This window comes from Trichogramma pretiosum, unplaced genomic scaffold (assembly GCF_000599845.2).
Source record: "Trichogramma pretiosum strain Unisexual culture from Peru unplaced genomic scaffold, Tpre_2.0 scaffold46, whole genome shotgun sequence".
Lineage (NCBI taxonomy): Eukaryota > Metazoa > Arthropoda > Insecta > Hymenoptera > Trichogrammatidae > Trichogramma > Trichogramma pretiosum.
In genome coordinates this window covers 1,300,185-1,441,737 of record NW_019641609.1, presented here as the reverse complement: position 1 = coordinate 1,441,737, position 141,553 = coordinate 1,300,185, and the positions used below count along the sequence as shown (strand labels likewise).

Here is a 141,553-nt window from a genome sequence, read left to right as displayed (position 1 = left end):
TTCTCGAATATTATTATAGTTTGTGCGAAAGATTTGCCGCTGAATGGCATCAGAAGTGCATTGTTATATTTGCCTTTGAAAAGAAACTGATGAAGCAATTAAAGTCGCTCGAAATCGCTTTGCCGCCGCTGCTGCTGCTGCTGCACTCCGACTTCTATTGTTTTCCATATGTATGTATATACAACGCGGCGCACACAACAACAGCCGAGTCTTTATGCCGTGCATTATAACTCAAGTACGCGCGTACGTATGTATAATAAATAAAATATATATAAATAAACGCGCGTACGCGAGGGGTTTGTTTTCCGCGCCTTATGTGAATTAGGCCTTGAAAGATTTCGAGATTAGCTCGAGCGCGAGCTCTGATATTTGTCTGTGTGTGTGTGCCACCCGTCTGTGTATACACGCCTCGTACGTATACATACATTAAGCTCTGGTCGATATACATACGTACATGGGTAAATAGGCGAGAAAGACGCGACCACGAGTCCATCGTATCGATGAGCTTGCGAAGAGCAATCAGATATTCCGTGTAATGCGGGAGCTTATATAGGCTATAACTGTTTCGCTGCGGCGCCGAGCCCTTATACCTATACGTCAAGAAAAATATTATAGGCAAAAGATATAGATATATAAAGATCGCGGGAGCTTGAATAATGAAAATGTGCTCTATACACGCCCGGCCCCCTCGAGGTATACTACTGCAATATTTTTAACCGCGAAAATTGCCTCTTACGCTTAGCCTTGAGCCGAAATTCAATTCGGCCTCTCTCTCTCTCTTTTGTCTTTCTTTCTTTTCTCAAGCTCTCAACTGCCATCAATAAGTTATTCCTTAATCGTGGAAATGGCGTTTTTCCTATCGCGCAAGTACAAAACTTTCAATGCCGAGATGCGAGCGAAGCGGACAATCGATGACAATGAGCTCGGGTGTCCGCTTCCGATCTATTCAGTATTCGATTAGCGTAAAGCACAGCAGAGAAAGGAAATTGTCGCGCGACACCCGATTCGCTCGTATCGCACGCGAAAGATTCGAATTAAATTATGTGCAGCACACACACACACACGCACTCGCGTTGGGAATTATTAATTCGCTGAGTGGTGGTGGTGGTGGTGGTGGCGGCCATTAGATTTTCCAACCTCGCGCGCGACTCGTGACGCGTCTCAGGGGCTCAACCTTCCGCACTTTGATTTTCGAAATCCATTATCGTACGTACATGTATAAAAGTTGGCAAAGAGTCTGCGTGACGACGACGATATCTATAATACACATCTGTATACGACTACAGTGCTTTGTGCTCCAAGGATGTTTGCGTTTCCATGAAATCTTTTTTTTTATCGAATAAAAACAAGAGAACTGTATAAGTGAATTCGAGCGATCGATATTAATTTCTCGCGCGCGCACGGCTATATTAGATTTCCAGTCGAGCAAAAATTTCTTTCCAGCCCCGAGACGAAAGTTCGACGTGGATCGTGACCCACGTCATATACTCGTATATATGGCACGTGTCTAGCGCGTATCATATTTAATATGGATCGAAGCTGATTTAATTATTATTGCGCAGTCGCGTGTATGCGATGAAAGCTCCCATATACAGATATAGAGATGCTCTCGACTGCTAAATTACATCTAGCTCGCTCGAGCTTAAAATTAACGATATAAATTGGAGCAGCCGAATGCCATGGGCTTTGGGTATATCATCGTGGCTATACGTATACGCCTCCTTAATTGTATATTATGTGTACCAATGAGTCGTCGTTGAGCTGATCACGCGTGCATGTGTTTATATATGCATCGCGTCCAATGATATAGATATATAGACCGAACGGCGCGTCTCGGAAACAGAAACTAGATTCTGCTAGTTGCAATTATTTCTCGTCGTCGTCGTCGTCTCGGGATCGGACTCGGGCTCGTGTGATTCATGAATGATCGCGTAGCGCATCGCAGCTAAGCGGCTGAAAATTGTTGCCGCGCGTGTGCACCGATCCGTCGCCCTTCTTCTTCTACTTGACGCGGGTTTTTAAATATTTACATGTGAGCTGCTGCCGCTGCTCGAACGAGACATGCATATAGGAGAGAGAGAGAGAATAATCTAGCAGGCGCGAGAGCTGGCTCTTACGCAATGTATCGCGTGTATATAACGTACCGCGTGTCTGTTTTTCAGCTCGCTCGCAGAGCTCGTCGATCTGCCGGTCAAAAATGAAACGCGGATAAAATTATCGATTATAATATGTTATAGCATCGCGCGCATGGAAGCGTCTATGTAATGCGCCGCGACGATTATTCACCGCGAGCGTGATTCATATGTATATCGCATGGAGCTCGATCGAGGCGGCACAGATCGATCGATCGGTGAACACGAACAATTTTGCGATGCAGTCTCGCATCGTATACAATATGCATTTCTCGCGGAGACGACCGACTTTTCGCTTTACACGCATGTATGTGTAAGCATACGGAAGTCCGATCTCGCAGCGGCCTGCGCTACAAGACTGCAGCCACAGAGAAGAAGAGAAGAGAAAGCTCTTTCTCTCTTTTGCGCGTGACGCGCTGTAACGCATTATACATACATTATGAGAGGTGCACCGCAGCGCGGTATATAATATAATAACGTCGCTCCGAGGCAGAGAGGCCGAAGCTCCGAAGCCGAGCTCCGAGCTGTACTACGTATACATGTGTTGTATATGTATATGCGAGTTTTGCGGAGAAGCAGCAGGTGTTGGCGATTACGTGACGCAACGGAAATATGCGCCGAGTCGAGGAGGAGCGAGGAGGGATATAGATTCTTGCTGTGCTCGAGCTTGTTTTTCTTGCTCCATGCGGGCCCCTGTGTCTATGACTCTATACTATTTTTCGGTCGTAAACGATAGACTCGTTCGTTCTGTTTATTGCGTAGATAAGAAAAACAACAACAACAACAACAACAAGGAGATTGACATTTTACGTACTCGCATGCACATACAAGAGTCCGTGCATTACGACAGATTTGGAAATTGCAGGCGCTTAATAGGGCTCTGCGCGAGCTGCACTAGGCAGAAGCGTTATTACATGCATACCGCTATACTACATACGTATACGTGTGTAATGCGCAGCAACAGCGGCAACGTCTGCCAGAAATAATTGCAATCATAAACAATTTTCGGTGCGATTACGCATTGTGCAATTTGCCGCTGCCTCGCGAGTACGGCAGCGCCGGCACATCATTTGCATTGCGACGCTTATAATACACACAGGTATGTGTACACGCGTACGTATATAAGAGACATATATTATGCTTTGCTGCAGTTATCAAAATTTAGCTCCATTCGTCGTCGTCCGCGCAGACGTCGCAGACTCGGCGACTGCGTGCACAAAACACACGTACGTATAGTATATATTTCTTCCATTATCATCGTAGCCGAGCTTGACCGTGAGGCAAGGAAATCTCCTTGATCGCTGACACTTGTGCAAAAATACATTTGTATATGCTACTGTGTAGCTTCCGTCTTCCGATGCATTATACGAGACTGGTCTTTTGTCTCGGGGTTATTTTCGAGACCGGCGACACTCGCGGTGTAACAGATATATGTAAAGTCGCGTTGCCCTTTCGCGTATCATATCGACCGGAGCAACTGAAAAGAGAAACTTTATTATTACGACTTTTTTGTTGTGTGTGTATGTGTCTCTCGCAATCCCCCTCGCGTTGAGTTTCTAAAAAATTGTCTCATTCAATTAAAATCTGCGTCGCGCGCTATTATACGCGAGTCTCTCTATCTCTCTCTCTCTCTACTCGGTCGGTCGGTCGACTGCAGCAGCAGCAGTAGCGGCGAAGGTCGACTCGCAATCGATCGTCTGCTGACCTCTCGATCTATTTTCCCAACGAAATGATATTTCAAAAGCTACTCATATTCTCTCTCTCTCTCTCACTCGCTCTTGTATCCCGTCTCGAGCATAGTTACATATATACATACATCGAGGCATTTACATGGAACATAAAATAATAACAGCGAGATATACGCTGCGCTGCGGTGCCTATAGTGCAGCCTGATCGCATATAGACAGACAGCGGTGGCGCTAAAACAGCACGATTTGTTAAATACGCAAGCATGAATATACGAGAGGCATTCCAGGCGGCGGCAGGAGTGTTTTGCAAAATCCTTGCGTCACCTGCCGCTAATATTCAGGTCCGTGCAGCGTGCCGCGAGTACCGTGCGTGTATTTTACAATGTTCAAGCGGCAGCCCTCTCTCTTTGCCGCGGTGCGATCGAGACTGATCCAATGTAGCTAAAACTCGAGCGATCGCTGTTATATTATAACATTGAAATCGCGCTCGCGCTTCGAGGTAAAAGTCGACCGCAGGGTGGTGACTGGGCCCGCATTATACGCGTTGACCCACAAATGTCCTATCGTATCTGTACGCGAAATTAGACGTAATATGCGTATACGAGCATCTTCAAAAGCTCGCTCGCCTCGCGAGTTTCTCATATTAAATATTTACTTCCTCGACGACGTACTGGCTCTTTCTCTCGCAAAGGCTCGTTTAACAGTTTTAACCAGGCCTTTAATAAGGAGATCTGCTGCCGTTGCTGCGTTTATATTCAAATTCTGCGCGCGGCGGTGCACCGAGGGGAATACATACTATGTGCACAATATTATAATACCCCACTCGCTCTTTTCCTTATTACGTAAAATTTTCAATGATTAAGCTCTCTCTCTCTCTCTCTCTCTCTCTTGACTACATTATACATATCTCGAGCATGTTTACGAGCACGCAACCGTGCAGCGTGTCTATGTATAAAAATATGTGTAGCTATATAGAGTGACTCGGCTCGTGGTTTACTTTTTTTTGCGTTCCATTCGTATAATTGAAAAGATCTTTCAGTATGCGCGTGTGTATATGAAACAAGCCGCTTCTCTGCTGCACTAGACTAGATTGACAATTTTACCGTGCATCACACGTGGTGGCATTTTCGAGCGCAGATTTTATGCGTATCCGTTGCAAAGCCCTACCCGAACGAGTGATCAGATTTGGAAAAAATCGTGAAATTTCACGTCACTTTTTCAGTAGAACGATTGACAAATGGAAGGAATGGTCCAGCTGGACTTGGTGGGTTAACAATGAATACAAAATTTCATATTTACTACTTTAAATGATCGTGCGTTTATTGATAGGACGATTTATTTTTTTTCTGAAACCGCCAAACAAATGTTCAATAAATCTTTGTTCATGAATGACTCGTCGATGATCATTTCACAAACCTCGATCGGCAGTCGGTACTGAATGAGTTCCAAGTAATAATCCAGTGCCCATCGCCGGAAAAATCCTCTCGACATTTTCTCGCACAGGTGCAGAGCAAAGAACTTACCGACGACTACTTTGTTCGAGCACGCGAACTCGTAGTAGTCCTTGGACGTGAGTCGCTTCGCCGCTTCCTCGGGTCGCAGTCGGATCAGCTCGTAGAGCGACAGGCTCGGATTCGTCATTAGTTTTTTCTCTTCCGTCGCGAACTCCTCCTCGTAGAACCAATAGGCCGACTTTGGATGCCGATCAAACTTGGACAAGGGACGAGGACCCAACGGTTCACCGAAAGGATCAAACAAGCCGAACATGCGGAACGCTTTCATGATGGTCAAGGCGTCGCCGATCGGTTCAATTCGTATCCCCTCGTCTGGATATTCTCAACGACGGCAAGAGCGCCGGACGCTATTCTCAACTTCAAATGATATGGATTTTCACCTGGCGCAGTTCTCAATTGCCTGCCAATGTAACTAATAGTTGGAAACACGAAGCCGGACAGATCAGCTCCGCTAGTATCCAAGAGTACATCGACGACGTCCGAATTGAAATTGACCACGGCCAGTTCGAGGGCTGTGCAGCCCTGTTTGTCCCGCGTATCGAGCCGCACCTGCTGATTAAGCTCGTCGTTTATCTGGAAAAAAGTCTTGGCCATTTCGGCGTCCCGAAATAACGGGCAAATAATGTGCAGAGCAGTCCATCCTTGTAATGACACGGCTGCATTCGGGTCCGCGCCTCTTCTCAGCAGCAGTTCGGCCATCTTGTCGCTGCAGTATCCGAACAAAGCCCTGTGCAACGGTGGCCAGCCTCTCCCGTCTCGGACGTCGACTTGCACCGGACGGTTTAATTCGTCGCTGACCTCGAATAACATCTTCGCCAATTCGTAGTCGTTTTTATATTTGTTGCATATGACGTGCAGAGGAGTATCACCATCGCGATTGGCTAAATTTGGATCTGCGCCTCCTCTCAGCAGTGCAACGGACGCCTTTTTACGTCCATGCTTCAAAGCCAAGTGTAGAGGCGAGTTGCCTGTTTTTTCCACGAGATAATTCGGATCCCGCGGCAGAGTCGAAGAAATTTCTCGACGATTTCATCGCAACCAAATATGCAGGCCACATGAAAGTGTGTCGGGCCCTCCTCGTTGGTGTAACTCACGTCTAACCTGGCGTAAATCTTGAAAAACTCACGGACAGTCGATTGCAGGTTAGGCGGTGATCTGTAATTTGAATTAGCCGCACGATGCAGTGGTGTGGTGCGAGGCAACAAGAGTCTGCCGTCTTCGTCAACGTCGGGCTCGTCCTTGTAACCGCTCCGAATCACGAACCCGACGAATACTTCTTTCGGATTCGTGTACATATCATCCATGAAATCCACGTAAACGGAATCCGAAAGAAGACATTCAATTTCTTCTCGTTGAAAAACGTCTCGAAGATCTGGAAGTCGCAGATGCTTCCAAGATTCGATTAAGGGTCCGAGTAGATTGTAAAATACATAACGGTTATGTTCGATCTCCCAATTAAACCTTTCTCGCAAGCTTTTCAATTTTTCTGACTTTAGGGATTGGTGATATTTAATCATGCAACGTCGGCGGCTCCAAGATACTTGAATTACTTGCTCAGGGCCGCGTATCGTCAATTCGGTGGAACTATGGGGTACGCTATAATATCGACGTTGTTTTACTTCGTTTCGTAATGTAAACACACGTCTAATAAAATTTGGGGACTTGTATTGCATAGCAAAAAACACAAGTTTTTCGTTTTTCTAGAAGACACATTTTTTGACCAGTAGATTACACTGAGAATCAACCATATGTAATGGGACCAATTTCATTTCTCATGTTATCGATTTATATGTAGGCAACACGGGCGTAACGCAGACCCTCCTGTACATGACGCGCAAGCAACGCGTATATATCTATATCTTATTATAGATATGGAGTCGCTGCTGCACTCGGTGCACGCAGTGCGCAGCTTTGAGCAACGGGACTTTGGTTCGACGATTACAGACGCAACAATAAAAGACCGCAACGAGAGCGCGCGTAATGCCCAAACATATATCTGTATAACTTAATCGGCACAGAAACGATTGCGCGGAGCTTTTGCGCTCGCGAATCTAATCCGAGCGCGATTCGCTTCTTTTTTTTTCGCTCCATCTAATGCGCGCTGCAGCCAAAGAGGGAGAGAGACATAGAGCATAATGCATTTTTCACGTAACCAAAGGCAATTACGCCTCGGCTTTGCAGCTATAATACACAAAACATATACCTACGTAATAAGGTGTATAACGGCGGGGCGAGATTTTCTGCGGTGCTCGCGTGAAAAATTCACGACTTTTTCAAGAATGTGTCAAGGCGAAACGAGGTCAGAATCCACGCATGCATACGTGAGTGCGCGGACGACTGTCATTGACAAGCGGTATTATACTGCTGCAGCTGGTGCTACTACACGGCTCGTACTTTTTCAAACTCGTTAACCGCGCGCGAGCCACGCCGAAGCACTTGTGTGTATTATTCGCGCTTGTGTGTGTGTGTGTGTGCGATTGCAACAATGGGAGTGAAAAAGAAAATAGAATCGATCGTCGACATCGTTGACACAACGCCAGACGCGCGACTATTTTTAATTGTATTATGCGCGAATTCCTTTTTATGGCTAATCAATCACGTCCTCGCTCAACAATAGCTGTATCGATGCGTAGCTGAAGATCGTAGAGGCGAGATCGAGTCGAGGCAATAATATATCGTCACGAAAGTCATAGAAATTTTCTGATGGATAATTTTCGCGACGTTCCCTTCGTAGCGACACTTGCAATTTAAAAAATTTGCTACGATTTTTCCGTTCAAATCTATTCTCACGAAAAACCAATGTTTCCACACAATTAATTTGAAGATGCATCGCTCGACGTTGGGCATGTGCGCGCCCGTCGATCGCCTCAACGTCTCCAGCTCATTGCTTGAAAATTATGTAATATCTTTGCCGATGATTTTTTCTCTCTCCTTTTTTTCATAGACGCAGTAAGAATGTCGGCGAGTCGAAAAAACCCCACCGAGAATAATATTTTTGCATAACGCTCTTGTGTGATGTTATTCAAATATATCGAGTCAAGTTATGCATATCGCGCCGTATTTTCGTTAAAAATATATACAAGAGACCTCGAAGCCGGTGCGCGGAATGACAATTCACGCGGCGAATGTTTTCAAAACATTCGCGCGAGATCTATATAATTCAAGATTTAAAAAAGGAGGGAATTCCTAGACGTTCGATAATTTCGTTCGATCGCGAGAAATTCGCATTAATTTCGAAGCTCTGATGCGTGGCTTTTTTATATTTTTGTATTTTGTTTTTGAACTCGTAAATTCGTTCGAGTCCTGCTGCCGATGCTGCTGCTGCTACTGCTGGTACGGGTCACGACGATTATTTCTTTGCTGTTGCGCGAGGAGAGGCATCGAGGCTGAATCGATTTATACGCTGCGACTGCTCGAGCACGAGCATACATTCGATAAAATAATAATTACGCGACGACCACTTCTACTTTCTATTCGCGCAGAAAGAGAAATAATATAATAATTTTAATGGACCTTAGTTAATCGTCCATTATGCGATGATGTACGCGCGGTATCATCGCCATTATGCCGATCTCTTCGCTATTATTGTATAAACTATGTGGCTCTACAACGTGTACATTGCGATAATAAACGTTTACAATAATAATATCGGCCAATTGCTGACAAAATACGTCGACGTTCTTTTCTTCAATTCTTTCTAAAATATAGCACGGGGAACGTGTCGAAAGACGCGCGAGCGTGTGGTCATGGGCCATTTGCAGCGAGACTTCGCAATGCGTGGGCGAATCGACTGTATACAGTATTATCTACGTATATAGCTTGGTAGAAATACTCAACATTGTACGGCTAGTTTTTGGCCAACGAAAAAGTTCGAGGGGAATCAAACCGATTCAAATCAAAACTGCGCTTGAACTTATACAATCATTTTGACTTTGCTACTCGCAGATTTAGATAAAGAAAGGTACTCGCCATCTAGTGGCTTCAAGTGGAATTATCTTATTCGAAGGCATCGAAAACTGGTCTAAATTTTGTCCACCAAGTTCTACCAACGAGACATATAACATAATCGTACAGCAAAAACCAATCGACGCTGATGCGGATCGCAATAATTTGTGCTACATAATATTTTTGATGCAACGACAATCGTAAGGTTCGCGGGGGGTAGGGATTTTTAAAGTTGAGTCAGAGAGCCTGCGAGCAAAACAAAAACGACAACGGATATGAAAAAAGTACCGAGATTGCGCGCTGTCACATTTATTTATATAAAAATCGTCGTCGCGTAGCAAGCATGACTCGATTACATGCGATAATCGGCGTACGAAGTTTGTTGATCTAACGATCATTGCTGCACAACTCGATCACTGCATGAGCGACGACGACTAACGCGGGGGCCTCTAACGCGCTGCTCTCCATCCACCGCTGCTGCTGCTGCTGCGGCATTGACTAATTATTATATGTATCTAACGTACCGTTAATTATCGCGTTAATCGCCACCGCCACCGCTGACGACTGTATAAATGCGCGCATTGCACTCGTCGTCTCGCTCGAGGGGGAAAAAAAAGAAGAAGCAGCGAGCAGTGCAGTGCGCAGCAACGGTTATTGTATATATATATATAACATCGTGTGTGTCTGTGTGTGTAACAAACGTAACAGAAGCCTAGCTCTCGTCGAGCCCATATACTGTACTTTTCTCTAACCTTCGGGTCACGCCGTAGACACATACACACACAGCTCGTCGTAGTCGCGTCGAGACTCGATGATGAGAGAGCCGCCTCCGGTATACGCGAGACGCCGTTTCAGTCTTTCGCACGGATCTACATTATACACATTGTATAGATACTGTCATTTTCACCTGCGAGCATATAAATGCGCTAATTTGCCTATAGGCGAATCCGTTACATAGCTCGCGTGTCTCGGCTCTCGTATACCTGTGTGTATACTTATAAAGACTCCGTTTATCGGTTCCGAGCACTTTCAATTAGTTCAAATTTGCATTTTTAACTTTTACGCGCGACGCGACGCGCGGTATGAGCTAAAAATATCGCGACGAAACTGCTGGAAGCGCAGGTGCGCGCGAGCGAGAAAAACATATATACGTAAGATCTTGCACGCGTATAACTCGGTACGCTGTCGAAAATTTTCTTATTCATTATAAATATGCACTCTGTATAGTCTCGCGTCAATTTTCGCTATAATCGGTACACTCTCTTCGCTCGGAGACTGAACAGTTTACATAGTGAAAGTTACATGTACACACGTATAATATGGGCTGCACTTGGCGGCGCATCCGCGAGAGATGGATGACTCTCGATTTATGTAACCGCGAGGATCTTTGAGAGCACGGCCTGTGCGATCGATTGAAAGGCAAACTAGTACTTGTATGTATTTACGAATTTTCGCGTGGCCACGCGTTTGTTTACACGACTGCCAATGTAACTACGTATACGATATCTTCACGAGCGATGCTATATAAGACGACCATTAATAAAAACGAGATCATCTTTCTTTCTCTCTCTCTCTCTCTCTCTCTTTCTCTGTCATCGGTGCAAGCGCAGGAAAATATATATAATAACGTCGATGGCACAGAGAGAAGAAACACGTTGACGAGTATCAAGGCGATATATTGTCGTGCCGTTCTCCGTGCACTATTCTCTCTCTGTTTCGCTCTGCACGATCGCGAAGATGCCATCTATGCAAATGCGGCCGTGAAAGTCTTTTTTTGCCTCTTTCTTTGGACGAGTGACGAAAAAAAAGGCGTAGAGGAGCAAGAGAGGTAGAAGGAGAAAACGAGCGCGTGTTTATCGCGCGCTGCTCGTGCGTGCGTACTGCCTATACCTCCACGCATGGTCGGGAAATTTTTCGCTGGTCTTTTGACAAGTTGTTGAAAAAATGCGCGCGCGTATCCCTTTCGATGTTAATCGCACGTATATGTACACGAACACAAACACACTCGACATAGTATGTCAACTTTAATAATCAACGCGGCCGTTAGCGCGGTTCTCGATTTTCCGCTGCTGCTGTTGCTTTTTTATATTACACACACACACACACACTGGAAATTAATCATGCTCATTAACCGATCGACGGATGCTGCTGTGCTTCTTTTTTTCTTTTTTTTTCGTGAATTATAAATATACATCTCACGGTGAGCTGATCGTCGACGTATATAACGAGGAAAGTCTCAGTCGTATAGTCCCAAACTTCGTATATATTTTATTTTGTCTACTTTTATATATTGTATACTGCGAGGCTCATTTATTTTGACTGCCCTCGATCAAATATTTGCAGGCCTCGGCTATATGATAATTCAGTAAAAACTCCGTTGGCAAGTCTTCAAGACGATTCTCGGAGCCTTCTTCAAATCGCATCAAATATAACATTCGGCGTACCATCAATTTGAAAAATTGCTCGTATCGTCAAATTGTGTACGAGTATAGCTCTAACGTCATTCGTCTGAAAAAAAAGAAAAAAGAAAAAAAAAGAAAAAATATGGCAATACATTCGGCTCATTGGTATTATGCATATTCGATTGGTAATTTTTTACCTCGAAAAATCTTTGACAGTTTAATTAACTCGTCCGGAAAATGTATGACAGCCGCCGCCGCGGCGCAGCACCGCACGTACTTACACACACACACACATATATATAAGCGCACAATATAACTTGTGTAAAATACCGATCCAGCTCTACACACATCGGTAGCGGCAGTGGCAGTGGCGTCGCGCGAGCAAAAAATGTTGAAAAAATTCCTCTCACAAATATATAGATATATGTATATCATTTGCTTTCTTGCACCATGCCTCAGCACGCTCGCTCGCTGCTCTCTCGCGGAAAATTCCATTATAAAACGTGGCTCGGATGTATGCTGCTGCTGCTGCTGCTGCTGCTGCTACGCCGAAGAAAAGAATAATCGCGCTCGCGACCAGCAAAGGCTCGTCGTCGAGAACTGGAGAGAAAAAAATAAGGAGAGAGAGAGAGAGACAATCAACGACGCTTGCATACGTGATCAGCGCCAACGAGCCCGGGTCTTTATCTTCCCGGGGTTTTTTCTTCTTCTGTCCTCTTCATCTCTATATCTATAATACGCACATTGTAAAGCGTCGTGGCCAGCAGCAGTGGTTAATAATATTGGGCATTCGCTGCACGTAAGACGACAATAGCGCGTATAATGATCGTCGTTTAAAAAGAGAGAGAAAAAAACATGAACGCCAATAAGAAGGGGATGAGAGAGTAAGCATCGTGTGTGTGTGTATAATGGATTTCGAGCGAAAATTGACGCACGTGGAAGAAACCAAAACGACCGTCGACTATATATATACACGACGACGTTTGGAAAATTGGGAAGTGCGCGCGATCGACGACGACGACTACGCGCGAGGACCGTCCTTCGCGTGCGATGGAGTTGCTGGTAGTGGTGGTTCGTTAAAAGAACGCACGCACACACACATACACACGCGGACAAGACAGACAATTGATCGTCGTAACGATAAAGATGACGACAGATGGTAATGATAATTTTCAATGACGAATTTGTCTCCTCTTTTGTCGTTCGATCGTTTCCAGTCGCGAATGTATAATATACATATATTGTTCGCGTCTTCTTTGGGATTCTTTTTTGTTTGCGTCTGCACACCGCGCGAATCAAAGCAAAGTCGCGCAAGCTCGCGCCGAATCCTGATGCATCGCTCAAACATCTGCACCGTTCGAGCGACAATAATATTTGTGTGTCGTAGTTTTTTTAATCTCTCTCGAGCCTATGAACGCGTGAAAATTTCGTTTTCGAGTCGCTCGAATTCCTCGATAATTCGAAAATGCATAATAACATAAAGCTCGAGGTTAATCGGCGAGTCTGCTCACGTGTACACACGTGTTATATAGAACGTATAGACGATTGATACAACACGAAGAAAAATAATTTCGACGCGAGCGTTTATTTATTTGGAGTCACGTGTGCGTCGCATTCGAGTCGCGGTGTGCATACAAAACGAAAAACGATACGCTGCAGTTTTTTTAAGCGTCGCTAGAAAAGTATATAATAATAATAATAATCATAACGAGTCAACAGCAGCTTGACGCGCAGTGTATCGTTTTCGCGGAGAAAGTTTCCGGTGTGTCGCGATCTACACGACAGTTCGCTACCTATTTAAGCTTGGCGACCTGTCATCGTCGTATACACACGTCTTGATAAGCAGTTCGTTATAATGTATATACGTACGTCGGTCTCTGCTCTCTTATACTATATACGATATACAGCAGAGGCTGTGCTCGTGGCGCACGTAAAATATAGTTTGTCGAATATTGCCGATCGCGCGACGTCATGCGCAACCAGTTTCGACGAAATAATTATTATATTTTTCGCGAGTGTATGGATAAAAGCGCGCCATCGGCAACTATATCGAAGCAAGGTCGACGAGATGAGCTTCTCTCTTTCGTGATACGCTCGTATGACTGCGGTCGGTCGACTCGGTTTTCGTATTATGAGACTCGCGGTGACACGTGAAAATTTTGTCACGCATACTTATACATATCACAGGTTCGCGTCAACGCCGGCGCATAGCTGCAGGCCTACGGTCGAGGCAAATTCTTCTACTACTGCACGGATGAGCATGCATTTTTGCGCAATTTTTGTGCGTGTGTATTGTAAAAGGCACGCTCGGCCATTAGCTTCGACACGTCTCTATAAAGTTGCGAAATATTTCGTACGTTTATACCGATTAGAGACGTTCCAATCAAGAGATCCTTGCGCAATCGCGTCCGCGCACCGAAAAAGAATCTGCATTTTTCATCCTTCGCCGTACAAAGATAGTAATAATCCTTTCTCGGGTAAAAATTCCTCTTCTTCTTGTCTCGGGCTTACATAAAACTCGCTGCCGCTGCTGTCTTTAATAGTTCTCGTCGTCGTCTTCGTCGTCGGCGACCACGAGCATTATAAGCCGCCACCACCAAGAAGAGTGCATCGCAGGCACGTATAACCACACGTCCAAAGTCCGTAGGCTGCCACACAGAGATGTACAACTACTACTGCTACGAGTTAGAAAGCTAAAGGCCAAATTGCAGGACTGTATGCGCGCGGCAGAAGAAGAGAAAACTTCTTACTACTACCATATAATGCTCGAAAAGCGATACGCGCTACGACGCACATAATCGCGCGGCGCCCGCGTACCAACCGAATGGTCCCATGCGCGTCATGCGATTGAGTAATTTGTTATACACAATGGGCTACTCGGTCTGCATATTTGTTCGAGCGAGATTGGGGACTTTTTGCGCGAGTTACGTCGTGCACTGCACGATTCGCAATGTTGGATGTATAGGAAAGAGCCAGGAAGTAAAGGTGACTTTTCCGATTTATAACTGCGACGCGCGCAATCATCGATTATGCTCCGATGATCGTCGCAAGCAATAATACAACGATTTTCTTTTTTTTTTCTCCGCTCGCGACACAATATGACGATGATGCGCGCGTAACTTACTTTGCATAAAGATCGCACCGCAGTTCGTCGTGTAATTATCGACGGCTCGAATGGACACACATAAAGCACATAACGTTGTATTATTACTGAACGACGCGCGGAAAAATGTCGTCGACGAGTACTCGACGCGCAGAGTCGAGTCGAATTTTTCGCATACGTCCATATAGACGTCGTTATTATACACGCACCATGAACTTATGTTTACATAAAACGTATAAAGTTTTACAAGTAAATTTGCGAGTGGGGCTAATTGTCGTGCTGCTGCAGGGAAAAATGATCGAGATAGTAAAAATGTTATATATCCACCATATGGGGCAGTAAAATTTGCACTTGCTTTTCCCCGGCGCGGCAATTAGCATATATTTGCTGCGCTAGAGCGGAGAGCACTTTCCGCTATCTCGGAAGCGAGCTGCTGCCGCCGACGACGACGAGTATGTGTTTGTAGCGCAGCAGCAGCATCTGGAAAAGCTCTGCTACTGCTGCTGCTGCTATATAAATTGCCTCGTCTCGCGCCAGTCCCTCGTTTACCTTGATTTATAAACTCTCTCGCGCGAGAGAGGAAGACGCGGATCGAAGATACAAAAAAAAGAAGAGAGAATAAAAATAAAAATAAATCAATTTTTATTGTGCATATAAAGTAACAAAAAAAATAATAATAAGAGCTTGGCTCGTCGCGCGCGTGTGTGTACAAACAAAGGCGCTCATGATCGTACTGAATCTGAAATTTACAAAGGCTAACGAATTCCTCTATACATGTATAATGCAGTCGAAGGTTAACGTCGCCGCCACTGCGTCGACTATCACATTTATAGTATCCCGCCCGAACCTCGAAGCTTCGCGCCAATACAATAAAACATATAGACCAAAGGTCATTTCTACAAATTGACACAGCACGCACATATCATATATAACATTATATACGTTTTCAACATGACTCTAATCCTCGAAATTTATTTTTTTGCTTCCAGAACGTTCGGTCATATGAAGAAGGAACAAACGCAGTAGCAGCAGCAGAGATTATAACAAGACAAGAAGCTCAAGAGTGTGCGCGAGTGTGTGAGAAAGAGAGAAGATCAGGGCTGGTTTTTCTTCGCTGCGTCGCGGTGTAACGCTGTGCCGCGTAGGTGGGGGAAAAGAGAAGAGAGATAATGTCGTTGTCGTCGACGGCGACGCTCGTGCCGCCGAGGCAACCACTAGCGGAGCTCAATAAGCGGTCAGCGCTCGCGACGCGATGACCGATCGACGACCAATCGAGCTGTTTCCGGTCTAGTGCAGTAGTATAGTTTTGCCGATGCGTAAAACCAGAGCAACGGTCGTCGTTCGAATTTCAGTAGTGTGTTAACCCGCGTGCTACAATAAAGACACACGAGTCTGAGAGCTCGAATTAACGAAAAAACAAAACAAAACAAAGACAATCGTAAAACACAATGAAGTCGTTGGGCGACGTGGTGGCCGAGCCGCCGAAAACCAACAATAGCAGTTGCAATAACAATCGAGCGAGCAACGGCATCAATTCGAAATCGTCGAGCAATAATGGTGTCAGCGCCGGTAGCGATTATTGCATGCAGCTGAGCAGCAGCAGCCGCCGCGGCAGCCTGGACTCGGTCGATCGGCTGAGCCTGAGCAGCGGCAGCACGTCGACGAGCGTCGGCGCCTCGGAGATCGGCACCAGGACTCTCAAGAGTTTAAAGAGGGGCCTCGGCAAATTGTGGAGGCGGCACCGAGGCAACGTCTCCATCACAGAGTACGATCCGACCTACAAAGTCGCCTATCTGGGCAACGTCCTCACCGGTTGGGCCAAAGGTAAGCTCGTCATAATGTATAAAATAAGCTTCTTCGAATTCTCTATGATCTATGTGTGTGTGTGTGTATACGTAGCATTACATCAAAGTGAATGTATACACGGGTCGTATATTAGCCTACGCTGCAGCTCCGTGTAATGCAAGCATTAGGTAATACACCGCGTGTATATATGCATTAATAGCCTCAACTGTATACGTGAAACTCCTTTTTTTTTATATATACAGACGAATTCGTATTATATTATGGAGAAAAGCGCAATGAAATATATGCCATTTAGCTCGCGAATTTTGCCTTGCTTTCCGGAGATTGATGAAATTCGGGCTGCGGTGCGATTGCTCAATGCTGCACGCGCATTATTTTGTAATTGCAGTTACATTGCGCGAGTTTACATGCATTCGCGTATAAGTTGTAAGAGGAGAAGAAGAAAAAAAAAACCCGAAAACAATCGCGCAGAAAATCAAATCGATCGTGTGAATTTTTATCGGTCGTGGCACTCGCTCGTTATCGTATAATACGGCGCACGAGGTGCATTTCATCTTATACAGTCATGTGCAGGCACCGCTTAAATAGCGAGCAGTAAACGATTCTTTTCGGATGGGTCAGAAGCCGATAGTGTGTCACATACGCCATTACGTGTATCGACATTTCTATCGTTTATAAAATCCCAAGTGTCCATCGTGTAATACACGACAATAAACGATGACCGATTTACATTATAGTATAACATTGCAGCAGCTGTGCAGCTGACAGTAGTCGGTCGCGTGCTCGATTATTTAAATGTCCTACATGCTCGTGTATACTATACTCGATGTCGCGAATAGCTTTTGTAATATAATAATGATGATGATGATGATGATTCTCGCATCTTCTTAGAATCATCGATACATTGGCCAAGTTTCATATGAAGACATGCCTCTCTATCGTGGCTTGCACATGCATACACAAGATTATCAGCGGAAAATACGTGAAGATGCATATGCATCCGTGTGCGTGCCGAGACATACACACACCCACACACACAGACTTATATTTGAAACATCGTCGTCGTCGTCGTCGGCGGCAACTGCGAATCGATGAATCATCATCCTTTGTAAATATCGTATTTACTTTATCGAATACATCATCTTACACCGACTCGATCGATTTCGCGAGTACGTACATAATCCTCGGGTGTCTCGCGGCAGTTGGCGCTTGTCACACACGCTCACGCATACGTAATAATGTTAGGATGGAGACAGGCAAATGTCCAAACATTATATCCATCATCGCGGGAACACGCGAATGTATACACACACACGCGCGATACGTGTGAATTTTCGCGCGATTTCATACCGATGGCGCTCGCTAAACTCTTCGTGTCCATTCGTAGCAGCAATACATAATACAATAAACGTGTATAATCTTCGGGCAAATCTTGACGTATCTATCTCTCTGCTGTGTGGATAATATGACAAATCGAGAGCTGTGACAAATGTGTATATTTATTATTATTAAATCAGCGCGCCGATAAAGTCGTACAAACATATAAAAAGAAGAAAAAAAATACGGTAAATAAGCGCTTACGCGCGATTACGCGAGGTAAATTAAATGGAAAAAAAATTACAGCGCTCGAGCCTCTCTCATGGGTTGTTAACGACGATGATGATGAAAAGAGTTTAACAAACAAAAATAAATTCAATTTTTTTTTTATTAAAAGAATAGTAATTTTGCGCGCGATAACGCGATAAGTATATAACGTACGAACGCGCGCGTTCGAATCTTATCGATTTATCGGCTGTATAATCGGTGATTTATTTATAAAATTTACAATAGTCACCGCGTTAACAATAATTGCTACATGTGTTTTATCGTCCGTGTCATACGTATGAGTCAATTAGGATGAAAAATCAATACGAGCTCTTCGTAGCTAGACGCTACGTATCGGAAAATTAATTAATCGCTCGTTTCGCACTTATGGTCGAAATGTGCAGGCATGCGTGAAATGCGTAAAAGCAACGATAAGAGATTTATACATGTTACATATTATTGCTCGAGCATACGTACGTACTTGTATTTAAAAAGTTGCTCTTTCGCGTTTTCGCGCGCGCGCGCGGAAGCAGCAAAAAATTCACCTTTCAAGTATAGCAATGCTACGCGCGCTCACGCCGTGGAGCAAGTTGACTTGTTTCTTTTTTGTTTGTTACTTTGACGTTCATGGGCGTAACGCGCGTGTCAGTCGCGAGAGAGATGCATTGTTTTGTTGTTGCTGCTGCTCATGCTGCTCCAGAGCAAGAGAAAGTGAAAGTTTTTCCGCGCACGCGCTTAAATTGCCGCGTTACGTATCTTTATTTTTAGTTGCGCGCAAAATTTCAAGTGTATTTTCGGACCTGTATGATTAAAGGCAAAAGCTGCTGCTCGCGGGCTGCCCCCTCGAGGGTCCCGACGTGGTATTCCACGCGCAGCCTCATTATTCAACGTCCGCGAGCGAGACGCGATGGAAAATATACAAGTTTCTCACTCTCGCTCGAAAAATAAGGATTTATAAGCCGGAGATTTTTGTAAATAAACATGATGCCTTCAGGATCTTATTGATATCGGATCTTGCATGGCAACATGTTTTTCTTCTGTGCTGTGACTCGAGTCGATAGATTTCAATCGATTTTATATCCATCCGTTTGTTATTAATTAATTTATATAAACTGCTGCAGCTCGGCGAACAATAACAAGCACCGCGTCTATTTTTTTTCTTATATACACACACATCGCTTGCAGGACGTATTTCCTGAAGCAGCGGTTCACTTCCACGTGGAAGCTGGAGCAAGTAAAAAAAAAGTCAACCGGTACAGTCGCTTATCACACACACGCACGATGGAATTTCCTCGTTGCGGCGAAACTTTCTTCCTGATTTTTGCGCAAGCTCCTCCCGCGTGTCTTGACTAACCTGTGCCGCGGCTCGGCTGAAATTCAAGTTTAGACGATATTTTATACGCGTGCTCGAGTTGCGAAAAAACGTAACGTCTCGCGTGCATACAACAGCGATCCGATAAATCCGATTCTCCGTAAAAGCGTATCAATTGGCGCCTCGACGTTTCTAGAGCTACTCGTGCCGCGCGCGACGACTCGTGCACTCACGCGACCGGTCACGCTCGCAATTGATATTATTAAAGTTGCTGCAGCGCAAAGCGACATTTTATATATACAGATGGTAATTTAAGTTGATAGACGCGACGTGGATATAGATGAGCGTGGCACAAGACAGACGATCTTCTAGAAAATTTTGCGCGCCAAAAAACCCAATAGCGCGGGAATATCGGAGGACGAGGAAACAAAGATAATGCAACGATTATAATCGTCAGGGGGAGAATGACTGACTGACTAATTGAAAAAAGTCGTTGGGAATTTGAATCGCAAATCGGTAAATGCAATTCGTTCTATAGCGATGCAACGACACGTGTTGCGTGGACACCCTCAGCTGCAAAATTGTGCGCGCGATGTTGTCAATCGATACACACATACGGGAAATCCGGCGATGCGTTACGCGAGAATAATTAAGGCCTCAAACTCGCTCTATCGAGCTTTCATTCGGTTCTCGTCGGTACAATTTGTAAATGATGCGGTAAAATATTGCTATAAGGACGCACGAGGCGTGCTATTTGTTCGCTTGTATAATTCAAATACATAGCCGTCAAAATGAAAAAAAAATGAGACAACGAGTATTATTAATCAATTTTTGCGAAGCAAAAAACGCTCGATGAATAACATCGACACGATTATCTTTCTCTAGTGACACATTTCTCGGTTTAAAAGCTCTCTACGTACTATACCATTACGCAATCGCGTCGGAACCTTGGTAAAAAAAAAAAACTAACCGCATATCGATCAATTAATCAACGATCGCTTGACGCCGCTGCTCGTGCACTGCTGTACACTCGCGCGCGCACGAGTTTCTACCATTTCGTTTTCCTCCTCCTGCTCCTCTGGGGAAAAGTTTTTGTCATTTCCAGCGACGTCGTGCGGTGAATAGTTCATCATCATCGGCCGCTTTGCTATATAACGGCGTCGAATGAATAGCGACTCGTCAAGGGTAATACGTATGTATATATAACGCTCGCGCTTTTCTCCCAATTAAAAGCGAAGAAATCGTGCGAACGGCTCGTTACCTAAAAAAAAAAAAAAAAAAAACTGCACAGCATCCGCAGTGCAAGTTTTTTTTTGTTTTCCTCTTCATCGAGTTTGGGCCTTATACTTGCAGTGCATGCGGTACCGAAGATCGGGTGGCGAGGGGGGAATACCTCGCGAGTACGTTGACCGTGGAGCTACTTTCTCCCGCGCGCGGATCGGCTTTGTGTATATATTTAATGCACACACACACACACACACGAGCCAATGCGGAGGCTTTTAAAGTCTGTGTACAGATATCTATAGTAGTACCTACTCACGATGCCGCCGCGCAAAATAGAGAAATTTAGAGGCTGTTCCTATCGGGGCCTGTTAATTGCCTGCTCCTGTTGCTGCACGCAGTTTGATGAACTCGATGGCTGCAAAATCGAGGTAGAAAAATCAGTGCTCCTATGGACTCGCGTTAATTGACCATTTATTTACGACGATCGCTAATCGGCAAGTTTCGTACATATGAAGTTGACACACGCGCGCGCAGCTCGGATAAGTTCCCGGTATACACGCGCAGCAGCTTGGACACACACATATATTTTGTAATCACGCGGGATGGTTTATGCATGTGTGCTGCGATTTCGCGTCAATTTCCGTTGTCGGCCGTGCGTAATCGAAATCGGTATACGATCTTCGATTATCGCGAAACTCGAGTATGATATACACATATACGCAACGACGTGATCGCGAGTTGCAATAATTTTCCAATTACTTATATCTTTTTTTCCATATCTTAAAATAGTACACACAGTACGATCGTCTTTATCGTGATCGAATTAAGGAAACTTTTAGCCGTACGAGAGAGCTTTATAGCAAAATTTTTTTCTCGTAATTACGATCGCCGATAGGCGTGTAATAATATTATAATATAAACAGCACAGTATAGGCAGTAACAGGCAGGAAAGTAATAATAATAAGGTGCTGTACGTACGCACGTGTTTAAAAACATCCGCGTTATAAGTCTAAATTTAAACTAGGAGTCGCGATGTAAACAAACATTATACGTATCGAGCGCGACGCGAAACACATTATTGATAAACGATCATGATCGAGCGAAGCACGTGTATCCCGACGTACGCACGAAACACGTCGATCCTCGGTTATATTACACATACACAGCATGGCCATGACATTTTCTCGCTACTCCGCGTGTGTGCACACGAGGTGTTAGCGCAGTGCGCGTGTCTATGATATATAAACGTAAATGTCATTTCCTCGTGCGCTACCGGGCGATGTTTAGAGATCCGAAGCAACTATTATAGGCGGGCATCGCTGCGTGCACGCGTCAAAAAAGCACCCAGAGGCCTCTAATAAACATCGATGAAAAATCGGCGGGATCATTGGGAAGTTACGCGAGCGCCTCGAATTCCACCTGCGCGCAGATTTTCCGCGTGAACTTTTTCCCATGGTATAATACGCGCGAGCTGTGCATACAAGCAGCAGCAGCGAGTCGAGAGTCCGCTTATAACATGCGAATGGCGATCAAGCGCCACGATAAGGCGCGCGCGAGCTCCAGTGTGTGCATGTGCGTCGATAGTATATAGGTACTACATGCAGTCAGGCAGGCAGGCTTTGGTTATAAGATAAAGCAAGGGAAAAAAGTCAACGCTTGGACGACGACGTCTATATAGCAAGCGAGAAAAGTACATAAAATCACGACATTGGCGCCTTGGAGAGTATATACATAAGAGCATTTATCAGCGCGCCAATAAAGGCCGCGTCCCCTCGGCCCTCGGCTTAGCTCTATCTCTAAAAGAAAAACTATAAAGAAAAGTCTTACACGACGATGGCTTTTCCACTGCAACACACACGTACATACGTACATATACAGCACGTAACGTTCGCTTTTATTTCCGATCGCGATCTCGAAATGGCCTGCGCACTGCAGCAATCGAGAGCCGCCGATACGATATATATATGGGGGTCCTGCACCGTGTATACATATGGCAGTTCTATACGTGTGTGGGCACTTTCCCGTGCTGCTGCGACGCTGGCCGCACCGCCGCCGGCAGCAACAGTCGCGCTTACTTATGTGTAGCGTGTGTATATAATATATCTGCATCGCTTCAGGCCATATACTCATTTCACGCTGCTGCAGCTCTCGCGCTCACTGCTCGTGTATGTATGCTGTGCGCAGGTATTTAATGTGCATACGACTGAGAAGGACGTCAACCTACATTCGATCGACTTTCCAAGAGGTTAATATCGAAATGCGTGATGGTATTTATACCGTTTTATAATGCGCGAGCGAGCGAGAGTCGCAATGACGCGCTTATTGGCATTTTTTTCTAATATATCATATACCTGTATACGCTAAGTTCTTCGATCAATTGTATATTGAAGCTCGATTCTTTTATTTACTACGTAATATGATAATAATGTACACGGTGAATATGCAAAACTTTGGATCTCTCCGTTTGTTAATATCGCATATATATACGTAATACTCACGGGGCCGTGAATAATTTCTTTTATTACATTATATTACTCGCGTCGCATTAAATTAAATACAAATAGAAAATAGTTGCGTCATAAGTATACGTATATATATGAGCGTCGATAAGCATCTCGCTCGTTGTGTGTTGCTGCTCTTCGCCGCTGCACACACACACACACATGATGCACTTGACTCGGGGAGTCGAGTTGCGCTGCGCGTCCGACTGTATATTACACACACATCTAGGTGGGATACAGTTAATTTAGCTGCCAACTGCAAAAAGAGATTCTCGCACCTCCACTGCTGCTACCGCCGTGTGTTTTTATCGTTTCTTATCTAATGTATCGAGTGTGTGCGCGTACGTCATTTTACACGGCTATCGGAAAAAAAAGGAAAACAAATCGCAACGATGATTGTATCAATGAGTGCATATAAAATAAACGTTTTTATATGGAAGGAAACGCACGAGTTGCGATCGGTGTATGTGTGCAGTCGGCGGCGCACCTGCGGTCGCGTCAGCGTCAGCCTGTGACGTTTTTTTTTTGTTTTATATTTAATTTATTAACGCCTTTTTTTTCGACTCGTCGCGGATGGCATAGATTATCAAGACCAAACATTGACTGCCTGCCATTATATCCTTAAAATTTTTATACTCGCCTCGCGTCTTTATTTGCACGCGAGACTATAAACGTAATCGTCGCGCGTTTTAACGACTTTTTGTGTTACGTGTATAGCGACGAAATTTTCGAGACTCTAATTGGTCTCGTCCGTGTGCAATAAGTCGCGCGATCAGCTCTGTAAGTTTTTTGCATTGATAAAAGTGTCATGGATTAATGATTACGCTGACAGTGCAATCGCGAAATGCTTTGCGCTTAGTAAAAATGTTAATTACCTAATACACTATATCCCAGAGACGATCATCTGTCATTTACACACATCAGCACGAAGATGTATTACCACAAAACATTTGTCGTAAGAAAACCGTCGGTTTTCTCGCAGATTTACCTCGTACAACTACGTCGTCGCGTGTGTGGTGCCACACGCCAGTGAGAGAGAGAGAGAGAGAGAGAGACGAGACAAGACAGAGAAAGAGAGAAAAAACGTGAGAGATGTCAAGTGGTCGATAAGAAAACCTATAATCTAAATGCGCAGTAGTTGCCCCGAGAGTGGAGCTTGAACAAACGAACTTTCTGCAGGATGCTGTGTAACGAAACTAAGTAAAAAAATAAGTTCGGCTCTATATTGTACTTGCTCTCTGACCAAGACGACGAAAAATGAAAAGTCATACTCGCGTACATATACATACAATACTTGAGAAAAAAAAAACGAAGTTAATGTGTTTGCTCCTTGTGCACACACACACGTAGTTAATATACGTAGTATATAGGAATGCGGTCGGTATTTAAGACGATTGTTGACCACCTTGAAGGAACTTGCGTGCGAGTGAATGTGTTTTATAGGGACACAATATTATCTTTAATATATTTGCAAAGGCGCAGCAGCAGTGCGCAGGGAGAAGAGCCATATAATATATAATAATAATTGTCTTCCTGCTTCCGGGTCGCGCAAGACGACTATAATATACGGATGGAAATAATATTTTCTCATATTTTTACGTGTGTATGTGTGTATGTGTTGCTCCTCGACCGACCTCGAATGGTTGGTAATATACGTGCTCTCTCTATCTCTCGAGCAGCAGCAATTCAGTGCAAAGAAAATGCGCGAAACGCTCGCCTGGCCGAAAACAACAGGTCAACATTTTATCAGGTGCTTTCTCTTCTCCACGGCAGCCAACGGCAGCAGCAGCACTTGTGCGCTGTGTACGTACGTACGTGTGTACGTTAAGAAAAAGTAAATAACGGCAAAAGTTTGCTGCTCGGCTCGGCTCGTCTGGTGCTCCACTTTGCGCCGTGAACTTCCTCTTTCTCTCTGCGCGCCGCCGCTCTGCTGTGTGTGTGCACTCATGCCTCGAGACTACTAACTATACTTACTGCTGCAGGAACTTGATCCTTCCCCTCTCCCCCTCCTCCTCTCAGCTCCTCTTCCTCCCTAGCCGATCTCTTCTCCTCCTTCTATGCAGCAGCAGCAGCAGCAGCTCCTTGTACACCGACTTTTGTTTTACCTGTTGCGTGTTGATTGCTCTTTCCGGGGCAGCTCTCGCTGTATCTCTATGCGTTATTTAATTGTGCGTTAGGCATGCAGCAGCAGAGAAAATTAAGGGATGTAGCTGGTAGGCGCGCGCGAAATTCTAATGCTCGCCGCAGTGATTTGCGCCGCACTTTTTTTCTCTTCTCACGATTTTACTTTTTGATAAATCCCTCTCTAATTGCTCTTTTTTTCGTTGTTGCTGTTACAGGCGAGGGCTGCGTGGAGAAGCCCGTGTCTACGCTCTGGCGCAATTACGTCGGCAGCAATCGTCCCGATGTGCTGATGCGGCTGACGGTGACGAACGGCGGTCTCACGGCCACGACCAAGGATCACGGCCTCACCGAGTACTGGGCACATCGCGTCACCTATTGCACAGCACCCGCGTCCCATCCCCGGCTCTTCGTCTGGGTATACAGACACGAGGGTAGGCGGCTGAGGCCCGAGTTGCGCTGTCACGCGGCCATCTGCTCCAAAGAGTCGACGGCGAGGAGGCTTGCACAGATACTGAACGCGAGGTTGCATCAGGCACTGCTCGAGTTCAGGAGGGACAAGGTTTCCAGACAGAATGCCAGGTAAATTATTTTACATTTTTACAAAGCTATGGAATAGTTATAAAACACTTGAAGACTCTTAACAAAAATTCACTTTATTAAAATTACATTGACCTTACGTGGAATCATTCATCAGACCTTGTGAAGATAGATAAAAAGTTGAACAATTAAAATGTTTGTATCTGCATTGAGAGTTCAAAAGTCAATCACCTTATCACATAAAAAAGTCTTCAAGTGTTTTATAACTATGATCAGAAATAACTTTTAACGATCGGTTTATCAATTTACAATTCAACGTGTAAGATTTGAAGGAATTTTAGACATTTCCAAACATCTGATCAGTCGATGGAAATTCAAAGACATGCATATTTGAAAGTAGCGTTGCCCATTATTGTATAAACGCGGGATAGTTATTACTTGTAATTGTAACAACATATTCCACGCTCACTCTCGGCTGCAATCGATATTTCAACAAAGTGGAATCGATCCTTTCCACGGATAAAAAATTGCCGATTCAACTTTCTCCCGACCTGACGCGATTTCTCTCGCACAATTACAAGTCATACATAAATCCTCGGCAGTGCTGCATAATAAACGCGCTCCGCGGATCGGCAAAAAAATCGGCAACGCATATAATAACCCAATAAATAATCGAACATCGTTCTCTTACGCAGATTATCGCTGGCCAACGCAGTTTACGAGAACCCGTCGCTGCCCCGGCGAAAGCTGCTGCTCAGCACGGGCGGCTCGAATTACCGTCCGCCGCTCGAGCGTTCGAAGAGCGCCCCGAAGCTGTCGGCGATCGAGGAGGACGCCGCCGCCGAGGAGCAGGAGGGCCGAGCCTTCCTCGACCAGCTGCGCCAGGGCCTCGAGTTCAGGCGCTCGTGCAGCTGGCAGCACGAGCAGGAGAGCTGGAGGCTGGCGCGACTCCTCGAGGCGCTGCAGATGCAGCACCAGCACGCCGATCAGCTGTCGAGCAGCGACGAGAACGGCAGCATATCGAGCGGCTGCGAGACCGCCAGTACGGCCAACAGCGAGGAGCGAGTCTCGAGCAGCGAAGATTCCCACATACCGATCGAGGAGGACTCGCACCTGAGGATGAAGAAGCAGAGCCCGGGCTCGGCGCTGACGGCCGCGATGACGGTGTCGCCGAGGCGCAACAGCGAGGGCTCGCCCGGCTTCATGATGAGCTGCAACGACAGTCCACGGTTCCGTCGGCGGAACTGCCGCGTGTCGAGGGTCAGGTCGCGAAGCAGCAGCAACTATTCGCTCTCGAGAAACGAACCTACCGAAGACGACGAAGAGGAGGAAGAGGAGGAGGAAATGAGTCAGGACGAGACGACGGTCAGTACGACGACCATGACGACAGTTGGCACGACAACGACAACGACGGGTGTCACTTGTACCACCGGCGACGAGAATTTCTTTGACTTTGAAGATCCGGAGGTGATGGACGAGATCGTCGATTTTAGTCCGCAGGGCGAGGGCCATCATCCGCAGTCACCGTCGAGATTACAGGTACGAATCGATTCAAACTCGTAAGATTTGAGGGACTATATTTGAGTGGATGTTTATTTTGTGCTTGTATTATTACAGAACGACAGTTACGCAGCGTTATTGGCTCGAAGAGACGACATGCTGAAGATGATGACGTCTCGCTTGTCGTGTCACAATTCCTGCGACGAACTCGATTCGCCCACCGCACCAATCAGCGATCATCATCGTCCGAGCGACACAACGACCATCAGATCGGTAGCGCCGATCGCAGCGGCGGTCGTCGGCATTTCCAATTTTCACACACTGGGCTCGCTCGACGAGGAGGAGGCCATCGACAGCGACGAGAGCGGCTACGTCGAGGCGTCGCCCAAGAGCTCCATGAACGACGAGGAGATCGTCAAAGCCGAGACGAACAACAACAAAGTCGTGAATAGCAGCAGTCAAAGCCAAAGCCAAAATCGGCAACGCGTCAGCAGCAGCAGCGGCGACAGCGACAACGACAACAACAAGCCAAAGCCAAGCTCGGACTCGGACGATGAACCGGCCGAATTCATCAAGTGTCCGATATCCGAGACGATTAAAAAATTAGCCAACGCGTCGTTGCGTAGCTCGAAAAATATGCGAGTATCTTCGTCGTCGACGTCGCCCAGTAGCAATAATGCCCCCCATTGTCTCGAGTCGCTGAATAGGCTCGGTAGTAATGGCAAACAGGAGGCGACCGATAGCGACGAGCCGCCGACGCCGAGCCTGCTGCAGAGAAAACGGCTTCTGGCCCAGAGAGGCGTCACCGTTTAGAAGATCAAACACAAGTGTCATCGTATAATGAGATCGTGAACTCTCCAGACCGATGTGTGCGTGATGAACGACGAGTCGAATGTTTGTGTCTGTGTCTCATTGTGCGTTTTTCATTTCGTTTATTTAAGCTGTGTTTATCGCTAGTTTTCTAGGCTTTTCTTTTTTTTTTAACATTCTTCCCGCGCAATGGCTTAGTAATAACGACGATAATAAAATTTGATGAAAAAATATCTCTAATTTACGTTTGAAAACGTATTTGCACGCCGAATCTTGTGTAAATTCAGTCCGACTCGATCGAGAGTAATATTATTATCATGTACCTATAGGCGTATCCTTCACCCCCGGGTTGTTACGAAAAAAATATACATATAATAGGTAAATTTATTGATTCACAGATAATGTTAGCCCGTATTATAAATAAGTAACGTATTATTTATTAATTTTTTTTTTTAATTGACAAAATTTGTTCATAACGACGATGTATTATAGCTGTATCGAGAAAACGAGATTGTTTACGTAATAGTAGCCGTCGAAAATAGTTATATATTATTTTTTCTCACGCGTGTGAGAATGAAGTCGTAAAAGAGACGAGCAATTGCAGTTACACACGACGTCCACATGTCTTGCGCCGCTTGTGATAATACAGAGTATTATATGCCACAAAATTGGCTCGAATTTCTTTAATTTGACTGTCGATGATATTGTGATATTGTTTGAGTATGCGAGGCTGATTTGCCTATGTTATTTGTTATAAGTTCGTAGTTCTTATGTACGACGCTAAATTACGTTGAGAGTAAATTTTAGAAGAGAAAAAAATTCAAGTCATGGCGAAGCCGTCCGTCAATTAAAGTTACGCGTTTTTCGCTAAATAGCGAAGGTGACAAGCGGCGAGCGAGACTTTGGCTAGTTGTGCCGCAATGGATTTCGATTCTTATATTTCTTTAATGATATTTTTTTACATTTTGTATATAAATATGGTGTTTATTTCTTCAGTGTTGAAAAAAATAGTCTTTAGTATTATAACACAAAGAAAGAAGTATGCTTCAAATCGTCAAATTTAGAAGTACTTATGTGCATATACGTATTATTAATTATTACTATTAAATGAATATTATGAACATCGTTGAAAGTATATGTATATTATTGTATTTAGACACACATAAACACACACTAAGTCTGTCGTAGATATTTGTATCAATGACAGGCGCCCTTAGCATCAATGGATATTAGGTGTGTTTTTCTTTTCATTGATTCGAATTTGGTGCGAAACAATGATTCCTCGAAAAATAAATAAACTAATAGTTGATAAAATATGTTCTATGAGTTTTTATTTTCGATCTTTATACAATTTCTATTAAGAGTTCAAAGAAAATAGTTCAATGGTCTAGAACACATTCGTTCAAGAATTGTAATGTAAAATATTTATCAATCACAATTCAAGATTTTTTGTTTTGGATACTATTAAAGTTTCTTCCAACTTTTATGAGGATGAATGAAGTCATGAGTAAGTTCTTGACAAATTGCGTCATAAAATACAATTACTATGGAGATTCTGAAACTAGTTCCAACATCAATGTTCAATTTCGATTTTTAATCCTTCAATAGAATATTCCTTTGAGTATATCAAGTTGAAGGGTACCGACGAATTTTTTAACATTAAATTAGTAGAAAACAAACCTCTTCAGAGGTTTTTTCCATGTTTAACGATAACATTGGATTTTAATTCAAAGGATTATCAATAAGAGTTAGGAGAATCGTGAGTTGACAATTAAAGAAAGCTTTTTAGATATTTTTTTTTTCATTTCGTCACTTATTGGTCTGTTTAATAATTTTTCAAATATTAACAGTAGACATGAACTTCAGGGAATAGATAGTCCTAAATAATGTTACTAAAATTCGAATACATGTATAATATCGAAAACTACAAGTTTCCCATGCCCCCAGAATAAAAATTAGCTATTACATTTCACAAAGAATCGGTAAAATACATTGTTTTTATTTTACTCATTTCAAAGAGAACATATTTCATCCGAAAAAGTCGAAATTTGTAGTGTTCGTACGTATCTTTCAATAGTAGTATCTCAAAATCAACATGAAATGAATTTTTGTACTACATTCGATTACTTACCGACTGATGGTAATTATCTTGCTTTGCGAATGTTCCAAAATAGAATTTTTTTCAACAACCAAAGATGGCGCTGCTAACAAGTATATCGTTTGCTGTTACTTCTTTATGGGAAGTAAATTATAGTGACTATATTATTTAAAATATATTTACAATATAAATTTTTCTACGCTAGTTTTAGGAAACACTGCACTGCATGTCGTAAAGCAACATAATGCATTAGCATACATTGGATGTCAAACCGAGTCTTTTGTGAGTAAATAACTTGGTTTGAAATCTAAATATATGAAATTTACCCAGGATTGCCAACCGCTCTGTAGCTCAGTTAGTTCAGGGATGAGGCTCGAAATAGGTTCCGGGACGTCTAAGTTCTGTATATTCATCTTAAAACTAGGTTCGATTCCCATTTGGAGTAATATCTCTCAAATAAAAGCAAAAACGTCTATTTTATTCCAAAAAGATTATTAAAAAAAAATTATTTAAAAAAAAAATTATTTGTTAAATAAATTTTATAATATATTCTGTTAACATTTTCATCATTAACAGTAGACGTCTGAATGGCAAAATTATCGTTTTGAAGTTTTCTGCTCAGCCTTGATAATGAAACTTAAATTGCCTATAAATACTCGAATTTAGCAACGATTTAAAATGGAGAGCACCATGGTTACACGATAAAATTTGCCAGCCGTCAAAAATAGAAAGTTTGCGCGAACGCGCTCTCAAAGTAAATGCAAAAATAAGATCACGGTAGTTTAAATATCAAGTTTTTCAAATTTGCCGCCAATTTTGGTACTAGAGAACTCTGTATTAAGATTTTCGTGCGATCAAGAATTTCTCTTTAATGTGCAGACTTTCTTTTGAGATATCTAAAATTTGATTCAGTAAGCTAGAAGTACTCTGCTTTATAGTACCATGCAGTCTACCGAAGAAAAAAAGAAAATCATTTTTCTCCATTTTTTCGGCATCCAAGTATCAGTAAACAATTTTACTCGCGGGGCCTAGCAGCATCGGCAGCCACATGGTGTACGTGTGTGTGTGGATTTATTTCGCGACCCACTTACGGCTACACGAAGGCGCGTGTGTATACCTATGTATATGTAAAATCGCTCGAGTAAGAGCCTTTCTCCTATGGTTACACTCAAACGCGCGCACGTCATGCAAAACCGATTCATGGGCTCTCGTGCGTGTGCCTTTGCACGTGTGTATGTGTAAGTGTATAAGTGTATATGCGTGTTTGTGAGTTTACGCGCGTGTTCAAGTGTATTATATATATTCGTGAATCCTGTGCGCGCGAGCATTTACGTGTATTAATATGTGTTGGTATGCGTCAAACATCTCTTACGTACTATAATGGTGAGTTCTCCATCGAGATTTGAAGACGATCAAGATAGTCGATGATAGCTGGTTTTGATTGAAAAAAATAGAGATACACTTTGTTTTACGGATAAATTTATTTCAATGTCCAAAAATTACAAAGCAAACTCAATGAAGCTTGATGGTACCGCGAAGGATCTTCTCGAAGGCCTCGAGATAGGCCTCGACGGTGAAGAGCTCGAGGCGTAGATCCTCTCGGGCCTGCGTCCTCATTGCCTCTTTCTCTATCGGCGACTCGTAGTAGTCGATTCGCTCCTGCCAGTACGAGACCAGGTACATAACCTGGAGCTCCTTCTCGCTGGTCATATCGTCGTAATACTCTCTGATCGCGGCCAGCACTTTCGGCTCGAACTCGGCGGCTGCCCCAGATTTTTTCAGATCCTCGTAAAACGCGTCGAATGATACCTTGACTCTGCTGTCCAGAGCCTCGACTCGTTTCGACAATTGTTCGTAGCTCTGCTGCCTCTCCTCCTCGCTCAGATTCATCAAACGATCCTGCACCGCTCCGAAGACGTACGCCTCGACCGCGTTATTCACCTGCGACGATAACGTGGCAATTTTAGAATTCGAGCGCAGAAATTGCGCGGTAAAAAAATTATATCGAAATTGGGCTGATTCTTACCGCTCTGTGGTTGGGGTCGACGGGAGGTCTCGATTGCACCGCGGTGCATACGAACACGATCAACAAAGCGACTCGGCTGACGTAGGTGAACATCTTGTTTCGGTTGTTGCTCTCAACTCTGAAAATCAAAAGTTCGATTCGGCAAATATATACACCCGCGGCAAACTTTAATCAGTAATCAAATACATATAAGTGATAAATATATTTGCCAATCGCTAATCGCTCGGTCTAATTTGCAGTTGATGGCTTTGCGCTTAACAACGCGTATATCTATAGCCAGTAGGAGGTCGTCACATCAGCTTCGTCGTAGAGGAGTTACAAAAAAAAAATTATTTTTCCATTGGCTGGTTTTGGCGTGACGAATATAATAAAAATAATAATGCACAGTGCAGTCGACGTCGTTCATAAAGTCGTGAGCGCCTTTATTTTTATGATATATATATCGCAGTCACGACGATTTCACTTCGCGAAGATCTGCTGCACTAACTCCGGTGCATAATAATGTCCATTTTGTTGCTGCGAGGAAAATGCAAATCGATCCCCTGTAAACTAAAAAGCCATAGAATCGTTAAATACTTGTTACGCCTTTAATCGCTCCATTAGAAACGAAGGCAGAAATGAGAAACAATTTTTCGGTCGTCAAAAACGCTTTGAACCCATAATGATAACATTGATCATTAGCACACATTGTAAAGTGTCGTATCGTAAAAACCCGTAAGATGTTAATGTTTCATTGAAAAAAAACGTCGATTAACGCGCAGTTTTTTAATTATAAAAATTGTACCGTTTTTTTCAAAAGAAATGGCCTCGATAGTCACGCATGCAGGTACCTATATATCCATACGAAAAATATACATTTTTTCATAGTCATTTCTTTTCATTTTTTTTTGCTACAACGAATACAACATCCAGCACGTGGTTAAGCGAGAGAGGGACAGAAAAGTAACTCATAACTTTGAGCGTGTTCGCTACTGGCTTCTTGGCTTCGGCGCGCTGGTGAAAGTAATACTTATCCCCCGAAGAAAGAGAGAGAGAGAGAAAGAAAAAAAATGCATGAGCATGTGGAGCAGCAAAACTACGTCACAGCCTTAGAGCTCCAAGCGCTTCTTTTAACTCTTCTCGAGCCGGCGCGCATACCTGTATGGAATTTTCAGTAATTCATTTTGTTTTTATCTTCGACAGTATGACGTATATTGTATGGCTGTTGGAGCTTCTTCTTCGTTAATTCCCTACTATATGTAGCGGCTAAAAACATAGCTTCAATAGACATTGTGTGACAAAAGGCACACACATTTTATACCGATCTAAGGCATCTCTTAATTAAAGATTCATCATTATCGGTCAAAATACCTGGTGGCGTGTATGTACGTTCATTACACTGGATCTAATTAAAAATTCACGATCAGATACCTGCCCATAAAAGGTATTGAGCCGAGGGAATGACTTCTTGGAAAAGATCTAGCTGTCCAAATACTCCGAAGACTGATATAAACTCGTATTCATTAATCCACTTGCCTCATGACAAGGAGCAGCAGCAACAGCAGCAGAGATTTTCGTCGTAGGGGAGACGGACCATATAAGCACCTACGTATAAGGAAGGGAGGACCGCCGTTAATTTATATACACGCGGTTATATTATAACGTCCTTGTCTCTCGATGCCCCGGTGTATTGCTTGCGTACGTGTGTACGTGTGTAAGTGTGTTCGGGTTTCGATGTGCCTTTAAAATGTAGGTCAGCAAACAAGGTCCCGCGATGCGGATGAAAGAGAAAGACTTGGAGCGAGTCGTGTCGTTTGCTGCTTCGGCTTCGGCGCGAGAAAGGATCGGGTTCGCGTGGAATATATATAGCTATATACAAGCCAAGCTGAGAGAGCTTTCGGGGATTTTAGGTTAGATGCAGTGGAGATATTGCGATCGGCTGGCAGTACTTAAAGGTGCGCGCCATAGAGATATTCGCCGATACTTTTTTTTTCTCTTTTCAAAGCTAAAAATCAGAGGTCAAAGTTTATGTACGATGAAATCTATTGCGCTGCGCGCTACGAAGGCTATTTATGAATCCGCGAGCGAGCAAAAAAGCCATCGACAAGCATCGACGATATATCTCTCTGTATATACAGACTACTAAATGGCTTGTCCTCGCGATTGAACACGCTGTTGTCTCTTCTTATGTGTACATTATATTACTTTATCTTCGACGCGACTTTTTTGCGCCATATAATATAAGTTAGTTTGTGTCATTAGTTTATGCTACTTGCTTGCTAGCAGTGCGGACTCCGTTTCTTCTCTCTCTCGCTCGTTGCTCTCTGCAGTACTGCCGCGCTTGACCGCGATTAAGACCTCTCGGCGCGCGCGCGGCGATATATATTTTTCCCCTTGCTAGGATATATATATATAATATAAAACGATTTTATTCCGCTGCGCTTATAGACTCATTACGTAGCTTTATTTATTTTATGCTCGCGGTTTTTTTGTATTATTCTCATTGTGTGTTTTCTTTCGTCTCTGGCAGAAACGAGGAAGGATAAATGAGGTGTTACAAATAAATCGGTACGAGATCGTTATGATCGGCAACGTCGACTTTTCGTTTTTATTTACATACACTCGCATTACAATCATGTGTTATCTATCGATTGTGCGAATTCGATGCGAGAAATCGTCATATCGCGTATACATAACGTAGGTCGCATAAATTTATGCTAAAATCTTTCGAACATCATCCGATGTCTCCTCGCTCACATAGTAGTAGTACGAGGCGCTGCACGTTTCGGTGTACATACGTACGTACGTACGTACATCAACATATTTACACGCTCAAAGTGTGTCACGATATGTACAAGCTCGAGCAGCCGAGCCGAGAGAGACAGAGACAGAGACAGAGAGAAGCACAAAGTGGCACGCGAAACGTTCGCCAAAGGAACGGGTATGGCATAAGTATACCATTGGCGTACTACATGCAGCAGCAGCATGGAGGTATTGCTCGTATAGAGTCGCCCCTCTCACCTCCTCCTCCTCCTCTTCCTCCCTGGTGGCTCGTTCCCATTTAGCGAAAGACTTTCTTCTGCGCGCCAGCCGAGTTGCTGCTGCTGCTGCTGCCGCTGCTCTCGAAAGCAGCTCGCGCGCATTGCTACTGTTTTTTTTTCATTCGTTTTTTTTTCTTTATTTTTTTTTTTTTTTTGCAACAACGACTACGACGACGACGACGAGAAAGATTGTAGTTATAGCTCGAGCGAACGAGCCAGGAGGAGGGCTTAGAACAATAGTCTATGGTGCAGCCCCATGTTGAGATATAAGGAAGGAGAAGCATGGCTATAGAGAAAGACACAAGACGATGCGTGCGTACGTGCGAGTTTATAAACCTTCGCGCGCGATATACGAGGAGATATTTTTAGACCTTGATACAAGGATTATAATCTGTATATATGGTTATAATAAAGAATTTACGTCAAGTTACGACTCCGTACATTTTCTATTCTATCTATTATAAAATCGGTAACGTTCGGGAATTTAATGATCATTAATGGAATCCCGTGCGAACTCACTATGAACTCCGAAATGTGGTACCTGTTAATCGGATTCTAAGACTCGATACATTGAAATATAAATTCGATTGTTGGCCAGGGCCTTCCCGTCCGCCAGCCGGGGGCCTTGCGCGAGCTGGTCAAACGGGTCGCGCGCGCGCGCAAAATTTTTCATTGCCAATCTGGGTCGATGATCCGAAATCCTCGTATACTATACGAGGCACACACACACTTGCTCGCACAAACTCTGCGTTGTGTGTGTGTTCCGTTAACTCTATATGCCTATATATAACAGTAATTCTCTCTTGCCGAAAAATATTTTGGTCAAGTCTATTCACCTTACATAGTGCGTAGGCCCGGTGCGCGCGATATTATGCTTATACATATTTACACAGCGAAGCAACGAGGCCCCGGGTATTGAAATATACATGTACGTGCTTATTCAGGCAGGCAGCAAGTGCTATAAACCGTTTTCGGAGTCGATCGTTAATGTATGGGCCTCGTGCGTGAGATTACAATTGTAATGTAAATGCAAGGCTTACGATATGGCTATATCGTTAGAAAAAATCACGTCACAGCAACGTAGATTCTTTAAATCGATCGGAATTCGTAGGCGGACACGTCAATCATTGGGCAATAAAATTTACCTTCTTGCATTGACTGCTATCTTTATGATACTAGCTAATGGCTATATTCGACCTGCTGCTACCCGAAAGGTGTGAAATGGTAGGAAAAAATTCTCATGAAATAATTTAAACAGAGCAGAGCATAGCAGCAGTAGTAACAGATGAAGTCTTATTCGACGTGGCAAAGACGCAAACTTTTTGAAGAAAACCGAACTCGTTTATTTAAAAGGAATATACCGTTCCGTGCGTTTATGTCTGTGTATGTGCGTGTGTACTTTGCATGATCTTTCGTTTCAACTAGTAGGTGCGCGCAAGCGAGCGATCGTTATATATGTACACAATATACAATACGTACGATGATATTCAAAAATTTTTTTCTCAAGTACCGACGTATTCTCCAAATGCTATACTTTATAAACGGAAAAAATAACAGTATTTACACAAACTGCTGTACAATTAATGAATGAGTAAATTATTACGTCAGATATACACTAAAACTTTGTTATTTTTCATTTACAGAATTCTCGCAAGCTGTTCGCTCAGATATGCTCTCCGCGCGACATCACCGGCCAATAATGAGGTGCACAGGATCATTTCATACGCATGGATATGATAGCGACACATCCTTTTTTCTTTCAGTTTTTTAGTATGCCAGCTATGAATTTTAAGAAAATGTCAAAATCGTGAGTAAAGTATGGTTAAATCGTTACACTCATTTTTCGGATTCATCTGAGCAAAAAATAACATCTTCGTTTGAGCCGGCTCCTCCGAGGCTCACGAAAGAAAATATTAATTTCTGCTGAGGTGAGCACGAAAAATAAGTATAATTAGCGCCGCGGGAATTAATGAATGACTATTTCTAAGGATCACGTGTATGTTGGAAATCGATCAGGTGAGGTTGTCAAACAGGTGATCGTTAAAAATATTCTTTCTTAATTCCCCAGGCTCGCACATTTTGTTTGCATGTATGGTAGAAGTAGTGTTTGCATGAGTAGTATATGAAGTAATTGTTTGTGTGAGTTTGTATTTAGCTTTTTTTGTGCTTGCTTTGTTGTAAGTACGTAGTATTACAGCTGTACAAGAAATGCATAATGAAGTTCAATAAGAGAAGAAAACTATGTAAAAATCTGTAATTATTAAACGTTAAATGAAAAATCGTTTGTATCGTCTCTTTGAAGTAAAAAAGGAGTATTTAAAGAAAAATGTAAAGGACAGTTTAAAGTAATACGTTTTAAAGAGGAATAATCGCAGATTAAAGTTAAACGTTAAAATTGCCTTTTCATTAGACTCCGAGTTTTATATTCCTATTTCATTTCAAAGCGACGATACCATAGATTATTTTGGAAGAGTTGATAGGACAGGATAAAGAGATTATATACATTAGAAATAAAAGCATTCAAGTTGGAGTGAGGTGTAAGTTTTTTAATTTGAGATTCTATTTATTAAGCCCTTTGAGTAGACATGTGGAACGATATCGTTATACTAGAGAATGTCATTTTTATAACATTATAAATTTGTAACTTAAGAAAGTGAAAAATAAAGTTACAGACTCTCTTTAAAAATAATTCGTCATTTTGTCAGCATTCCCATATTATACAGCATCCAATGTATCCTCGTTTGGCATCCTCATCAGAGTCACTTATTGGCCCTTTATTTTTCAAACTTTTAACTCTCTCTCTTAACGCACGATCACAAAATAAAAGCAGCTTAAAATCTAGAATCTTGTTTAAAAATGTTTCACTCTTCACTCGTAGTGTGTAATGCATTCATCAGACTCTCGTTATATTAATTTATATATCCTTCTTTTCTTTTTCTTCCTCGAGTTCTTCCAAGACTCCTCTCTTTCGATACAAATATATAACATATATAAGCGTGCAACAAATGTGATCTCAATAATTCGAAACTTTTGTACGTATACGTATATAATGCTCTGTGTGTGTGTGTGTGTATGCGCCTGACCTCGAAATCCACTTCTCACTGAAGCGAGTGAAAGAAGCCGGAGCCACATTACATGGGTACTTTGTGAGTGAGCGAGTACGACGAGTGCACCCAATTCATTCGCATAATATAAGAATCTGTTTATGAGAGGTATACGTATGAGCCACATGCACACCACTCGCTTACACACACACATAAATTCGTTTTCACCATATAGAAATTAATATACGAGCAAACGCAAAAAAAAACAATTAGTTGTCGATTCAAATTATTTATCTTAAATAGTCACTTGATAATACTAAAAATTGCGTAACATACTTTTTTATTTCGTTATTTCTCATTCGTAAATTGAACACGATCGCGATCATATTTTTTTCCAGTCAAAAGTAACCAGTCGTTAAAATTTTGTCAGTGTCGCGAATGGATGAGAAGGTATGTATTTCTTATATAGACGGTATTAGAATAATAGTCGAACCATTTCAGTCTATCGATGTCCATGTTTTTTTTTTATTAGGCTATCTTTTGATCAATTTTTTTTTATAATTCATTATCTCGTGATTGCGATTTTTTTCGTAACATTTTTTGGGTCATTTTAACAAACATTTCCTTACACTAAAGTACAGCTACAGCGATGAAGTATGACTAAATAAATATTACGCTAATAGATATTTTTTACAATAAAATTTTCTCATTCACTTATTCAATAATTATCATCATCATTATCATATTCTTCAATATTAATTCAGTTCATAGGGGGGCTATAGGGTTTTTTGTTGTCGCCTATATCTTGAGCACATTATAAATTGAACAAAATATCGTATTAATGATAAAAAAAAGTCATAGTCACGCGTGTGTGAAGCCTATCTAGAGATGATATTGGGATGCGATTATTCGAAGCGGTACTATTTTGTTTTAAATTTACAACTATTAAAAACAAGATTTATATATATGACGTCATTTACATATATACAAACTATATCGATAAATTGTGGATAACTGGCCAACGCTAAATTGGCCACGAACCAAGCAAAATACAAAATATTAATTATTATCAATCATTTTATCATTATTAGAATTTCGAGTCGGTAACGTCCCGTCTGCGGACATTTGTCGGACGTTGCTTTATTTCATCATCGTTCATTTTACTTTAGGATCGGTGCGCCTGTATGAGACAGATAGTCACGATAACGTACCCGGCGCTCGTCCAACACCTCCCTTGTTGCTCCTCCTACAAGTTAACGGGTGTGCGTGTGTGTGTATGTGCGTTGAAAAATCAGATTTTTTATTCAGAAGAATCGATTCGTAAGTTGAGATCTCGTCGACGGGAGCTTTGCTCGGGGACGCGCGCGCAGTCTTCGCGTTCTGTATGTATGTATATCGATCATTATTTTTGTTTCATCATGTTATATACAACGAGTGGACAGTGCAGAGAGAGCGAGAGCTCGCGCGCCCCGCGCCCGAGCGATACTGAGATGTACTATATTCTTGAATCACGATCACAATTTTAGCTTAATAAAAACAAAAGAAAAACCACAAGACCGCGGTAAAGCGCGACTGCCGTTCACTCTCGGCCGTGTCTCTTGTGGATCTGCTGGTGCTTGATGAGATGGGCCTTCTGACGGAAGTTCTTGGAGCAGGTCTCGCACTTGAAGGGCTTGTCCCCGGTGTGGGTCCGCAGGTGGACCTTGATGTTGCTCTTGTTGAGGAAGCCGCGCTGGCAGACCGGGCACTTGTGGAAGGGCCTCTCCTTGCCCTGAGGCGTCAAGCCACCAGCACCGTAAGGGCTGTTGAGGGCCTCCGCGGTAGACAGGCAACTTGCGCTGCCGCTGTTGTTGGCGCCGCCCTTCTTGCCGCCTTTCGAGCGCTTGCGCCCGCTGCCCACGCCGACGTTGCCCATCGACGAGTGCAGCTCCTGGGGGCTCTCGGACGTCGAGACGCAGCCGACTCCGCCACCACCGCCGAGCGGGCTCAGTGTGCTGGTGGACGTGGGGGCCTCGCTCATGTTCGACTGTTGCAAGCGCTGCTGCAGCAGGGGCGCGTACGTGTGTATCGTCGGCAGTTGTTGCTGCTGTTGCTGGTGCTGGGCCATGTAGGCCATGTCCGGATCGAGCCACTCGTCGTCCATGGGGCCGGGGCCCCACGGATGCTGCGCCCCCTCGGAGACGATGGCGGTCTGCAACGCGTGAGGGACCTGCCCTTGTTGCTGTTGACCGACCGGGGTCGCCGGGCCGTTGGACGCGGAATTGCCGTTGCTCAGAATCTGGCTGGTCGTGGTATCGGCCATAGCCGAGCCGAGCAGCTCCGCAAAGTCAAAGTAACCCGAGAGATCCGCCGCGAAGGCGGAGTTCTTGTTACGTTGAATCTGCGGGCCGTTGGCCATGCTCTGCTGATGATTGCCCACGTCGACCGAAGTCGAGCTGACTATGTTGTGGTCGTAGAACTCGAGGGCCTCCGATGGCGAGGCGTTGGGCAGCTGGGCCTGCTGCGGCTGCTGCGGGTGCTGTATCTGCGGATGGGGATCCTGATTGTGGTAGTCGAGGCGTCCGGCGTTTCTGAAGCCTGTGAAGGGCGGCAGCTGGCCCATCGTCTTCAGCTCGACGAGGGTCTGATCGTTGCCGCTGCCGTCGCCCGTGGGCGTCACCTGCTCCGCGAACTGCGAAAGGAGCTCCCAGTTCTCGGCCGTTATTTCCGACGCGCTCGTAGGATTGTCCGACCACATGAGATCGTCCTCGTTGTGGATCCTCTGTTGTTGCTGCTGCTGTTGCTGCTGCTGCGGAGACTCGTGCATGCCGTTGCTGTGCTGGGGCGGCTGCGTCGTCGGCTCATACTTAACACTGACCGCCTCGTGGGGGGCGCTGTGCTGTATGGGCGACAGCGGGGTCGCGCCCAGCAGCATGCCGTCCTGCTGATGACCGCTGCCGCTGTTGCTGTTGCCGTTGCCGTTGCTGTTGTTGCCGTTGTTGGGGCTGTGATTGCTGCCGTTGTCATTGCCGGCGCTTAGTAGGGAGTTGAGTAGGGAGCCCGGGTTCTGCTGGCCGCCCTGCGAGCGCGCCTGATTGTAGATATTCTGCTGCTGCTGCTGTATCGTCAGGCTGCCCGTGACGAACTGGCCCGCGCGCATTGACGTATTGTACATCAAATTCGAGTGGATCTGCTGCTGCTGCTGCTGATAAATGTTATTCTGATTGCTGCTGTTGTTGGGGTTGGACTGCGTCATGTGAAGTCTTGAGTTAGCCGGATGCTGCTGATTCGTAGGGGCCCGCGCTAGGGCCTGCATATCAGTGGTTGGGCTCTGGCCTCCAACAGTGGGTGAGCACAGCGGAGTCAGTCTCCTCTTGACGCTGTCTTGGGGTGACGGCTGCGCCGGCGGCGGCTGACGCTGCTGTGGCTTCTTGCCGGTGCTTCTGTCGTATATCGGCGCGTAAGGCGGCAGTGATCTGGTGGGCTGATCCGAGCTGCTTTTTTTCCTTGGCTGCTGCTGCTGCTGTTGCTGCTGCTGCTGCTGTTGCTGCTGCTGTTGCTGCTGCTGCTGATTTGGTGGCAACTCGGGACGATCTTCGAACTTGGCAGGAGTGCTAGGCTCGTCCTGGATTTGGCACTGATTCTGCGGCTGCTGCTGCTGCTTGTTGGGTGGGGGTGGTGGTTGCTGAGGCTGCTGCTGCTGCTTGCGCTCCGGAGACCAAGGCTCATCTTTGATAACCGTCTTCCAGCCGTCGTGATACTCAGAACCTTGAAACAAAAGGAACAAAATTGGCCGGACAAAAATCCCATTAACAAGTAAATTGAGTGAGATCTTATTCTAGCGCGACTTTATTAAAAAATATTCAAAAAAAAAAAAAAAAAAATAGAATCCAAAAGTGCATTTTTTTTTGTTTTTATTACCTCTGTGTACTTTTGTTAATGAGACACGTGACTATAGTAACTTTGTTAGTAAGGCGAATGTCTCAAGTCGCGGAGGCACAGCTTACACACACACACATACACATTTATAATACAGCAGTGTATGGAGTCCCATGGCGGAGCGCGCAAAAGAAAGAGGAGCGAGCTCGAGCGCGAAACTGGGTTAGTAACACGATCGCCTTAATTCTCGTTGCCGCAGCAGCAGCAACAAGTGCTACACGCGCGTTTGTTGTAAAAAAGAAGGAAGCAAAAAGATGATAAATAAAAGAGCAGTAGTCTCTGGCGCGAGCGAACGCATTTTCTTCTCGACGTTCGCGGGCTCAAAAATTGTACGAATCCAAAAAAATGCTAATTACACGTCCACCGTCTAGAGCTCGTTTTCTCGTAATGTCACGTTTTTCGATGTCGAGCTGTGCAGTCAAAGACCCGGACGACGGTTTTATACATATAGTAGTAGTATAGAGCGATGGCCTATATTTAAAAACCTGAATTTAAGCGTAAATTTAGATGTGAATTTTTAATTCGTACGTTACGTTTATGGACTCGGTAATGGACCCGTATATGGAATGGACGATGGACCTTTTAGGGAGAATTTCTGATCGTTAACGCGATTTAATTGGCCCACTGTACCTGACAAATATAAAGCCATTATAAGCCATTCGAAATATGTATAATCTCGAGAATCTGGATTTGTCCAAAAGCATTAACCGTTGGCGTTTAGATGGAATAAATTTACCGTAAATCAATGTGTCATCGTGAATGATCACGGCAGAAGCTGTGTAGAAGTCGCAGCGCGAGTAAATTATAGAGCCGCGCGAGAGAACCTGCAGCATCGCGCGATCCGAGGCTATATTATATACAACTTTTTTAGTTTATTCAGGCGTCCATATAGAGCGAGCGCGGGAGAATCAGTCGCCGCTGACTCCGCTACCGCAGAGTCAAGTTCAAGCATCGACTCATCGGTTATACGCTCGAACCTTGAACTTGACAATGACTGAGCGCCGCAGCACTACACGGGGCTATTGACATATATAGCAGCGCGAGAGAGAGACAATCGGAGCTCGGCGCACCAGATAAAATGTACATAGCCGATGCCCCTCCTTTTTTCCCCCTGGAATATATATATCGGGACGAGCCTTTTTTCTCTCGTGAAGCTATGAGTTTAATTCTTTTGTTTTCGGATAAATTGTTGGAATTGGGCTGCTCAATTTTATATTTAACGCGTATACACATGACCGATTCTTATCAGATCGCTAGTAATTCGCTAGCTAATGAAAAATTCAAGTTTTAATTACATTGTCTTAGCCGAGATGATCGAGTGCATTTCGTGCTCACAGCCGAATTAAGATGTGCCTTTATTTGAAAATTCAAACGGAGGAGCTCGCTCAAAAACGTGAAAAATAAGTGTAATCCGTCTCTGTACCGAACGCCCATGAACGACAAAGTCGACGCGAGACACAGCGTGAGAGAGAGAGAGAGAGACGTGGTAGGGGAGAAGGAGGAGGGGACTACCTCGTGTGACGTAGTTTCGATCCCGTTATGCCTCACGTATTCACACACACACGTATACTATAACTCTGTATACGTATACTCTCAGTGAGTTTTGCTCGATGATGCTGCTGTATACACACGACAATAATAATAATCGTCCCACGCGCTATGTATAACTTGTCGTTGGCGCGCGCGGAAAAAAACAACCTCGCGCAGAGCACATGCCTAAGTTGTAAGTACGACGGAGGCTGATTGAACGTATTGATTTTACATTATAATACACCGTGGGATCTTTACGTTTTATAATTACGATGTGTGTGTTCAAGGTTGCTGCAGCGACGGCAGCAAGAGAGACCCATTAGAACGAAGAAACGTGCGCGGAGTTATGCGCGCTTCCGAAGATTTCGGCATTCCTCTTAACTCGGAGTAAACACACACGAACGTACGAGCGAATGCCTGCAATTAATTCATCGAAACGTAGCGTACTACGAAACATCGTTACTGTTCACGCGGACCGTTGGTAGAACAAATGTTTGCTTAATGTACACATGGAAAGTAGTTTCAGGAAGCGAAGATCGTAATTTTTTTTTCGGCCTCTAATGGTTGTTATTGTTGTTGTTGTTGTTGTTTTAACGGCTGTAATTGTCACGACGAATTGTACCGAAAACAGAGTACAAACGCGCTCGAGCGAAGATCGGCACACCTTTCGTCTTAAATACCGGAGAGAAGCTATTAAGAATCGAAACGTTTGCTCCGCGGCTAGTTCGGAAGGAGTTCTGCCGAATAATGCAAGGCCACACATAGAGGTAAAAGAACCGCTAGAAAAAAAGCTCAACCGTCGCGTAGGAGCAGAAAATGATATTGATATGTATTTTGTAAAGGTGGCATAACGCGTAAGTAAGCAGGTCACCCCCGCGAAATCGGAAGGAGCGCGACGCGTTCTCATTCATTAAGCAAAGATCGCGACGAGCTTTTGTGTTTATGTATATGTGCGTCTTGCGGGTTTTGTATATGATGTATACGCGAGCGTAAAATAAAGAGAAGAAAGAAGCGTGGTACATCTTCCGGTTTGGCGGAAACGTCTTTGAAAAGAAAGAGAAAGAGCGAGCTCGTTTTTTATTCTCATGTCCTGTAATGGTGGTGGTGGTGGTGGCTAGTGCACGCCGCCGCCGAGAGCACAAGTAGTAGCACATGTGTGCAGTGTATGTATACGTATATATTTAGCAATGATAAGTAGAACGGGGTACCGTTAGCCAGTGCCGTCGTTCGAGCGAACGAGCCAGTTTACGTGTTATGTGCTGCGCTGCAGCGCTGCAGGAGACTCGACTCGAGCTTTCCTTTTCGTTACGAAAAATTTGCCATTGCCGGCAGGCAGGCGCAGGCTGGCCTGTGTATGTATATAATGTGCATGTTGTGTACGTGTGTGTAAGTCTGTGTTCGCGTTCGATTCGCAGACTCGAGCGCGCGACCTCGTTACAATATATGTATATGTATCGTGTGTATAGACCCTGCGGGACCACTGACAGAGAAGAGATTCACTTCCACTTCCGCTTTTTCGCCACTGCGCGTCGTGATCGCGCTGCAGTGTGCTCTGGACGCTCCTCGTCGCACGCATACACACACACATTTTTTCCTTGATTCTATGCGTAATGATCTTTACCTCTTCTTAGGATGAAGTCCTGCCCCGCTGTACTGACGATGATAATGCGAGCGAGAGAGCGAGCGATCGTGCGTGTAGGAAGAAGGCAACTCTAAACGCGTTTCGAGCGTGTAGGACGACGACTTACGCTACACAGAATGAGGGCTGCTATCTCGTACTACTGTAACGGTAAAACTAGAATCATAAAGATTAATTTTAGGATTTGTTTTCTTTTTAAGCCAATATTAATCAAACGCTATAAACTACTACTGCTACGTTTTTTTAAAGCTGAATATTATACCGAAGCAATGGAGCACTGGGGACTTCAATGCCAGCACTAAACATGATGAGCCCAGATAGATAGATAGATAAGGAGACTATGACATAGTGCCCTGGTCGAAGATACAATTCTACGTCTCGGAGATAGAGCACAAGAAAACCAAACAGACGAGCCAAGCAAACAATGATCGATCGAATTATATATATGATTTAATCTGATCACTCGAATTTTCCCGTGACGATTTAATCACAATAATAATAGCCTCGAGGTTTTATTGTCTCTACACTGGATAAAATTCAAGCACAAAATACAAAAAAAAAAAGAAGCACCGAACCAACTATAAATAAGGAAAGAGAAAGTCGTATAACGTGGCCAGAGGAATGAGCGCGAGAAAACTTATATGGGCGCGCGCGCGGGAAGCGCCAGCGTACTCAGCTTTGCGCACAGAAACGCAGAAAAACATTATCGAATTTTGCATTACATTTGAAATTGAAGCGTGTGGGTGTAATACCCTCTCGGTGCGAATAGAAAGTAAATGCATGTCCACTAATGATACCGATACTAAAACATACAGAGATACTAAAAAATTTTTTTAGTATTTACATTTATAAGAGTGGAGGTGAAAAAGAATGAAAAAAATAGAATCAGGCGAGAAGAAACGTGATCGAACTTGCACAAGCTCCGAAATAAATGATCCTCTTTTTTCCTTTCTTTTTGTTGTTGCTGTTGTTATTATCGTTGCATTAAAGCATCATCCGCATCGCTCGAGGATGATAAACGATTCGCGCGCTGGCCGAACGACGTGCCGCTGTGCGCTCTGTGCTCGACCTACATTTTCCGCGATAATGAGTCTGTTTTGTCGTTCGACTGCAGCAGTAGCAGCAGCGCGACGGACCCGTATTGTGTACAACAGGTACGCATACAAACATACACACGCAAAAGTAGTGGTGGCGGCTTAGATTACTCACGGTTCCGAGCAGGCATCTTTCGATCGGCGCTGTCTGCCCAGTTAAAAAACCCCCACCTGTCTGACTCGAAAAATCGGAGAAAGTCTGTGCTGCGGCTCGTCGCGGTAAATCGGGAAACCCGACTGAACAGAAGAAAAATACTTCTTCTGTTCTTTGAGTGGCTGCAACCCACAAGCTAGACAGCCGATGTATGAGAAAAGATTTTAGAACCGTGAAAAATACTAATTAATGAATCAAGCTGAGTATGCAATAGGTGTCTAATGATGGATTGATTGGTGGTATGACGTTTTTGTTGGAATCCATCATTATCCTCTTCGCAAGGTGTGATTTTCAAAAAAAGTTTGTACAGCCTTGTACACGTATGTCTATACGTGAACTGATATTCTACCGACGGACTGTACCCACACTTTCCTCGATAAAAAACAAATTAAAATGCGAACAATTGAAAAAGGATTAAACAACAGTTTTTTAATGAAATGCCCTAAGATTGCGAGCTCTTTTTGCCTCCGAATTTAAAAGACGCCAATTTATCAACTACTGGATGAAAAAAATTGTAATAATAAATTATGTGCCAAAATTACCTGAATGTGCGATTATGTTTTTTTTTTAATTTATACATGGGAAACGTCGCTCGCGGAACTACACAGAGCAGCAGCGCACGGGCTGTTTATCGCTCGCGGAAGCAACCGACTGCGAAGAAAGAGAGCTGCTTTTATCCCCTCTCAGCTACTTGGCTGCTGCTGCTGCTGCTGCTACATTATATTCGCGGTATACTGACCTACAATTTCTTTCTTTGCGTCCTATGGAATACTGATGGTGTACGCGTAGCCTTTTTCTTCCCTCCTCGCGCGCGCGCGCGCAAGTTACCTCCTTCCATGCACACACACACACACACACACACACACACACACGAGTATTATATACCCACTGGCGAATGTGACGCGGACCTTTCTCCGAGACGCGCGAGACGACGAGACGCGCGCCCGTCAAGAGCAGCCACAGCGAGCGGCGAAAGAGATGCGCAGCATCTCGGCATACGCTAGACGCGTATCCGTTTTGCCAACTTTTTCAATTGGGCCTTGACAGTGACAAGCGTAGTACGAGGACATATTGTGTTTCACTACTAGTTCGCGTCGCGCGACGCTAGTACTACCTCAGAATATGCTCGTTTTTCATTTTCCCCATGTATTTTGACCACTTTGGCACAAGCAGATTTAAATGTGGCATTGAGTGACTTGGATATTTTAAGACATTTGATCAAATCAGTTAGATGATGATATTTAGTCTGCTGGGAATTATTTTTTATCCAGAGTAAAGTCACGTGAGACTTGAGTAAAGCGAGCGACGATAAAAATGAGCTCTTTCATGCCGAAAAAATCTCCGTGTTCAGAAAGTCCATTCACAAACTTGGGTATCTTGATGAATTTTCATTTCTTTTCGTTGAAATCCAAGCTCTTAAACCAGATTAATAGCCGTATGAATTTACGAGGAAAATCTGATAAAAAGCATACGTTCGGATCTGCAAGCTTTTAGATTATCGTCCCAATTAAGCGGATGATCATTGAGAGGCAAATTCTACTGCTACCCCAAAAAAAAAATGCACTTTTAGATGAACCCGAAAAAAACCATACTCACTCGACTTTTCCGACGACTCCAGGTTCAATTCTGGAGCGTCGTTCTGTGGCGGCCGAATTTTGAAGCTGTATGGGGAACTGTGAGACAACAATCGAACCAACCGAACTTGATGGGTGTTTGACACTTGACGCTTTGTCGACGTTCACCGAACTAACAAAAAATTTTCTTGAGCACAGAGTACGAAGAAATCAGGATCACCAAATTTTTTGCGTAAACGTCGAAAAGTCGTCCGTCAAGTCCACTATTTTTTATTCGTCAGCTACTTCTTTTGCTTGTCACCACTGCTCTATATTAATTTTGCGACCGATCCTTTTTGCTCAAGTGTTGGGGAAACACTTCGACGATTGAAAGTTTGTCGAAGCGTCACACTGGTCTCCTGTATCACTCAATGTTTACGTATACCACACTGCCTTAATTAACCAATTTAGATACCATCCAAAGAGAGTAACAACAATAAACTTTATTTTAGTCCGCATACAATTTGTAAACATATTTTGACACTTCACAGTCTTGAACCAATAAATTTATTATTTAGTTCAAAATCACTTTTATAATTGACTCATACATTTTGAATTGAAAACGCATACGATTGTTACTGGGTAAATTCGACTCAACTCGATCCGAAATTAATTGCAAACAATTTTTTTTTGACGAGATCCGAACACTCGGTGTGCGCGCGCGCCCGAGTGTGCTGCTGGTATGAAAGGCACTAACAGAGATCACTGGTACGCGAAGAGCGGAGTTACCACTACTATAGTCGACGTAAGGCCCCACTACAAGGCCCCACAGATGTCAAGTAGGAGTCGCTTGGATCGTGCTTTCCGAGCAAGTGGCGAGTCACCAGTGTTCCTTATTTACGAAAAAAGTAGTCAGTACAGCCAATTGTTTCACTTATTTTTTTCAGGTTCATAGGAAAATTTGATTCCAGTCTACATGTCCGCAAATATTTTTTTGTTTAAACAAATTCAGCGATCAATTACTTGCAAAAAAGCTCTTTCAAATTTTTGCACGACTTCAATAATAGAGCATATTTTTCGTTTATATAATATTCAAAATATTGTTAATATATTGTTATTCTAAAAGTATGAAACTAGTTTCCAGTACAAACATGACAGTCTGCTAGTTTTTTTTTCGCTTACAGCGGGTAATACGAGATTCGAAGATGAATTTCATATAACTCATTTAGATATCATTTGGAAAACCCGGAAAAGCCAATTTCTCAAAATTATCGCAATATTCAAAATGGTAGAATCTAAAAAATACACTTTTCCCAAGAAATTTACCAAAAAATGTTCCAAAAATAGTAGAGGCGTCATATCACGTGTATGAGGGTGTTTCATTTTTCACCCGTGTAAGAAATAGTATTTTTTCCATCCCCGCGCAAAAGTTTTCATAAAATTATCCAAATAGATTCAAAATAAAAAAATTAATTCAAGATTTCAATGCACATACGGACTTGCATTTGTTTTTTCTTTCGCATCAAGGTCTTGATTTGCCATCGGATTGTGCAGAAAACAAAGCGGTTATGGTTATTATTGACTTTTACATAAAATCAGTTACATGCGATGCGAATTCTTTTCCTTCACTTTTAGCATTGTGAGCGTAGCAAGTCATACTAAACTTTAAAATACGACTCTGTAATTACGATTCGAATTTTGATGCTCGCCCCGACATCAGCATCACGAGCGAAGCGAGTAACTTTAATATAGAATATAGAGCAGAATAACTTTAATATAAAAAACAGTTTTTCATTTTGACTTGTGTGTAACAAGTTACACACAACATTCTTTCTCGACCGTAGACATACCATCATGCGCGAATGATATTTCAGGACTCTGCATAAGTTTAACCACGTAATAAGTACATCTCTACGTATTGATGTGCCTCCGACAAATTGTAGGCTAAGTAATACGGGCGATAAAATTATTATCAATATTACGTTGCTAGGCTGAGCTAGCCACAGCAACCACTGCATCTGTCGAACACGCAAAAGTGGGCAAAAGTACTTCTTTTTCTAGGCTACGCGTACGGCAAAAGTAAATACTTTTGCCGGAAGGATGGAAAAAATGTACTTTTTTGTTCGAAAACGATCAACATTAGAAAAAAAAGTCATTGAATATTCAAAACCCACCTACAGTACTTTAAACTGTAGGTCATTATTCCACAATTTTAGGTATTATTGGCCACAGTTCAAGTCTCTTTCATAAAAAAAATTTGAATCAAAGTTTTTTTTCAAGATTCAAAATCATGTTTTTTATAACTGTTATAATATTTATCAGAGGTTAATTATAAACCCATATTCAAAAAGTACATTAAATTTTACATAGAAAATGAGTACTCAACAATTTTTCTCGCTCCGATAAGATGATTTAATTGCAGACTAAAATAGAGAAAAAAATTCTGTCCGTCTCGGAGTTAACGGGTCAAGAAGCCCAAATCTAACGCTTTTTTTTATGGATTTTGGGACTTCTTAAAAAGAGTGGTAGATGGTCCCAAAAATTCTGAAATAATTCAAGCAGATTCTTTGAGAAATTTTAAAACTTTTGATCGTAGCATTTTCTCATTTAAATACTTCTATATCGATATAGAAAATAACAACGATTTTTTTATAATGTGGAAAATCCTCTAAAAAATGGGCCCTAAGGCCCATTGGATCAAACTAAGCACAGAGAGCTTCAGTATTGGGTACCAAGAGACCGCAAAAAAATTTTGGATCAAATCCACGACCCGGACCTGAAAAGCTCTCCTTGTCAGTATTGAATTTATAATGATTTTTAATTTGCACCAATGTAACTGCTGCTACAAATCATCTTTTTTAAATTTTTCTTTTCAAATATAACGATGTAACGACGATTCACCTTCATAAAGCTCCACACGTAAAATTAAGGCAAACGGAAAGCGCTCCAGCTACCCTGTGCTATCGCTTCAGGCACTAGCATTATACTGCCGGTGCCAAGGTACCGAAAAACCACGACTCCTTTACCAGTCAATTAGGAGTTTTCAATTAATGTTAATAACAAGTAATTTGTTTATACAAAGTATTTAAAAATAAAATTGAGTAAAAATAATAACAAATTTGCGATTAGCAGCCGAAAAAACATTTCAAATGTGTGCCTCTCTCGTATTGTAGTCAATAAACTCGCTTTTAATAGATGAGTGAAAAATGTTTAATAAAATGAGTAAAAATGTGTTATTGTAAAAAATACTTATTTCAAACTTTCTAAATTATTTAAACATACTAGTTTTTTTCACGTTTTGATACTACGAAAAGTTTCGATTACTGAAAGGCACTTGTAATCAATAAATTTTGACTTCTCATCGGTAAATATAAGGTTAAAAGTATGATAAAAAAAGTATAATATGATAGAAATAAAATTAAAATGCGCGATAAATTAAAAAAAACCTTTTATTTTTCCTATTATGAACAAAGCAAGTAATCAAGTCTTTTTACTGAGTAGACCTTGAATCGCATTGATTTTGTCATTAATATTTTTGATATGATAATGTCTCACATAAAGTATAGAATCAATCGCTGCATTTTTAGCCCGAATCAGTTTATTCTTTAATAGTTCAGGATTGACTTTTTTAACTACTTGCAGATATCTGTCCCATTCTGCCAGTGATTTTTCAATGTATTGTATTCCACTGCTGGTCCAGAAAGGATAAAATCCTGGATATCTGCGATCTAATAATTCTATAATTTCTTTGGTAGTAAAATTGTCAAGATCTGGGTGAAACAATTTTTGTACTTTAATTCTTTCTTCTAAATTCTTCTTCAAAAAATCTCTAACCACCTTCAGGTCAGACTTTACACTCTCATATGTGCTGTCTTCGTATTCTTTTTGTCCTATCAATTTGTAAGCCGCCTAAAATTGAAAATTAATTGATAATTAATAACATTTTTTAAATTCTATTGTACTTTATATATTTTTATCTTACCCAGTCATTATTTAATTTCGGATCTATAGGATTCGCCGTCGAGATTGCGATAGCACAATAGCAAATGGCGATAGCTTTGATCCAGATTGGAAACGACGACATCATGAAATTGTGGTACTCGTTTGTCGCAAATTTCCCGAAGAAATAGCTTTATATAGAGTGCTGGTGCGGAAAGTTCATCGTGCTTTATCGCAAGTGTTTTTATCTGATTGGTCAAAGCCCAAATATTTACTGTAGTCAAGCGCGTCTCTTTGGACACGTTCGCTGGCACGGCCATTGATGCGGCCGTGTGTGCTCAGCATCAAAACATAAACGTTCTGATTTGCTAAGTAGATCAAACTGATTAAAAGTTTTTATCATGTTAATCATTATCTATTGATGTGTTGAATTGCATTCTCTTGAAACAGTAAATAGTATATTGCATGCCATAAAAATCATTTAATGTATATGAAGTAATTTACATATTCTCAGATTACATTTACTTTATCAAATTCTAATGTAATATTAATATGATACTCAATAAATTGAGTATATACTCCTATGATAAACTATCTCAAGAAATCAATCAAAACAAACACAGATATACTTCCGGTAGTTTTATCTGCATTGTCTGTGTACAGACGCACATAACTCGTACACAAGCAATTTCCGCATGAAACAGTCACAAATTAGAGTAATATTTGACTAGGCAAAAAAAAGGCATTAGAAGCGAGCGCCGATGATGATAATGACGGCGATACACAAGTACAACCGCTCCGAGTGCGCGTACTCGCCTTATACATACGTTTTATGTAACAACCATCGTTCTGACGTATGGTGCATTTTTTTTATGTACATATACTCGTACCCAAGTGGGTGCATCGAGCCGCGAGCACTTTTTTCGCAACAGCTCTCGCTGGCCACATCGAGTACAAGTTTTGTGTATATAACTTTTCCGTTTTTATATGTAAGCCGCCGTGCGGGCCGTCGCGCTTGTATTCTATATTTTCATCGTGTGCGCGCGCGCGTTACAAAAATAAAAAATTCGTACGCCGAAAAATACAGCAATAAGGGCGTAGAGATGCGCTGTTATTAACGAGACAATACAAGCTAACATATGTTATGGGCTGGACTGTCTATAATTAACATCTCATTATTAGTAGTGGCACCTTCAATGAAAAGTGCGACATTTCAGGTTTTTTCAATGGAAAACTGCGATATATAAATTTTAAATCGTCCTACTTCTCGTTACAGGTGCCGCTACAAATACACGATTGATGATTACTAACACACTGTGGGTATAGTACACTAGACCCAATCGAATTCTGTCCAGTGGAATGTGGAATATTGTATGCTCATACACGTTTCAATTCCTATTTCACCCGAAGATATGGACACAAGTAGATCGAACAAGTGTGCTGGGGGCGTATATTATATAATTTACACGGGAAGATAAAAATGATTCTTTACGGTATACTGTGAAAATTAGAAAATTGAGTGCTACAATGGGTGGAGACTAAAGATGTGCCGTGATTGGTTGAATGTCACGATGCCCATCGCCTGCGCCAAAATCAATGCGCATTACCATATCCCTCGACCAATGCCTATGCTTGATATAGAATTGAAACGTGCGTATAAGTATTTTAATTAAAGTTCAAAGAACTGAATCAGCTGACATTTTATGTATGTAAATTTGTCTCGCGCAGTATCGAGGCTTCACACAATATTAATTAAATAATTATCCAAAGTACCCTGTGAAAACTCGTATATTGATGTGAAAAGGTTGAAGGTCAAAACAAACTGACAAGTTCCCACCCTCGAAGAATTAAATAACAACAAAAATTTGTTTTAATTGAGAATCGCGTTCAATTCAAATGATAGTTTTATAATCGTTGAATTACGGTAAGACTCGCGCGAAATGGTACCCATTTCATCACGAATTCAGTCAACGACACATAGCCGTTAAGAAAAAAATATATATAACAATAATAATGAAAGAGCTACTCGAGAAAGGCTGTGTGCAAAAAAAAAGTAACGCTCGATATCTCGGACACGCGCTCGAGCCCGCGCGTTACACAAGTTTTCCGTGCTCGCTTGCACCCATACCGTATCACACTCGAATGCTGAATGAACGAAAAGTTAAAAAAAAAAAAGAGAAAGAAAATTATGAGCGAGCGCAGAGATGGTTTTATGTACATACATATACATACACACACGCGGAAACGTTGTAAGACTGTATCATGCGCGCACTACTGGCGCCGCGATCATTGTTATCATTATTATTACGAAACGATATAAGAACCAATTACTTACACTTGCACTATTGCGCGGTTACGCTCCGCTGGCGTATATTAACATGAGAGGAATGCAAATTTGAGTAACTATATTTGATTAGCATTGTAATGAAGTTTCCTTCGGCACGAGGCCTCGCAGTCGATCCCCAAAATGTTGCGATTTCGCCCGCGTGTGTGTGCGTACAGAAACGGATGGATGGGCAAACACCGACGCATATATTAAAGGAGTTCCGATCGTTTTTATGTCGTTATCATTTTAAGGTAAAGTTATTATTTTCCTTCGTTTGAAATAATGGGTTTTCTACGTATTAGTCGTTCATACGAAACAAAATATTTATAGAACGAGCCTTAAGTAAATTAATAACGAATCCTCTTTAATGAGGACCTTGCGTACGTACACAATGAGAAGTAAAATAAAATTACGAGCGGCAAAGTCCTATACCTCCTGATCCAAACAAACTACTTATACAATTATTTTTATTTTGCCGCTTACAGATTTATAGATGTAAAGGTACTCGCCATCTAGCGGGAAAGGCTTAAAGTGGAAATTAATTTTAAAATGAAAAAATACGTCTGAATTGAATCTCTTTGATAGATGTGATTTACTTATTGCTCTTATATGGGATCCATTACCGTAGCGCAACCACTTGTATGAAGCCCATAATCACTCAATAATTCTGCCGGGTGGAACAAAGAATTGGAACGTGTACACAAGCATAACGATTTCCGAAGTTCGATCCGACATAATTAACGGCCTTTTTAGAGTCAATTTCGGAAAAATTGAGGCCAGCGCAACAGTCGTCTTGAGGAGAAATGACAATCTTACTCATATATTAGTACTTGTTAGCATCCTAACCTAAAAATGAGTACTCTGCTGCTGTTTTTAAGCTCTTGAGCTATAAAATATTGTTATTATCATGTGAATAAGCTTTTTCAATAAAATTAGGGACAGCTCTATAACGCAACAATTGACTATTGTAAAGGTTTTCGATCCAGCCTAGAAACAACATTTTGAAAATGATGTCAAATTAAATTATACAAGATAGAACCGTATTCTGAAACCAAATGATGTTCATTCTTTTGCGAGACTAACTCACACCTACTATCAATCAATTGTTCATAATTCATAAATCGTATTTATCCACTTGTAGCTCTATTAATTTTTTTAAGTTTCCTGAAATATATTTTGGTGCCAAAACTTGGTATCTTTGTGTCACTGGTGTTGCTATTTGTTATGAAACTCGTTGCGGAGATGGTGCTCCTGATACAGATTCCGTTGCCGATCTCGTAACTCTCGTGCTGCTGTTCCGTTGGCCAAAGAAGCACGTGGACAGAATAGAATTTACATGGTCCTATTAGCCGTTTCTCCAATTGATTGAAGGGCAGTGGCAGTATTGGCTGCGCTTATAGGGCACCAGCTCTTCACTAAGGAGATTCGAGGGATCCGCTTCCAGCAATTGACAACAACTGAGCAGTAACCGTTGACGCATATCGCAACTAGTACCAAACTATTGATTCGGTGGTTTGAAGACATTCAAGAGAGTCAAGACTAGCACGAAGATTTTCAATATAATGCTGCGAGAAGTATTTTTAATTCAAATATTTTTGGTAAAAAAAAAGCGTAAAGGCACCAAGAGATCAAATCAATTGAAGTACCCAAAAAACCTAACCATTTGTGTTAGTTATAAACAACCGCAAATGAAAGATTCACTCAATTGTTTATTTTGTCCTCCCATGAAAAATGTTATCGCGACAGTCATGCGGTAGTAATAAACGTGCTGTGACAGCGATATTGGATAGTCAGACTGCGCAAAATTTTAAAAAGCTCGTATTTAATTTCATAATCTGTCAGGCTCTCGGAGCAAATCCGTCTCCTCTGCACATGGCCGCTTTGATGTTTCGTTCGGTTACCTTAAAAATTTCGGTTATTTTCGTGTTGTGGTCTGGATATTTTTGGCCCGATACATGCAGTTTTAGTAAAAATATGGATGATAGTTTTTACGTGTTTATGAATAAAAGATTATAAAAAAAAGTTATTTCTGGCATTTTTTTCGCCCTAGGAATATTAAATGAATTAAAAATCGTTAAAAGTAGCATTTGGAATATTAGTATATTACTGCCCTAGGCCGGGAAAAATAGAAAAGTCCCAGGGCACGTGAAATAAGCGACCGAGGCGAAGCCGAGGTCGATTAGCACGTGCACTGAGGCTTTCTTTTTTCCCGGTATAGGCCAGTATACGATTTTACGTATGCCGGGCCTGAAAATAGCAATCTCCCGTTTAGCGCAGCGGCCGGGAAATGCTACTTTCGGGCCGCTGGTACGTAAAATAGTATTTTTTGTTTCTTTCTAATGAACTCAAATACACAACTAGTTTCCTAACCAGCGAATTTTAGTTTTCAAAAATTCAATCGCTTTATTTTTCAAATAGAATAATATGATGCAAAATTACTTGTATCTAACTTCAATAGTTTACAAGATATGATCGCATAAATAATTTATTTATTTTTACTTTAAACAAAAAAACTTTTGTGAAAATTAACCTTGGAAAATCGATTCAGTGTATGAGAATGCGCATTGTAACGTTTTAAAACACTGTGAAGTCAAAGCACCGTAAAAAATCCAAAATAGTAACATAATATGAAAATTACAAATCTTATTTAACTTTTTAACTATCTTGTAAAATACAGCTGTGACTTGAGGCGAAAATCATTATGCACAAAGCGAGTAAGATCAAAGTCGACATTTTGAATAAAAACCATAAAACTTTCAACAATTTAGTCTAGGGGCCAGTGGGTCCACCATGGCCACGGGGTCTTTGATGGGCTCATCAAGGTTTTTCTTATGCATTTTGGGCTGCTGAATTTCCATGGTGCATGTCACGAAAATTGGTCAGAAAAAAGTTATAAACAAATGATTATGCAATAACTATAAAATTGAATTTTTTGCTCAAAAAACATTTTAATAAGCATTTTTGGGTCATTTCAAACAAAAAAGTACTCTTGTCATTTTTTCGAAAACTCAATAGTTTACGAGAAAAAAGCGATTCAAAGTTTAAAAAAACTCGAAAACGGCCCAATCGATCATGCATATTTGCGCACGCAACATATGGCTTAGTACAATAACAAATTATTTATATACTAACATTTTCATAATATTTTATGATTGATGTATTATTTGGTAAATGCGTTACCCCCTACATCAAACAATATTCAATTGCATATAAAAAGAGCTTATTTTGTGACATATTTGCAAATAAATTGTTTGAATGGTGATTATGAAGTATTAGATCTATTGGACTTCGGCTACATTCAAGAGAATGATGGTCTAACACCAGAAATGCCTTCATAGTTACTTCCACCCATCGATGAACTTGTTCCATCGTGTACTTGCAAAGTTTGCAACAAAATTACATATCTATGCAATAAAATGAAAATTCCGTGTTGCTCATTTTGTTCATGTATGAAGCACAATACTTGTAAAAATAAGTTTAATGATGATATTAGTTCCACCAAAAATTTCGACGACGATAATATCGAACAATTTCTTTTTAATGAATAAAACTTACTAAATATAATATATTGTTAAAATATTAATATTTATAATACCTTACAATCCATATTATTCAAAGTATCAATCATAAAATATTATGAAAATGTTAGTATATAAATAATTTGTTATTGTATTAAGCCATATGTTGCGTGCGCAAATATGCATGATCGATTGGGCCGTTTTCGAGTTTTTTTAAACTTTGAATCGCTTTTTTCTCGTAAACTATTGAGTTTTCGAAAAAATGACAAGAGTACTTTTTTGTTTAAAATGACCCAAAAATGCTTATTAAAATGTTTTTTGAGCAAAAAATTCAATTTTATAGTTATTGCATAATCATTTGTTTATAACTTTTTTCTGACCAATTTTCGTGACATGCACCATGGAAATTCAGCAGCCCAAAATGCGTAAGAAAAACCTTGGTGAGCCCATCAAAGACCCCGTGCCACGGTGGACCCACTGGCCCCTAGACTAATTTGAGTAAAAGAACAAGAAGTTAATACTCTGTATTTTTTCGGACATTTTATTTATTTTTTCCGGCCATTTCCAACGTACGTGTCAATTATTAAAAATTCAGTCTCATAAATTAAAGTTATCACCGTAGCAACAAGGGCAATTAAAATCATTCAATACGTAAGTTTTACGATAAATCACACGGTTGTATAATTAGATGAACGTTTTCCAGAAACACAGAAATAGTTTTATAGATGGAATGCAAGATCACTTGCATTTATGTGAACCTTCTTCTATTGTAGAGAAAAACGCGAATTTAAATGTATGAATAAAACTTTCTCCTTTAACGTTTTTGGATGATACACAAATCCTTGCGACATATAACGCCACGATTATGTTTTTTTCAAGTGAGCTCCACTGGTTGTCGTCGCGGGTTTGTTTAGCATAACGCGGGATGATCCAAGGTATTTGCTAGATGTATCTTTTTGCAGCATCATCCGAGAAAAAAATGAATGATGCTTTGTCACACCTCTTCGTTAAATAAGACCTAAGCTTTCACAGGTAAACGTGAATGAACATTCTTGCGACGCCAATAAAACAAAGGGAATAACTTCAAACGTTCTATAGTAGGTCGAAGAATTTACTTTAGTCGAAATTCATAAGAATATCATTAAATTCATCTGTGATGTCTTGCGCTTCTTAACGCGTAGCAAACCGTTGCTATAGGATACATTTATGAAGCCTTCAAAAATATACTTTTGTGCTGCCATAATTTTTTTTTTTAATTAATCATTGAGAAGGCTCAAAGATGTATAACGAAGCGGAGAAAGTTTTGATCATAATATATAGGCCAAGATGTACGTATCGTAAACACGCGTGCGTAAGCAGTTTGTAAATTATATAGGCTACGCTCCGTATCTGAAAATCTCAACCGCTGCAGAGGAATTCTGTATCACCGGGTAAAGTACCCAGAGACGCGGGAAGTAATATATGACCTAATCTCTTATTTATTTTCATCAGTCCTTTCAATCAGGACTCGATAAAATCGAACGAATTAATATACGCTAGAGTAAAAATACCTACTCCACCAAATATAGTGTGCCTGTATTTGTGTAAGTAGTTTTGTCAGCTAAGGTAAACCCGGTAAACAGTAGCTTCATGAAATTAATCTCGACATTTGGTCACTTCGGCTTTAATCACACTCTCCGGAGGTCGCCGGTGGCCCCCGAGGTGCGCGTATACATGTTTGCGTAGCTTTGAGAATTATAAGCGATCGATTCATATGGACGCAACTACATGTTTATTTGCACGCGCATAAAGTATATAAACCGATTTCGCTTTTTTTCGCTCCCAACGACTTGCGGCACGAGCAAAATAGCAGCAGCAGCAACAGCAGACGAAAAAGTTCGCGTTACCGATGATTATGTCTCGGAGGTATCATCCCGTTTATACGTAAAATACGCATGGAGCGATGCATGCCGGCATCTCTCACTCTCAATCTCAATATACCGAGCGTGAATGCGTTGCCCACGCGCGTGCATCACGGACGAGATACACGATCCGAGGCCTGGCAAAATCGACGAGAGAGGCGCGCGCGCATGTTGCATTGTATAAGCGTGTATGTGTGCGTGTATTAACGCGACGAACTGACCCACTTGAGAAACAGGACGAGACTTTAACATCGCAGAGGGCCCGATGGACGTGTATCTATGGCTCGAGCTTGATCGGGTTTGAGTTTGTCCGATCGGCCGTGGCATGGAAAACAATTTTCCAGTTAACCATTTCGATTTCTTGATCTACGAGCTAGTGGACCACCATAAGCTTTTTTGCTCCTCAATTTTCAAATTTTATACCTTTTTAACCTAAGGAAATTAAGTGTCCAGTTTGATTCCAGGTGTTTTATCTCACTTTAAAACAGTTTTTGAAGGTAAGAAGTTTACAAAATGATCGTTTTTCTGAAAAAAAATTATAGAACCAAAAGAGCTGGGACAAAAAATTTTGAAATTCTTAGAAAAATTCGACTAGGAATTATAAAACAAAATCCATGTCCAAATTTACCGTTTAAACTACTTTACACTATTGATGGGAAAAAATTAATACGTTTTCCTAATTAGATGGCTATAGAAAATTCCAAACGCATTTTTCCATGCACCTTCTTAGTTCACCGCGAAACTGTAGTGATCGATCATTTAAAAAATGTAATCTCTGTACAGCTGTAAATTCATTTATATTTTATATACGTGAATCTTGATGTCTAAATTAATTTAATAATAGCCCGATTAAAGAAGAAAAAGAGCAAGAGTAAAGTGAAAGTTATTTTGTTATTCAAATTAAAATGTCAGCGTACGTCTATGAATGTGCGTTAGGTGATATACATCACCGTATTAATCGTATACGAGCGAGGAATTAAAAGCGTTTATAAACAACCTCGGCGTCTGATCTAAAAAGTAAATATTGGGGTAGACTCTAAATTTTGTATGCTTGAACAATTTGTTTAATTGTACGAGGAATTGAAAATAGCATCTTGTTTTTTATTAATTTTTTTGTCAATATTTTTGCAATAATGATTGCAATTCAAGAGGTTCGAGAGTAAATTGAATTCACAAAAAATTTGCCTTTGCGAGCCTGGCGAGTAATGAAGGAGGGAGGTGGAGGAGGGGGGGGGGGGGTTTAAATTTAAATTTGTGTTTGAGTTAGAATAATTTTTAGCAAGATTATGTCATTATCAAAATATCGACTTTACCTAATATGGGTCAACTAAGCTACGGCAGACAAGTCAAATTCACTAAAATATACCTGTTTTTTGTACAATTTTTGTTAAAAATCGCAGCTTTTAAGCTTTTATGCTATAAAACTTTCCATGCAACTTATGAGGAGGATGTGCTTTTTTTCGTTGCATAAAGTATCAATATAATATTATCGTTTCGAATTAAGTCTTTTTTAAAGAACTAATTCGATTGTTCTATGAATTTTTGCGATTTTTCGGCCGTTTTCAAATACCGCTGCATGATGAAGATGTTGAACCGATATCGTTGCTGATAGTGGTCAGTGGTCATCATCTCTTCGTATCAATTCCCGCGTAGAAAAAAAAATGAAGGAAAAGTGTAGGAAAAGTGTAGGAATAGATTCGGAGATACACTTTTTCTACACTTTTTTCTCGCATTGATAATCTTAAAATAATCAGGTCTTGAAAAGACCTTTAATTTGCTTTTTTCAAAATTTTGATTGCTTCAAAATTAACTGCTGTAGAGCCGTTTGAATATTGCTAAAAAATAGAAAAAAATCGAAATTTTTCTAGTTTTCTAATAGCTGAAGTTCACTCGGAGAAACACCAATTTTTCCTAAACTCCGGGGTATTCTTTCGTGTGTAATAAGCTAAAAAATGACGTAAGTTTCGACCAGAATATTGCATCCTAGCTCCGTATAGCGGCATTTTAAATATTCAATTTTTTCGTATTTTTTTTTCTTTCATCCGTCTAATGATTACACGCTTTTTATTATGAGAACATTCACAAAATACTGAAACATTTTCCAAATACTACTGATGATTAAAAGCATCTCAAGACCTATCTTTTAAGCCCCCTAACGAGCTTATAGGTGTCTCGGAGTTAAATCTACAGCCAAATTAAGAATATAATCATTAACGAAGTTGAAAAATAGAATCGCGATTTCAAGCTTAACTATACTAAAGTGTCCTTTAATCCCCAAAAAAATTTGAAAACAACATTTTCGACGTATTTTTCGACGAGAAAACCAATGGTGACCTTGGATTTGACCTTGAACATAACCTCTAAGCTACAGCGAACCAAAATTGATTTTTCGTTTGGTGACCCCCATTTTTTATTGCAGATTTGAAAAGAGCGGAAAATTTTACGTTCAAATACATCTTTAGTTTTATTTCGGGTCATTTTATTCCATTCCTTATGTGAGATTATTCTAGGTTATGTAAGGTCTTTTAGCTTACAACATCGCCCTTAAGTGACCATGAAGATATACTTCCATAACCTAAAAAAAAAACCAAAGATGTATTTGAACGTAAAATTTTCCGCTCTTTTCAAATCTGCAATAAAAAATGGGGGTCACCAAACGAAAAATCAATTTTGGTTCGCTGTAGCTTAGAGGTTATGTTCAAGGTCAAATCCAAGGTCACCATTGGTTTTCTCGTCGAAAAATACGTCGAAAATGTTGTTTTCAAATTTTTTTGGGGATTAAAGGACACTTTAGTATAGTTAAGCTTGAAATCGCGATTCTATTTTTCAACTTCGTTAATGATTATATTCTTAATTTGGCTGTAGATTTAACTCCGAGACACCTATAAGCTCGTTAGGGGGCTTAAAAGATAGGTCTTGAGATGCTTTTAATCATCAGTAGTATTTGGAAAATGTTTCAGTATTTTGTGAATGTTCTCATAATAAAAAGCGTGTAATCATTAGACGGATGAAAGAAAAAAAAATACGAAAAAATTGAATTTTTAAAATGCCGCTATACGGAGCTAGGATGCAATATTCTGGTCGAAACTAACGTATTTTTTTAGCTTATTACACACGAAAGAATACCCCGGAGTTTAGGAAAAATTGGTGTTTCTCCGAGTGAACTTCAGCTATTAGAAAACTAGAAAAATTTCGATTTTTTTCTATTTTTTAGCAATATTCAAACGGCTCTACAGCAGTTAATTTTGAAGCAATCAAAATTTTGAAAAAAGCAAATTAAAGGTCTTTTCAAGACCTTTAATTTGACGGGTTCGAAGTTTTTTTTGCTTGAAAATTGACGGCTACAGAGCCAATTGAATATCGCTGTAAAGAAGCGGTAGAAATTAATTTAAATCGAATTTAAAAACCTTCAAGCGACTGGCGGCACGGGTTATCTCAATTTATATGAGCTAAAATTTTGCACAGACTATTTTTTTTGTACATAGATCACTTTTCCGGTTGGTCCGGGCGAAATAAAAAAAATTTTTTTTTTTGCTTCCAGTCTAATATATACATTTTTTCATTTCGTCTACCGGGCTAAGCTTTGGAAGCGCTTACTTTCCCTGGTCAATTTTGCTTCATGGGATGCCTATGTGCTTGTTTTTGTGCATCTCTTACTGAGCTACAGTTTTTTTCAAGCTCGCATACGACTCGTGCACATTATTTTTGCGCACTCAAATCTTAGCTGTTCTGTCTAAAAAAATTCAAAAATTTGTTGGAAAATTACATGTTTATACTTTTCGGCAATAAGGCTTAAATGAGATCTACGATTTTTTCTCAAATTTTCAAGCGAAAATAATCATACATATCGAACTTTTACGTATCTAAATATAGCTGCCTTTAAAATGAGTTGTATAGTATCCAACTCAATCTACACAGAACCTCCTACCTGTATACACAGGCTTCCTTATACTATCCCCGCTTAGCTAGGCCCATTATACCGAACTCTTGCTTTTTCTTGCCACGAATGGTAAGTAGCGCAAAACCGAAAATTCAACCTCTCCATTCAGCCGACCGCTGGAGCGCAGCCAGCCCAGAAGAGCCCGATATAAGCGTAATAGAGCTTTCGTTCCGAGATTTTTACGAGTTTTGCGCTCGCGAACCTGCGCAGAGGCGCAGAGAGCTCCGTTCCACGACGGTACACTTTTGGGGAATAAAATCACTTTATGTACGCGGGCTCGATATAATTTTAATTTCATACGATATACAAATGAGACTCGGTGGCGCACGGCACACGGGTCGTCGAGATAATCGAGATCGCGCTAAAAAAAAGTGTGCCTCGTTTCTGTTACTTTTCGGGCGTATATTATATTCATGTACGCGGGACGATATAGATCGAAGCGAGTCAATTAAGGCGAATTGCTCCGGCGGCGGCGCTGATGAAAAATTCAAAAATTCAAAATTTCGCCGGATCATCGTCGTTAAAGTTATGGCACGCACATCCGCGATAATTCATTCGACATTTATCATCGGTATGGATATGTATGTATGTATGAAGGCATGGGAGCTCGCGCGATATCCCTCCTCCTCCTCCTCGTTTCTTCCTTCGCTCTCGCGGCAGTCACGTTCTCTTTCTGTTCCTTCTTAGGACGTGGTCGTATATACATACATACACAAAGATGCTTGTTCACGTATACACGTTAAAACTCACGCACACACGATGATTTTTGCACACGTGTGCGCAAGTGTGTTATCGGGTTAGTGGCACGCGGCGCTCGCTCGCAGTCTGCTCAGCGCTCGGCAAGTAGTAAAGCTCGCAGCAGCAGCAGAGAGGCTTGTCTTCGTCGTACTTGTACATATACCACAGCTGCCTGTAGGTCTCGGTCTCTTATACACTATACAGAGATACCGAAGGTAGAGAGAGAGAGAGAGAGAGAGAGGAAAAAACACGTACATACACCTACATATATATACGTGATCTTCACACACACAGTTGTTGTATTATTGCCGCACACGCAGCGACGCGGCGCGCTATACAGCCATTGTGTCGGACTTGAACTTGACTTTATAAAACTCACACGGTTCCTTCGATGAGGCATGCACTCGCATACGGCGTGCCTTTTTATCTGTTGTTTTTTTTCGGGATTTATGGGGGGTATGTCGAGGAATAAATTACTTCCGATTCGTTTTGTTTATGTTATGTATGTACAACAAGCGTATTTATTTTTCTGGTTAATATATTATTCATTCATGTCATTCATATCGTCGTCCTCGTCCTCGTCCATCGTCGTCGTCATCGTGGTCATCGCAACCGTCTCGTTATACTCGACCGACACGGCGTACGGACTGATAGTGGTCGGCCGATCGGTGCTGCTCTGCTGCTCGATCATGAGCTCGGCGACGTTCTCGGCCTCTCTGAGCACGTTGCCGACCATCAGCTGGTAGGCGGCCAGCTCCTCGCTCAGCACCCAGGCCATGCCGAAGACGTATCTGTCGTAGTGGCTGGTCTCGTTGGCCCGCATCATCTCCCGCGACTTCTCGTAGATCTCCTGAAACTCGCGCAGCTCGTCGTCGATGCGCTCCAAGGCGTCGCGCGCCTTCTCGCCAAAGTCGCGCTCTAGCTCGGCCACCTGCTCCTGCTTAAGCAGCCTCACGTTCGTGTTGTTCTGACGCAGATGATCGAACAGTTCGTCGAAGGGCTTGGTCCAGACGTCTTTGAGTCCGCGCAGAGCCGACAAGGTGTCGTTGTAAAATTCAAAGACTTCGGTCCATTCCTTTTCCGTGAGCTGCGCGTGCTGCTGCTGCTGAATTTGGTTGTCGACGAGCTCCTGCTCCACTTCCTCTGGCGCCTCGTTTGCCTTTTGAACTTCCTACGTACAATATAGCATACACATGGGCATGTATCGACACGGAACATCCGTTAAAGCATGTAAGAAAAATGCGTAAATTTTCAACTCACCACCGGATTGCAGGTAACGCAAGCCGCGAAAAGAAGCAAGACGAGGCACGGCGCGAATTTTCTGCACGACATTCTTCCTCTTTGACACCTTATCCGCACGTCTATACCGAATGAAATTTCATGGAGCACTGTATAAAGTGAAAGGTCTCGAGCACTCGTTGTTGTCACCGCGCGCGCATGCCGCGAGGCGCTATCATCGTCGTATCGCCGTATCTTCGTCGTCTTATATGAAACCAGTTTTATTTAAAATCAGAAAAAGAAGAAGAAATTCGAATTCTCCAGCCCCTTTCGACCGATAATGGCGCGCCGGCGCGCGGGCAAGGGTAAGCCATCGCGTAGTGGGTCGCGCGATGCCGAGCTCCGTGTCATTCGACAGGCGCCACCTCCTCCACAACCGATGAGACACGGAAAGTCGAGCAAAAAGTTCATTAGTCACTCCCGGTGCCGCACTGATTTTTCGGGTGCGGCTGAGTTGCGGTCAAGCTTTATGTAAGCAGACACCGATAGCTGTCAGCTGACGTGACACTTTTTCGACACCGAGAGCCCGGTCGGGAGACCCATTGTTCCATGCCTATAAGTATATAATTTCACACTTGACTACAATAGGGAATACCAACACGGCGACTTGCGAGATTTGACGACGCGACGCGGCAAGTGTATATTATATACCGAGTCCTCGACAGGCCGGATTTCGAGCTCTCAATTATGTTTTCATTGGGAGTGAACCACACAAAAAGTAGCGTTAACCACGAACTGACCGATCTGACGTTTGTGTGTGTTCAATTAAACTCTGATTATCTGGAATTTAAAGCACATCATTTTGTGTGTGAAATTTAAAAAAATTGAACAAAAGGAGTCTGTGATGACTTAAGCTTACATTAGAAATGTTTGCTGGTAGATTAGCATGATTTAGCAAATGCATTGAAAATTTCAATGAATTGAAAATACGTCTAACGAACTAACGACTTAAATTTGTGGTTTTCGAATGTATAATTCCTGACTAAAATAAATGATGAGCAGCCGTTTGATTCACGAGTGAGCAAGATAAATAAAATTGATTTGACATGTTTTAATTCATAGATATACTGTGAAAATCAAGCGTAATCTTAAAAAAGATCGCGTGTGATTTGGGTACAGGCTACAGCTTTAAAACTGTAAAATTTATAACTGTTACAATACATCTGACTAACTAATTCAGATTTAATAATATTTACGAATCGTAGAACGCGAAATTCAGACGAATCGATGTAAACAGTATGGCATTACATGTTATTATTGAAGAAATTACATTATCGATCTGCTTATCGAACTATAATCACTTTTCTATGAATTAGAGTTTATCACTAAGAAGTAAAAAATGCTAAAAAATAATTCTATGTCACGCGGAATTCGCCGAGAAAGGCCTATAGCAAATTAAACATTTTAATTCGTCGCACCTGACCTGTGATAAACTCAACATTTAATTTCGTTGAATTCGAACGTTAAATGCGTTGAAAAAAATGGAAAACTCGGTACCTGCAACGAAAAGCTGCAGCATTCAATCTAATCGTATGGATCGGCCCATGCTCTGCAAAGTCCACAGAGTGTATTTTAAATCTAAGCAAAGTGAGATGTAGAAATAAGTGTTTACGAAAAAGAAAGGAAAAAAAGAAATAAAGAGAGAAAGAAAAATTTGACACGCCAAGCGAGCTCGCGACATTTTTGCACAATGCTCTCGCGCTCGTGTGCTGCCGATGAGGAAAGTACACCACGAGATAAAGTGACGTATTCGATTTATAATCGATTTGACAATATAAATCGAATTGAAAACGCGGACGAAAATCGCCTCGCCGGTGATTCGGCGATCGTCACGCGTTAAGAGCCGCGAGACGCAATAAAGTTATTCAATCCTCCGCGCGCTACTATTATTTTAGCCACTGTAAATACTGTGCATGCGGCTGCAAATGTGTGTGTGTGTGTGTGTGCGCGCGCGGATAATTCCTGGATCGCAGCGATCTATTATACAATGACACGATGAGTGCGTTCTATATAACGGGTGATAAAACACTGCTGCTGCGGACCGTGTGGTTTACCTTTATTTTTTATTTTTTATTTTTTCAAAGTCATCGGCCAAGTCATTCCTCGGCTTCCTTCTTCTTTTTTGTGTTTGCCCGACGCAGTAGCAGCAGCAGCAGCAGCAGCAGCAGCAGCGATGATACATTAAAAGAAAAATTCCGAAACGGCAGTCGTCGTCGCATTTTCGTGCGCGAAGGATCATCATCATCATAGTCGTCATGGCCCGTAACATCTCGATGAGCCTTCAGTTCGCAGCTGCTCTGGTGCTGCTCTTGGCCAATTTGGCAGCGGCTAATCCGGTGGCTAATAGCGACGATCGGGCGGCGACAGACGTAGTCCCGAAGCCCGTCGTCGCCGAATCGGTAAGTACATACTACATACGTAGCCACCGATTCTTGTACAAATATGCGTGTGTACGCTCTCGAGCGTAGACCTAGCTGTTGTTTGTACTATGTACCGTTTATTATTTTGAGCTGCTCTCGAGAGCTGCCTCGATTGACTTATTTTTTTTCGGGAACGACTTGTTTATGGAAACAGAGTCAAGTGGGTCCTAGTCTAATAACGTAACGGTAGCCCGCGAGCGGATATACTCGAGCAAATATTTTTCGAGACCGCAACGCTATGTCGGAGATCCGGTACTGACTCGAAATTATAATTGTAAAATGAACAAAAAAGAAAAAAAAAATTAATCCATACACAGGTCGAGGACGAGGCCGAAATCAGCGAGTTCTACGACGACTTCGAGGAGCTCTGGGAGACCGGCAAAGAGCTCTACGGCAACATGACCTTCGACAACTTCGCCGACCTGATGAAGATGACTTGCGAGAACAACGAGCGCTACTTCGGCAGCAAGAAGGCCCAGCACGCGCCCAACGTGTCCTTCATCAAGTCCCGGCTGAGCGTCATGTGCAAGGAGCTGTACAGCTGGAAGGACTATCTGCACACGGTGAAGAAGCACCATCCGGAGAACTTCAAGGAGAGCCGCGATCTGGCCAAGACCATACTCACCTACGACTACCTCAAGTACTACGTCTGCCTGTACATGTGGGCCACAGACGCCAAGATCGACGACGAGGAGCTGATCATGTTGAAGAAATAATTTTGACGTCAAAAGATCGTTCGGAATTTAATTCCTTGTATTTCACTAATAAATAAAAAAATAACTTATAAATGCAGCGATTCGCAGCAATATTTAACTCTAGATACATCAATATAATTATTCAGGAGTAGTAAGTTTTGATCTCTTTGAGAATGGGCGTCTCGTTGAGCTCGTTTATCTCGACGAAGCGCTTGTGCGCCCGACTGAAGTAGTAAATGTCGCCCGTGTAGATGTCGAACCAGATCGCGTGTATGTGTAGATCGTGCGTCTCCAGGCGCTTCTTCAGAAATCCGTACGAGGCGACGTTTTGCAGCTGCTGCAGCGTGTTGACCTGCGACAGCTTGTCCTCGACGGCGAAACGATTCTCCGGATCGATGTAGGCGACGATCTTGCGCATCGGCGTCTCGGCGCGAAAGATCAGCGGCTCTTCGTAGCCCGACACTCGGAGCTGCTCGAACTTTTCCAGGCTGTTGGACGCGTGGGCGCACAGCCAGGCGCGTAGAGGCGATATTCGCCGGTTTTTCTGTAAGGATCGTGAAATTTCGTCAGTTTTTCGGCGCGATAAAATGTATGGGAGAAAATTATGCTCTGATTTATTGAGTTCGATAGAGTTTGATCGCGAATTCATTCGATTGATGATCTGTTGCATTAATCCTATATCATATGATTCAATACCTTCACGAAGAGAAATATCGTAATAATTCATCTATTATATCATTAGCAAAAATCGCTATGTTTGCTAGGAAGAAAGCCCCAGAGTTGATGTGTGAGAGTAATTTTATACATAGGTATATATGCAAATTGTGCTGTGTATAATATCGTGTCTTTTGGTACAATTATAGTAACACGAGAAAAATGATAGTATAATATTAAGATCTTACAGAGTAATTTTTAAATTTGTTAAATTATTCTTAAATAATGCATATGAGTATCATTTCTTGGGTGATATTATTTAGTTTTTTGGAAGCTCAGTGTATTCAAGTAAGCGCGATTTCTGCATTCATATAATAGTTGAATACAACGATTTTTATTCAAATCATTTGCTCCCATTTTAAATCATCAGATTTCGATTTCTTTGAACCTTTTTTTGCATCATGTTCTTATTTGTATTTATGCCTCTACAAAAATTTTGTTTTGATACTTGAGGATTTACAATATTCCATCTGTTGGTGGAATCAAAAAGCTCTGAGTATGATATATTGTTACAATACAACATTCTTAAATATTCCTACGATACATTCTAAATTTTTCTATAGATCAATAATGTACTGAATAATATTACCCGCCGAATACAAATTCTCATTGTTCGAAATTGTTGTCTGACCTGACAACTTTTCTTTTACTAAAAATTATTATTGATTATTTAAATGATTTAGAACTCGTGAAGATTGATATTTTCCGGAGATAAATTTGGATTAATTGTAAAACAATGAAAAAATGACTAATTTATCATGAAAAATTCAGAAACAAAATTTGGAACATGTTGTACAATTATAAGACGCTTTTCTTCTAGAAAATTTTTTGTTAAAACTCAATAGCTTTCGAAAATATTGATCATAAAACAAATTGATCGTAATGCATTTACACGCATGATTTTATCATAATGTCATGAAATTTGGTCATCAACATTGATTGATCAAAGTGCAGCTCAACTAGACGCGTAATTGTTATTATTGTTAATCGAAGAAAAGTTGACATTTTGATTGTTTCAGCGGTGAAGTCATATTGAATAAAGACCATGGTGCATTCCCCCTTAGCCACAGCTTCTTGTACCTACTCATTAGTGAGATTAATGACCAATAATTCCCGGTCATAAACTTTTTTGGGTGCATTTTCATTCAATCGGGTTAGAACAATCAATTAAGTTAAGGTAATTCAAGTACAATGCTTATGTGATCACATATCCAGTGTCATTATTGCATCTTAATTAAAGTAGGTGGCTGCGTCATAGGTTAAGATTTGTCCCCATCACCGAATTAATTATACTCAGGCATTAGACTGTTTCTCATTGACCTGTCCGTCCACAACTAACAAATTCAAATCAATCAATTTCATACGTGTTCTTTGCCTACTTCTAATACATTTTTGCTCTTTTCGTTTTTTTTTTGTAGGAGTCTTCTCTTTTTAAAACAGAAAACCGTAAACTTTTTTTTATAATTTAGAATATTACAATTTGAACCTTTCTCAGGGATGAATTTGTTTTTCGAAATACTTGAGCATTTATGATACACGAAGAGCATTCAAACCTAGTGCGATTAACTGAAATTAAAATGCCCTACCCCTTATTCATACCCTTTATAAAGGGCATGAGAGCTTGTAACGACATGACAACACATCAATATGAGAGTCCGCGTGAACTAGTGTTTTTTTTTGTAAAAAAAATCTGCGTTTTCACATGCATGTAAATCATTAATTTGTAATTTAAATGTCTGCGTTATGAGAGTGAGCGCAACGAAAAATGCTTTATTTTTTATGATTTTTTTTCCTTTTTTCTGCCACAAAAATGCAAAAGGAGGATTTACCCTTCATAATCAAATTTTTCGATCGGCACCCTGGAATGGTTTAGCCGAGTCTCGAACCCAGCTTATCCACTCCACATGCAACGATGGCAGAGGCGTACGGTTTGGACTACTAAGCCACTAGATGCACGTTCATTTCAGCTGGTTTTTAAAGTTTCATATGATTACTTTCTCTTTCTGTGATTATGTTTCACTTGAATAGCTTCCCAATCGTCTCCCCAGTTCGTCACGCCAACTATTGTCAACTGGCCGTAGCATCATAGCTACGATTCGACCAATTACCTCAGGAGTCACGTCGCCTTACGAGTTCCACTTGTACGTGGTAACTGTCATACGGAGGCGCCGAATTTCGGTACGAATGAATTCGGCTCAGCTCGTCCCCGCGACCAAATGCGCTCATACTTTTATTTTAGGATTTATCCGAGTCTTTTCAGTGGCTTGCGACGACCGCTCTAATATCGCGCGACTCGCTGCTTCTTCTTCTTTTGTAGTTAGTTCTTATCCATCCTTAGCGACGAGCTATCAGCTTAATTACTTTCTTTCAATCTCATCCTCCTTCTTACTCTCATATAATTATTTTGTGTTGGTTATTTTTATCCTCTCACCCTTCAAGTATCAATTACCCAGGTATCAGTTCATACATTGCGAAGAGTCTTTTTCACGTTCCTATTCTCATGGTCAGATATTCCGTTCGTTTGTCATAATGAGTTTATGAATCACGAGCGTGGACCTCTGTTTCTCACGCCAAATTTTTTGTGAGCGCCCGGCCCCGAGTTGCAGTTTTATGGCGTGAGAGCGACCTCTCTTGGAATAAATTTAAACATTTTTTATTATATTGCTTGATGTTACAAGGAGATTTTTAGAATTAATTAGTTTTAGAAGGCTAAAAAAATTCTCTAAAGAAATCAACGCAAACTGGTTCAGATATTGTAAGGACAGTAAGTAAATGAATAAATTAGTAACTTGATTGTTAACAATATGCTCAAACGATTTTGAAATAGCCCCTTGGACACTGATCACGTTTATAGTAAAATCAAATTAGTTTGGAATTCAAGACATAATAACAAAAGATAAATTTTACTCAATCATTTTACGTGGTATACTGAATAGAAGGATCCATTGTTTGATTTAAGAAGCACTGAAATGGAGCCTCAAAAAATAATTCAAGTGAACAAGACATCATTGTTTTAGACGACAAAAAATACATTTGTGATATTCGCCCAAAGTCATTTATACTAGAATCCAGTTTGACAACACACCGAGATACAATTCATAATGAAAAAAAAAAAAAAATTTCTCATGTACCAAATGCGAAAAGAAATTTGAGTTTCGAAGTCATTTGAGTAGACACCAAATATCAGTACACAAAATCTGCAAAGATTTCGCGTGTGACAAAGCGAGAAGACATTTGTGGAAAAATCAAGTTTATTTAAGTACCAAAAATTAGCACACAAAAATCCCGAAGATTTCAGGTGCAACAAGTGCGAGAGGAAATTTGAAAATAAATCCACTTTACTCAAACACAAAAAAATATTTCACGAAATTTTCAAAAATTATTTATGTGAAAAGTGTGCGAAGAAATTCTTAAATAAACGGATTTTTCTCTTACACGTAAAAACAGTCCACGAGAGTCACAAAAATTTTGTTTGCGACAAGTGTCAGAAGAAATTTGGACAAAAAACTAAATTGCTCTTTCACCAAAAATCAGTACATGAATGTCTTCAAGATTTTACTTGCGACAAGTGCGAGAGAAAATTTGGGAAAAAATCGCATTTGCTTACCCACCAAAGGACAGTACACGAAGGTCGCAAAGATTTTGCATGCGACAGATGTGGGAAAAAATTTAATCTCAAAACATATTTGTTTAGGCACCAAAAGATGGTCCACGAAGGTCGCAAAGATTACGCATACGACACTTGCGAGAAGAAATTTGGAGAAAAATCGAACTTAATTAGACACCATAATACAGTTCACGCAGGTCGCAAAGATTACGGATGCGATGTGTGCAACAAAAAATTTGGGCAACGAAATAATTTGATAAAACACCAAAAAACAGTACACGAAGGTCGCAAAGATTTCCCATGTGACAAGTGTGAGAAGAAATTTGGACAAAAAACTAAGTTGCTCTTTCACCAAAAGACAGTACACGAAGGTCGTAAAGATCACAAGTGCGATAAGTGCGAGAAAAAATATGGGGATCAAAACAATTTGAAAAGACACCAAAAAACATCTCATCAAGGTCGAAAAGATTATATATGTGGAAAATGTGAGAAGAAATTTACCCAAAAAGCGCATTTGTTTAAACATCAGGGGACAGTACAAGAAAATCGCAAGGATTATGTGTGCGACTAATGTGAACAAAATTCGAACATAAAAGTAATTTGATCTTGCACATTAGACTAGTCCATGAAGTTCGCAAAGACCACGCATGCGACATGTGCGAAAGAGAATTTGGACCAAAACAGCAGTTGCTTTCACACCGAAGGCAAATACACAAAGGATTCAACGATTACACAAACAGCAGTTGCGAAAAAAAATGATGATTGACAATTGTCAATATTTGTAGATACTTGTACAAATTTTTTTTGTTAATAAAAATTGTAATTGTATAATGTATCTTACCTAAACCTAGCGTACTATCGAATATCATTACACCTTTATTCACTATCATGGCAATACTTTATTTTGGGCAACTTAGTTACCTAGAGCTCTTTAAGCAAAGATCAGCCAAGATTTATTTTTTCACCTTTTATTTGGAACTATGAATGGAGCGAGTTTTCAGTTGGCTACTGGATTTTTAATAAACCTCACGTAATAACATCGCATTTCTTAACTAATCAAACAATGTGCTAGTGATATATTTCGATGAACTTGATGACAGACTGATTGCTTTACTGCTAAAAGATATGTGATCGGTAATAAATCAATGAAAAATACCAACTTGGAAACCACTTTTTAACTTAAACCAAAACATTTGTCTAAAGGTGGTTGTCTGACAACCCAGGCTGCATATGTTTAAATTCCACTTTTTATTGTAGAAAATGATTTGTAGTACCAGTAATGTTTCTGAATGAATATGAGCATATTAGCAGTTATATAGTATTTTAATAATTAAATTATAATGATTAAATTATATTAAAAAACTTATCGACATCATTTGTCATGATTTAAAAAAAAGAAAAAAAATCTCATTAAAATTGTTTATGCATTTACTTTTACAATTTTAAATTGCGCGCTTTTAGTAGCTGCCACTTTATGGAGCTCTGTCTCGCGCTGCGTGCTAATAGTGGAGGCTTTCATTTAGAACCATGTGTTCACTTCCTATTCGCTCTGAGCGTTTGGGCGGAGCTTAGAGTAGCGCTACAGTCACCATATACACGTAATCTTATGGAAAAACAGGACGCGTCCTGAAAAAATGCCAGCGTCGGCCGCTTGAACTAAATTTTTTTCTTATGAGAATTAACATGACAAAGTGCTACGCTGCGCTTACGCTCGGAGCCAATAGATAGACCACGTGTTTTTACTCGATTCATGTGGAGTGCCCGCCGATTCAGTTAGTACACGTTACGACGCCTTAACGCGAACAACAAGCAAAGGTGTGCATCTACTGCAATAAGTGATTTAAAAGTGAACAAATATCTGTATCTGTGTGTGTGTGTGTAAACGCGAAAAACGATGTCCACGTGCGAAGAAGAATTCGATGTAACTTTCGATATCCCAGAACCATTAGTAAGTTTGAGGTACTTAAGAAACAAGGTTGATTGGAATATCAAAGAGGAGCGATGTAATTTTCTTGTCCAAGTCTATCACATACAAGTAGCGCGTCGTTCGCTTCCTAAATTTGAGCTCTTTTTGCGTCCCAAAGAGATTGAGTGTCTTCTCTGGGACTCCATAACTTACAATGACAAAAAATTCAATTATATGCCAGGCAACAGGTTCATTGCGCTCACTGCCATAGATGAATACAAAGACAAACCCGACGTTGATAAAAAGGGAATTATATCGCCACGTCGCGCCACACCAATACATCATGCGGTTAAAAACAGTTGGAGGTCTCATGTCTGTAAGGAAATGATCCTTGATCTTTTTGGAATATACAACATGTTTGATGTGAATTACACCGACGAGTCTGGATGCACACACTTTCACGCGGCCTGTCGATTTAGCTGCGACGAAGTCGTTAGAAAATTCCTCGAGCGCGGACAAGATCCCAATTGTATCTGGTCGAAAACGGGCGATTCGCCGCTACACTTGGCTCTAACCAATGATTCGGGACACGTGGCTGAATTGCTGCTGAGGAGAAGAGCCGATCCGAATCGAGCCAACGAAGAAGGATCTACTCCCTTGCATATTATTTGCAGGAGAGACACTTTTCATGTTGAGGACTTGACGGAATTTTTCTTGAGGACCAACGACGAGCTAGATCAGCAGGTCCAGATCGATGCCCGAGACAAGTTGGGCCAAACACCCCTTCAACGGGCCGTGATCGGTTGCTTGCCGCTCTCGGTCGAGAGTTTGCTGGATCATGGCGCCGATCTGTCGAGCTTCGTTTTTCCCACTTCGATTCGATTCAACGAGCGGTTCAACTTGCACATCGACGAAGATATTCTATATAAATTGGGATTAATGACTGGTCTTCTAGCCATCATCGAGTGCCTAGAGAAAAAAGGATACGAGCTGGACAGTAACGACGCCCTGATAGTTATGAAATTATTCGACAAGCTCAAATTGTTGGAGTCGTTGGAGGATCTTGACGAACGATGGAATGAAAGGTTCGCAGAAACAACTAAAACGATAATGATTATTCCGAGTCTGTCGCTCTACGATCTAATACATTTACGAACCCAAGAGACGACAAAACGACTGAAGTGTATAGACTACTACGAGTTAGTGAAATCGGACCAATTGCTACGGATCCATTTGGAAAAGCCATATGAGGCTTGTTGTAGACAAATATGTGAGATGATGTCGAGAAAATTTTTTCAAAGCTGGGCACTGGATTCTTTCTGGAAATTGATACACTATCAGCTGCCCCTTGCGATATGTGAAATTATTATCAAGAAGTTGACGAACAGAGATTTATACAACATTTGCGTGGCGGCTACAGGTCAAACTAATCAAAACGGTAAAATAAATGTAATAACGACCGTAATAAAATGTAATAACGAAAGACCTGTCAGAACCAGAAAAGCTCCAAAAAGGCTACAAATTAAATGGGCTGAAAATAATTAATGTAAAAGGAGTAAAAAAGACCCTTTGTCTATGTAATGTGTGCGTGTGTGTAAAGGAGCTTGGAAGCAGGCACGGATGGGCAGACCGCAATCTCCGTGTGTGTGTGTTACGTATGTACACTGTGTTGTTGCTGTTGATGGCGTGATATAAGCGCTGATTAAATATCGATTGACATTATGATATAAAACCGATACCAATTCATTCAAAAATCTGTAAAAAATTATGCAAAATAAATAAAATGTTCAAAATACAATACATTTTTCTTCTTTACCATGTAACTTTTAAAATAATCTATGAACCCTAATGTTTTTGATTTTAAACTAAAGTTTCGCTGCTCTTTTTTCTTATCTTTGTGCATGTATGTTTTTCCATTTATCAGGGAAATGTCTTACTTAGTAAGAAATTCAATTCAACTGAAGGATTGATTATATTTTCTAGAAGAAGTTCTGTACCAACGTATTGCTTTTTTTGGCGTTTTTTTCATACTCCAAATACGATTTTACTTTATTAAGATAAAAATAACAATTCTATTTAAATAACAATCGTTTCATAATTTCTGCAATAAATAGTGTCACTGTATTTTTTTCATACTATTTTCGTAATTTTTTTATTATATTTTTCCGATAAAATTGCAGCATTTTCTCCTCTAAATAGAAAAGATGTAACCGTATGTAAAATCTTCATGAACTTCTATAATTTTTGCTGGTCAGGAGCTCGGATTGGATATTTGCGGTAATACAATCTGGTCAGCAGTGTAACGTTGAATAAATACGTGGTTTTATTGTATTTATACAATTGGTCAAGGAACAGAATTGACCGATGAGACATTTGGAGTAGGTGGACGAAGCTGATGGTCGTTCTTGGGCAAAGTTGGGGAATGATCTTCGATCGGATTGATTGAATTTTCTGACGGTTGAACAATGTTGATAGCTTTCAGTATTATAGTACACCATCACTGTGGTTTAAATGTAATATTAGAGTAAAAAATTGCACTAACTATTTTTTAAATGTTCACTCACATTAATTGTATTGATGTGTCTTTTATGTATGTCAACTCGTCCCTATCCAGGCGAAGGCTTCGTAAATACGATCTTATTCTTTCCCAGGGTTCATTTTCTCCCAAATACTCTTCATGATTAAAAAAATATCTAGCCTTTTTAACAATGTTACGGTTCACTATGTAATCTTCTGGTTTATCACACAGTTTATTATACACCTCGGTCGCTTTTTTATCGTTGCAACGATATATACTTTTGTATTGTTCATAAGTTTTTTCGGGATACAGGACATATTCAACGCAAGCGATGGACAGTAAGTCATGATTCACACGATACAGATTAACGACCTTCAAATAATCAATCGGGTGACGTTGAATCGTAACTTTAAACAACTCCACTTGGTCGTTCGTTGGATCCTCGAATTTAAATTTTCTCACTGTCGCTCGTAGCATTTGTCTTAAAACGTTTTTGTCGTTACAATTGAAATTTTCATCATTAATATTGTTGGCGAGCAGGTATTCTTTTAATCTAAGCATGGATTCTGCATCAATTTTGAAAAATATCTTATGTATAAACATTTGCAACATTTTTTCTAGTGTCAAATGCTCTGATACTGGTGGAACAATACTCTTATTTTATTTAGAATAGATTAATTAATATTACAACCCGTTGTGCGAGACATCCGAGAATAATCAGGGTTCTATCAATACTAATAGTTATACAAACATAAACTTGGCCTCTTGTCAACATCGTGTTCCCGCGCTCACACACATGTAGATACGAATACAAATACAACGGTGAAGAATAAAAATACGAGATCATGCATTCAACGTTTCTTTCATTTGGAAATGTGTGGAACTTTTTTCATCATTCTTCATGTTGAATACTGACAAAAATAAGATTGCGTTAAAAAGCTATCACGTATTGCCTTATCTACCGTAAATCTGTCATTAATAATACTAATTTACGTTCATGTTGATCATTAAGTTGTTTTGACTTTATATAATATCAGTATCGATATAATAGCAATAGATCATTAGAGAGACGAATTCGCGATCGAAGTAACTCGTGTATTACATCAAAATACAGAGCGAAATTTGTTTCATGCGCACACAAATAACTGTGTACTATTGCATATTATTAATTTGCCTTACCTGCGAGGCGAACTCCTGATCTCTAAGCGCGTAGAGCAGATTCATGGCCTTGCAGTCGCTGTGGCCGCAAATGATAATGTGCCTTATGTCATTGACGACGCAGCCGAGCTCGAGGGCGGCCGGCTCGCACATGGTCAATTCGTCCATAAAGTGCGACGAGTGCGGCACTATGTTGCCAGCATTTCTCACTACAATGAAAATAAAAAATACATCATCTCTCGGCGTATCGATCGATTATAATACTCCGGACCTTCCTCCGGTTATATATAGCAATCTAGCGTATAGAGGACGGAACAAAAAAAAAATTGTATTCTATTCTATACATTCAAATGAGGCGTGAAGAAGTCGGCTATTACACGGCATTATAATTACGCAAGCATGAAGATTAACCCAGTTTTCAAATGTGGTGTATGAGATGATGGTGCAGCAGCTACCGAATGGATCGATACACGCTAATTAATCATCATTGTGTGTCAATTACCCACGAACATATCGCCGACGTTGGTTTCCGTAAATCTGGTCGGTATCATTCTCGAGTCCATGCAGGTAAAAAATACGGCTTTCGGCTGTTGACAATCCAAGGAGAAATCGAGTGTTTATATGCCATCTATAGCAGTGGGCCACAACAACAGGTGTGTATACTCGCATCATCAACACGATATAGTCAAGTACTTATACTACACATGCATGTGCATGCTCGATCGGTGCTCACCTGTGGATTGTCTCGGACCTGCTGGAATTGCTTCACCATACCCTCCCGGTGACATTTTCGGTACTTCATGACACCCTTGATTATTCGGTCCATCGCGCCGAAAGGAAAACTCGCGCTATTTTTTTACTTATTTATTTATTTCAGCGCGGAAATTGTTGTCTGCTTCGGTAGCAACGCGGCATGACGCATCATGAAATCGAGACTGCCGAGAGGAGGCAATACACATAATGTACGTATGCGTGCAACGTAATTCCTCGTTTTCGTCATTGCACGAACATTGCGCGAAAGAACAATCTTAACTCGAGCTTTCGAGTAAGCGCGTAGAGCAGCTAGCGGCGGCCTTGCAAATATGAGCGGTGGCGGCGGCGCCGATCACGTGCGACAGCTACTTAACTACGCATATCATCGAACGATCATCGATCGGCTATACACAGCGTTTTGGTCGTGTCTTCGGGTGCGCGCGCGTCTTTTTGAAATCCTGTGTACGACTATGAACGACGGTGTGGAGACTCCATTCAATGAAAGAGACGGGTAGATTATTTTGAAAAAATAAATATCGGTTTATTTCATAAATAAAATCACTGTTTTCTTTTTATATAAAATTGATCATCTCAACGTAAAACAAAAAAGTCAATTGCAAAAAAAAAAGAATCTAATTCGATAAAAGTCATGCTCAACATTATATAGCATTTTACATTATATGTATACGTTCATAACACAATTTGAGTTTTGGCTTATAAAATCAAGTGCAGTCTTCCCTGTATGTGTTGTCACAGTTGAAACTCTCCACTTGGGCGTCTTTTTGAAAGCTTCCATTTAGTTATGGACAATATACAAAAATACACCTTTCGAAAAACAAATATAATTTATGAATGATGATTTTATCATCTAACTTGATACTGTTTTCTATCTGCTTAGCGATGAACTCTGACTCGCACGCTCTAATTTTTCAAAATGCTTGCGCGCATTTCTTATGTTGATTAATGTTGCTGCAGAGGCTGGATAGGCATAACGTTTTTTTAATTAGACTCTACTCAAAAATAAGATTTTGATTGATATTGATGATTACTTACGAATAGCAGGGTCAGATACAACGACCATAACATAGGTATTAGATGTGAATACATCAATGAAGGCTGCAAAATTTGTGTTTCTAACTTCCATGCTTGAAAATTGAGCAGCAAGTTTACTGAAATATATATTTTTTAAATTATAATCAACTGTAAACATAATTCTTACATGAAAAATATTAAAAATTTACCTGCAACTTAATTTAAATTGTTTAATAATATTAGATACTTTTTCAAATCGGTGTACATCTCTATGGTACCTCCTCTGACAGTGACTTATAACAAGGAATGTAGCTCGTTCAAACAAAAGCACTTCATCTGCATCAATTATATTAGCAAATTGATTCAAACTTTGTTCCAACTCTTTCACATTTGGAATAAGCATGTAAACTATGGAAGACCATGCCCTAATAAAAAAAAAATTATAATTTTTAATAGTTTTTCCTTTAATACTTGAGCTAAGCATGTAATTTAAACATTTACCTATACAATGTTTCATCCCATATACTTGTTCTAAAACATGTACACTGTAGTGGCAAACTTAATCTTTTTAAATCTTCCTCGCGCTCTCTAAATATTGCATCTCTTTGATCCTCTTGAACAAGATCCATTTTATGGATGAGACAAAATACTTTGGCTTCAGGACTATTTTGCAATATGGCTTCGAGACAACTTTGATAGTAGTGCATATCTTTGTCGAGTTCTCTTGATTCAACGTCAAACACATAGATAAGCACTTCCACATTTCTGAAAATATTGTCACGCTGCGATGCAAAGTAGTTCTCCATAAATGCCTCTTGTCCACCGCAATCCCACAAGTTCAGGACCAAATTTCCCAGAAAACGTACATGACTGTGCTCGACATCAACTACAAAATTAATGCAAATTAGCAGTGTTCAAAATAATTGACGTTTTTTCAAAAAATCGATTACTCACTTGTTGCACCCAGCCTTCGAGTATCTCTAGCAATGTAATTAGCAAAGATAATGCTTCTCATGCTAGTTTTGCCTGAGCCACTCTTGCCCATCAAAAGAACCTGTATAAATCATCAATAACAATGTAATGATGCAAATCGAACACTGGCAGCGAAACCACCAATGGGCGTTGACAAGTCGAACGAAAAATGTTTTTCTTACCTTTTTCTTCATCTTGATTCAGCGTATTCAAAACGGAAGGTGACAAGTAAAAACGTAGAATTAACTGCACGGAGAAACAAATATTTGTTAATGCACCTGCTTAGCGTCGATACTGAAGCGTGTAAACAAAAAATGCGATTGATTGCTACGAATGTTATGAAAAACGTAGAGAGGTTAACTGCATCCAGCCTATTGTTGCCCCAAAGTCCAGTCAGTGTGTGTGTCGGAGACAGATGATGCGTCGTCTGTGTGCTCCGATATAATCAACGTGACATCGAACCTCTATACGCAGGGTCAATCGTGATAACAATCACGTAACGTTTTAACAGTTACACTAACTTGTCTCGTGGAACAACGAAAAAACGAGACATAAATACGTCGTAAAGTAGCAGCCACCTTGTCGATGGCTGCTTGCGAGCGCTGTATATACTATAGCAGTCAGCAAAGCACCCCTCAGTCGATAAAAAAGACCGCGTGTCGGGGCATTTAAATTCTGATTCTACGGAAATTTCATATGAGAAATCGGAGTATATTGTAAACAAGCAGTGATTTGTCATATGATGTGATTTAATGGATCTAATATGAACGCAAAGTGCTGATTCCAATTCATTATAAAAATAGATGGAATTACTCTCTTTGGAGTGATTATCCCTAATCATCATTAAAAGAAATCTATCGTTTCCATTATGTTTACTTTTCTTTTTAGCGTGAAACATTTATAAAAATAGAAAAATATTAAAAAGCCCATTGTTTAATCATTAAAAAACCGGAAGATATAGAGTTATACAAAAATGGGTCAATGAGGGACCCGTTAATAACTTTGGAGCTAAAATGCGCATTTGGTCGACCGCAACTCATGCATTATGGAGCGCAGCTAGCATACGTCACACACACGTACACACACACGCAACGCATTTGCGCATGTATTTACAGGCAATGGCCATTCCCGAGGGCGGCTGTTGCTGCTAAGAGAGCAAGAGAGAGGGAAGTAGAAATTACCTGCAGCGTAAAACTCTCTGACACTGCCTACCATGTATACACACTCATATACGGAGCAGCCTGCAGCAGCACTAAACAGTATGTGCCAGGCGCGTTCGAGTTCGGGAGCTCACACGCGCGAGTGTATGTCGCGATCTCCTATCATATGTGTGAGTGTGTATCAGAATGCGTGTGTATATTGTTGACGCGGCAGTAAAGAGTGCGGAGTCGCGATAAAAAAAAACTGTGCGAGCGACTTTTATCAAGGCATAACTATCTCTCTCTCTACGGCTCCTGTGTTGTACTGCACGCATGCACGCATCGACGAACATCGCTGATAGTAATTAGATTATATCTATATCGCATATACAATACGTATACATGGTGCGCGTTAGAAAGTTTTGGCCTGTATAGAAAAAAAAAACGAAGAGAAACAAAGCCTCTTCGTGGATAGTTGTTATAGGTGTGCGTATACACGGTGTGTGCTGCAGTCGCGAATATAATTACATACTACATACGCGTACCGAGAGTGGCGAAATGGTCGACTGGGAGACGTTATCGCTCACCAGTATACCGCTCACCGAGAGCGAGTACAAGTATTACAGTGACATTTATACCTATTGTTGCGACAACAACGACGGCGACATCGTCGCCACGACCAAGCTCGCGGAACTCCTCAGGTCGGCTCACTTGCCCACCGATGTCACGCTCAAGGTAAATAACCGTCGATTGTTTATTGCTCCTTTTTTTTTATTATGCACTACGACTCGTATAGAGATTAATTGCAATGCGTGAATGGGTGCAATGCACTTTGATAGAAGAGAGACAGAGAGAAAGCAAGAATAACAAGTTACATGAGAGGACGGTAGCAATGTTTGTGTTATCATTTTTCACTGCTGTTTTGCTGGCTAACTTTACTTTTTTCCTGTCGTTGACTTACCGATAGTATTTTATCAATCTATTCTTCGTTATTCTTATCTTTATTAACGCATGGCTTGTATTATATTCGTATTCAGTTTTTACACCTCTATCTAAACAGAGCATTTTCAATAACTACAGCATGAATCACTAATGCCTTTTAAGCAAATGTTTGTATGAGTCAATACCTGATGCAGTAAAGATGTATTGAGTGTCTGTGTCTTTTTAACCTTATATACATTTTTATTTGTACGTGGCTTAGAAGTAATGAATCAATGTGTATTTGTTTAGATTCTAGAAATCTGCGGTGGTACCAAGAGTAATGCAGTCAATAGAAAGCAGTTCTTCGCAGCTCTTAAACTTGTAGCAGCGCACCAAACTGGCCTGGAAGCTACCATAGAAATAATACCTGCAAATATAAATGAATTAGAGCTGCCCAAATTTTGGTGGGGATCATCGCCAGCAGACCAAGAAGAGGTTGCCAAGAAGCATAGACACAAGAAAAGTTCCAAAAAAACCGAACACATGCCTGAAAGTACAACAGATAGTGAGAGTGATCGTGAATCACCTCGAGAGAATGAAGGTGGTAGCACAGATTCTCCTACACCTACAAATAGTGTTATTACAGAAAGAAACGATGGTGCTTTAGGAAGAGAAGTTACTACAGAATCTGTTGGTTGGCAAAGTCTTCTAGTCTCTGAAGAACAGAGACAATTATTAGGTACTGAAGAAGAAAGTTCAGAACGACACAGTAGTGATGATGGTAATTAATTAGTTGTTTCATTAAAAGTACTCTCAAGTAGAAGCTAGCATTATTCATTATGCATTTATACATTTTACAGGTGAAGGAGAAGATGGAGATGTTTTTCCACCTGAAGAAGTCTGGAGGATAAGTGATGAACAACGAGATTATTATGCTGCACAGTTTGCTCAATTGCAGCCTAATCCCGAAGGACTACTCGCAGGTTCCTTAGCTCGTAAATTTTTCGAAAAATCTCGATTACCTGTAGAAGAGCTGCGTCGAATCTGGCAGTTAGCCGATGTCACGCGAGATAGTGCTCTTAGCTTACATGAATTTTATGTAGCAATGCATTTAGCCGTTTTGCGGCGCAATTCAGTTCCACTGCCGGATGTCCTGCCACCTCAGCTGGCTAAATTAATTGTTCCACCACCACCTGTACAGCAACCTCCTCCACCACCTGTACCTGTGCCTAGAGTTAGCCCTACTACCAGGTAAATTTCAGTAATTTAAAATCTGATTATCGAATGCATTTCTCATTGTTCTCATTGAACAGAATCGCCGCAGCCAGAGTCGTAGCTTCTGCAGCATCGAGCAAAGAAAAGGTGAAGGAGTGGACGAAATTCGTTGACTCCCCAACTGGTGCATCAGGCAGCAATGGGAACCACAGCAATGGCAACAGTAACAGTAACTCGCTAACGAGCCCCGGTCCAAAACCCGTCAATTTTGACTTTCAAAAGGCAGCAGTCGCATCGGACCCTAAAATTTTACATCCCGTACCGTTGAGACTGACGCCCGAGGCTGCTATACTTGCATCGAATGCCAACGGAAATAACGGCGTTGCTACGATACTAGGTGACGATAATTCAATGATTGCCGTTCAACGGCCGTTAGCGAAAAAACCGGTCCTAACGGAAGACGTTACATTAGCAACGCCGAAAAAAGAACCACCTCCTCCCCCACCACCTAGACCTTATAGAACACACACGAGAAGTTCTAGTTTAGACCTTAATAAATTAGGTTGGTGTTTTGCTTTTCATTGTATTCGCTGATATTGATTACAGCCGAACTGATGATTAATTGTGATGTTGCAGGCGCTCCACCAACAGTTCCGCCGAGAATCTCGCCCGGAATTGTGAGTTACTACCACAATAACACTGGTACTAACGCAAATAAACTAAAATCTAATTCTAAAATATTATCCCAGACAAGCAGTGGCACAAATAGAAAACTCGTGGGTCAAAAGAGCGAGGGCGGTGATGCTCCACGATTGAACCACGAGGATCAAAATTTTGTGGCGGATTTCTCGCAATTCGCACCGAAAGTCACTGAGAATCATCAGACTGTAGAAAACAATGTTCCTTCGTCGCAGCAGTTCACCGGAGTTTGTGGTGCATTTCATATTTACAAAAAGCCCAGTCCAAGTAAGAACGATGAAAAGTCAAATATTACCCTGTTGATAACAGATTTTTATAAATTCATGCGATTTTTTTAGGACGAGGCAGTGGTCAAGACGATGCATCGAAGGATGAAAACGACGGCGATAATAGTAAACGACTGACCTTGCAGGAATTGAGAGAAAAAAACACAGAGTTGCGGCAAGTTTGCGAGGAGCTTACACGTGAATTAGCCGGAGCATTACAAGAGCGAATAAATCTCAGAGCCAAGCTTTTACTTCTAGCATGATCACGTTCACTATGCAGCCTTATAATAGAGTATTGATACTATCGTTTCTAGCTTTTCTAATTTCAACGAATAATAAAATTTGTAACGTACCGTTCTCGAGCTTTTAACGAGATTAGAATCGATAAACATCTATGGTATCTAAGGTATTTTCTTCCTTGTAAAAGAAAAATAATCGAAACTATGAATTCAAGAACTTTTGGAGCATGTCTTTTAATTATTTGTGGCAGTAATTTGGTTTTATTTTTTGTTCGCAATTAATTCACTTTACGGTGCGTTTCAAAATTTGAAAAAAACACTTGATTCATATGTTAGAATCAAGTTTTCGTTTACTGATCAATTAAGATATGCTGCTATTAATTTTTACACTTAAATATTTAACACGTTATTGAAAAAATCAAATACTAGTCGTACTTTTATTTAATATAAATATTGTTAATGTCAATTAGTATCACTACTAATTTGTGCTATTGTAAATTTTCGGTCTGCGCTATTATAAATATGTATTTGAAAAAGTATTTGTTCCATTTGTAAGCACGAATACAAAAAATTTGTTGCTTCATTGTGGGCACTAAAAAGCAGCGAAGCTTATAAAAATTGTACGTTGATGCATATCAAGAGAGTTTACATTTAATAATGGTTGAAGTCATAGAATATTCAAGATTATTGTTAAAAAGCTTGATCCGAGTTCAGTTGAAGGACTTTGTAAATGATTAAATCTACAGTTGAAAATGAGAGAATATTTTTCACGTTCGATCCTATAAAAAAACGAAACATAAAGTAAAATGCGTTGGAATTAATTGTGCGCGTATACCAGTTGAGTTTAAGACAACGATTTTTTGTTCACTTTCAATGTTTTTGTAAATAATCGAGGAATTTTTTGTGGCGTGGACGTCAGCGAATGATTATCGACGAGGAATGATCGATTTAAAAGAATGAAATTTAATGAAATAAGACTAAAAAAGGCGAATTAATGAACTGCCTTGTCGGCTGGCCGTACCGACTTTAATGAATTGTTTATTTATATGGGCAGAGTTCATTCATCGAGGAAAATAAATTGTTGCAAAAGAGAAAAGTAAAATTATCAAACTTTACGAGCGTTTTTATCATTACACAAATATGAAATCTCTGTGCCATGAAATGAATTATATGATAATGCGATATTGAGATTTTGTTATTTCCTCAGTTAAAAGATCGTTTTTATAGCTGAATAACTATATTAAAAAAACTGTGACTATTTAAAGAGCAGTCTTGCTTTTTTATATATTGTAGGATGTTGAGTGCAGTGTAAAGTACGCCCTCGGAAAGAAAAGTCTGTTTGCGTTAAGAAAAAAATTAAGAGAAATAAATACGATTGTTGATTCGTTCGAAGCGATGAATTTTCGGTTTAGATTAAAAACAATTTCGACAATACAATTTAATCTTAGTCGTCTTTACGCACTTTACGATTAGAGAACCTCCTAATGTTTAAGCGAGTAGTTTGTACCGAAATACTTTACACAAACTTATTAAAAAATACGCATTTTCAAATAAATATAAATATTGTTTATCAAATCGAAACCGTGTCAAGTTGTGAGTTCTCTTATACATCCTTCTCCTCTGCCGCGCGTTCACCTGTGGAATGAGAAGAATCAAGAGCCCCCCTGTGGAAGGAGAAGTCTACCACGCACACCGGTTACCGTTAGACTCCTTATACACCGCGTGCCGCGACTTTCTCTCTGCGTGCAGAGTCTACCTACGTGGTCTACGTACAGCAGTACAGTCTCGAGGGCCAGCAGTCATGGACCAGTGAGACAAGCTGTTATCACGTAATACTCGTTTAGACGCGTAGCAATAGAATCAAAATAAAAATAGAAAAAATCATGAGTGGAAAATCGAGTGCTGGTGGTGGTGGTGGTGCTCGAAAAAGCCTGTGTTGGACGTACTTCTGGTGGCTATTTGGTGGCGAGTTCGGCGCCCATCACGTGTATCTCGGTCGCGACGAGCAGGCGATCGTTTGGCTCTTCACGGGAGGCGGCTTCGCTCTCGGCTGGTTCCGGGATTGCATCAAGATACCGAAATACGTAGCCGAGGTTAACGACCAGCATGAGTACCAGGAGGAGTGGTTCAAACAGCTACGACAAGAAAGCAAAAAAGTAATGATAATTAATCGCGAGCAATGTGTAAATAATAAAAAAAAAAACTTGACGATCGTTTATGTATAGCCGCCTTACAACTGGTTACGATGTACCTTGGCCTGCGTACTTGCCTACTGGTTCGGCCAATTGGTTCTCCTGGCCATCCCCAAGGACGAGGTCAACGGCATGAATTTGAAGCCTCTGATGGTTTTAGTGCCTCTTGCAGTTTCTTTGGGTACGTTTGCAAGTCGTGTTTTCCCACGAACTCATTCATTAACGAAAGTAAATAAATTCAGGAATTTGGCTCGTCGGAAATATCGGCCGAGAACGAGGCTCCCTGTGGCAGTGCACGTTCGCCGCCTACATTTTCTACCCGTTCCTGGATTATATCGGCAACGAGGACTATTGGCTCGGTCTCATGATAGTGTCGTCCACGCTGGTCTTTAATTTTTTCGCCAAAGAGTGGTGCACCACTAAAAAACCCAAAAGATCCTTGGCGAAGAGCGTGATCATTTTCGTCGCGATCGCGATCGTTTACGCGTTACTGTTGGGCAGTATCGCGTACTTCAACGGTAGCTTCGTTGACGCCGAGGGTGAGGAGATCAAATTGTCGGAGGCGATTGAGCACTTTTGGACGTCGCCTATTTGGGTCGATCTTCAGGTTTGTTGAAAAAAATTGTAAATTATGCGTGACTGCGTGGATGATAATTCATAAACATGATCTATATTGTTTTAGCCGTGTTTGGAAGAAATCTGGCGACTGTACCAGCATCAAGGCTTTTACGCCACTTGGAATCAATTGATAGAAATGTCCGATCCTCGAGGCGAAAAAAATGCGTATAAAGTAAGCATAAAGTGTTAAAAGTAAAAATTTCTCTCAAATCGATTTCACTTAAAATCAAATTTAATCTAGGTACTGGGCTTGTCACTAACAGCCTCTCAAAGTCAGATCACCTCCACATGGAGAAAGTTGTCCAGGGAAAATCACCCAGACAAGTGTAAAGGTACGCCAGAAGAATGTCAGCTGACGCAAGAAAGATTCCTTGACATTCAGCAAGCGTACGAGATCATTTCCAGCGCGAAAAATAGAAGAGAGAGGAAGAACAAAAAATCCACAGATGAATTGTGATATATTTAGTTGTAAACTTAAAAGAGACTGATGTAATTTATATTTGAATAGCGTATAGGGATTTAATAAATTTATTTAAAACATATATTTTTGTGACGATAACAACATTTATTGTAGTTAACGTTATAATGAAAAAATAATTTGAAAAAAAGTTACAATATAATTTTTTCAATAGAGAATGACAATTTTACTGAACAGTAATTTTTTTTTAAAAATCATACATTCAGCGTAAACAAAATTAGAACGAATATCGTTCCTTGTTAAAACATATTTTGAACGTCGAAACGATAAGCATAAATTGAAAGATCAATTTTCTCCAAGGAATAAAACACTAATGTACTTGGTATATATTGTGTGAACAGCAATTAAAATGAGCATCCTAGAGAGCCAGTCTCTAAGTTCAAAATATGTAATCACAGTGTCATCTTTTTTAATTTTTCTTGGATATAATTTGAATAACACTGTGTTAAAACCGCTACTTTGAAAATACTTCATATGTCTAAAATTTAGCTGATTTTTTTTCTTCGATTAAGCAGACAGAATATTTTGATCGAAAAATAAACGCTGTTGCCGTGAATAGTTAGAGCTCAACGCTGCTTGTCGTAACTATTGTCTGTTATCTTTAGTACGATCCTGGATCAAAAACGCAACTGAAAAAGAAAAAAACGTTGTCTTTAAATTTCAGATCTAAATCTTTCTACAAATAATGAATATATTCAAGTGTGTGAATGTAAGTAAGTGACTGACCCATGCTAACAAAAATTCATTAAAATGGGCTAATTAACTTATTAAATTAATCTGGCACGTTAATCTATCTGCCATCTATAGATAAATGACAAATGAGAGAATAGTGCTCAGTAATGCAATGATATAATAAAATATAAATACTAACCACTCCCAGCTCTTGACGCGACTGATTTTGTAAAATGCGCTTAGTCCTTGGATTGCATGTATTTGATGAGGTCGATGACACGGGATGAGTAGCCGAACTCGTTGTCGTACCACGAGATGAGCTTGACGAATTGGTTGCTCAACTGGATACCGGCGGCGGCATCGAAAATGCTGGAGTGATTGTCACCGATAAAGTCGGAGGAGACAACCTCTTCCTCGGTGTAGCCCAAGATACCGGCGAGGGGTCCCTCAGCGGCGGCCTTGACCTTGGCCTTGATCTCGTCGTAGGTGGCTGGCTTGCCGAGACGGACGGTCAAGTCGACGACCGACACGTTGGCGACCGGCACACGGAAAGCCATACCGGTGAGTTTGCCGTTCAAGGCTGGGATGACCTTGCCGACGGCCTTGGCTGCGCCAGTGGCGGCGGGGATGATGTTCTGGCCGGCGCCACGTCCATCACGCCACAGTTTGCCAGAGGGTCCGTCGACGGTCTTCTGGGTGGCTGTGGTGGCGTGAACGGTGGTCATGAGACCCTCGACGATCTCGAAGTTGTCGTGGATGACCTTGGCGAGGGGAGCCAAGCAGTTGGTCGTGCACGAGGCGTTGGACACGACTTTGTGGCTTGGGTCGTACGAGTCGAGATTCACACCGCACACGTACATGGGTGCGTCGGCCGATGGAGCGGAGATGATGACCTTCTTGGCACCACCTTCCAAATGAGCCTGCAATTCAAAAATAAAACATTGATCAAAATTGAAACTTCGATAAAGATACTTGAAAAAGTTGTTTATTTTGATTTTTTGTAGATAGGTGACTGACTCACAACAGCTATTGTGAAAACTAAAGTGAGCTAATTATCCCAGCAAATTACTGTAGCGCATTTTCGGAAATCGATCACCTCGATAGGATGACCAAAGTAACGAAAATGCGCTGGATCGTTATCGATCGCGAACAGGGCAAAAAAAGCTCGACTTACCGAAGCCTTCTCGATGGTGGTGAAGACACCGGTGGATTCGACGACGTATTCAGCACCAGCCTTGGCCCATGGGATGGCCTTTGGGTCACGCTCGTTGAAGACGGTGATCTTGTTGCCGTTGACGACGAGGCAGCCACCCTCGGCCTTGACCTCACCCTTGAAGCGACCATGGGTGGAGTCGTATTTGAACATGTAGACCATGTAGTCGAGACCGATGAAGGGGTCGTTGACGGCGACGACCTGGGCTCCCTTCTCGATCGAGGCGCGGAGCACCAGGCGACCGATGCGGCCGAATCCGTTGATACCGATTTTGCTCATGTTGATTGGAGTTTAAGTCTGGAAATGATGAAAAAACATAAAAATCGTTAGATAAACTCGTCATCTTATCTGTGTAAATTACTTAATTCTACTTCGGTGAATTGACAGCTGCGCGGGATGAAGCGTACGGTCGGACGAACGCGAATAGATGATAAAAGTTTGAGAGCGAGACCAGAGGGCGATCAAGGTCGGTGTTTCGCGCAGGTGACCACCCGCGTGGCCTTGAATCGGGCTGAGATTTGACCGACGTTCAAAATAATACTCGTCGTTTAATTTGGACAAGGTGATGGCAAACAGTCAGTTATAGTCTCGATTGTGTCAAAGCGACGCAAACTCTGCCTATATAATGAATGACTGCTGACCCCTATATGCCTCGTCAATGCCACAGCTGAGATGAAGCAAATTGGCAAGAGTAACCGTTAATCGTACAAAACTATTACGTCACAATTTTTTTCTTACTTTCTCCTCTTAAACCGCGAAAGACATGTAGATTGATAGTACAAAATTATGAGACGTCGGCAGATCAACCAATGTTTCGTCACTGGGAGATAATTATAATTAGCGGGTATGAGTGCAAGCGAGATGCGTTTAATCTTGCTCGAGTCGAGTCTGATGATTTATTCTTCTCGAGAGTGAATTATAATATTTCCTCGACTACTCAAGATCATTGAAGCTCGTTAAATCATGCGATTGCAAAAATGGAATGAAGTTTCATCTCTAGAGATGATAAGGTGCTATTGGTGCACATGCCGAAAAGCACGTCGTCGTCGCGTCTCCCTCTGGCCTCCGCCATGTTTCGCGCATACACATGCACACACGACGATCGATCGATAGACCATCTGCACAGTCAGTCTATCTATAGCTATCTCTCTCTTGCGCGAAGGTCTCGTGGTACACATTATATGTGTACGTTGCATCGCGAGCGATATACGTGTATATAAATGTGTGAAAAGAGATGCACGAGTCGACCGAGTCTCGCGTTACGTCATCTGCGCGCGCGAGAATGAGTTTTCCGTGTGTGAAAATTTTCATTGATACGAAAATGCGTCCGCGAGGCAGAGGGGAAAAAATCCATGCCTCCCATAGACATAACCTTCAATGACACGCGTGCCGAGCCGGCTTCACGAAATCAGGTTTTTTAATCCACGTAGCGCGATAGTGAAATATTCACGAGGGGACGAGGATGGTGCGATGTGTCGGTGTTTGCGCAATGCTCGAAAATCACGTACGAACTACAGCGAAAGTTCTGGAAATGCGATAATTTTCAAAACTTCGGAGCAGTTATTCGGTCGGCTATAAAGGGCGAGGCATTTAAATCGTACACGACGTCAAATGCAGAAATAGAAACCGATGCTGGGCTCGTTTAAAATGCCACGGGCCAGTTGGCACAATGAGAGAAAACGTTCTTTTGCGGACCGGCAGAGCACTTCCGCGTTAAGTTGAATAAAAAAAAAGAAGAAAATCGCACACGTACACACGCACTGCAGTTAAATAATAGATAGAAAAACTGAAAACACTCGCGATTATGTATGTTTGCACTGATGATCGATGGAAAAACCAAAAAATAGACAGAACTACGATGGTTATAGACTTTTTCTAAAACTCTAATCCGTATACTTACATTAGAGTCTGTGAGGAATGATAGAACCGCTCGCTATGCTCACCACAGAAGCAGTGTCATTTGAAGGGCAAACGGCGAGGCGATATTAGAGTTGGCTTGGTCGAGACTTAGAAGGGAGGGGGGACAAAATCATTCGTTCGTCGAGCTGCGCACGCAAGTCTCGTGGTCACGTTTGTCGCGCCTGATCGTGTGTTGCCTGCGTCTGTGTAGTGATTGTGCATGTGTGCCGCTAAACACGTATGCATCGCGGGCTGCCAAGCCCCCAGTGCGTCGGCGCGAAGCGGTAAATTTCCAAATCATCTCTATACATGGCTCTCGAGTCTCGCGTTTTTCACACGCGTAAGATTAGAAAATTATATTACAGCTGGATGTGCCAGACTCACCTTTATGGCTGTCACGTGGGCTGGATCGTACGATGAGCAGTGGATCCAACGGCGGAAGCCCACGTGTAAAATATCATTATTAGAAGCTCTCTCCGTCCATTTTCATGAGAAAAGACATGTACGAGTACGAGGATTTAATGACCTTGACGACGATAGACGACGCGATACACACATATGCCGAGTGGCGACAATCGATAACGATTATTATTATTTTTTTTTTGTTATTTGTCTATAGAAGACTATAGAAAATCAATACGCTCACCCAATAGAAGGTCTCGGAACTGATGACGGCGAAGGGACCCGCGGTGATGACGCATGGCTTCGAGGCTCGCCACATTATGCCTCGCACCAGGTAGCGCAGCTTCGGCGTGAACAGGTACCAGTCGTTCATGTAGCTGCGAAAGAAAAAAACATGTTTTCTTGCGGTTACGTTGAATAATTCACTTTTTTGGGGGCCGCGTGTCAACCGCGAATAATGCTCTATTATATAGGAAGCTTAAATATTTATTGATGACGCATATAATAAGGGTAAACCTTTTGGTAACCGAATGTTTTCTTGCGTAAAATGATTTCATTTATCTAAAAAAACAATGAGAATTTCTAGAAAATAATTAAATTTATCAGTATTCGTTAAAAAAGATTCCACAAAAACTTTGATTATCAAAAATCTAGTTAAAGTAGCGGTAACTTTCTGAAAATTAAAGTTTTCTAGTAGCCGAGTACATTTCAACGCAATATATTTTAATCATTTTTGTGATATTTATACTTTGTTTACGCGTTCAATACAATAATTTGATAATGAATGACTCAAATACGACTTGAATAAAAGTGATCAGATATTAGCAGGTTTGCCCTATCATGAGGTAAAGATTATAAACCTGGAATAAAAAACGGACAAACTGGCGTCGATGAGGGTTTGGCCGGGCCAGCAAATGAAGCGCAGATAAAGCAAGAGTCCAGCCAGGGCAATGAAGAAGCGCATGTGGGTCATGACGTTACCAAAGTCAATGGCCAGCATGAAACCCACCTCGCCGATGAGCATCAGCATGGCCATCAGCGAGAACATCTTCATAGGTGCGTAGGCGCGGTTAATTTTGGCGGTCACGCTGTGCATCGAAAAATATCGATTATTATAATCTCTCGGACGACTTTAGCATTCGTTAATTTTTTGGTCATATTATTCATATCGCTTAACTCGATCACTCGATTATGTTTGTCAATGATTTCCAGTAGCTCTCGGCCGATGTACTCGTCTCTCTGTCGACTCGTCAGCTGAGGATTCCTCGTGAATCTATTCAATCGATTCAATCGATAGCTATTTAGCCCGCACAAATATGCGCGAGACCGAGAAAAAAAGGAGAAAGTCGATAGATTTTTTTCACGAAATTTTATCATATAACTGTGTATCGCAGAGTTTATGGGCCAATGAATTACCTGATCACGCCGAACATGGCTGCTATGTAGTGCGCGTTATTCGCGTAAGTTATGTCGAAGGCATTGGCCGTCAGACATTGGAAGAATATGCAGATCAGTTGGTGGATATACAGCAGCCAGAAGTATGAGTCAAAGTCGACGAAGTACTCGGCGGGGAAGCACAGCTGTTTCGTCAGAGTCTCTTTCTCTATGAGAGAATCATTCATTTATAATTCACTTTGTGATTTCAAATTAATACGATCATGCAGCTGACCCTTAATGACGAAGTAAACATTCGATTTTCAAAACATAGCTTTCCGAACTCGATTTAAGGGGACATTCCCATTGAAAATGAAAAAAAATTGATACATTTTTTGTTACGTTAAAACGTTCTTTGACATCATAAAAATATCCTGTTAAAATTTTAGAACGAAATTCATAAAGGAAAAAAAGTTATGCCCGATTACACGAAGCGTCTAGTGTGCTCGATATGTACAGAACAAAACTTCCGACGCGTTTTTCTCAAAACTACTTTTTTTCAGCTCTTGCCAGCCACCGAGAAAAAACTACTAGTCCGATCTTTACGTTTAAAAGCTCGTTTTAATCGTTACAACTTTCTCTGCAAGACCAACCTCTAAAAAGTGGAAAAAATCAGCCGCAATTTTTTCAGGGGGGTGAATTCGCCCCCATAACCCCCGAAAATAGCATTTTTTTAGAAAAACTCGTGCCAAAATCGTAAAAATTGAAAATATCAATTCTTTAGAGGTTTGTCTTCTAGAGAAAGTTGTAATAATTAAAACGAGAAATTAAAAGTAAAGATCGGACTAGTAGTTTTTTCTCAATCGCTGGCAACAGCCGAAACACGTATTTCAGCAAACTCCGTCTACAGCCAACAAAATGGGTCTTAAGTCCAATAAAAAATTTTTTTGTAGTTTAATAGATAAGGAATAACACCTAAAAGGTCCAGGCTGAATAAAAATTATAGTTTTCAAAAAAAATATTTAAAAAGTGATTTTTTTACAATTTGCAATCGGAATGTCCCCTTATAAGGGGGGCAAGAATGATTAATTTTCAACAATATGGTTTTCATTGAAATAAAAGTATCATCTAAAGCGTCGTCGCGTATAAGCTCAGCGATGGGCACGCGGCAATATAAATAAATGTGGCCTTTGGTTTCCTAGAAAAACATTGTTTTTACTTAGTATTTCGAATTGAATTTTCGCAATTTGGCTTCCGAATTATATATGAAAACTGCTGACTGCAACTGTAATTTCATACAATATATATTGTATTCTGTACGTTACACTATACTTTGAATTTATATTATGACTGAATTTAATTGATTAATTCACGCAAAAGTGCACTTTGAAAACTCACTGGTGATGGCGTTTATCAAAGCAGGAATAGGCGCTGACACTAAGATAAACATCGAGAGAAGTGTCCAGAAGAAAACTGTAAAAGGTGTGCGTGTAATTTTGTTACAGAAAAAAAATTTTGTTTCCTTCCAAAATAATCCAATTTTTTACTCATGATTTTCTGTAGGTGCCTGGTCTTCGACGAGAATATTCTTTCCATTACAAGTTTTTCTTGGTAATTGTCGCAGTCGCTCAAATGTTTGGTGAGAACAACGTGAATATATTTGAACTAGAAAAAAGATAGCTGCGAGTTAGATCAAATGTTTGGATCGGAAGAAAATAGAAAAACTTATTTTTATACCGTCTCTTGATGCTGCATGTGTAAAACATATCTTATAAATAAGTTAAAGGTTAAAAAGGTGCCTAATAAATTTTCTATCGCCGAATGAATGGTTATTTTCTGTTGCTGATAATTAATAGCTGAATGCATAAACTGGGGAAAAATGCCATTAATGTTTAGTAAATATTTACTCGAGTCACTGTTTACCTGTGGTATCTGATAAGTGAGTAGGCTCAGCAAAAACAATGACCGACCGAAAAACTTCAACGTTGTGCTCTGATCCGGCCATAAAAAATTATATCTGTAGAGTTTTTCATTAACACGAAGATACTCGAAGACAAAAGTTCCGGAAGGCACCCAACAACCCATAGATTTCATATTTTTCTCTCGCACCTTGATGCGTTTCGTGAACAGAAGCGACGATATGCTCTGCATTTTGTACTACTATCACTTTGGCATTTACTTACAAACTGAGCCGCGTATTTAATGTAACTGAACTTACAGTGCAGTTCTTGCCCCATATGTCAAGGCTTTGTGGTAATATTTTAATGATTTTTTTAAGAATATTAAAGCGTCATTGTTGAAATTGATTATTTAACTTTCTTTTCTTTTCTGAAACTATAAATTTCCAAGTATAGCCACGAAACTTTTTTTTTCTTCGTGAATGACTTTTATTGTCGAAACTAATTGATTATTCTATAGCCGGAACTTTAGTCTTCAAATAAAGAGTCCACAGTTGGCGAAAACAAGTACGCCACGCTAATTTGCTAGAAAGATCAAAAGATAGACAGAAAGTCGTATTTGTCAAAAGAGTCGGAAGTAATTGTACAGTACTGACACGTACGTAATTAAAAATTGATCATAAATATCAATCGAATCGTTACGAAAATTCTTCGCTGGAGAAAAATCAATAAATAGATAACAATTACGTTCGATTTTCAAAACTGATAATCATAGTGACACGTTTTTATGAAATTTCTAGCTGCCATAACATTATAATTAAAACAATTAATCTAAATGAAATATCAGGGATTAGATTAAACGAAAGCAATATCGATCGAATTTTTAAAAACATTTATTTTTAATCCATACATCTCACTGTTATATACAATAATAAATTTTTCATAAAAGTAGATTAATTGTAATGCCTAAAATCGCAATAACTTAATTATCGAAAGTAAGAGTATGCTAACAAATGATTTAAAGAAAAAAAAGTTAAAAATTAAAGCAAATACTGCGGTATAAATAAGTGTATTAAAGTCGTTTATATCATTATATTGGCACAGGCAGAAAGAAACAAAAAAAGCAAGTTGTGTTGTTTAATAATAGTAATAGATAAATTAATATTTTATTAAAACTTTAAAATGGGTATATTATTTACAGAGCGGGGAGCGTCTTTTCGAACGCTTGTATTATAGTTAAGTATTTTACTTGTGCGTCTAATTGCGTCTACTTTTTAAAGAAACAATTAGCCTCACAATTGAATATAAATTTTTTATTCGGCTGCTAACTCGCTTAGCTGCATTAGATTCGATTTTTTTTCTTTTCTGGCGCTTTATACATTACAATAAATTAACATGATTTTATATAAATTTTCATTTTTCCTTTCATCAAACCAATTATGCGTCTCGTTGATTTTTTGTGCTTCGGACTCGTGATTATCTTTTTTTTTATACTTTGGCACAGTGGATGATTGATGTTGAAAAATTTCATTCATGATTGTCATCCCGCCAAGGACTATATTTCCACGATTACTTAAATAATATGATACAAGTTTTACTTTAAAAAAGAAGAAATAATAAAAAAAATTAAGAAAATGTCTGACATTTTTCTACGAATTTGGAGTTTACAATCAATGGACATTTAAATCAATAAAACATTAATTTTCGTGAGTGAATGTCAATAAACATTACTCAAAATATTGAATAAATTGACAATTTGATCAACGACAATACATTCAATCAACAATTTAAAAAATTTTATCCGCTTGTTGACGATTTCGTATCGGCATAAGTGTATCGGTCCACTTGAACATTATTTAAACACATATTAAAGCAAAATGGAATTTCTCGCAAGTATGAAACACTTACTTATGGAAAATCTTTAACCTGAATTTCTTTTTCGAAAGGTGTTATAATAACAGAAGACTTTCAGACTAAATATCTTCCAGTTTTTGTGTTCGTTGGCTTTAAAGTATAAATCTTTTTTTCTTGTTTTTTTCCTGCTTTTTTCGCTTTAAGTACAGTAAAACATTTTGACTTACACTAACGTAAAACAATAATAATAAAAACATTTTTTTTTTCTCTTTTTTTTGCTGCTCTCCAATTGGATCGCCAAAAAAATTTCTTCGAAAAAATAATTTTTGCAGTTGCACTTGGACAATTCCCCTTTCTTTTTTTTCCAGCACACGTTTCCATACAAAAATATTTTGTGTATTTTTGAGGGTGTGCAGACTTAAATGCACAAGCTGTACATATGGCTACAAGTATATAGTATAAATTTTATTGTCGGAACGAGCTTACTTATTATATCAAGACTATCTTTTTTTTTCCTCTTCGAAACATCTCTGTTTTCTCCGCTTGACATTATTTTTATCGCAGTTCACACAAGTTGTTAAATCTATACGCGATATCTCTCTTCTCTCTAAAAATTGACTGAAAATCCTAGGCAATTTCAACACCCTTGATTGAAAGAAAAATCAACGATCCCTATAGGATTTACACGCTCTCGGGGACGATTTTATCGTAATGGAACGTGCTGCTGGAGTAGAAGTTGTGCCTCTTGGGGGCGGCGTGATGGTGGGTCGGCGTGCTGGCGATTTTCTCCTCGAGTGGCTTGTACACGAGGCCGCAGTTCTTCGTGTCCATCATGCCGGGTCTCAGTATCATGGACGAGCGCAGCACCGGACCGCGACTGCTGCCGCCGCGACGCTTCCACAGGCAGAGAGCCAGCTGGACGACGAGGAGGGCGACGGTCAGGGCGCCGAACAGGACGGCCACCTGCCAGATCATGTCGCGATACCAGTCGTTGTCCTCGCTGACAGAGCTGATCTGGTCGTACTCGTCCTTGTCCTGGCTGTCCCAGGAGGAGTCGATCTCGTCGTTCATGCTGTTGCTGCCCACATCCCACGTGTACTGTTGGGAGGAGAAATAACGAATGAAAACCTTTGTCACATATATTAAAAATTAAAGGTGAAAACTTTTGATTATAGTTACCTCGCGGCTCGGGTCGACGCGACCAAGGTCGAACTTGAAGGCAGGTCCACCACCAATGGTAAACTCAAGACTGTCCTGAGGAGCCTTGGTGGACGACTGCTGCTGCGGTTGTTGGACCTTCTTGGCCTTGGACCCCTTGATGGGCTTGCTCCTCGAGGGGGGCGGGCCACCCTCCCAGGAGTCGCAGCGCTTCTTGGCCAGATCGCTCCACTGGTTGAATTGCTCGGCGGGCTGACTGTCGTAGTCGTCGCTGTCGCGCTTCGAGCCGAGCGAGCGAGTTGACTCGCTGGGGGTGACGTTGTTGTCGCTGAGCCACTGAACGGCGGCGCTCAAATCCTCGTCGCATCTCAGCGGATTCCTCGACAGATCGAGGCCGGAGAGATTCGGCATGACGCGCAGCTCCTCGACGGTAACGCGGGTCAGACGATTGCCGTGCACCGAGAGGAACTTGAGGCTCTTAATGGGCATGCGGGTCTCGCTCCAGATGCGATTCATCTGGCAGAAGCTGGCGTCGAGCTTCATCAGGTTGGGCGTCCTCAGGAAGGGAGTGACTCGCAGTCCAGTGTGGAATGGGTTGGTGGCGATGGAGAGCTTGGTGAGCGAGGTGGCGCCTTCGAAGGTGGCGTCCTCGAGCTTCTCGAGGCGATTCGTCGAGAGGTCGAGCTCGCGCAGGGCCGAGAGCGAGCGGAGAAGGCCGATGGGCAGGCCGGTGAGCTTGTTGTGGGCGAGATTCAGACGGGTCATGGCGGCCATGGCGTCGAAAGTGCCCGGCTCGATGTAGGTGAGGCCGCAGTTCTCGCACTCGAAGCGGTAGATGCTGTCACGAGGAAAAATCGAATTTTGATTATTATTATTATTATTATTTTTGGTACGCCGATCGGCCGCTTGGCGTCGCTTTAATTCCCACAATCAAAGTCGACAAGCTGTCGTTATAACACTAGCCAAGCTATCCGACAGCTTCATCACATTAGTAAGCTTGGAGAAAATCTACGGATTCTCTCCACGGATCTTTCGAGGATAGTAGAAATATTCCTCGACAAGATTCGTAAAGCGCTTATCTAACTGTGGTCACCATAACCAAAGCAAAGCTAAAAATAATATAGGAGAAAATGTACCTGTATCTCTCGAATTCCTGGGAATTGGTACGGAAGATGGGCAGACTCTTGAGCTCGGGATTGTCGCTGAGCAAAAGTACCTGAAGTCTCGAGTTGGCGCGGAAGTGATGCTCGTCGAGCACATCCAGATTATTATTGGTCAGGTCGAGATAGGTGAGCTGATCGAGATCCGAGAAGGCGTGCTGATGGATGCTCTTGAGATTGTTGGCGCGGAGGTAGAGCTGCTCGAGCGACGGCACACCGGCGAGATCCTCCTTGGCGATGGAGTCGAGGCGATTGGCCGAAGCGTCCAGGGTGACGAGTTTTGCAGCCTTGATCGACTTGAGGCTTCTCAAAGCGTTGCCGGATATGCGCAGGGTCAGGAGATTTTTGTCCTTGAAGAGGGAGGCCGGCAGCTGCGAGAGCGAGTTGTGCGACAGGTCGAGTTCGACGAGCTCGTCCAGAGGCGCGAACAGATCCTTGTCCAAGTTCTCGAGACGATTGTTCTTGAGATTGATGTAGGCCAGATTGGTCATCTTGGCGAAGGCGCGTTTGGGCAGACGAGTCAACTGATTTTCGGAGAAGTCGAGCTCGGTGACGCTCGGAGCATCCAGCAGATAGTCTTTGCTGTTGACGACGGCGCCCTTGTTGCGATGACGCTCACTGAACAGCGGATTGCCGGCGATGGTGAGCAGACTGAGCTGGGAGTTGTTCTGGAAGGTGTCAGGGTGGACGTAGGTCAGGCCGTTGTTGGTCAGATTGACGACGAATAATTCGCCCAGACCGTCGAAGGCCGTGCGATCGAGCTCGACGATCTTCGTGTCGACGATGCTGATCGACTCGAGCTGGCGCAGACCCAGACGGCGAAGGGCGTAGGGCCCGAGACGAATGTTGCCGGCGTTCTCGATCTTCAGATGGGCGATTCCGGAGCCGAAGCTCTGGTCGTCTTGAAGCTTGCGGCATCTGTTGATATGGCGACATAGAAAAATTGAAAAAAATTACGTAAAGTCAATATGTGTGGGTGTTTTGTTCTAGAGTTTATTGGCGCCACACGGAGCGTTAGTCAATACGCGTATACAGACTCGTAAAAAAAAAAAAAAAACAAGAGTACGATAAGACGTTCCAAATACCGGGAGTTTATTATCGCGGCAGCAGCTATTTGAATTATTCGTGTCAATATTTGATCGATAAGAAAAAAAAAACAACGTCGTGTATAGCTCTGAACTATAATTAATTACCTGGCAGTCGTAGCCGCAGGGTACTGTCCGGCGCAGCGACAATAATCCGGACAACCGGTCATGACTTCCTCGTCGTCGATGATGTCGTCATCGTCGTCGTCTTCGTCGTCGTCGTCATCCTCGTCGTCGTCGTCCTCGTCGTCGTCGTCGTCGTCGTCCTCGTAAACGTCTTCGTCGTCGTCGTCGTCACCGGCGTCGATCTCGTCGTTGAAGACCATGTCGCCGGTGTCGTAGAGACCCTTGCTGACCGAAGGCTTCGGACTGACTTTACTGGGTGAAATCGGTCGGAGAGTCTTCTTCGAGGCTTGAGCCTTGATGGCCTTGGCGAGCTCCTCTTGGACCAACTGTAAAATATTTATAACGTTGACGAAAAAAAATATCAGATGATTCGTCACGCAAACTTAGCGAGCAAAGCGTTGGAAATTTGTTCGGATGCTTATCTATTAAAACGGACTCGTACGTACTAGTACGGTTCGCGTGTAAAGATTTTCAGCGCGAGATACAAGACACGCGCGCAATTGTAATTTTTTAATTAGAATCTACTACACTACAACGTCGTGCTTACTGCTTGTATAGCTTACAGCGCACACTTGATTTAACGAGCTCTTTCTTTCTCTCTCTCGTGTCTCGTCGCGAACTTTCACATCTCTCGCGAATATAACAGCTTAATCAAACTCAGCCGTATATAGACACGAGATTTTACATGCACAGTTTACAAGAGGTAAGTATAAGTAAGCAAGTACGCTGACCTTTTCGTTATTGGTCTCCTCGTCGCCGGAGGGCAGCCTGTCGACGAGCAGCTCCTTGGAGTCGACGCTGAGCATGGCCGAGAGCTCAGAGTCGGTGCTGCCGGTCAGCGTCTTGGCCTTGTAGTAGACGTGCGACGCGGCCAAATCATTGGGTCGGCTCCTGGCCGTGGTGGACGGTTTGCTCGTGGACGTGGGTGTATCTTGCGTGCTCGACGGCGATGACGTCGGCACAATCGACGCCGACACGGCCGCCAGCATAAAGCACAGCAGCAGAGCTGCCTTCATCGTGCGGCTGGTTTAATTGTCTCTCACTGCAACCAGAAACGAGAAAAGAGGGTTTAATTTTCACGCGTAATTTAACCGACGATCCGCATCGTCGTGTGTGTGTGTGTGTGTGTGTGACGTAAGTCGATCGGCTTGCACACGCGATCCACTTAAAATTACTATTATATGCATTATATATATACGTCGATATGTGTGCGTAAAGTACTCGAGGCACAGGAATGCGTGAGCAATATCGTCCGTGCGTGCCTACTACCGAAGCCCGTTATTACAAACGCCGAGCTACTGCTGGTCTCTGCCTTTTTGATGTATTTATAAATTTTTGACATGTATGCTTTTAGAATATTTTTTATTAGACGCGTCTGTATGGCTTTAACGGTACATCGATTTTTATTAATTACATATTATAATTGTTATTGCTTTACAAGCATAAAATTGAGCGCATTAATCGCAATTATCGATTCTTTTAAAATAAAAAGGCCGCTTTTGTCGAGCCTTTCTCGTTATAAGCTCGTTAATAAGTGAGGCCTTTGTTTTTGCTCAATTAGCGACGCACGTTCGCCAAAATGCGTATACACAAAACAGGGCTTTATACGCGTCGAACAATATTCTTTACTCTCTTTTAACAGTTCACCCGAGGCTTCGATGAGCGATGGGCAAATCAAAGGCTCTCTGTATATTGAGCCATCGATCAAGAATGGGAAAGCGATATCGAATTACTATAATGTACGTGACGCCCACGACGCGACAGAAAAAAAATAAACGACGACGACGACGACGACGACGACAACAACAACAACAAGACAGGAAGCGAGATTCCCTCGTTGATTTTGTGCGATCGATTGGCGCGATTGAAAGCAGATATGTAGCATTCGAAAAATAGCAAAGGGAAAGAGAGAAGAGAGCAGCCGCGAGTAACCAGAGCTCCGTCGGACAACAGTTGCGCGCGAGCGAGCTGAGCCGAGCCGGGCACAGGAAGTGCATCCAAAGGACTTAATGAGGTTAATCGGGGAGTCGGGCCCAGTGCCAGCCACGTTCGATTTCGCGCGTGCGTTCGTGCGTCCCTTTATTGTAACATTATAATACATCACATCGAGGAAATACACAATGAGGGGAGCTGCTAATCGATGGGCGCGCATTTTTATACGTAGAATTTTCGAGCGAACCGGGTGTACCTACTATCCTATACAAGGGCGGAAAGATTAATGAGCAGGTTTTAACGTGTCGGGGGATTATAGGAACGACAACGACGAAAAAAAGGCGCATCGCGATATATATAAGTGTATTTATTGTTCGACGTACGAGATATAAATGTGTGGCCGCGATATATATAAGCCCTGATACGATAACTTTGCTTCTTTCTTTCTCTCTTGGTATTGCTGTATTATATGTATCGCTTATCGCATCGATCGAGCAGATTATACGTATAAATGTAGGAGAGAAACAACATTTGTTCGATACATATAGCGATCGGTACGGAAAAATCGATATACGTACAGCGTTTGGTCTCTCTCTCTCTCTCTCGAGCCCCGCGCGTACGAATTCCCCTGAAAATCGGTATCGTACAAGAAAGAAAGAAACTCGACTTGTGGCGCGCGCGCGCGTGAAAAAGCTCGTTATCGGCATGAGCGGCCGAGTGTATAGCTATAAACCCACGTACTATAACACGTATAAACGTCCGGGGCAAGGTGAGCGCGAAAAAGGAAAGAAAGAAATTAATATATATAATAGGAAGGAAAGGGAGTAACCCGTAATTATTGGTGTAATATACTGTGTGGAGAGAGAGAGAGCCAAAGCCGATCGTCAGTCGAGCCGAGAGAGAAAAAGAGAGAGAGAAAGAGAGGAGAGGTAAATCACGACGCAGCCGAGTGTTTTACGATTGGGCGCGATCGTTTGTGCCGATGTGCAGCAGCGCAGCGCCTGTGCCTTACTCTGAAACTGCACACATGCAGCTGCTGCCTCAGCTATATTATATCGTATATATATACAAAATATATTCACATATAAGAGGATCGAATAATGGGTTGGCAAACGTTTCGATAATTGCGATATATCGTCGAGTCGAGTGTGTCTCTGCGCGAACGCGTACATTACATCGGGTTGCTGCTGCTGCTATTGCTGCGTTACATAGGTAAAAAAGAACGATCGAGGGAATCGATTATATAAAGCGTGAGCGATCCGTGTGCCGCTCGCTCGCTCACAAAATTTGCATAGGCCGTATAGAGGAATAATAATAATAATAATATAAAGTATAAATAAAGTCAAGGAGGAGCCGAGTGGGCCTCTGCTATGCTCGTGCTCTCGAGAGTCGCAGGATGATGCGATATTTTACGTATATTATGCGTGATGCGTTAAGCAAGGATGATGACGAGGATGAATCGTCTTTTGGAGTGGAGAGAAAAAAGCATCGCGCGATGAAGGAGAGAAAGAGAGCGAGATCCTCTCTAAACGAGCTCTCGTTTTTCGACACTAGGATATGTACACTCTTCACCGAACTTCACGCTTAGTAGTAGTAGTAGTCGTCGTCGTCAATCATCAACTTATAAAGGTTTGTATGTATTACGCTACTCTCTTGCTCGGACGCATGTCCATCGCCGTAAAATTCGAAGGACCCGTTCCTCGAAAATCGGCAGCAGTCGTAACTATATAAGTGAAAACATCAGCGGCTGTGGTAAATCGAAATTAAACGTTCTTTAATGATACCGGCAGAGAGACGGTCATTAACATATTATTGTATGCGCGAGCAATATAAAAATCGATAAAAAGAAATTCTTTCACTGCGGTCTTTCATCGAGGATCTGTATACACACATATACACGGCGCAAGGAATTTTTTTGTCGGTTGGCTTTCGTTTGCTCACCTTCTCAACTCGAGGCAATATTAATATGCGAGTGCGGCGACACACGCACGAAACTCTGACTGGCGATTTTTCAGACTCGCTCGCGTCACACTATATATTTGACGATGCTTTGATAATAATGATACACGTACACAATATAGTAGTGACACATGCACGACACACACACGCACACAATCGCACTCGCACTAATTGCAGCGGCACCTGTGCACCGTTGCGAGAGACGCCACTATACAAACACACGCGAAATTATCGTCACTCTGCGCAATAGACGTTTATAATCCACACGCGCGCGCGAGATTATATTTTTGTATAATAACGTAGACGGGCGTTAACGCGAGGCCCTCGTCGCGGATGTCGAGGCAAGACTGACTGTAGATCGCCGCCGAGTTCGGAGCGAGCGCCGATTCGAGAAAGAGAATGGAAAGAGACTATAGACTCTGGAGCGCGAAAGACAGAGAAGGGGAACGCTGCCGCCGACTCCGGGGAGTAGGAGCTACAGTACTACACTCTGCTGCTGCTGCTGCTGCCCCGAGAGAGCTGCTATACCTACGTAAGCGTACTCGCAATAATGCGTGGAGTACATGTACGAGTCTGTATAAGTGTGTTTGTGTGTGGTAGAAACGCGATCGCATAGCCAGGCAACTCCTTTTCAGAATGGCTACACACATACATACATACAAACCACCTCTACATTATTACATAGGTATATATTGGCCGAGCAAGACGCGCAGCGGGAGAAAATCCGATGGATGTGAAAATCAATTCTTTTTTCTCTCCGTCCGTTTCGTTCCTCGCCGATTATCGCGGGGCCGTATATGATCGGCAGCTCCTGTACTACTGCTAGGCCGGAACATATGTTTTCTCTCTATGTCGAATAATCGAGCTTTTATTAGGCTGATAAATCATGTGTAATGCCGATCGCTCTAGTCAAACAAACGAAAAGAAAGACAAGAAAAAATGTAACAGACAGACGGAGAGAAATTAACGCGCCGCGAGAGGTAAATATTTTACGGAGCGCGCGCGCGCCTTATCACTACGTTCCGCTGGGCACGTGAGTCTGTGTGTGTGTGTTAGTGTATGGCCATGCTATTTAGCTCGGCGCGGCTGCGTTATCGGTCGGACTCCGGTGCGTGCATACCGGCGAGCCATGAGTTAGCCTACCTGTACGCCTTACCTCGTTCTTTTTTTTTCATATAAATAACGCACGTAGGCCGAGCGAAGCCATGTGAACGGGCTAAATTTTGCGTTGTTAGCGGTCTTGCAGAAGTCGCTAATTTTTCGTCCAAGTTCGCAAGCCCGCTGCTGCTGCAAGCGCACGATGCGATCGTCAATAACATTTTTGTCCGAGCCGCGCGCGAGTCGTCCGCGATAAAAAGATCTGAAGGAATCCGCGTGTGCACGCCGATAGATCGAAGGTAATCGGAAATGCATGTAAAGTAGTCGTCCGAGCTGCGGCCACATAAGCTAGCCTCTCTCGAGAGAGCAGCAGCAGCAGCAATGTCAATTAGGGAAATGCGTGTGCGTATACGTATAATGTCCTTGGGATACACGCGCAGACAGACGCAGATACAGACGCACGACGGCACATACGCACATATATAAAAGGGAAAATAAAAAGAATATGTAGGTATATAAGCTGATGTTGCCGCGCGGCGGCGAACGAAGCTCCACGACGACGGCGTAGAGAGAGAGAGAGAGAAGAGTTTTGTCGATGACAAGGACGAGCGCAGCGTGCGTATAAAAGGGAGTCGTTAATCCGACTAGTTTTACGGCCGACTTGCTTCGTACCTACACGTATAAAAATCTCTCCCGATTTTTGTGTCCTTTATGCTTATAATGCGCGTGTATCCCAGGCCAGAGAGCCAATGAATCATGCGAGGAAAGAATCGGCGATTTACCGGCGGCTATAATGTACGCGCGCCACTGTATACCTCGAAAAGCAGAAAATATATTCCGACTTGCACGGCCGCGTGAGATGCATACCTTATAATAATGCAAAATGTTAAAGTAGCTTATACGCTGCGTGTTAGCTTATGTGTGTGTGTGAGTGGAACTGCGCTTGCGGATTTTTCGTGGAATATAATGCTACAAATGTGCAACGCTCGCGCTGCCGCGAACGAGCTCGAATAACAATAGGAATCGATTACTCATCGGCGAGTCCGGTCACGCGGGACAACGACGACTCCACCGACTCTGACTCCGACGTTCTTTGCCAAGCGGCATCCGCGATTTTTGTCGACTTTTGCGATAATAAAGCTTATAAAAAAGGCTTTTTCAGCTGCTGTTGCGCTTCACAGTCAGCAGACAGACAGAGAAAGTTTCATCGCTCCTGGAATAATATAACGACCTGCCTTATCGCTCATTGTTGCTTCTGCCGCTGCTGTTACACATCACGAGCTTTTAAATGTAATCAATTGATTTTCAATCGTAAAATAAAGTTCATTCACTCGAATAAACACAGCGATACAACATGTAGTCATGGCGTGCCTTATACCTAATATTTATATATGGAATGGATGAATGGATATGGACGCGAGGCAAACGAGTCAGCAAATAGTTAGACACCACCAGCACCATGAGTATAATCACCGCACAGCACCTCGATGGCGGCATCAACTCAAACAGACCTAATACAACGAACAATTTTCGTGAGCTAAGCAAAGAAAGAGAGAGAGAAGAGATCGAAAACGTTGTGAGGTCAGCTCTGCACGAATTGCGCGCACCGGCACAGTCATCGTGTGCTTGTATACGATATTTACTTTGGTTAATTGATAAAAAGCAAAAGAAAAGAAAAGCAAAAAAAGAAAGAATACAAACGAGAAGCTGAGCTTCGACAGAGAAAGAGAGAATCGCCGGCCGCGCGCGGCTATACTTTTATATAAGAGAATCGGCAGCCGCCACCGCGTCGTAATTTTCTAAAAACTCTGTCAATTAACCCCACCTCGCGGACTTTTATATGCGCGCAGTTTAGCTCGTATACGAATGCGTGCCGTACAAACACGAAAGGGCCTTAGCTTCGTGTATGGCCCCCGGAGCGAAATAGGTAGCTCTGAATCGTCCTTCTGCAGCAGCACACACAGGTATGCCGGCCGCCGAGAGCGCATCGAAAAAAAGCACGGCTCGTTGCTCAATGCTACAACACAGTTGGCAACGCATGCGATCATCCTACATATATATAAAAGGCTCGAACGAGAGAACGAAAGAGAGTCGAAAAAATATATTATATGTATGTGTGTGTAGTATAAAAGTGGCCCTACTATACTGCCCTGCATCCCGGATGCTTTTCAGGGCGCTTCCAAAATATTACACATTACGACGCGCATAGAGTACCTGTATAGTCATGCTTGGAGCGCCTGCACGCACTACATATTATACATTTAGAGCCTCTCTATACTGTATGGCTATATGTACCAGGCCAATGGCGAAGTTAAAGAAAATGACACAATGTACACTAGCGTATATTTATTATTATACTGTATGTAACGTTTGAATGGAGCTATACAGAGGCGGCTGGAGAGCAGCAGCAGCAGCAGCAGCACAGACCTCGGGTATAGTTTGACGGTCCATCTTTTTAAAATTTTACGCTTTCGAGGATATTCGAGACCTTTTGTGTGTGCGTGCGTGCATGTACACGTGAAGCAGTGAAAGAGGTACTTTACACACACACACACACACAGACGGTGCGCAATATAATGTATAATATACGGACACGTTTTTCCAAGTGGGTCGGCTGCCGCTGCTGCTGCGTCGCACGTATTATGTTCCTTGCCCAAAAGCTAAATATATTTATGTGCTTTTAAAAATCTACCGAATTCACAAAGTATAAGCTTTAGTGCCCCGCGACGCGAAAGATTAAGATTGATGGCTTAGATTATTGCATTAGCTAAGACCAGTCTAAATTTTCTCATATATAGTGTATTTAACTTCCAGGATACGTTGCTGCTGCTGCTGAGCTGAGCCGAGCTGCCACCGACGCCTCTATACTTGGCTCGTTGCTGCTGCCGCATGATTGCCGGCGTGAAAAATGATCAATTTTTGGCGCAGTGCGCGATTGCCGGTGCCGGTGCTCCGAAATTAATCGACCCCCGGGGAGTGTTATATACTCGCGCGCGTATCTTACAAAGTCCGGGCAAATCGATACTGTATTTATATACACATTGCAACAATAATCGGTAACGGTACCGGCCGAAACATGGCCCGCGTGTGCCGAGTAATTATCTCGCTGCGAAAAAAAGAAAGAGGAGCCGGAGCGAGAGAAGTGGAGAGTGCCAAAGGAAATTACCCGCGGGAATATATCGTTAAACACGCCGTAAAAAAGAAAGAAAAAGAATCGGCTCGAGAGCTCCCTCGCGCAAAAATTGAAAACTATACGTACGCGATAATACGTACTCCGGAGTCGTTCTCAATCTTCTGGAGCTCTGCATGCTGCAGTTCGTATATAAGAGAGTCGAGTCCCTGAGAGAGAGCTCGCAATTCTCTCCACTCCGAGTAATGCGGAGAGTTAAAGGAAGATACGAGAGGCCGCAGAATGAGAGAGAGAGAGAGAAGAATCGATCCAGATTAGTATTAAAACCTTCGTGTAGCCCCGTGTTCTGCAGCTCGCGAAGGAGGCGAATGAGAGAGAGAGAGACGGAGAAATGATCGAGTAAGAGGAGGCTTTGCAGACAATGCTGAGCCAAAGAAGTGGACCAGCTGGGACCCTTCTCTTTACTTCTTCTTCGTCTTCTTCTGCCTCGCTATATACTTCTCCTTCTTCTCCCTCGTCTCCGTCTTCTTCTCGGTCTTCGTCTGTTGCTTCCTTTGTTCGGCCGCGCCTGCACCAATGTTCGGTGTGTGTATATATATTTTCAAACCGCCTCCACACACATGTATAGATGTACCAGGCAAACTGAAACTGCATACACACACACGCACCAACACACACGCGCGTATAATGTATACAAGCCAGTCCAGGTGGTCTCTATTTGCCGTCTACATAGCCTTGCAGATCTTTTGAATTTCTCGCTCTCCATGCATACGTGTGTATACTATGTACTCGCTGCCTCGCTTTACACACACGCCAAGTGATTTTTTTCACCAGAGTCCTCTCTGATTAAATCCGATATATAGCGAATTTAGATTGTCCTCGGCTTAACCCCCTCGATACGATTTACACGCTCTTTCGACAATGAAAATTGTATTCATTTTACAGAGCGTGTTAATGTACAGAAGTATTGAAAGCTACCGAACAAAAATGTCATCTTTTGAGGCTTTCAATAAGGATGTCAAGTGGTCTCTTTACTTTTGCCAATGGCCAAGCCTTTGAGAGAGCGAGATCGAGAGCGAGTCAATGCCCAAAAAATAAAACAATTACAGTCCGCAAAGTGTATACTTTTGCAATGTATACCCACGGTATATAAACATTATATTTGTAAAAAGCTCTATATGCTACCTCTCTAACCATTGATTTTGTATTTAATATTTTTCTTGGTCGATCGTTTAGATCCCGAATAGTAGTAGTACAAGAAGCAAAACTCGTATAATAAGATTTTCAGCATACGAGCCCGTTTGAGGCTGATTTCGCGCTGAGCGTGCTCAGTGAGTAAGGCATTCGTATACAGTCGAGGAGAGCAGCGCGCTATGTGGCGACAATTCACACTTCTCCTCGTACTGAAATCAATTGAATACAGGTCGAGGAGCCCTGATTACAGTCGAGGAGCCCTGATTACAGTCGAGGAGAAGTGTGAATTGTCGCCACGTAGCGCGCTGCTCTCCTCGACTGTATGCGATCCCGCAGACTCGAGCCGAGACGACTCGCTCAGCTCGCGTGCGTGTAGCCTGTGCTGTCTGCTACATGTCAAAGTGGCAGGCCAACTCGCGCTGCCTTTAACCTCTCTTTCTTGAATACAAACATATCTACACGAGATAGAAATGTCATTTTTAATTCATGTTTGTGTTCGCACTAAACACGATGACTGTAAAAATGAAGCAGTAGAAACTGAATAATGGAAAGAAATGCAGCGTGACCGATGTTATACCGACTCTACTCATCAAGACACTAGGAAAATCAGTGTAATGAGATTCAAGTTGGCACAACCAGTGCTTTATGCAACCTCTCGTTTTTCAGAAAAAACATATCCACACAAGTTGCATGTACAGTATTTTACACGAGACATACGCATATACAGTATGTAGACGAGAGCCGAAAACTAGCGGCCAAGTTACAGTTTTTAGTTTAGAGTGCTATAAAGAAATTAAATGGAACATAACAATTATGCATGATATAGTTCTCAAAACGAGCTCTTATGCAGAAAAATTGTTAACACATCAATGGCTGTTAGCGGTGTGGATACGTCTCAGCGTGTTTGCAGCGTTGCGGACGCTGTAGTGCCTCGGCTGCTTCGCTTCGCTACGCAGCCTCGGCGACTACAGCGCCCCAACGCTGCAAACACACCTCGACTGTATCCACACCGCATACAGCCCTTGATGTGTAAATAACTAATACATCGGCCACAGCTAAAACAATAAAGCGGCGCGCAAGTTGAATGAGTTTCTCGAAACTTATAAACACCCACGCTCGCCTTTATGTATAGCTTCGTAAGTTGAACGCGTTGAAATTTCGTTACGCCTTGGCAATGATATTATTTTTCTTTTTTTTCTTTTTCTCCTTTTTTTTTACTTCTTCGCGAGTCGACACGCGCTTACGTACGTAACGTACGTACCTATAGCCTCGGGACATTCGGTCGGTCGGCCGGTCGTTTGCGCGGAATTATCTTACGTAACGCACGTATAGCCGCGCATCGATTGTATCGATCTGCGTGCGCCTTATACTTATACACGCTGTACAGCGTCAAAAACAGCTGACCGCTACTTTATTATATGCGTACACGTGTCTCTCGTTTTTCAGCACTGAAAAATGTGCATAAACAAAACTTGCGTTGTACGATGCGGATGACACATTTAACACAAAAGCTGAGACTCATCCGCGCGGGAGCTGCGATAATTTTTAATCTCTCTCTCCCTCGACCAAGAGTTTCCTAGTCATATACTTTACCACTAATCACAGCTCGTTATTGTTCCAAACTAGTAATCAAACTCGAGCGTGGCTACCGCAGTTGTATTGGACAATGAAGAAAAAAGCTCGGTAATACTATAAAGGCCGCGACGATCCATTTAAATATAACGTAGCCGTGCGGCGCTCTCGTTTAATGAAAATGCACGCGAATCGCGTCATCGCGCGCGAAACTCATTAATAATTGCGCGCTATACTAGGCAATTCGAAGAAATAGCGAAAGAAGCAACGGTGTACAACAAAAAGTATTACAAGTTGGAAGACGAAAGTCTATGAAAACAATGCAGCTCGCTGTGCGCCGCCGCGCCGCGCGTATATAATCCTCGCGTACGGCTCGCGAGAGCGTGAAAATACGAAATCATCATTAGTCAGAGAGCAGCACACCTTTTGACACTTGCGCCTTACATTACATTATTCATTGTAGTCTCTCGATCTTTCTTTCTCTCGGTACTCATAATAAGCTAGACATTAGCCGCAGTCGCAGCGTGGAATCGGCAATTAGTAACGTCAACGACGGCGAGTAAGATCGAAGATCGTTATTTCCAATTATCCACCTGATTTGCACGTGCGCGCCGCCTCGAGAATCGGTACACGAACTCGTAAAAAAAACACACACAGACGCATATCGTGCGGCTCTCTCAAATGTTGACGCTGCGACTCGGCGGCGCGTGAGCTATCTCTCTCTCTCTCTCTCTCTCTCTCTCTCTCTCTCGGTAAATCCGCGACAATAGTTGCAGCGGCGCAGAGCTAGAGGCTTATCAGAGCGTGTGTACAATGTACATACGCATTCCGCCGAGCAGATGTTTGCCACCGCGAGTCTGCAGACGCGTCAAGCTGGAGCCAGTCGTGTTGCAGCGGTAGCAGCTATAGCTAGGCTCGGCTGAGTGCGTTTAGAACCGCCCCCGCGCGCCAAGTGTACACTCGAGCTCACATGGCACTTGCGCGATATCGCATGAAGCCTACATCGGAATTTATATCAGAGCCTAGCTAGTAATGCGCTCGCGCGAGCTATGAAAGAGGATATTACAATCGAGCGAGCGTTCGATTCTCCATCGTGTCACGCGTAGAAAAATGTCAGCTTTTTATTTTGCATATGCACGCGCGATATCGAATGAATAATGCAAGATACCCGAGGTTTGTGCGTGGCGCGACAAATCGTGCGGAATCATTTGTACTCGCACTGCACCCATCGCGCGTAGCGTTTACTATTAAAAGAATTAAAATCTATACGAGTTTCTATAAATCAATCGGTGTCGCGCGGTGACGCGATTCGGCTAGGCATTATAGACACAGACGAGCTCGACAAATAAATTCCATCCTCGCTCGTCTCTCTCTAATACAAGTAGGTCGGCGGCGGCGCTCATACTTATATAGATATAGCATTATATACACGCACATGATAATTTATTTGAGCGACGCAAGAATCGCTACTACTACTCTATACATCCGAGCTCGAGGTGTCATCCACGCGCATTTGTGTTTCGCTCGATGTCGCTCGTCGTGCTGACTGCAGCAGCATACATATAGCATAGGCATAGCGATGCGTACACTACTGGCACGCATGTAATAACACAGGCGAAGGCTGTATTATGACAGTCGAACGAAAAAAGAAGACGACGCGACGCGATGCACTGTGCACACGAGCTCGACGAGATGAGCGATGTACGTGACATCAGATTTGGCTCGTGCCTTTTTTTCTCTTTCTTTCGTGTACACCTTTTTTTTCTTTCCTCGCGGCGGCGGCGGCGGCTATATTCGTGTGATTATACTGCCTGCGAGCGAGGATGGCCCTGGCTCGAGAGACGTATTGTATGTTAAAACCGTCGATGGGATAAGCTCGCATGATCGGTATGTGCGTACTGCGCGCTTAGCTGCGTCGAGACGATCATCCAGGGACAAGTGACGCGAGCTCTCCCATGAAAGTGTCATATTTGTTTGTTATATTTCCATTGTGGCCGACGCGTTTATGAACATCCATAGTAATAACCGATTGAATGGATTTTTTTTACCGCTCATCATTATATCGTGTGGCTGATTTATGCGACCGCTTAGATATTTTACGCTCGTATATGCCAAATGAATAGTTTCCTTTAATTAATTTTTATAATCTGATTTACAGCGTCTCTAAAAATACACTTATATCTGAGAAAACACTCGACGAGCCGCAGATAGAGAAGAAGAAGAAGCAGGAGCGGTCGGGGAAAAAATCCTAACGATTTATGTCTTGTTGCATGTGACTGTGAGCTGGGATCCGGAAAGAAAAAAACAGCACGACAACACACACGCACACAAACTGTCGCGCTCGAGATCGCGAATACGAGAGGAAAAGCTTCGCCACAGCGATCGCATGCGATCGGCAATTCCCAATGGGTGTCGATCGCGCCGCGAGGCCAATTTAGGCGAGCTGCGCAAAGACGACGACTATGCGCGGCCGATAGTTACAAACACACGTATCGCGCTGCTCTCGCTCGGGAGTCATCGACCGCGAGTCGAGTCTCGAGCTTGACACGATGTGTTTGTGTTTGTGTACATCCTCGTTGTTGCGCTGTGCTCTTATAGAGTCCATCGAGGTCGTGCTGGTGGCCGGTCAGCAGCAGCAACACGTGAGACATTGACCCACCCCCGCCGGTTTTTGTTCCGTTTATATGTATAACATACCTTTCTTGCGACAACGACAACACACACACATACACGTACGACATCGTGAAATTCGACTCGTACAGGTCTACGCTCGAGATATTCGTGCGCTCGGCTTTTCTTCTCTTTCCTTTTTTTTAATTCGTTTCTCTCTTTTTCCCTTTTTGCACTTTGGCATGTAGATCGAATTACTCTCCTGGGGTAGGTGTGAGAGTTTTTGACAAAAGTATGCGAGCGTCTTTTTGAATGCGCTAATTTGCTCCGTAGGCATGGGCGAGGGGGGCAGGAAATAATATACAAACCGAATTCCTTTTCAAACGAGCGTCCTCGAGCGGCATTGTATCTAATGTAATTCCTTTTTTCCTTTTCTCTCTTTTCTCTCCTCGAACAATGAGTGACGAGTAGTTTTTCGAGTGGTGAAATCGGTCGTAAAAAGAAAAAAAAAAGAGACAATGAAAGTCACCGCGCTCGGACGCGATGCATAATAATAACAATAATAATAATAAAATCGAACGGGAAAGTTTCGCAAGCGAGATGAGTTTTCACGCTTCGTTTTTCTTCGACACATAAAAGTCACTGGTCGTTATTTGAATAATCTTTTCGTACGTCTACATACGACGTTCATTTGGGCCGAAAAATCTCGTAAATTTTCTCTTCCACTGCATATGAGCCCGCGGTCCCCTTTTATCTTTTTTCTTCTCCCGGGGCCCCGTGTGTGCCAACGTAATTCGCGCGAAAATTTCATTTCTGTCCAGAGCTATTATCTCGTCGAGCACTGCGAGCCACGCGCACGCACAGTACACATGCACAAAATACAATCGTACTCGCGACTTTGCCGCGCGACTGCACGCGCGCAGCACGCCTAGTATATAAGTAGTGTCAATGGCTTTATAGAAATAGGTGCGACCTGCACCGGTGACACGTCCGAACGCAGCTCGAGGAATGTATCCTATACTGCTTTTCTTCATCGACGCATCGCATGCACCGGAATCCACCAATACAACGAAGATACAGCGAAAAGCTGCACACTCGTCGCAGTCTTCGTTCGTGCGGGACACTCGTTTCGTACTCATAAGGCACTTATTTTTTCTCAGTGATCCGCAGAATTATTCTGCAATGATATATCATTGATAGAAAATCGTCTACCATTCATTAGACGCCAGGTCATATAATTATGATGACTTATTTTTGCTTCATTTACATTGATGACTTCGAAATTTTATAACATGAAATTACAGCTATGCATCGGTTGGTCCTATAGTACGGTGTTTTGTCGTGCATGCCAAATATAGCGCTACGCGAAGGGCTGCGCCGTGGAACTTATGGCGCATAAACTGGTGTTCTTCGCATAGGCACAGTTCATCAAAATATAGCAAGCACGGCACATCGCTCTTCGATTGTTTTTTGGCGTTTACTCAGTTTGATATGTAAAATCATTGCAAAAAGCATCGTCAATTAAATGTTAACGGAGATGGACTTCATAGATACAATCAATTGCGCCGTCAGGTAATCTTCATTCTATCAGAATAAAATTGTAAAAATATCATAACCTAATACTTAACTTTACTGGAATTATTTTAGAGTGAAAGAGGAGCCTGACGATACATTGACTAGTGAATTATATGACGAAAAACCTGATTTTAAAAACTCACAACCGTTTCCGCGAGAAAATTCAGTAAGTTCCGTTAATTGAATCTAACTCGTACTGTAATTTTTTTTGAAAATTCCAACATTGCTTTAATTTTTCAACAGCCCCATAGCCTCCAAACATATGACGTAAATTATGAAAGTAAACTTAATGATGAAGTGGAAATAGTTGGTGAATGCGAAGACGTCAAACCCGACATTAATTTACTAACGTTTAAAAAAATTGACGATGATTTTCAAAGTCACTTGCGAAACGTAAAAGGTAGTGATAATTATAAAATCCAAAACAAAATCAAAACTGAAACCATGAAGGAAGTGAAAGAGGAATCTTTTGATGACGTCACAAAACAAGTGAATTTGAAGTTAGACTGTGAACCTGTCAAAAAAAAGTTTAACAACGAACCTAACCTCAAAACACACATCGATGCAACGCATAATAACAAGACTCACGCATGTGATTTGTTACATAAAGGTATCGAACACTCATGCCATACATGCGGAAAGACGTTTATACAAAAAAGTAATCTCAAAGTTCACATTGATTCGGTGCATAAAAAGATCACTCGTGCATGCAATGTATGTGGAAAGACGTACAAATGTATGGGTAGTCTCAAAGGCCACATTGATAGGATACATAATGGTATAAAACATTCATGTCATATATGCGAAAAGAAATTCACAAGCAAGGGTTATCTACGAAACCATGTCGATGTACTGCATAATGGTCTTATGCCAACATGTGATATGTGTGGAAAGTCATTTTCAGTAAAAAATAATCTCAAAATTCACATTGATACGGTACACAATGAAATCACTTACGCTTGTGATGTATGTGAAAAAAAATTCCCAGAGAAAGGTGGTCTTAAAAAACACATCGATTCGGTGCATAATAAAATCATATCTTATGCATGTGACACATGCGGAAAGTCATATACACACAAGATGAGTCTCAAAAAACACATTGATTCAGTGCATAACAAAATCACTCACGCATGTGATATATGCCAAAGGACATTTAGGAGAAAGGATTATCTCAAAAACCATATCGATTCGGCACATAATAAAATCACTCATGCATGTGATATTTGCGGGGAATCATTTTTACGAAAAAGTCATCGCAGAATCCACATCAATCGGGTGCACAATAAGATCACTTATGCATGTGATACATGTCAAAAGACCTTTTTATACAAATATAGTCTTCAAATTCACATTGATGCGGTACATAATAAAATCACTTACGCTTGTGATGTATGTGAAAAGAAATTTACCCAGAAGAGTAGTTTAAAAACCCACATCGATTCGGTACATCACCCTCGCATTAAAACTTAATTAAGTTATAAAATTTAACTTAGATTTTGAAAGACTTATGTTCATTTACAGTAGTATCGATTTTTCTAATGTCATTTTATTATGTAATCTAACGTTTCAAAAAAATCAATAAACTTTTTAAGAAAAATAAAGTACACCATTTATTATAATGAATGCTGTCAAATTAAGGTCACTTTTCGGCTCGTTTGGCTTGCCCTAAATTTTCTGCAAGCTTCGTTTTGTGACTCAATCGTACCTATGTAAACTGAATCGCTCCAAAGATATTCACGCTGGATTCAGCTGATCAATTTTTTCAAAAGAATAAACGCAGTTCACATAATGTGGTTAAGCGCGGCGCGTTGAACATTTTTTTTAACACCCAATCTCGGAGGTGTTGGAAAACTCTGTCTTTCTGCTGACCGCAGCAGCAGCAGCTGCTGAGTACGACAGCGAGAGTCGCGGCGAGCGAAATCGGGTCATTATGAATTCGTCGTCGCCGTATTACATACGTTCATTTTTCAATCGGCCGGCAACGCGTTCACATAATTATCACGAGCCGTGACATCGACGAGAGCTCGTGAGCTGCGCGGCAATAATCACCGCGGTACTTAAACATCGACCTTTTTTTTCCCCCTCTCCTTTTTATTTTATTTTACCGTCTTTAAGTAAAATAAAAGAGAAAAAAATCTTATCGTCCGACGAAATCTACGCTCGGGTTATATTCCGCGCCATCGTAGCGCAGCAGCGTCGAATTCCCGATCTCTGTGTGAGTGTGCGTACTGTATACCGATCATCATCTTATCGGCTCGGCGTCGTATATATAATCGGCATTAAGCATCAAAACCGCAGCACTCGCTGCATCCTCCTTTTTTTTTTAACTGACTTTTATATTACATTTATATATATTGTATATGAACATAATGCTGCGTATTGCCTTACGGCCTTGAACGTAAACGGCGACCGATTATACGTACGTGAGATGAGCTTTTCGAGCATCAACGCGGCAGCGGCAACGATGATGTTGAAACGTTGTGCAGTACGTACGTACATGTGTTTTTTTTCGCTCTTCTTCTTTTCTTTCGCTCATGGCAGGCAGGAGGCCGCCGCCTTTGGTCGTGTTTAATAAGCGTGAATATTATGGAGTGCGGATCGACGCGAGAGGATCCTTTTTCTCTATCGTAGAGAGAGACTTTTATGGGATATACGTGGGATATAAATGGGTCAAAATAATACTTTTTTACAAAACCGTGCGCACGTATGTCACCGATCTTGACGCGCTTTTGGTATGTTATAGTACATGGTAAAAAGGTCCCAAAAAAAAATTTTTAGACCCCCTCCCCCCTCCTACCCCCCACTTCCGGTATAAACGTCCATTTTCGATCTATATTTTTTCTGAGGACATGAAGCAAGTAAAAAATCTGAAAAAATTCATAAAAATACTTTTCCACAATCCAAACAACCTTGAATTTTTTCAGATTTTTTGAGTGCTTCAGGCCTTCAGATAAAATCATTGAAAATTTCAAAAATCGAGATACGGCGGTATGAGCCGATGTAGTACTCGGAAATTTTTTCAGTTATTTTTCGCATTAAAAAACATAACCTCAATTTTTTTCAGATTTTTTCAGATTACCTAACGCACCTTTTGAAGCCAAAAACCGATTTTTTTGACGAAAATAATTTTTTTAGGACAGTACGGAGCCTCGAAAAATCTGAAAAAAATTTTTTCTTGTTTTTTTCATCAAAATACGTAATCTCAAATTTTTTCAGATTTTTTAATTGAAGGCGATAGCTTCTAGGGCCGAAAAATGCTATTTTTAACAAAAAATGGTTCCTAGAACCCGATGGTTCCGGTGAAAAAATTTGAAAATATTTTTTTTGAATTCCTTGTCAAATTTTAATAAATTTTGACCGTTTCAAAAGTTCGATTGAAGCTTCCTAGCTCATTTTAGAGCAGGACAAAGATTAGTGCAAAATATCTGAAGACGTTTCTGAAGACATTAAGGAATGATAAAACTCGTTTGATGCTCTAAAATGAGCTAGGAAGCTTCAATCGAACTTTTGAAACGGTCAAAATTTATTAAAATTTGACAAGGAATTCAAAAAAAATATTTTCAAATTTTTTCACCGGAACCATCGGGTTCTAGGAACCATTTTTTGTTAAAAATAGCATTTTTCGGCCCTAGAAGCTATCGCCTTCAATTAAAAAATCTGAAAAAATTTGAGATTACGTATTTTGATGAAAAAAACAAGAAAAAATTTTTTTCAGATTTTTCGAGGCTCCGTACTGTCCTAAAAAAATTATTTTCGTCAAAAAAATCGGTTTTTGGCTTCAAAAGGTGCGTTAGGTAATCTGAAAAAATCTGAAAAAAATTGAGGTTATGTTTTTTAATGCGAAAAATAACTGAAAAAATTTCCGAGTACTACATCGGCTCATACCGCCGTATCTCGATTTTTGAAATTTTCAATGATTTTATCTGAAGGCCTGAAGCACTCAAAAAATCTGAAAAAATTCAAGGTTGTTTGGATTGTGGAAAAGTATTTTTATGAATTTTTTCAGATTTTTTACTTGCTTCATGTCCTCAGAAAAAATATAGATCGAAAATGGACGTTTATACCGGAAGTGGGGGGTAGGAGGGGGGAGGGGGTCTAAAAATTTTTTTTTGGGACCTTTTTACCATGTACTATAACATACCAAAAGCGCGTCAAGATCGGTGACATACGTGCGCACGGTTTTGTAAAAAAGTATTATTTTGACCCAAATATATAATGCCATTGGTCGAGTACGGCTTTTTATACATGCTATATACGTATGCCGACGCATCGTACTGCACGTGTGAAAAGCCCCGTGCGTAATAATATTAACAAATGGCTTTTAATTGCCTGCATCGGAAGCACATAGTGCTCCAGCAGGTACACACGATAGCGTCAATTATATTATATATCGCACGCGCCCGCTTGATAAAGTTGATAAAGCAGTTATGGATCAATATAACGTCAATGCAGAGATAAATAACGTGAGTAAGGTTTTTAATAATCCGCTATCGTACGTATATAATAATTGTATTATTCATGTTATACGAGTGCAAAATCATCGTTCAATTCGTGTAATGTTTTTATTCAGAAATTTGCGCGTGACTCATGTGCGTCATTACATTACCAACAATTGTCGAGTGCGTGATTTAGAAAATTAGTCAGCAGCGGCTCTCGCGGATAAGGAAATGTAAAACGCCCTGCGCCACGACGATCGGGACAAATTCGAGCCTCGCATGTGCAGGAAAGCTCGATTGTTATACATGCACCCTCCCCTTCTGGCAAACATACGCATGAGGCAGTGGTAGTAGTACGTGAATTTTGACGCCGATTCTGTCCCGGGGCGTCGTCGTCGTAGAGGAATTGAGATAAGCATCTCAAAATGTATACATAAAAAAGCTATGCACGTGTCAACGGCGAGGCGCACGCGGCTCATATTGTCGCTTCTGCGAAAGGAGTGTGTGCGCGCGATGTATGCAGCAGTGTGAGCTGTTTTGTCGTCGACGAAAAAATATCTCGCATGGGTGTACTGTACCCTATGCTTATACGCGCAGGAAGTTGCTCCTTTTGTAGCTCTACGCACATTTTAACATTATAAGCGCGTGAGCAGCCACGGATTATACTTATTTCTTTTTTTTCTACTAGGCGCTATTCTGCGGCCACTCGTATATACCTATGGGGTAATTCGATGAGATGGTATACTTTGATTCTCTCGAGGGTTGCCGAGGCGTCTATTGAGAGAATTAAGAAGCCGGTGAGTGTGATTTTTCCGGCGCAGCGTCTCGAGTACGTGTCATACATTATTACGGATTTGAATTCGGTTTGGCTAATTCCATCGGATAAGGTATTCGGAGGAATTCCATACACTCGAAATTCGACGACGACGACGATATAAGAATGCCGAGGAATTCATTGACTCATCGGGCCGAAATGCCGATCGCAAGCAACTCTACGAAGGCCGATCACTAGGCTGCTGTATCTCGATGCGAGGGGCATATTAAATGGCAATAAAGTTTGACACGAAAAGTCTTCACCTGTTTGCTCGTCTTATAATCGTTGAATTATTATCTCTCTTTGCTCTTCTCTCTCTCTCTCACTGCGTGACGTGCGCGGGCCACATGAATGCGCCTAAATCTCCGAGGCACACTCGAAAATTTACTTTTAAGTATACGTATATAATCGCGTGCGCCGCGATGTTATATCCGATTAATTATGTATGAGCCTACCGAAAAACGCAAAGAGCTGCGCGTTCTGTCTCTCACGCTAAAAAGTTTGGAGTCGTTTGCCTCGGACGATGATCGGGCCCTTTACCATATGGCGTCGTCGGTGGCATACTCACACACAGATACGCACACAAGTATGAGCAAGCAAGCAAGAAAGAGAGAGAAGAGCAGAAACCCGATAGACGATCTCGTCCGAGTCTCGAGGTAAAACGAGTCTGTGCAACCGCTGCTGCTGCTGCCGCCAAGGCATCGGCAACAGCAGCAGCAGCATCAGCAACGGCAGCAGCCCGTAATCTGCCGGGGCTGAGAGATACACATAGTACACACACTCGATGCTCTTATTTTCTCTCTCGTTGGCCTGGCGTATACCGCGAGAATATGTGTACTACGTCTTACGGGTAGGTAGGTAGGTTGCGTGCACCGAGGTGATGAATATACGTGTGTGCCATTATACGCGCGCAGCCGAGGTGTTTTGAACCACACCAACTTTTGCGCGAATTATTACCAACGAGCCGTACTTACACAGCACACACACACACTCGCGAGCGTGTGTGTATTACTGCGTGGATATATACCGGCCGCGTTGCGATCGCTTTTTTCGATCCAAATCTCGAGCGATACAAGACGAGTGATTCGGATTCGAGGCGAGAAATCGGCAACAACAACGATTGCGTACTTTTGTGCGCCTGTGAGAACGTCCAGTTAGAACGATACGAGTATAAACTATCGTTTTATAATACAGTGACGCATCGAGGGCGAGGGACAATATCTGCGTTTTATAATGTATTCTGTAAGACTATACGATTGAAAATTAATTTCGCTATATAACGCTGGCGATAATATCGTATGTCATCTGGTCGTTGGGAGCCTTTAAGCTCGGCGGCAGATTCCTGCTCGTTGCTGTTGTTGTTGTTTTTTTCTCTGAGGCATGAGCAACGACGACTCAGCTCTCGCACGCGTGCGCGCGAAGGGTTCCCATTTATGAAGTACGCAGCTCAAGCTCTAAGATTACTATATATACACTCAGTGCTCGGAGGAGCGGCTCTGAAGAGAGAGAGAGAAAAGTGCCTTAATACATGCTTTTCCAGGCTTCATTATGCGACGCGCGCAAAAGTGCGTGTGTTCCCTGGATGCACCCATGTACGCGCGTATAAGATACGAGATCTGCACTAGATATAAACTCTGCGCCGCTCGTGGTCTTTTTTTGCGCGATGTCGTTCACTCATCATCGTTGTGCGTGGTTGTTTATAAACTTTTTTACAAGGCTCATCCGGTGAGAAAGATTAAGGAGCTCTCCGCACGACGTTTGATGCTCATAACTGCCCTGCCCGCTGCAAGCTCGCGCGCTCAAGGCAGCGAAGGGAAAAATTATTATCCGCAAAGTGCGCGCACTTTGTCGATCCTGTATTGCGTGTAACATAAATCACGCGCGCTAAGCTTCGGATCGACGCGAGCGAGGACACAAAAAAAAACAGGGAAACGCAGAACTGCAATAAAACGCACTCGGTCCTTTCCGCCAGGATTTCGGCAATATAAGGGCTATTTATCACTCGGGTAAGCATACGGGTGCGCAGGTGCGTGTCGCGCGAGCGCGAATAACAAACGAGGGAACAGATTACGCAATAATGCGCGCGGCTCTTTTCAGGACGAAATTTCGACATATATAGAATACAAGCAGTATGTCACGCGGTCTTCGAAGGATCCTTCGAAAAAAAGGATATATCAGCGAGGTATACACGACAGATGTTACACGGCGGAGCGTGTGCCGCTGCCGCCTCCTTTAGGACACAATTCGCAAGGGCCCCAAGACGACGACGTCGACGACTTTACGAATTAATTGAGTTACCTATGTGTGTCGTGTTATTTTTTTGTTGTTCTCGTTTCGCGTGTGCCATATGGTTTCCGCGAGTGGGCCGCCACCACGGGTATACAATGTTTTTTGGGATACACATGCAGCCCGACGACGACGCACAATGGAGAGAGGGTTAAACGGCGCAATTCAAAAAACGACTCTCCTATTTATCCGTAGCAGCGGCAAAAAATGAAACCGAAGAACGTAACATACTTGCTTTATGCGTGCGATCGCTATTGAGAGAGAGAAGAGCGGAGTAAAATTAACGACGACGACTGCAGCTTTTGAAACACGTGCTACGCGATGCTTATAAGTATAACTCAACGCAGCACTTATAATTTGCACGAGGCAGCAGCAGCAACAGTGGCATTAGCAGCAGCTTTTTTTCGTAATTCTTTTTTTTCTCATCGGCAGAAAAACTGCTTATGAACGAGCTACGACGGCGCAGAGAGAATGAAAACAACATTCAGTGATCAGCCGCTGCTGGACGGGAAAAAAAGTTCGACAAGTGAGCCAGATACGAAAGAAGTCTCTTTTTCGTAAATATTTTCTAGAAATACCAACTTATGAGACTCGGCCATCAGCAGCAGCTCGAGCAGCTTTAAGGGGAAAAAAGGACGTGACGCGATGACTCATAGCCGCGTCGTCGCTCGAGCTCGCATGGCAACGCACAAACATACGCATAAAATACAAAAAGAAAAACACGTATTATAGGAGTAAGCCGGCCGGCCGGTCGATCAATTATTTCCTAATGATACGCAATTACGCCAGCTAATTATTTCGACACCGAGCCGATGGATTTATATTGTACAAGCCTGTCTTAAACGTCGAATTTTCTGAAATGAATAAATTTATCGGCGCGAGGACATATATTTTCACGAGGAAACGCATAAATACTAGACTTAGGCGCGCAGAGAAATCCGAATTCAAGGTGCGCGTGGGTAGAGCCCCGGGGCTCTATATGTAGCCTATAAGCTCTCGTTAACATATAAGTCGAGTTTCACGATATAATTGTTGCTTCGAACGCTTGAAATATTATCTCACGTGCCTCGAGTCGTGTACGTACACGTATGTGTTTACCTGTATGCGTACGTATGAAACCATCGAAGCGGAATAAAAAAAAAACATTAGGCATTCCGTCAAAACAATGAGAACAATGTACGAAATTCTGTCTGTGTGTCGAAATTCTTATACATGATCGTAGTGGGCACACACCGGATTGAAATAGAAACCGGTTAGAAATTCGCACGAATAAGGTCCCCACGCTTGCAGTAGCAGCAGCAGCAGCGACGACGACGACGATCAACAACCTGTTGGCGTGCAGATTGACGAAAAAAAAAAACCGAGAATAAGGGAAAAAAAGTCGACCACAACACGGCGGCAAGTGTCTCGGGGGCGCGCGTCGACACACCCTCGATCATCTCTCGTCGCTTGCGCACGATCCGCTGTGTATACATCGCGACGTGCTTTTCCGCGCCGCGCGAGATCGTTGCATTATTATGGCTTCTGCGTGTATAAAGAGAGAGAGTATCGGATGTATTTTATGTATAGAGAGAGAGAAGCGGGACGTACATTTCTGATGGACATGAACTGTTGCGCATCTCTTTTTTGGTGCTTTTCTTGGAAAGCTGCAAGCAAACTACCGAGTGTTTGTCCGTGTGTGTGTGACTCAATTCTTTCGGCTCTCCGACTTTAACGGCCACTACCACACTTATAATATGTATCTGCACGTACATAATGTGCGTGTAGATCGAGTCGTTAGTGCCGAGGAGCTGCCTCTAATGAGCTGCATGTGACGAGAAATCCTTTATGTACACTTATACGTGTCTGTATACGTGTATTTGTGTGTGCACTTGTATGAGGGGGTGATGTTTTTAAGGCTCATCGCACATAAACATTCTTGGGTGATTTTCGAATCCGCACGTATTAGAGCGCAGTTCCCGGGATAGCGGCTCACGAAAGTTTACCGAAATATCTCGAGACTGCTCCGCGCGTTTCGATGTTTGCGTCTCTCCTCGACTCTCCGCGTGCTCTGCGTGAAAGGATTATATACTATACGTGCGTGCGTCCATGCTGGGCGCGATCTCTAACGTCATTTAAATTAATTCTTAGAGCGATGTAATATACGCGTTTTTCGAGACCACGAGCAAGACGATTAATTGACAAAAAAAGAAGTTATAAAGAGAGTCGAAGGTAGGGAATATTTTTCTCGCGTGCAGCGCGGCAGCTCACCTGCGGCGCGTCTCGATGCAATAAAACGTTTATAAAAATTACTCGTCCTCGAGGAGAAATTCTTCCGTTCGCTGCGCGTTTTGCCATAGTTAATCTAAAACTAAGCACGCTGCACCGCAGTCGTAATAAAAAAAAAAACATTCTGCAACAACTGCAGCTACATAAAGTGTATAAAAAACGAATCATTCGCCGTTCTTTATATATTATGAAGCGCATCAGTCATCGTTGCCTGAATCCATTGCAGTCCGGGTAAAATACCCTTCTTAATTGCCTCCGCGCGCGCGCGCGCAACAATAAGTTCCCAGGAAATATCATCCTGCGCTGTGGCGGCAGAGATATCCTCTCTTCTCTTACTCCCTTCCCTTCCAGCTCTAAGATAGCTAATTCAGCTGATGTGTATCTGCAGCCTATACCGTATACAGGACAGGATATTATCAGGCCAAACGAGACAAGCCGCGAGGATCACTCTTAATTTTTCTAAAAAAGACTACAGAGCCATATCTCGTGTATACGAGGCTGAAAAACGTCCGAGTTAGTCTCTCTTTCTACTTCCAACCTTGTAAGCACGAGTCCTAGTAGTAGGTATAACGAAAGAACAACGAGAAAGAGAGGTAGGGAGGGAGAGAGAGAGAAAAAACCACCTCGACACGACCACGACCTTTTGCGCGAAGAAGAAGGAAGAAGGAAATGCACTCGACCGCGGGAGGACACGACTATTTTATATATAAAAGAAAACCTTATTTGCGGCGCACTATACGTATATCCTGCTCTTGATAAATTAAAACTTAACGACGTTTCGCTATTAAATGTTTTATAAAATGTATAATTTTGTTAAATACATCTGAATTCCCTCTATTTTTCTCAAATTAGATACTTTACGACGCAGAACTAATAAAACGTCCCGGTCGCAGTGGCGCAGTGCAACTCTCAAGATTTGAAGTTAAATTTAGCGAAATCTATGGACGGTGTCCAATTTCGCAGCTGATTTCCCAGCAACAAGTTTCTCAATGAGGCCCAATAAAATATCGTAAGAGTGAGAAAGAAAAGAAACGATCGAACTCGATGATTCGTGGCTCGCTACAGCAGCTGTCATCCGTAATTTTCAACCTAAGACGATCGTAAAATATCCATGGAAGAAAGAGTTTCTCGGAGCACACTCGAGTATTATAGTAGTAGTAGTGGGTATAATAAGAGGCGACCGCACTTATAGGAAAGAAAGAGTCACGACTGTATAATTGGCTCGAAAATACTCAACAATTTTCCAAGCTGGGAAAAAAGAAACGGGGCCCGAAAATTTTCACGCTCGCCAAGGTGTCCGATGCATAATACATTAAGCATATCTGTATAAGTGGCTACATGGAGCACGTATATACGGCGCATTCATACATACGTGTGTACCCATATACCGTTGCTCTTTTCTCTTGCTCGCGTGCACGCAATACTTTATCAAACCCGGGGAGACAAAGGGTCGGTCGGTCGCGCGCGCAATGCAACGGGAACCCGGTTAACACGAGGCTCTCTCTCTCTCTCTCTGCTTGTCACTTTAAGTTTATCCGCAGCTCGGAGCGCGCCGAGTACTCGTACTTACTTACTAACGTATCAAATTCAAAACGTCGACCTTTTTTCTTTACTCTCTCCGCTGCCTCCCTCTATATAATACACGACGTCTTTCTCTCTCTCTCTTTCTTTACCACACGCTGCGCTCCGAGCGCTCGGCTGACCAAGCATATTTGTGGTTTTTCGATAATTAAATCTTTTCATCTTTCGTTTCTTTCTTTCTTATGGGCTCTCTCTCTCTCTCTCTCGCGCAGCAGAAACGCACCAAAGGCTCTTGTACGTGTGTACACGTAACTCGAGAGCCGAGATTTTTGATCATTTTTGTCGAATTAATGAGGTTTAGCGGGACTCGCTTGTATGAATACGAATTTGTACGCACTCGCATACACACATTCACTCAGGACGATTGGTGGTGATTTGACAGCTGCTGATACGCCGGCAGTGGCTGATCGTCTTCTCTCTTCTTTTTCTTCTCACATGCTCGCCGGCTCGAGATGATCGTCAGCTGTGTGTGAGTGTATATATCACTCGACGGATTGCTGACTGATCCGTGTAGGCGATATACTTTTTCGAGAATTAGCCTCTCGTCTATGTGTATAAAGAAACGTCGCTATTTGATCGAATCGAGCATAGGCTTTTCGCGCGCCTGCCTACCAGAGCGATGAGTAATTGCGAGCTCGAGCTTATCTCTGGGAGCTTCCGCTTTCACGGCTTCGTACCGATCGCGTCAACCATTCTATAAATATTGTGCGCGCCGATCGATCGACATCCATCAAGTTTGATGCCTCTCGGTTTCGGATGATCGTTTGCATTCGATACGAGTTGTGTATAGCCTAGAAATCGAAAGTAACGTATAGGTAAATGTATGTATGTACTCATTTATACCCGCATGTGTGTATATTAAAAGCGATGATGTAGCAATAAAACGCCATCATTGTTTGCATATATAATACATTTTCCTCCGCACGCCTTTCGTGCCCGAGCACCTATATTTTTGTCTGATAAATATAATAAATAATATAATAAAATCAACGCCTCGAGCGCAACGATATGTACTACATGCGCGAATGAATTAATAATCGTACGTAATCGCGCGCCCCAAAGCAGCGTCGTGTACAACGTTGTAATATATAGATTAATAATCTCCGCGGTGGAATTTCGAAATCTACTAGTCTGCGCGCGAACGTGAAACAAAGCTCGCGCTCAATGAAAGAAAGAGAGAAAAAGGAGCTACTACTGAGACGACGACGACGACGACGACGACGACTCACATTTTGCAGCAACTCGCTGTTATGATTTCATTTCTCACGTGCTGATGCGGTGCAGTTGTGCGCGGGCGAATTTCGCGCGTCAACTCAACTCGACTCAGCTGCAGCTTTCGTGTACTAACTGCCTCGGCAAAGAGTCGAAAGTCGCCGAATACGCGGATTTTCTCGTCCTCCTCGTTGCATCTGGTACACACTAAACAGTGTGTGTGTGCGCCTGCCAGACAGCCGTACTGTGTTTGCGTGCATATGTACCAGCATATGTACTCGTGCGGCCCGGCGATCTCGACTTTCTATCTGCGGAGATCTGCAGCCGGCTTTATTATGCGCGCTGTTTAATACGTTACACGGGCTTGAACTGTTTTATACACACACAGAGAAATACACATACACTGCATGATGCGGATTGCTTGTGTGCTCTCGCCGCCGCTGCATAAGCAAAAAATCGGAAAGAAAATTCCGTTATCGATGCCCGCGTGCATATGGCTCTAAGGTTAGCATACATGATCTACAATTTGTCGAACGCAGAGCAGAGCTCGCTGCAGTGAGCCCGCCGCGAGAGCTTTATACAGTCTACGTACTGTACGATCGTGTATATAGTTATATTATTAATGCAGTTATGCGCCTGTGTGTATTATATGTGTGTGTGTGTTTATAATTCGCGATCGCGAAGGCCTTTTGTTGCGTTATTTATGAGCTCTAGCTAGCTCCCTCCGCTCCTCTCAACCACCACACGGCTGCCCGCGCGGGAGGATATTTTATGACCATTAATATAGGTGCTCGCACATGAAAAAGTATATTATATAGTAGTGCAGTGCGTCTATATATTGTTTAAGTAGAGCAGTAGTGCAGCTTTTGGGCGTTTTTACTCGCGGCGGCGGTGTCGAGACGGCGACGTCTAGCGAGCGCCTTTATATACTCGCGGTAAACATCAAGAGTCGTAACTTATAAACACACGTATACATATAACTCGTTTTTCATGCCGATCGAGAGGTGCGCAGCTCTTCGTTCGGTGCACTCGATTGGCTGAGATACGGATAGACGAGTCGATCTATATATGCTCGCTTAATATATCTTATTCGTGTACTGGAAATCACGAGGTCGAGTCTGAAGTAAAGAAGGAGATGGAGGATGGGAAATTTTGAGAAAGGGAAATTTTCATTTAATCAGCGAGAGTTCAAAAAGGATATGCGCAGTATTCTATGCAAGCAGACGATAGTGGATCGAAGAAGTTTATTCCTCCATCATAGATGATTTTAATTTCATGCAGAATCATTATAAAAAATTTGATCTGAAATAAACTTGAAAATTTTTCCATGAATCGTTTAGTATGATTTTTACATTAAATTTTACGTAAAACTCTAATAATCGGTAAGAATTTGATTCATTTTCATTTTGATTATTATTGTAGATGAAAGTAGATTCATACGAAAAAGTCTTGAAAAAATGAGTCTCGTAGAATCTTGTAAGAATTTTGGGACTTTTTCATAATATATAGACGACGGAGAAGAACTTCCTCCACGCTTACATTAATTTTCACACTAATACTTTTAATTTTCTATATATGAAATGAAAAACTAAAATTCCATTATAGTTGCTAATTTGAATTCAATATGATAATGGTGTGCAATCACAAACATTGTAGACAATTTTTAAAACTTACTTGAACTTTAATACAATTATTCTCACTTTACCACTTGCAGATTTACAGGTAAAGGTATACGCCATCTAGTGGTAGAGGCTGGCATTAATTATAATTGAATCGTCATACTTTTTTTGGCATTAACGCATAAATTAAATCAGTGTCAAAACGTTCATTTTCTATAAGTAAGTTTAAAATTGAGTTTAGACAACTCTAACTTATGTCTAATTCGCAAATAACAAGCTTCGAAATATACGAATTCGATGATAGTGAGAGAACAACCCAGACGAGCCAGCTATGCAATCAGTGGATCGATGCAGACTCTGTTGCCCACTTTTTCGACATCCAAAATGCTGCATAAAACCGAGTCATACTCGAAAATGACCTTCTTGACACCCAGAGCAAGCTTCTTCAGTATATTTTCCTAAGCAAGAAGTCAGAGATCTCGAATGATACCGACAATTATTGGCTTTTTTAATTACAGTTTGCGAATACGTTACTCTTACTATCTGTATCAATCTACCTCGGGGCCGTATGGGGTTTACCCCACGTTTCCAATAATAAACAAATTAAATCAAATAAATCAAATTTACTCCAGAAATTCAGGAAATCGTTCAGTGTGTATACATTTCTCTAAAAATGTCAAAGACGATGAGTTCAGACTGATTGATAGGTTTTCAATGACATCAAAACCCATTCTGTTCATGGCAAGAGAAGATTTTTAATTCTAGCAAGGTGAGATTATCATCAATAAATTTGTTCATCGCACTGTTTGATAGGTACAAATTGTTTGCTGGAACCCATTTCAGGCATGACTTATCTGAAGTTCCCTGCACGTGTATGGATAGGTACACAATTGTCCCTGTCTCTGTTGCGTCGACAAATAATCACCAAGAGCATAGCTCAGAGATGGCGAAGATTCAATGAAGAATTCAATCATAGAGATCCTTTTACTTGTTAGTATATTTGCCCTGTTCACTTTCCACTTTTAGCTCGAAGACCGGCCGCTAGGTGGCGTGCTGCGGATAAGTCGCACTCGCAAGTATCAAATCATGTTTGAGAATACAAGTAGATTTGAATGCTTTTATCCTACAGTCATGTTTCATAACTAATTTTTGATGATTCGAGCACCCGCACTGCTTAATCAAGGCCTTAATCATACATGTTAAATATGTTGCGTGCCAAAGCCTTATCGTCGTGAGACTCTTCGTTATATCGAATCGCAACTGCAAAACGATATACCGATTCTTTTAGAAACGCATACTCATATAGTTGCGCCGCTCTATCACACACTTCTAAATACGCTACACGTTTTATATAATAACGTGCTTACAAGCGTATTAACGTAAAATTTAATGTGAAATCAATTGAGGGCGCGTGCGCTGCTGCTCGCCTATGTGGTAGGCAAAATACCGGGCATTCCACCCACTTATAATGGACATATACAGCATAAAAGGAGGGCAGAACTGTCCCGAGAAGATATTACCGAGAAAAATCAGAAAAAAAAAATTAAAATAACGCGCCCGCACACTCGAGCTGCATTGCTCTATGCGCACGAGATAGAGAGAGAGAGGGATAATATAACGTCACCCCGGGCACGTTGGCTGCGTGAAATTAGCCTTCATGTAAACGCACTTATGGATCAGAGCACGTATATAGTACTTACACATACACACGTGCAACCATTAATATTTATACTCGACAGCTGCCTCACCTGCTCTCTTTTCTTCTCGTTTTTTTTTCTTATTCTTTGATTCGCTCGACTTTCGCTCTGGGGTGTTGTATATAAGCCTGCATCGAGCGACTATACATACGGGAATTATATCGTGGCTTGCGAGAATGATTGTTATTAAAAAAGAGGATCATGTAAATGTACATAAATAGGCCTGATGAGACAGTGCGAATTAATTTACTATAATAATGGTGAACTAGTTGCAATGGCATGTTGTATAGTATGTAAGGTATACGCGTGTGTGTGTTTACCCGAGGAATTATCGTCAACGCGGATCGCGAGCGGCGGCGATGATACCGAACAATTTTATCTTATATAATACAGCAGCAGCAGCAGCGAGTCGAGCTACGAGCCAAGAGCTCCGAGATAAAATCGTTTATATTTGCAAAAGAGCGCAACACACAGCTCGCGCAAAGAGTTGGGCGCTCTGTGTGTAACAAAATAATGAAAAAAAAAAAGAAAGAAAGGAGAAGAGAAAAAAAATGACGAATAGACCGAGAGGGGGAGTTTGTGCACAGAAAAATCACGTACTTAAACGCTACTTATCTACTTCGCTAATCGGATAGATTTTGAGCTCGATATAATTTATACATTCTTCGATCGTGACATGCACACACGGCACAGCGCACCGAGTACATATCTTTGCGCCTGTAAGCGAAACGGCCACTCGTAGTATTAAACATTGTTCTACAGTTTTTTTGCCCGCGATGTATAATTGTTCGAACAACACGACAACTACACACTGCGCACGTCGCATTTTCGCGCGAGCTCCGAAGTTTCAGTGGCGGCGAAAATCTCATCTATATGCATTTGTACTTTTGAGTATAAGAGAGAAAAAAAAATTAAGCATTTCGCGTTAAATTTCCTTTTCCGGTGTGCGCCTGCAGGATTATTATATGCGTTTGGCTTTTAAAATGCATCGCGGCGCAGTGTAAACACACGCACGCACGCGCACACGAGTTTAAACGACGTCTCTCAGCGAACCTTATCTTGGCGCAGAGACGCGGTAAAGAGGCGCGTTCGCGTGTGTATGACTAAACGCGACGGCGCGACGCGCAGCACATCGGCTTGAAAAATCTTGCACGCGCCGCGCGTGTTAGTTTATGCCACATATTGTGCACTCCGTTGCATATACACGGCGCATATGCGAGCGTGCACGAGAGAGAATATTTGCGAGAGCTGCGAATGCAAACGCGTAATAGGATCACGTACGCAGCATGCGCGAAGTGAGGCGGACATTTTCTCGGCTTTTAAGCGTATACACTGTGTCGATGCCAATTGTCGTGTTTTACAAAACAAGAGAAATTACAGTACGACTATTTTTTTTTTGCTTACATTACGCGAAGCTTTAATTTAGACTCGAGGTTGCAAAACCTCGATCGGATCGTTTAATCATTATGAAAAATTAAAACATAATAAAAGGAGAAGATCCTTGTAATATCATACATGTAGTCATTAATCGAACAACGAGAAAGCGCAAATTACGTATTTAGCGCTGATCTACGTGTTTTAAAGATCAACCGTACATCGTTTAATTTGACGATACGTTTCGATATCGCTGCTGCTGGATACAAGCACAAAAATCTCACATTTTTTTTCACACATATTGCACGCGTGAAAAATCCCGGATTATACGGAGAATACGGCGAGTAATTTCGCTCCCTCGAATTCGACGAGGCTTTCAATTTTCTCGGTGCATGAGCAATTTATCGGCAGCTCGCGTTTAAAATTTTCGATTCACGTGCCCTCGCACGTACGTATCTCTCTCGCCCCTCCGGTTTTCTCGATCCTCGCGTGTGCGCTGCGCATCGGCCGTGTGTTATATTCTCTCTTTTATGATCTTGAAAATTTTTCATCTCTCTCGCCGCCGCCGTGTAGTAGTAGGTATACACCATCTTTCCCTCCTCGAAACATCTCATTCAATTTTACGGCGCGCACACATACGTGCATTATATTATATACTGCGCCTTTTCTTATTTTCAGTTCAATTCCGCGTCTCTCTCTCGCGAGCACAAGAAGAAGAGCCTCGCATAGGTGGAATACTCGGGAAGTAACAAAATAAAAAGCTTACTTACGCGCGCGATACACATACATCCGAGATATTGCGCGCACGTAGAACTCGCGAATTGTGAGTGCAGATGAGAAAGAAAGAGAAGAAGAACAGAGAGAGAGCAAGAGACTTTCTCGCGCGCGAGCTGAAGAGCAGCAGAGATGAAAAAGAAGAAGAGCCCATTATAGCAGGCTTTCCTCCTCCTTATAATGCCGCCGGTGGTGCTTTCGCTGTCCTGATTTCGTTGCAGTCAGGCAGCAGCGACAGCGACGCGATATAGTTCCTTCCTACATTTATATATCCATACACTTACTCCCACTTACCTGTACTTATTTTATTTTATTATATACTCGCCGAGCCCGGTCGCGGCTCTACACCGTATGTATGTACGCATGTGTGCGTTTTCATGCATACAGCCAAAGTAGCTCGGCTCGGAAAGGCTGGAGGTATATATAAGCCGCACAAACTTTTTCAATGAAACCAGTCAGAATGAGTCACCGTTTTCTGATGTTCAGCGCGTTACAAGTTTGGCGTTTTTTTTACTTCTTTTTCGAGTCGCACACACACACATATGCGGAATACAGATACCTACTGTATACGCGCGCTGCAATAATAACGCAAGACAGAGCACAAGAGAGGCTCGACACGTTGATGTATTATTATTGCCAAGAAGTCATTTATTATTACGGAATATATCTGTACACACGTGTGTGATACGTGTACGTGTGTGTATGCGTGTGTGCGGGTATACCGTGTAGCCATCGCTGCTGTGTATATGCGCGCGCGGAGTTATATTATGTAGGAGGATGTATTTTTTCGCATTTTCAGGAGGGGAATTATTTTGATGAACGACGTGCTACGTATGTAGCATCGGATCGAGCACTGGACACACCGTGTCATTGTATTATTATTTTTGCTGCAGCCACGATCAGCTCGTTTGCAGCAAGATTGATATAAGCCCGAGCGCGAATTATATTTATATACGTGGATTCTTCGATTCCGTTACGCTGCAGCAGCTCGACGCTATGTTATATTGTATTATATATACTGTATACACCGTTTTCACACTACAGAGAGCTCGAGACATTAATTAAACAAAAAATGAGCCCAAATTCTTCGCCCGAGTCGAGCAGCAGAGATTAAAATGTATTTTTTTCGCGATTATCGTGTGGTATCTCGCCGAGGTAGCCAACATTTCTTTCTTTTTTCTTCTTCTTAATTTGCATTTGTATGTGTGCGAGTGAGTGTTTGTATAGCGAGGGCAAATGATCAATTGTCTTCTTTTCGTCGAGTTACAGATAAAATGTCGCAACGAACGAGCGATCGATCGATCATAATCCTTACGAAAATGTAACAAGGTCGAGATAGTTCTAAAATTAGCAGATGTATTAAGTCGTTAATATTGACATTGACTTTATACATTTTATATTCAATATTATAATACAATATCGTGCGGTCGTTAAAATTGCCTTCACAATCTATACAGTTGTAAAGATACAACCACAACAGGCGTGTTCTCTCTCGACGTCATTCAGTTCGAAAAATAAAAATTATCCTTAACGCTCGGCGCTTCTGGCTCGTCACTCGACATAATTTGAGCGTAATGACACGATCGCGTCCCAAATATTACATGAATTATTACTTGCGCGATCGGCAATTGGCGCGTCACGCTTGTAACGCCGAAAAATTATTATAAGCGGGTAGGGGGATCCGAGCCGCGACACAGATCTGCCGGCAGTTTTGTCGCGGATACACATATTTACATATTATATTTTGAGAAAAAAGCACGTGTCCCAGGGAAAAATTGGCGCGCGCGCGTTAGTGCGAAGCGAAAATATTGTAATGTTCTCGCGAACGATGAACGTCACGTCGAGTGCAAATACAACGACGATCTCTCAATAATAATCTGAAATAATATAACAGCTTGTGTAACATGACGTAAAAACCACGGCGAATTTTAAACAATAAGCGTAGAGTGAGTACTCGAGTCGCGGCGCGAGGACTGATTATTCTGACAAATCATCGTGCGCGCCGATACATGTGCGCGAGCAAAAAAGAAAGAAAAAATATCAATTCGGAAAAATACACCCACACACACGTCACCTTTTTTCACTTCTTCGTTCTTCTTTTTGCTCATCGGGCGCGCGCAAATAAAGCCTCGACTCGCCGTATTACTACTACTGGCTCGATTCTAATCTTATCTCGCGGCAGTATCTTTTCCTCCTAAGTCTACTTCCAATAGAGCTGAAAATTATATATACACGCCGGTGTGTGTTTAATACGAGTCTCGAGCGACTACTTTATAGATCTGTATACACTATATGTGTATTTATTTCCGAGCGACGATCGAGAACGAGAGAGCAGAATTAAGCAGCTACAAAAAAATCATCGAGCGCAGCCATATTCCATTCACGTTTGCACACGCGCATTATATTTACCGATCGCGAGCCGCGCATATAACGGTGCAGCATATAGTTCACCACGCGCGCGACGCGACGTCGTACGCGCACGGGGATATCTGTATGCGCATTTGGTGCGCATGTAAATATATAAGGATACGCGTCGCCCACACACACGGATTTATACACACAATATTGTACATTGTATATGGGCTTTTGGACTGTATGCTGATCAGCGCGAGGCGCGCAAAATATACTTCTTCGGCGCGTACATCGCATTCGCGCTCACTGCATTCGCAAAATTTTTTTTGCAAAGCCGATGATGCTACACTTAAGAATGCCTCGTAATTTCTGGAGCAAGAGTTGTGGCTCTTTTTTTTCGCAGAGTCAACGCGGTAGAAGGTGCGAAATGATAACGCACACACACACACACATGTGATGTATGTATAAGAGCTCTGGCACAAAAGACAAGGTATTAGATTTGCAAGAGGTGCAGAATAGCAACTTATGTACTTGTGTTACCTCTCTTTGTTCAACACGAAAGCGCAAAGTCTCGTGCGATAAATACATACGTGTGTATAAACTTGTATATGTGCACAGGCTCGATGCACATGTGTGCGAGTTCATATATATGTTCGAGAGGCCAGACTGCTTACCTGTGTTGTGTGCAGGTAGAAGGGGCCGCTGCTGCGCCGCGCCTGCTGCCGTTGTTGTTGCTGCTGCTGCCGCACGCTCTTTCTTCTTCCTCGATGTTTCGAGTGGCACTTTGTAATTTTACAAAATAATAAACGCAATTCTGCTAGGCCAAGGAAACGACTGGTCGAACGTCACACTGGCGAACACGAGCGTCGCTATAATACCGATTTGTGGCGCACTTTTTCCGGGACCAAAACGCTGGAGCTCGCGATGGAGCTGCAGGGGCTTATATGCCTGCTGCAGCATGTACGGCGCGCGAATCGCTGCAGCAGCTTTCGCAGTGTTTTAGTTTTAGTTCGCGAAAGATCCGCCGAGCGAGCGAGTTCGCATCGACAGTGTGCGAATCGTTCTTGCAGCCGGACCGATAGTCTACAAGTGGGAGGACGAGGAGGAGGGAGAGGGGCAGCATACTCGCCAAGCGGGGTCTTGTCTTTGCGGTGAGGTCGCCGCGTTTTATTTTGCAACGCTCCTCCAGGGATGGTGCTGGGGTGGGAGTAAATATGCTCTCCGCAGCTAGCTGGAATTGTTGAATGTATGCACTTCTTACCTGCGCGAGACTATATGAGTCCGACACGATCGCTTATAATTTCCAATGTAAAGCGGAGCGATTACTCGCGTTATTACATCGATGATTATTTCCTTTCTTTTTAATGAGAAAACGTTGCAAAAATGAGTAAAAAATCTTTTTGATGAAACTTGAGTGATTTTCTCATGATAAGCGTACTTTTTCGCGGATTGAATTTCTGTGAAGGAAAAAAATTAGTTAACTTTTATAGCGAAAAACTGCAAGAATTTTTCAAATGTTTCAGAAGATCAGGATTCTAGTTGAAGATAAAGAGAACAAATAAATAAGAAAGGTTTCTTTAAATTCGATGATACATAACATTAGTATATCATTATCATCAATGGCAATAGAAAAATAAAATCATTCCAGCTGTCGGTAAGTTACCATCGATTACTGAGACAACTTTAAGTACCTACTGATGATAAGTACTCGGGTCATAATTCTACTGTAGGCAAAAATGCTGTGCTTCACTTTACAGTGTAAGATAAAATGATTGTTTTTCTAAATAAAATGCTTCAACACTTATGTCTTAACAAATATTTTTCTAATGACTTTCAAAATAAAATATATATTAGAGAGAAAAAATTTCATCTTAACGTTTAGTGTTCGGAAGACAGTCATTTGAAGAATTTCAAAAAATACTTTTTTCTATAAAAAAAAGTCATCTGCAGCCAATGTCAATTGACTAAACTAATGTCAAATATTTCGAGGTCAATAACCTTACGGCAAATGGCATATCCTAGTCCTCCAAGGGTAAACATTTCATTTGAAGAACTGTTTCAGCTTAATATATATTTCATTTAATCCTGTAAGAGGTTTTTTACTAAGAGGTTTTTACAATCAAATCATCAACGAGGTTTTTTTGTTTTTATTGTTCATCGAATAAGTAATTGATGTTGAAATCATTCTAGAACGATCAATCAATTATCGACCCGTTCATTAGTTATTCGGAATGTTTAGAATTTTTTTTAATCTGTCATCAGCAACATTCCGATTATAATTAAATTTTAAACAATACATCAATTATGAGCCGATGTTATCGTACATTGAGTAATAATTCATGCGCTATCAATTTTTTTTCGAGATCGATTATGAAACATTTCTGACAAACCCGAACAAGGGAATATGAGTCAAGTACGCGTACAAAAACGATAAAATATTTCATAATCCCCCTCTGGTATTGTTATCACAAAAAGTAGGAGAAAAGATGACTATTGTATTATTAGAACTCAATGAATATTTCAATGAAAAACTTCGGCAGTACGAAGTAATCAAAGCGAGTCGTTGATCGAACTTTATCAGCAGGTGGAGAAAAACGCCTACCTACACAAACTCACACACAGTCGTTTCATTCACACTTGGTTTTCGTGAACGAATGGCTGCGAGATCGAGAGCGATGCAGTCGAAAAAATTGTAAGTGAAAAGGTAACTTTTTTAATCGTCCAATCGTTCAGGCATTATATCACTTGAAAAACATTTTTGCAAACTCACGATTGCCATTAAAGCGTGCGCTTGACGAGTGCCTATGGTCAGGTGAAAAAAAGAATGAGATTTTGTTCACAATGATGATATTCAATATAACTGCTTGCCTAATTTGTAAAAAAAAAATCAAGAAAATAATTATGATGATGATGATAAATAAATTTGTCGCTTTCTTGATTCTTTCCTCAAAATCACCGGTGTATCGATACATCTCGAATGTCATGCTCGCGAGAAATTGTAGGAAGAAGGAAATCGCATTATCGAAGCGAGAAATCTGAGTAGCTGCAATTAATTGATAACCCCGCGCGAATCCTCCGTCATTTCCTAACTTGCGCGGCACTTTTTGATTATGCATAATATTCGACACAACGAGCGAGGATGTGTATACTTTGATTTTTTGCAAAATTGAACAAAAGAAATTGACTTCGTATCTTCGAGCACGTAAATTCGCATCTAATAGTTATGCTCACGCTGACTCGGCAAATGGATTTTGCAGGTATATCATACGAAGTTATAGATATCGAGCGAGAAAGAGAGAGAAAAAAAACGAGTTGGAGACTAAAATCCGCTTGTCTGCATTCCTGACTATATTGCTGAGATCACGATGAGACGCGAGTGCAATTCGTCCAGCAGTCGTGGTGGACTCTGTCACTTATTGTATATTTTACGCGACTATAATACAGTATATCTCATTTCTTTTTTGTTGTTGCTTAGATTCGCTTTGTTTCATTCAATAAATCATCATTTGTGTAACGTGGCCGCGCGAACGACCCACATCCTTTGTAGAGCTTTATCAGCTTTTTACAATATGTATAATGTATTTCCCCAAAGTCGCTATGTTTACTCTCTCTCTCTCTCTCTCTACCTCGCCGCATATGTGTCTGTGTGCGAGCTTGTACGCTCATACAATAAACAAAAAAGAAAAAAGACAAGTCGCGGCCTTATTTTCTTCCCAAATTTTTTCTTTCTTTTTATTTTACAACCACATCCTAATCTAATCGGACTCGCGCGCACCCGATACGTCGTTT

At 41.9% G+C, this 141,553-nt stretch overlaps 14 protein-coding genes across 21 annotated transcripts in view; 4 read left to right on the top strand and 10 right to left on the bottom strand.

The window, feature by feature from the left end:
• Positions 1–29,472, top strand: part of LOC106654613 — a 32,423-nt gene extending 2,951 nt beyond the window's left edge. The window contains exons 2-5 of the mRNA XM_014374552.1: positions 15,774–16,608; positions 25,551–25,914; positions 26,568–27,411; positions 27,490–29,472. Of these exons, the coding sequence (XP_014230038.1) occupies positions 16,233–16,608; positions 25,551–25,914; positions 26,568–27,411; positions 27,490–28,185 (2,280 nt within the window). The 5' untranslated portion in view covers positions 15,774–16,232 and the 3' untranslated portion in view covers positions 28,186–29,472. The remainder of the gene's footprint in view (positions 1–15,773; positions 16,609–25,550; positions 25,915–26,567; positions 27,412–27,489) is intronic.
• Positions 29,473–31,748: 2,276 nt separating this feature from the next.
• LOC106654762 lies at positions 31,749–32,604 on the bottom strand. 2 transcript variants are annotated; one of them, XM_014374764.2, is made up of 3 exons: positions 32,493–32,604; positions 32,307–32,424; positions 31,749–32,221 (listed from the first exon to the last, which is right to left on the bottom strand). In XM_014374764.2, the coding sequence occupies exons 2-3, from the start codon at positions 32,397–32,399 to the stop codon at positions 31,793–31,795; spliced, it is 522 nt and encodes a 173-aa protein (XP_014230250.1). In that variant the 5' UTR covers positions 32,400–32,424; positions 32,493–32,604; the 3' UTR covers positions 31,749–31,792. The 2 variants fall into 2 exon arrangements, with proteins under 2 accessions (XP_014230250.1, XP_014230249.1); XM_014374763.2 differs by having other exon boundaries at positions 32,516–32,594.
• Positions 32,605–38,918: 6,314 nt separating this feature from the next.
• On the bottom strand, positions 38,919–49,915 carry LOC106654501 (myb-like protein AA). The gene is made up of 3 exons (XM_014374419.2): positions 49,862–49,915; positions 48,302–48,431; positions 38,919–42,117 (listed from the first exon to the last, which is right to left on the bottom strand). The coding sequence occupies exons 1-3, from the start codon at positions 49,913–49,915 to the stop codon at positions 39,950–39,952; spliced, it is 2,352 nt and encodes a 783-aa protein (XP_014229905.2). The 3' UTR covers positions 38,919–39,949.
• Positions 49,916–51,689: 1,774 nt separating this feature from the next.
• LOC106654500 lies at positions 51,690–52,349 on the bottom strand. The gene is made up of 2 exons (XM_014374418.2): positions 52,241–52,349; positions 51,690–52,167 (listed from the first exon to the last, which is right to left on the bottom strand). The coding sequence occupies exons 1-2, from the start codon at positions 52,343–52,345 to the stop codon at positions 51,739–51,741; spliced, it is 534 nt and encodes a 177-aa protein (XP_014229904.1). The 5' UTR covers positions 52,346–52,349; the 3' UTR covers positions 51,690–51,738.
• Positions 52,350–65,107: 12,758 nt separating this feature from the next.
• Positions 65,108–66,498, bottom strand: LOC106654733. The gene is made up of 2 exons (XM_014374734.2): positions 65,881–66,498; positions 65,108–65,791 (listed from the first exon to the last, which is right to left on the bottom strand). Exons 1-2 carry the CDS (start codon positions 65,950–65,952, stop codon positions 65,162–65,164), a joined length of 702 nt encoding a protein of 233 aa, XP_014230220.1. The 5' UTR covers positions 65,953–66,498; the 3' UTR covers positions 65,108–65,161.
• Positions 66,499–68,073: 1,575 nt separating this feature from the next.
• LOC106654952 lies at positions 68,074–69,110 on the top strand. Its single transcript, XM_014375117.2, has 2 exons — positions 68,074–68,297; positions 68,636–69,110. The coding sequence occupies exons 1-2, from the start codon at positions 68,154–68,156 to the stop codon at positions 69,032–69,034; spliced, it is 543 nt and encodes a 180-aa protein (XP_014230603.1). The 5' UTR covers positions 68,074–68,153; the 3' UTR covers positions 69,035–69,110.
• Positions 69,050–79,934, bottom strand: LOC106654950 (beta carbonic anhydrase 1). 3 transcript variants are annotated; one of them, XM_014375113.2, is made up of 4 exons: positions 79,650–79,934; positions 79,419–79,503; positions 78,938–79,125; positions 69,050–69,557 (listed from the first exon to the last, which is right to left on the bottom strand). In XM_014375113.2, exons 1-4 carry the CDS (start codon positions 79,740–79,742, stop codon positions 69,156–69,158), a joined length of 768 nt encoding a protein of 255 aa, XP_014230599.1. In that variant the 5' UTR covers positions 79,743–79,934; the 3' UTR covers positions 69,050–69,155. The 3 variants fall into 3 exon arrangements, with proteins under 3 accessions (XP_014230599.1, XP_014230600.1, XP_014230601.1); XM_014375114.1 differs by having other exon boundaries at positions 79,419–79,544; positions 79,650–79,738; XM_014375115.2 differs by lacking the exon at positions 79,419–79,503.
• Positions 77,245–78,860, bottom strand: LOC106654951. The gene is made up of 2 exons (XM_014375116.2): positions 77,805–78,860; positions 77,245–77,740 (listed from the first exon to the last, which is right to left on the bottom strand). The coding sequence occupies exons 1-2, from the start codon at positions 78,368–78,370 to the stop codon at positions 77,725–77,727; spliced, it is 582 nt and encodes a 193-aa protein (XP_014230602.1). The 5' UTR covers positions 78,371–78,860; the 3' UTR covers positions 77,245–77,724.
• A 278-nt stretch (positions 79,935–80,212) lies between the features above and the next one.
• LOC106654654 (ras-related GTP-binding protein A) lies at positions 80,213–82,275 on the bottom strand. The gene is made up of 6 exons (XM_014374614.2): positions 81,856–82,275; positions 81,656–81,755; positions 81,203–81,587; positions 80,911–81,126; positions 80,723–80,838; positions 80,213–80,647 (listed from the first exon to the last, which is right to left on the bottom strand). Exons 1-6 carry the CDS (start codon positions 81,865–81,867, stop codon positions 80,556–80,558), a joined length of 921 nt encoding a protein of 306 aa, XP_014230100.1. The 5' UTR covers positions 81,868–82,275; the 3' UTR covers positions 80,213–80,555.
• Positions 82,276–82,659: 384 nt separating this feature from the next.
• Positions 82,660–87,702, top strand: LOC106654780 (ralBP1-associated Eps domain-containing protein 1). 2 transcript variants are annotated; one of them, XM_014374791.2, is made up of 7 exons: positions 82,660–83,547; positions 84,043–84,514; positions 84,594–84,984; positions 85,047–85,510; positions 85,585–85,625; positions 85,698–85,914; positions 85,986–87,702. In XM_014374791.2, the coding sequence occupies exons 1-7, from the start codon at positions 83,371–83,373 to the stop codon at positions 86,174–86,176; spliced, it is 1,953 nt and encodes a 650-aa protein (XP_014230277.1). In that variant the 5' UTR covers positions 82,660–83,370; the 3' UTR covers positions 86,177–87,702. The 2 variants fall into 2 exon arrangements, with proteins under 2 accessions (XP_014230277.1, XP_014230276.1); XM_014374790.2 differs by having other exon boundaries at positions 85,585–85,914.
• A 211-nt stretch (positions 87,703–87,913) lies between these two features.
• LOC106654783 (dnaJ homolog subfamily C member 22-like) lies at positions 87,914–90,053 on the top strand. Its single transcript, XM_014374796.2, has 5 exons — positions 87,914–88,308; positions 88,378–88,525; positions 88,587–88,951; positions 89,027–89,134; positions 89,204–90,053. The coding sequence occupies exons 1-5, from the start codon at positions 88,036–88,038 to the stop codon at positions 89,417–89,419; spliced, it is 1,110 nt and encodes a 369-aa protein (XP_014230282.1). The 5' UTR covers positions 87,914–88,035; the 3' UTR covers positions 89,420–90,053.
• LOC106654784 (glyceraldehyde-3-phosphate dehydrogenase 2) lies at positions 89,507–93,309 on the bottom strand. The gene is made up of 4 exons (XM_014374797.1): positions 93,226–93,309; positions 91,287–91,622; positions 90,312–91,032; positions 89,507–90,069 (listed from the first exon to the last, which is right to left on the bottom strand). Exons 2-3 carry the CDS (start codon positions 91,602–91,604, stop codon positions 90,352–90,354), a joined length of 999 nt encoding a protein of 332 aa, XP_014230283.1. The 5' UTR covers positions 91,605–91,622; positions 93,226–93,309; the 3' UTR covers positions 89,507–90,069; positions 90,312–90,351.
• Positions 93,310–93,419: 110 nt separating this feature from the next.
• LOC106654782 lies at positions 93,420–97,159 on the bottom strand. Of its 3 annotated transcripts, XR_002763434.1 has the most exons (10): positions 96,924–97,159; positions 96,738–96,869; positions 96,548–96,665; positions 96,399–96,473; positions 95,043–95,229; positions 94,804–94,923; positions 94,487–94,714; positions 93,871–94,003; positions 93,609–93,750; positions 93,420–93,527 (listed from the first exon to the last, which is right to left on the bottom strand). XR_002763434.1 is itself a non-coding variant. In XM_023458488.1 (9 exons), exons 1-9 carry the CDS (start codon positions 97,149–97,151, stop codon positions 93,688–93,690), a joined length of 1,284 nt encoding a protein of 427 aa, XP_023314256.1. In that variant the 5' UTR covers positions 97,152–97,159; the 3' UTR covers positions 93,420–93,687. The 3 variants fall into 3 exon arrangements, 2 of the variants coding, with proteins under 2 accessions (XP_023314256.1, XP_023314257.1); XM_023458488.1 differs by having other exon boundaries at positions 93,420–93,750; XM_023458489.1 differs by having other exon boundaries at positions 93,420–93,750; positions 94,636–94,714.
• Positions 97,160–99,080: 1,921 nt separating this feature from the next.
• On the bottom strand, positions 99,081–138,773 carry LOC106654777 (podocan). 2 transcript variants are annotated; one of them, XM_014374788.2, is made up of 6 exons: positions 138,439–138,773; positions 103,013–103,323; positions 102,264–102,607; positions 101,047–101,988; positions 99,932–100,748; positions 99,081–99,850 (listed from the first exon to the last, which is right to left on the bottom strand). In XM_014374788.2, exons 2-6 carry the CDS (start codon positions 103,295–103,297, stop codon positions 99,434–99,436), a joined length of 2,805 nt encoding a protein of 934 aa, XP_014230274.1. In that variant the 5' UTR covers positions 103,298–103,323; positions 138,439–138,773; the 3' UTR covers positions 99,081–99,433. The 2 variants fall into 2 exon arrangements, with proteins under 2 accessions (XP_014230274.1, XP_014230273.1); XM_014374787.2 differs by lacking the exon at positions 138,439–138,773 and adding an exon at positions 106,155–106,532.
• Between the last annotated feature and the right edge of the window lie 2,780 nt (positions 138,774–141,553).

What these genes read in the sequence shown, in the direction of transcription:
- LOC106654777 (XM_014374788.2), bottom strand. Translation starts at nt 103,297, where the DNA reads ATGAAGGCAGCTCTGCTGCTGTGCTTTATGCTGGCGGCCGTGTCGGCG. An exon ending in CAGGAATTCGAGAGATACAG is followed by an intron (nt 100,749 to 101,046) that starts GTACATTTTCTC and finishes TCCTCGTGACAG; the next exon opens with CATCTACCGCTTCGAGTGCG. An exon ending in GCGTCGACCCGAGCCGCGAG is followed by an intron (nt 99,851 to 99,931) that starts GTAACTATAATC and finishes TCCTCCCAACAG; the next exon opens with TACACGTGGGATGTGGGCAG.
- LOC106654500 (XM_014374418.2), bottom strand. Translation starts at nt 52,345, where the DNA reads ATGATGTCGTCGTTTCCAATCTGGATCAAAGCTATCGCCATTTGCTAT. An exon ending in CGAAATTAAATAATGACTGG is followed by an intron (nt 52,168 to 52,240) that starts GTAAGATAAAAA and finishes TTTCAATTTTAG; the next exon opens with GCGGCTTACAAATTGATAGG.
- LOC106654762 (XM_014374764.2), bottom strand. Translation starts at nt 32,399, where the DNA reads ATGTTCACCTACGTCAGCCGAGTCGCTTTGTTGATCGTGTTCGTATGC. An exon ending in TCGACCCCAACCACAGAGCG is followed by an intron (nt 32,222 to 32,306) that starts GTAAGAATCAGC and finishes TTATCGTCGCAG; the next exon opens with GTGAATAACGCGGTCGAGGC.
- LOC106654733 (XM_014374734.2), bottom strand. Translation starts at nt 65,952, where the DNA reads ATGTCGTGCAGAAAATTCGCGCCGTGCCTCGTCTTGCTTCTTTTCGCG. An exon ending in GCGTTACCTGCAATCCGGTG is followed by an intron (nt 65,792 to 65,880) that starts GTGAGTTGAAAA and finishes TATTGTACGTAG; the next exon opens with GAAGTTCAAAAGGCAAACGA.
- LOC106654951 (XM_014375116.2), bottom strand. Translation starts at nt 78,370, where the DNA reads ATGTTGCAAATGTTTATACATAAGATATTTTTCAAAATTGATGCAGAA.
- LOC106654783 (XM_014374796.2), top strand. Translation starts at nt 88,036, where the DNA reads ATGAGTGGAAAATCGAGTGCTGGTGGTGGTGGTGGTGCTCGAAAAAGC. An exon ending in GCCTCTTGCAGTTTCTTTGG is followed by an intron (nt 88,526 to 88,586) that starts GTACGTTTGCAA and finishes AAATAAATTCAG; the next exon opens with GAATTTGGCTCGTCGGAAAT. An exon ending in GCGAAAAAAATGCGTATAAA is followed by an intron (nt 89,135 to 89,203) that starts GTAAGCATAAAG and finishes AATTTAATCTAG; the next exon opens with GTACTGGGCTTGTCACTAAC.
- LOC106654501 (XM_014374419.2), bottom strand. Translation starts at nt 49,915, where the DNA reads ATGACTTGCTACGCTCACAATGCTAAAAGTGAAGGAAAAGAATTCGCA. An exon ending in GAAAAGAATTCGCATCGCAT is followed by an intron (nt 48,432 to 49,861) that starts GTAACTGATTTT and finishes ACGTCGACAAAG; the next exon opens with CGTCAAGTGTCAAACACCCA. An exon ending in GGAGTCGTCGGAAAAGTCGA is followed by an intron (nt 42,118 to 48,301) that starts GTGAGTATGGTT and finishes TTTTGTTTCAAG; the next exon opens with GTTCTGAGTATCACGACGGC.
- LOC106654950 (XM_014375113.2), bottom strand. Translation starts at nt 79,742, where the DNA reads ATGGACCGAATAATCAAGGGTGTCATGAAGTACCGAAAATGTCACCGG. An exon ending in AGGTCCGAGACAATCCACAG is followed by an intron (nt 79,504 to 79,649) that starts GTGAGCACCGAT and finishes GATTGTCAACAG; the next exon opens with CCGAAAGCCGTATTTTTTAC. An exon ending in CGTCGGCGATATGTTCGTGG is followed by an intron (nt 79,126 to 79,418) that starts GTAATTGACACA and finishes TTTTCATTGTAG; the next exon opens with TGAGAAATGCTGGCAACATA.
- LOC106654784 (XM_014374797.1), bottom strand. Translation starts at nt 91,604, where the DNA reads ATGAGCAAAATCGGTATCAACGGATTCGGCCGCATCGGTCGCCTGGTG. An exon ending in CCACCATCGAGAAGGCTTCG is followed by an intron (nt 91,033 to 91,286) that starts GTAAGTCGAGCT and finishes TTTGAATTGCAG; the next exon opens with GCTCATTTGGAAGGTGGTGC.
- LOC106654952 (XM_014375117.2), top strand. Translation starts at nt 68,154, where the DNA reads ATGGCCCGTAACATCTCGATGAGCCTTCAGTTCGCAGCTGCTCTGGTG. An exon ending in AGCCCGTCGTCGCCGAATCG is followed by an intron (nt 68,298 to 68,635) that starts GTAAGTACATAC and finishes ATCCATACACAG; the next exon opens with GTCGAGGACGAGGCCGAAAT.
- LOC106654780 (XM_014374790.2), top strand. Translation starts at nt 83,371, where the DNA reads ATGGTCGACTGGGAGACGTTATCGCTCACCAGTATACCGCTCACCGAG. An exon ending in ACGACACAGTAGTGATGATG is followed by an intron (nt 84,515 to 84,593) that starts GTAATTAATTAG and finishes TACATTTTACAG; the next exon opens with GTGAAGGAGAAGATGGAGAT. An exon ending in AGAGTTAGCCCTACTACCAG is followed by an intron (nt 84,985 to 85,046) that starts GTAAATTTCAGT and finishes CTCATTGAACAG; the next exon opens with AATCGCCGCAGCCAGAGTCG.
- LOC106654782 (XM_023458488.1), bottom strand. Translation starts at nt 97,151, where the DNA reads ATGCAGAGCATATCGTCGCTTCTGTTCACGAAACGCATCAAGGTGCGA. An exon ending in TTTGATAAACGCCATCACCA is followed by an intron (nt 95,230 to 96,398) that starts GTGAGTTTTCAA and finishes ATTCTCTCATAG; the next exon opens with AGAAAGAGACTCTGACGAAA. An exon ending in TTGTCCGTTTTTTATTCCAG is followed by an intron (nt 94,004 to 94,486) that starts GTTTATAATCTT and finishes TTTCTTTCGCAG; the next exon opens with CTACATGAACGACTGGTACC.
- LOC106654654 (XM_014374614.2), bottom strand. An exon ending in TCGAAGGCTGGGTGCAACAA is followed by an intron (nt 81,588 to 81,655) that starts GTGAGTAATCGA and finishes TTAATTTTGTAG; the next exon opens with TTGATGTCGAGCACAGTCAT. An exon ending in TGTATCTGACCCTGCTATTC is followed by an intron (nt 80,648 to 80,722) that starts GTAAGTAATCAT and finishes ATGCCTATCCAG; the next exon opens with CCTCTGCAGCAACATTAATC.